General features: G+C 39.0%; 1 protein-coding gene across 1 annotated transcript; it reads left to right on the top strand.

Annotated features, from left to right (window-relative positions):
* Positions 1 to 37,634: 37,634 nt before the first annotated feature.
* On the top strand, positions 37,635 to 110,797 carry LOC149145044 (uncharacterized). Its single transcript, XM_089448437.1, has 3 exons — positions 37,635 to 37,905; positions 38,017 to 38,211; positions 110,104 to 110,797. Exons 1-3 carry the CDS (start codon positions 37,730 to 37,732, stop codon positions 110,342 to 110,344), a joined length of 612 nt encoding a protein of 203 aa, XP_089304563.1. The 5' UTR covers positions 37,635 to 37,729; the 3' UTR covers positions 110,345 to 110,797.
* The last annotated feature ends 33,382 nt before the right edge of the window (positions 110,798 to 144,179 follow it).

Below are 144,179 nucleotides of genomic sequence, written 5' to 3'. Positions count from 1 at the left end.
TTTACTCCATGTTATAAAACCAATGATGCTACTCACATTGCTAATCTGTTTTTTAAGGAGATTGTAAGATTACATGGGTTACCTAAGAGCATTGTTTCAGACAGAGACACCAGATTTGTTGGACATTTATGGAGGACATTATGGAAGAAGCTTGGAACTAAATTGAGTTTCAGTTCTGCTTATCATCCTCAGACTGATGGACAGACTGAAGTTGTAAATAGAAGCTTAGGTAATATTTTGAGAAGTCTTGCAGGTGAACATCCAAAACAGTGGGATCAAGTATTAGCACAGGCAGAATATGCATATAATGATTCTCCTAACAGGAGTACAGGGCAGAGTCCATTCCATATAATTTATGGAATGCACCCAAGAGAAGTGTCTGAATTGAGAAACTTGGGAAAAGCCAAAAGAAGAAGTGCTAAAGGAGAAGATTTTGCTACAGAAGTTCAAGCAATACATGAATAGGTAAAACAACAACCACGGGCCAACAACATAAAATACATGGGAATAACATATTTGAAGAAAGGAGAAGTTAATTTCGAGGTTGGAGATTTGGTTTTAGCACACTTGAGGAAGGAAAATTTCCAAAAAGGGAGTATAATAAACTAAAGTTTAAGAAAATTGGACCATGCAGAGTCTTGAGAAAATTTTCTACAAATGCATATGAAATTGAATTACCCCCTGCTATTGGAATATCTCCAATTTTTAATGTTTCTAACTTATACAGGTATGAAAAGGAATAGGCAAATGACACAATAGAGGGTTAAGAAGAACAAGAGATTGATTGGGTAAGACAATTACCTATAGCAAAGGAATTGAAGCCAAAGAGGATTTTGGACAAGAAATTGTTGAATAAGACAAGAGGACAGGAATATTTTCAGTATTTGGTCAAATGGAAAGATCAACCAATTGTTGAAGCTACTTGGATGACAGATTCCATGCTACAGAAGTTGAGTAGTTCTGTAGAAGAGTCATGGACAGGATCCCATGAAGAATTTTGTCCTCAGGAGTCTAATGCAGGAGCATGAGGCTTGAAGGCAAAAGGCTTCGAACTTATTCCAAAAATACAATAAAAGTTACAAGAAAAGGAGTGGGATCCTTTAACTGTTAATTTACAAGCTTTCTAGATAGGATTTGAGCTAGGATTTAGGGACTGAGTGGTTTTGTAATTAATTCATGTAGTTTTGATTAAGTTGAGATTCTTAAGGAGAATATCGACCAGATTAGATATTGTTCAAGATTAAGAAAATTCGATCCAGTGTTTAAGGATCTAACTGTTATATGAAATGGTATTTATGTAAGTTCTAAATGATTGTAAAAGGATTTTGACTGATTCGTCTTGTTTTGGCCATGTAAGATTTAGTTGCAGAAATTATATCTTTGTGTATTTTTGTGTATAATTGGTCAATCCCGGAGGTGTTGCATCCCTCTGTAGTATCTCTATGTGCTATTGAACTTCCAGTTTGGCCTGAGAATTTAGAGTTCTGTGTAATCGCATCTAATTTCTTTTCGCCGTGTATTAGCGACTGCAGGGGTAGAAGTGTACAAATTCTTGATCCAAGACTGAAGTCTCGCACTCATTCTTAACAGTTGATTTCATTTTCAACGTCTTAGGTCTCCGTCAACAGCGGGGGTTAGGCCTGTTTTAATCTGTGTGTTAATTGAAGTTCTGCGAGCCGTAGATCTGATGGCATCTATCATCCAATGGATATCGGGTCATCAAGTGTTCGGACTTTAATTCCAAAACCGGACCCAAACTTCTATAGATCGAGGACTTATATTCCCTATCGGCTCTGTAAGGGCGGTAAGCGTTGCATAAGATTTATGGGCGATATCGCCACTGACTATTGGATCAAGTGTGCCTTGATCAAACGGTGGAGACTAGTTGCTATGTCGCAAACAAAAGGGTTATCGCAATCACGGCTTCCTTTGCAATATGCGATAGAGACTCAGAACTGAATTGCGATCCGCGTTTTGCGATGTGCGATGATCGCCAATTAATATCACATCGCATGGTTCAAGAGTGAATAACCCTGCCTGGAGAAATTGCAATTACGATGTGTGATGTTTAAGGGACTTGTAAAGCACTTGTCATTGCAGCTAAATTAAGAAGTTCTGCTAATTTAGCAAAATAGATAACTTTGGAGGTAGATGACTAATACTCCGTAGGAAATCTAAGAAGAAGTCCCGCCTGAACTTGCAGAAATTGTTTCCGGATTTGAATGATTGTCCATTACACTTGCATCCAGGCCACCAAGTCCTCACACAAGGTTGGAGCCTTATGGAAAACTAGGTTGGAGCCTGAATTATTGAGAGGATTGGATTCCTCAAGTAGTCCAGGTTAGAGCTTGGTGAAGTACATGTTAGAGCCTGGTTTGTATTTGATTGGGGTCTCCATCTAGGTTTGGAGCCCTGAAGAAATTATAAGTCTTATTATACAAATTAATTGATGTAAAAAGAGGATTGGAGTCCTTTCCATTCTGGTTAATATAGTTATTATTTGTTGTTCATTTTTTGTTCTATTTTTAAGTGATCTTAACTAGCATAAAATAATAATTGTAAAAGAAATAGTGATTCACCCCCTAGTATTTCCAACAATGTGTGTAGCACACCTAGTTGGAATGGCCTAGTTAGAACTTGTCTTCTTTGGTTGATGAAGCATATTTTCTCCACATTCTCTTCATACCCTTGATAAGCAACGTTCAGAAGTGGCAATATTGACACTTGTTAGTTGTATGCAAGTTTTTACAAGTTGCACAAAAATCTACATTAGTGGGAATTTATTTCTAAGGTACTTCTTTGCACATTTCAAACAATAAATGTCCAATGCCCTTTTTGCATTTTCTTACTTCTTCCTATTTTGTAGTGTATCCATCTAAATGGATAGAGATTGCAAAATATTAATTTACATATATTTTAACAGTGCTCCTATTTCATTGTTAGTAAGAGTTAGGGATAGATGATTATTTTACCATACTCTTACCATTTATACCCTTATTCCTTGTTCATCTATACTAATTATTGAAAAATCGCTTGATGTCCTCATACTCTAGCAGGAGATATCTCCATTTTAGGGAGATTCAAGGTTTCCATGGATTTTTATCTTATCCCTTTGAGTAGGACACGTTTGAGTGAGTTTTCATTCAATGCATAATATTAGGCTCTCTTGTAGTTGACTTGAAATATTTCCTCATAGTTTTCCAAGGACTCATTCTCCACTTGGATCATTCAAAAGATCTCTCATCTTATGTCCCTTGCTTTACATAAGCTCCTATACTTGTCAATGAAAGTTTGCTTCATTTATCCCAACTATTAATATTCTTCCATTCTAGGTTCGTAAACAACCCCAAGGTTGATTCCTTTAGTGCAGAGGGAAATAACTTCATCTTTTGATCATCTAATGTGTATCCATAAGTCTTACATACAATTACAAACTCAAATAGAAAAGTGTCAATGTCTTTTGTAGTAAGCCATGGAAATGAGGAAGATAAAAATGATTGATGGTTTTCATCTTGGTTTCCTCATTGGTTTTATGAGCGGGAAACTTAAAGGCTTCATATTGGTCACCATCGTTAATCATAGCATGGTGAGATGGGGATTTCCAAAATTTCTTGTTTCCTCCTTCAAGAAGTCCACAGTTTTTTTATTTCCTCTTGGATGGCTTCCTTATAATCAACTTATTGTTATTTTTTATTTCTTAGCCCTTTTTAGTAGTGAGGGATTTTGGTAAGCATTTTCCAAATTGATCTCTAGGTTGAGGCATGCAGTCTAAAATTATTCAGAAGCAAGTGAAAATGAAATATAAATTAAGTATTTTTTTATTTTCCTTGATATATGGATCAATGCATACAATCAAAAGCTATTGCTTTTGTTTCCATAATAAAAATGATAAAGACATGCAATTTTTAGCACCTCCTCAACAATGGTTCTAATAGTGATGGGCCAAAAAATAACAACAACAATCTTGGATTGCTTAGCTTACAACTTTAAATGTCAACCTAGAGTTTGTACAAACTTGAGAGGTTTTGTGCACTATATTTGTAAACTCAATATACATGCGTTTATCTACAAAGGAAAACCATGTCTCTCCAAGGACTACAAAGGTTACTTTAACAAAGGAAAAGAATTGATAATCAATTTAAGACTATAGAAACAAAATTTGAAATCCAATTGAAGAGAAAGCTACAAACTACTTGGAAGGCAGGTTGAAAACTATTGTTTCAATGAAGGAAAAATATCATGAAACTACCTAAAACAAAATATTGGAAATTATGTTATATTAAATGGAGCATTGCTACAAGAAATGGAAAATTTCATGTTTAACACATAATGCATGTAAAATATTTAATCAAGATGCAAAATAAAGGAAATGAACCAAAGAAATCTAATGTTGTTACAAGAAATAAATCACTTCTATAGTAAATACATAAATCATGAATAACAAACCCTGTGAGTAAAATGAATAGATAATGTTGAAAGAAAAGGAAATGAAAGTACAAATGTTCTTTGTGTGCCCTTGAGTGGACCCTACTCAATGATTCTACATGGAATCTTAAAACTACTAATAGAAACATATGAAAAAACAAATTCTTTATTAGTGTATTACTTTATAACAAAAAATACATCTCAATGAAGCTTGAATTCTTCAAAAGTAACTATTGTTTAAGAAGAATTACTAACTCTCTAGGGCTAGCCCCTAGCTTCTACTTCTACTTCTACTAACATGTTGCATCAATTAGGCCTTCAATCAATCCTTGATGGAAGGGCTTGTGTCTCTAATATCCCTTTAAATAAGGTCCTAAGTTTTAGGGATCAAATCCCTTAATTGATTTCCTTCCTCGAGTCAAAAGTTAGAGTGTATCGGGTTGGATCTAGTGTCATGAAGGCTTGAAAATATTTGGAGGATGATGAGGGGACATAATACCATTTTTCCTCATGTAGAGCCCCAGAACTACCTCTCTTCTACATACTTTTCAAAACCTTTTCTCTTCCATTTTTCCACATCAGTGCCCCATAAGCTATCAAATATTGTTACATATTGATTCTAGGAGTGCATTTAAGTGGTTTTCAAACTATATCCTTGTGTGTGCTATTTGATTTAGATTTTGTTCATTAGCTACGGAATGTAGCCACTTTCCGCAGTTGACTTGCAATTCCGCAACTGTTTTCATTGTTCTGTAGGTTACAGGTGTCGGCAAGGGAAACGAGGCACGTGGGCAGCTCAGAAATGATCTACACATGGACAAGGTCCTATTTGTTCAGCCGAATTCATGAAGAAAAGCATCGGCCAAAGGACGGTCAACAAAGAGTCCTACGTCCATTAGGTCTCTGTTCCAACACGTGAAATAAGTCTGAGACCGTTCCTGAGTTCATTGATCCACTTTTGCTAGCTGCAAGTCGTCTCCATGACGCAATCTAACACCCATCTTTCGTAGATTTAATGTTTATGGCAACCAAGAAGCTAAACTCACATATTCTGTCCTGTTTCCATGTCCTCTACTGAAGATATTTCTCTAAACAACAATTATCTATTTTCCTCTATAAATAAAGCGTTTGCAAACGCAAGTAGATAGTCTTGATGTTAGCTTTGATGTTGTTGGTTTAGCATTAATCTTATTGTTGTAACGAGAAGACATATTCTCTGTTTTGCAATACAAAAACTCTGTTTTCTTATGATTGTTTAAAGCGTGATTTTGAGGTGACAGCGTATTAACCAAAGGTTGCACAGAGGACCCCTGCTGGCTGAGGTTTTGTTTTTCGTTTTTTGTATAGTTTCCATGCATGTTTTCTCTTATTTCCACTATACATTTCTCATAATTCATTTATGGTATTAATCGTTTTTATTCCTGCACATGATTTTGAAGCATTGTTATATTTTTCACTAATATTGATCAGTGATTTCAGTATAGGTTGAGCTCGATCCCTTTTAATATAATCTTTGCATCAAGTAGTGATCTGGGATTTTCTTCTCTGTTGAAATTTTTAGATTTTAAATTTCAGTTGTTATGATTTGATTCTAGTGATATTTGTTTGCTGCTACTAGCTAGTTTAGACATCAAGTTCTTCATGTTATTTGACGTTATCTTTGGTGCCATGGCTCAACCTGAAAAGTTAATTGGCGGGCTATCAGATTATAAGTGAAGTAATTTGATTTTTCTTTCATTAATCTGCAAATAGGTAATTTGGATATCAATTCTTCATGTTATTTGACGTTATCTCCTGTGCCATGGCTTAACCCGAGAAGTTAATTGGCGAGCTATCGGATTATAAGTGAAGTAATTTGATTTTGATTTTATTCGTCTACAATTTTTGGTTTCGAGTGCAGTAGTTTAGATTTTATTTCTGCAATTAGATGGACAACAGAGACAATAACTTCATGATCAATACTTCATCTTTTGCTTGATTTAAGTAGCTGCATATTTACACTTTTATTCAAGTACTGATTCTATCAATAGCATGTTTTGAGATCTTTTGAAGTGCTAAGTTTTGGAAGTTACCATAAGGGACATAAACCTTGTCTTGAAATCTACCTCCATACTTGACCTTCAAAAGTATTCTTAAAACCTTAGAATAGAATTTCCATTTGCATTAGACACTTTAGGAGATCAACAAGGACAAAACCCCAAAACAAGATAAAAACTGAAAACAATAAAAGTAAGAAAGAGATCGTCTTGTACATATAGTGCGCCACACTTCATCAATTTACAACTCTCGGATTGATAATTAATGTAGCAATTTAGGACATACTAAATTGACTAAACATTTTGGCGCCGTTGACGGGTAAGTGTAACTAGGTAGCCTATCTCTTACATAAAAAAATTAAAGAAAAATTGATAATTTCTTGAAGTATGCTCTCCTCTTGCACCTAGTGTGATCTGGAGGATCAAAAAAGAGAGTTATTAGTTCAATAATTTCTTGAGTATGCTCTCTTCTTGAACCTAGTGTGATCTGGAAGATCAGAAAAAGGATTATTAGCCCAATTAAAAAAAAAATCATTAAAAAATATTAAAAAGTGACATGCATAGAGCCAGAGATTCTAGGGGAAGGTTTTTAGCTAGGGGCAAAAGTTCGATTTTTACAACTCCAACTACTTCAAGGCATAGACAAGATACACCTCCATCCCAGATTCATACTCCCAGCCTTAGGATTCCTGGAATTCAAGAGGCAACAACTGGATTAGAAGATTCTCCCACACTATCTACTAAATCTAACCTAGGAAGAGAACCCTTCTTCACCTCTATAGGGGAACATATTGCAGTAAAAGAAGTAGAATCACCCCGAGAAGAAGAAGAGGTAGAGACTCTCTCTCATTAGTCACTAATAGAAGAACCAGAAGACCCTGAGGAAACTATCATGGCAAAGGAAGTACTAGATGGAGAATTTTCACTATTTGGAGGAGGGGGTAGAGGTAGAGGTAGAGGAAATAATGGAGGTGGTGGTAGAGGAAATAACGGAGGTAACAATGGAGGAGGTAGAGGTAATAATGGGGGAAATAGGGAAGGAGATAGCTCATTTGGATTCCCTATAGTCGATGAGGAAACCCATAAAACATTGAAAAACATTTCACCATCTGTCCTCCCAAACTTTTATGGATTGCGAAGTGAGGATCCTAAAACATTTCTATTTGAGTTTGAAGTTTTGTGCCGAACCTATGATTATCTAGAAGACTCTCAAAAACTCAAATTGTTTCCTTCAACATTGAAAGGGGCTGCTTTGAAATGGTTCATGGGATTAGTCACTCAATCTATTAGGACTTGGAATGATATGAAGCAAACATTTTTGGATAGATATCTGGATTATTGTATGCCCACTAACCATAAGGATGAGGTATTCAAAATGATGCAAAAAGAAGATGAGAACTTGGAGGATCTACTTGAAAGATTTCAATACAACTTAAAGAGAGCAAAAATGAACAATTTAGATGAGGAAACCTTGAAAGCCATTTTATTGAAAGCCATTAGAGATGAATGGATAGATATTTTAAACATGATGGGGAAGGGAGACATTTCTCAATTTCCACTACATGACATAGCAAAACTATGTGTCCATCTCTCAAGGGGAAAATCTAAAACTGGAAAAGGGCCTAGAGATCCTTCTCTTATTAGAGCAAACAAATCTGCAACTGGATCAGTAAGTAGAGCAGAGATTGGCAATATGCTTGATGAATTCAAAACTGACATTTTAGGGAGCCTTAGTGAACAACTAGACACCCTCAAAATCCAAAACAAGTAGAAAACAAAAGTTGATGCTTTAGCCATCTTTTGCCCAAAATGTAGGAAGAAACATGCTCTAAGGGAATGTCCCTTGGATGAAAAAGTTGTAGAAACATGTATGATTTGCTCAGAAAGTCATGAGACCAAGGATTGTCCTTCAATCCCAAGACTCAAAGCTGTATTTCAAGAGGACCCAAATTCAGTAGAATCTCTTTGTTTTGTTTCAAGAAGACACTGGCAAGGGCAACAAAATCAAGGCTTTAACAATCCTATGAATTTTCAGCCCCCACCAAATTGGAATTCTTGGCAACAACCTTGGTCCTAACCTCAAAATCAGTATCAATCTCAATCATGGGCACAAGGGGTACAAAATCCTTATGGGAGATTTTCTCAATTTTATCAATATCCTCCATCTTTTCAGGGCTATCCTCTCCCACAAAATCAACAACAAAATCCACAACTCCCAAATCAAAGCCCACATCTTTCATTTCCATTTCCACAACAACAACCTCCCCAGCAAAATCAAAATCCTCAACTCTTGCTTCCATTCCAATAGAAGCCAAATCAAATGCCAGCCCAGCCATTACCAAATCCCAACAACATAAACCCTCAAAATGCTTACATGGTAGGACAAAAATTTCCTACCTACATGATTGTTCCTCTAGATCTTAATGATGTTCAACTTAGATCTGGCAGGATTTTAGAAAAGGAAGAACCTTCTATAGATGTTCAAGAGCAAGATGCTTCTGAGGAAGATTCTCTGAAAGTCAATAAAAGTTTTGAAGAAGCATCCCTTCAAAACCCAACCATTCAAAAAGAAAAACAAAAAGAGTCAACCCCCACAACTCCTATAGTTGAGCAACCTGCATCTTCATCCACACATCCTTTCCGTGAAAGATTACAAATTGACAAAGGGGTGGAAAAACAAATCTTGTTGCCTGACTATGATTTCCTAGATGAATTAAAGAATGTTTGTATCAAGATTCCCTTGCTACAAACCATTAGAGAGATTCCTATTCTAGAAAAAACAATAAAGGAGTTGAGTTTCAAATGACCAGGTAGGAGACCAAGAGATACAAAAAGAATCCACCTGGTAGGAAAAATTGCAGATATCATGATGGGAAAGATTACCATGCAGAAATATGTGGATCCAAGTAGTCCAATTGTCAAGACACACATAAATGGGATAGAAATTCCAAATACATTGATTGACTTAGGGGCTGCTATAAACATTATGAGTAGACGAACTATGGAAAAACTTAAACTTCCTAATCTTCTTTTTACACCTACATTACTGCAACTTGCAGATAGATCGGTAATCAAACTAGACGGTGTACTAGAAGATATTTCAATCTCCTTAGATTCTTGGGAACATCTAGTAGATTTCATGATTTTGACTCCCAAAAGTAATCTAGGAGGGCACCCACTCATCTTAGGAAGACCTTGGCTAGCCACAAATGATGTTTTTATTAGTTGTAGATTTGGGGTCATGTACATTTCTGATGGTAGTTCAACGAAGAAATTCATTTTGTATCCTCCAGCAAAAGCAATTATAGAAGTAGGAGACAATGAATGGGTCGATGATGAAGAAACTATACAACTTGTCTTTACTCTCTCTGAAGTTAGTGAAGATAGTCAAATCTTGAATACATTAGAAAATTTTGAAATATCTTCAGAATATGACCACGCACAATTTTAGTTAGATTCTGAAATTGAATATTTGTCATCGAGGCAAATGTCTCTCTACTCTATGGAAGAGTTTGGCAGTTCTGCCGTTGAAATTTTTCGAGGCAAAACATTGAATATTAACAAAAAATTGGAAAAGTTACAACAAGAAGAGCTAACCAAAATCTTGCAAAAACATTCTGCTGCATTTGCATGGGAGTATACTGATATGAAAGGTATTGACCCTAAGACTTGCATCCATCATATCTATATCGAGGAAAACAGTAGACCAATCAGACAACCTTAGAGAAGGATGAATCCAAATCTTAGGGAGATTGTAAAAGAAGAGCTCCAAAAACTACTCAATGTGAACTTCATTTACCCAATTTCAGATAGCCGATGGGTTTCTCCCTTGGTTATAGTACCTAAAAACAATGGTAAATGGAGGGTGTGCATTGATTACAGGGAATTGAGTAAAGCAACTTTGAAGGATCACTTTCCTTTGCCCTTTATCGAACAAGTATTAGATACATTAGCAGGCAAAAAGTACTTTTCATTTCTAGATGGTTTTAGTGATTATAATGAAATTTAGGTAGCACCTAAAGATCAGGATAAAACCACATTCACTTGTCTATGGGGAACTTTTGCCTACCGAGTGCTTCCTTTTGGATTATGCAATGCACCTACAACATTCTAAAGAGCAGTACTAGGAATTTTTTCTGATCTAATCCATGATTGTGTAGAGGTATATATGGATGATTTTACAGTTTATGATAATACATTTGAAGAGGCATTAGAAAATTTGGAAAAAGTCCTTATACGATGTAAAGAAACAAACCTTTGATTAAGCCATGAAAAATGCTTTATGATGTTTACTGAAGGTATTGTTTTGGGACATCATATTTCAAGGGATGGGATTAAAGTTGATAGATCAAAAGTTGAAGTCATCTCCAAGTTACCTATTCCAAATTGTCAAAAAGATGTTAGAATTTTTCTAGGATTTACTGGGTATTATAGGAGATTTATAGAAAACTTTACCAAAATAGCATCTCCACTCTTCAAACTGCTTACAAAAGACTGTGAATTCAAATGGAGTCCTGATTGCCAATCAGCATTTGAAGCTTTGAAAACAAGAATATCTGAAGCACCTATCTTGAGAGGACCAAATTGGAAACTTCCTTTCCATATTTCTACAGATGCTTCAGATACAGCTCTAGGAGTTGTGTTGGGACAAAAAGACTTGGTTCCTTATGCCATTTACTATACCAGTAAAAATTTGACTCCCACTGAGTTGAATTATACTGTGACTGAAAAAGAGTTCTTAGTTGTTGTTCATGCAATTAATAAGTTCAGACATTATATAACAGGCTATGAAACTTTTATTCATACTAATCATTCTGCAATTAGATATCTAATGAACAAACCTGTTACTAATGGCAGAGTTACAAGGTGGCTCCTACTTTTGTAGGAACTCAACATTACTGTGTTAGATAGACCAGGGAAACAAAACATAGTAGTTGATTTCTTGTCTAGGATTCATAATATCAAAGAAGATTCACTTGTAGAAGATAAGTTCCCTGATGAATACTTATTTGCAGTTACTACTGAGACTCCTTGGTTTGCAGATATGGCTAACTATTTGGTTACAGGGAAACTACCTCCACATTTATTTCCTAGTGAAAGAAGAAAGATTATTCAGGAGAGTTCAAGATATTCATGGATTTCTAATGAATTGTTTAAAACAGGGCCAGACTTAGTGATCAGAAGATGTGTCAGGGAAGATGAAATGCCTGATATCCTCAAAGCATGTCATGATGAACCATGTTGTATACACTTTGCTGACAAAAGGACAGCCTATAAAATCCTTTCTTTAGGATATTATTGGCCGACCCTCTTCAAAGATGCAAAACAATATGTCAAAAGGTGTGACAGCTGCCAAAGGGTAAGGAAACCTACCCCCTCAAATGAGATGCCATTACAACCTTAGGTACTCATCGAACCCTTTGAAAAATGGGCTTTAGACTTTATTGGACCTATTAATCCTCCATCTAAACAGAAAAAGTATATATTGGTATGTACTGATTATGTCACTAAATGGGTAGAAGCCAAAGAATTATTTTCTGCTACTGAAAATTCAGTTGTTAGTTTTCTTTATGAGGATATTTTTACTCGCTTTGGTGTTCCAAGAGAAATTGTGACAGATCAGGGAGGTCAATTCACATCCAAACTGATGGAGAAGCTGATGGAAGAGTACAAGGTCAAGCACAAAAAATCCACTCCTTACCATCCACAAGCAAATGGTCAGGTGGAGTCCACAAACAAAGTAATTGAAGGCATCATTACCAAGACTATTCATCTACACAGAAGAGATTGGGTAGAAAGGCTTCCTGAAGCCTTATGGGCCTATAGAACCACATGGAGGAACACAACAGGACATTCTCCCTATGAACTTGTTTATGGGAAGGAAGTTCTGCTCCCCATTGAGTTCCAAATTAAGACCTTCAAGATGGCAGTTCAATTGGGAATGAATCTATCAGAAGCCCAAAAGCACAGAATGGAGCAGTTGAATGAGCTAGATGAGATCAGACAAGAAGCAATTCAAAGAACTGATCTAGTTCAACATCAAAGAGCTAAATGGCATGACAAGTACATCAAGGAAAAAAAGTTTCAAGAAGGAGATTGGGCATTGCTATTTGATTCCAAGTTCAAAGATTTTCAAGGTAAATTTCAGACTCATTGGCTTGGGCCATATGAGATTGAAAAAGTTTTTAGCAATGGAGCAGTAAGAATCAAAACAATTGATGAGTATCAAACTCCTCTCATTGTGAATGGTCACAGATTGAAGATCTATCATAAGCCACTCTCAAAGGAGGAGTTTATCAAAATCTTTCAGGATAATTCTGCAATGAGGCTAGTGAAGAAGAATCCTTCTTCTCCACTAGCCTAGTCTTTGTTCTTTTCATCATCATCATTAATATATATATATATATATATATATATATAATAATAATAATAATAATAATGTATAAGCCTGAAAACCAATCATTGATTGGCAGCCTTATACAGAAAATATGGGGCGAAAATCAGAAGCTTCTGACGCCCTATATTTTCCAAAAAAAAATCTCTCTCATTTCACTCATAGTTGTTTCATTTCATGTCATTTCATTTCATTACATTTTCATTCCATCTCGCCACCACATTCCACCAATAAAAATTTCTTTCATGTTCAGCTTTCCATATATCATTCATTCAGTCATCTGTCATTTCCATCCATCTCCATTCATTTCACCAAGTCATGTGTTATTCACTATGTCAGTTTCCGCAGCCGAATTCTGATTCTACAGCTGAATACTGATTCTGCAGTTGATTGTTGATTCCGCAGCTAATCCTCTGTTACTCTGTAGTGACAGCCAGGTAATTAGCCAAATAATGATGAAAGTCAGATGCAGGTATGGAAGAGGAAAATCTTTTGAAGATGTCAGCACCTAAAAGCACCTACAAGAGGCAGCCAATCAAAAGTTAGTGAATGGAAGTGGTAAGATTCTAAGGTATGAGCAAAATCAATTTCAAATAGCATTTTAAACACATAATCTATATAGTTCGTAAAATCACAAACTCCATAATGTGTAATGATTGATTTGATAACCGCCTTAATTCCTCCATGACCTCTGTAAAACTCCACCACGACCCCTGCATCAAATTCCAATGGCCTCATAATCCTCTTCCGAATTTAACTCATACTCCGTTGTACGTCCGCATAACACCTATTGAACCGATTAATCATGAAGACGTAAGCCAATTGACCACGACTCTCCTCCTCTGACGCACCACTCCGCAGTCATTTTATGAATTTGCCAACGTCCATTCCACAGCCTTTTATTTCAAAATTCTGCCAGTCTCACGCTGTCTCCATACTCTCACACCGAGTTTACGATTGCCAGTTCAGGGTTTGTTTACACAGGCCTCTGTTCCGTGAACCTGTTCTCATTGCATGCTCCGTATTCTTCCTGCATTATAACCACTAGTTTTCTCTGCAGCCCTTCTTCCATTCTCCGCTCATATCACTGTCCTGCCTCCGTGAAACCATCACTTACAGAGGTATTTTTGAAGCAAAGAGGAGGAATGGGTCTTCTGGTAAGAACAGAGCCGGATGGAGCCAAATTTATGGAGGGTTATCCACAGCTAAAGAGCACGTTAAGAAAAGAAAGGTGGCTGCAATTTATTCAGAAGTTCAGGGGTCATAATAAAGAAGTCACAAAGACATTTGCAAGGTCCTTCAATGGTGTGGAAGTCAAGATTGGGGATATCAAATTCTCAGTGACAGAGGCATCCATTGCAGCAGCAACAGAGCTCCCACAGGAAGGAGAACGATGGTTCAAAAATAAATATTTCGATGAAAAGGCCTGGAGGATCATTTTGCGTAACCCAGGTATGGATATATCCATTTTTAAATGTGGAATTCTTGTTTCAGCCCTAAAGGAAAAATGGACCAGTCTGCTATTGATAATCCAAAAATTCATTACGTGTGAAGGAAGGTATGGGTCTATGTACATGTACCATATAAGGTTATTAATGAATTTTCTGGAGAGTCAAACCATCAATCTGCCTTATTTCTTGTTAAGTAGCTTGAAAAAGATGTCCACCACTGTACAGAAAAATCTAGATGACGTGGAGCCTCATCTTTATCATCACGACCTTGTTAAAATTCTGGTTGAAAATCAATTGAAGGAAAGAAAGGACACATGGGAACAATTCTTAATTAGAAATTTCTTCCAGGACCCACCTGAAACACCTGAGGGAAGCTCAACAAGAAAAAGTAGGAGAAGAAGAACAAATGTAGAAATCCAAAATACTCCTACTAGTATCACTAGAGAAACCAGTAAGGAAGAAATGTTGTCTAAAACCTTGACTGAGATCAGAAAACAAGTGAAACAGAAAGGGAAAAGAAATGTTGAAGATGTTTATCAAACCCCAAAACCTTCTTCAGAAGAGGAACAGGTACTTTCTGAGAGACTAGTTCATCTTAAGGAGCAGTCAGCTAAGGAAAAAGGAAAAGGAAAAGAAAAACAGAGTTTAGAAAAGGGAGATACCAGCTCACAGAATTTAAGAAGGAGCTCAAGACTTAAAGGAAAATTGAAGAAAGTGCAAACCAAAGGAGCCCACTTCATAGATCTAGGAGGGGAAACACCAGAACAGTCACCAGAAATCACTCCTCCTGACCATAGTCCACAACATTCTCCTTTTTCTCAACCAGATTTTGAAATCAGTCCAAGAAAGACCACACCAGAAATTGATCAAACTCAGCAACAGATGTATGATTTTATTGAATCATTGGAAAAGACTGCAACAGAACAGGGAACTTCATCTACTCAGCCTGGTACAGCTCAGGACACTGTGATCCAATCATTAAAACAAGAAGTCTTTGAACTAGAAGTCCTGAATAGACATATCAAAAGGGAAAATGAGACATTGAAAGAGCAGAGCAAGTTGGATAAAATTATCCATGACAACACCATGTTGCATCTTGGATTGTGGCACAAGAAAAATAGGAAATTGAAGAAGAAGAATAGGAGGTTGAGTAGAGCCCTTATCAACCTCAAATACAGGTTCCTGATGATGAAGCCCAGGATGACAGTGACACCAAGGAAGAAGAAGAAAAGGTTATATGTATTAGAAGAAGTCTCAGAGCAGATGAATTGAAGGAAGGATAGCCACAGTTTTCATGAGGACATGCAACATCTTCACAATGGGGGTATGTTGAGCCCCATAACTACCTCTCTTCTACATACTTTTCTAAACATTTTCTCTTCCATTTTTCCACATCAGTGCCCCATAAGCTATCGAATATTGTTACATATTGATTCTAGGAATGCATTTAAGTGGTTTTCAAACTATATCCTTGTGTGTGCTATTTGATTTAGATTTTGTTCATTAGCTACGGAATGTAGCCACTTTCCGTAGCTGACTTGCAATTCCGCAGTTGTTTTCATTGTTTTGTAGGTTACAAGTGTCGGCAAGGGAAACGAGGCACGTGGGTAGCTCAGAAATGATCTACACATGGACAAGGTCCTATTTGTTTAGGCGAATTCATGAAGAAAGGCATTGGTCAAAGGACGGTCAACAAAGAGTCCTACGTCCATTAGGTCTCTGTTCCAGCATGTGAAATAAGCCCGAGACCATTCCTGAGTTCATGGATCTACTTTTGCCAGCTACAGGTCGTCTCCATGACGCAATATAACACCCACCTTTCGTAGATTTAATGTTTATGGCAACCAAGAAGCTAAACTCACAGATTCTGTCCTGTTTATGTGTCCTCTGCTGAAGATTTTTCTCCAAACAACAGTTATTTATTTTCCTCTATAAAAAAAGCGTTTGCAAACATAAGTAGTTCTAAGTATTGATGTTAGCTTTGATGCTATCAGTTTAGCGTTAATATTACTGTTGTAACGAGAAGACATATTCTCTGTTTTGCAATACAAAAACTCGGTTTTCTTATGACTGTTTAAGCATGATTTTGAGGTGACAGTGTATTAACCAAAGGTTGCGCAGAGGGCCCCTGCTGGCTGAGGTTTTGTTTTTTTGTTTTTTGTATAGTTTCCATGCGTGTTTTCTCTTATTTCCACTATACATTTCTCATAATTCCTTTATGGTATTAATCGTTTTTATTCTTGCACATGATTTTGTAACATTGTTATATTTTTCACTAATACTGATCAGTGATTTCAGGATAGGTTGAGCTCGAGCCTTTTAATATAATCTTTGCATCAAGTAGTGATCTGAGATTTGCTTCTCTGCTGAACTTTTTAGCTTTTAAATTTCAATTGTTATGCTTTGATTCTAGTGAGTTTTGTTTGCTGCTATTAGCTAGTTTAGACATCAAGTTCTTCATGTTATTTGACGTTATCTCTGGTGCCATGGCTTAACCCAAGAAGTTAATTGGCGAGCTATCGGATTATAAGTGAAGTAATTTGATTTTGCTTTCATTAATCTGCAAGTAGGTAATTTAGATATCAATTCTTCATGTTATTTGACGTTATCTCCGGTGCCATGGCTTAACCCGAGAAGTTAATTGGCGAGCTATCGGATTATAAGTGAAGTAATTTGATTTTGCTTTCATTAGTCTGCAATTTTTGGTTTTGAGTGCAGTAGTTTAGATTTTATTTTTGTAATTAGATGGATAGCAGAGACAATAACTTCATGATCAACACTTCATCTTTTGCTTGATTTAAGTAGCTGCATATTTACACTTTTGTTCAAGTACTGATTTTATCAATAGCATGTTTTGAGATCTTTTGAAGTGCTAAGTTTTGGAAGTTACCATAAGGGACATAAACCTTGTCTTGAAATCTACATCCATACTTGACCTTTAAAAGTATTCTTAAGACCTTAGAATAGGATTTCCATTTGCATTAGACACTTTAGGAGATCAACAAGAACAAAACCCCAAAACAAGTTAAAAACTGAAAACAACAAAAGTAAGAAAGTGGTTGTCTTGCACATACAGTGCACCGCACTTCATCAGTTTACGACTCCCGGATTGATAATTATTGTAGCAGTTTAGGACATACTAAATTGACTAAACACCTCATTCCATGTTGAGGTAATAATCCTCCCTTTATTCAACATACTTATAACAGGTGTTAGTGTAGCATGTAGCTATCCATAAAGCCATGAACTTGAGAGCTCAAATAAAGTATAACAAACACTTTATCATTTAATAAATTCCATTCATCAATAGATTGCACAAAACATATACTTGATATTAATCATGGTCAAAGATAGGTTTACGAGGTAAGTTTTTATCAAAGATGTGCCTCACAATATACAATGAAGAGTTTCATCACAACTATGTTAAAACAATTAAGGCGAGTATGCAATTTTCCATGGTGAGGAAAACATGCACAATTAAAAAAAATGGCCTCCTAGCTTTGAGTTTGAGTGAACTGAAAATCTACACTATGCTAATGACCATAAAAAAGTGACAAAAAACAAAGATAATGACCTAAATTAAACATAATATAAGATGCATGTTCTCATTCCTAGTGTGGTTGCCACTTTATTATTGGTGATATGATGCCCAAGATGTCCAAATAACAATTAATAGTGGTTTGGATCCATCGAGTTGGGTAGTAATAAAGTAGGTAAGTTAGTTAATCAAGTCTAAATGATCCCTAAGCATCTAATGAAAGGAAGCCCAAAGAAGAAATATGAGGCAAAGCATACCAGGAGCCCACTAGAGAATTGGTCTTGAAGTGGAATAGGAAGAGGAGAATCTAAGCCCAAAATCAACCTACATAGAAGACAATATAAAAGGCAGTTCTACTATTTTCAAGCAATATTTTCAGTATTCCAAACAATTAGTCCATAATCCAATGAAAAACATGTAAATAATTTGAAAAACTTTGTATTATGGGGGGATGGAGAGAAAGATTTATGCAATCACAATTGGAAATTAGAAAACAAAAAGATGCTTTCAATGTGAGGAGTGATGAAATTGAACTTCAATGTTGTCTCTTTTGGGTGTTCTATCCTCTTTAAGAATCTCTATGATTTTGAGGTGACTTTGCAAACATTTCATCTTATGAAGAGATCAATTACAAGAGAAATTGGGCAACACAATGATAACAAATCTCAAGTAAACTATTGAAGCAAGTAGGCATCACAATTTGTGGGAAAAAAACTTGTGACATAACATTACAAAATTTGACTTGTTGAAAGGGTGGGAGGAGCCCTTAATTTATAGAATTTTTTTAGAGGCAAATGGAACTTGAATGTCAAATATTGATCCATGTATATGCATGTACATAAAAAATGGCTATGTACCCTCAATTAATGAAGTGGATTGACTAGTATGGCTACCCATTGACCAAGAAAGCTCCTAAGATGAGCATCACATTTAATGGGCTACAATAATCGAGGAGATTATATTGTAATAGTTAGTTCATGCTTCATAAAGGATTACCCTTGTGGTTATGTTCCTCATTTAAGAGAGGGTTGCATAGTTCTTCATATGCTCAAATTAGAAGTTAGAGTTTACTTGTAATGTTCAATCGATCTATTCTCCATGGTTTTAAACTTATAAACTATATTATGAAATGAGCAAGTGGACTCTTTCGCAATGCCTTCCATTGCAACACATAATGCCTTTCACAACTCACAATTTGTTCTAGAGTCTTCATGGTATGCTAATGATGTTGGAATGACTCCTAATGGCCTAAAAGATTCAAGAAGCCACGTGAAACAACCTTTGTTCATGGATTTCTTAACATACAACCTCTAACATCTTCAACAATGGAGAATTGCTTCAAGCAACTTCACATGGCCTTCATAGCTTAAAGGAAACAAATTGAGTAAACTTTGTAGATATGCATATGCATATACATACATACATACATACATACATACATACATACATACATACATACATACATACATACATATATATATATATATATATATATATATATATATCAAATGACACAAATGACAATATGAACATTAACACTCTAACATACACAAGTGCATTAATGTCTATCACAAATTAGTTACATGCAAATATTAGTTTCACAAGATATTGTGCTTTATCCAACAACTATTGCAACTATTGCAGTCATGTCCAATAGATAGAATCAATCATACCCACCACTTTGGTCCTTAAACAAATGATCAATCATAAATACTCAAGCCATCATAATGCCTCACAAATCCAAAAATTCATAAACTAAGACTTTGTTAAACAAAAATTTCTTGATTCATGACTTCAAAATCTCTGGTTTGTAACAATTTTTTATAATGACACAACACAACAATTATAAGCCATGCCCAATACAAACTCCTTAATAATAATACTTATTTACATCCTCATAATAATAAACTACCCTTGACATTATATTCACTCATAAAATAATGCATCATATCACACTATAAATACTATTCCCTTTTAGATACAAACAACTTTAAAAAAACACCACAAACAAATTTAACACAACAGTGAAATAAACCATCTAACATAACTCTCAAATAAACATTTAATCCACTAATAATCCTCACAATCTACACCTATTAAGAGTTAACCTTCCTATAATTCCATCAGCATATACTTACTTTTATACCATGCTAGAATTTATGCGAAAGAAAATTTATATTAAAATTTACGTTAAAGAAAATAAGCATAAACTAATTCATTCAGATTAGGAGTAACTAGTTGACTATTTAATAAAATCAAAAGTGGTGCAATGTTGATATTACTCTTATATTTTTATTTTTTCTCAAACATCACATGCATGTGTATACAACATGATAAGAGTAAATAGATTAACCAGTCAATTAATTAATGGGCATATGCACAAGAGTTTAATCAGAAACATAGAAAAGATATCTTCTCCTTTGATTTGGGTATATGGCAACTTAGATACTCATGCACATGAAGACAACTTATGACAACGGGTTAATCTTATCCAACCTAACCTTATCCAACCTAGTGACACTTTAGCATACAACTACTTCATTGATTTGCCATGACTTTAACCCATCACACAATTATCACATGACCTCTTAGTAACTACCTAGCATGCATATTAGTTTATACATCCACATCTAATCATGTCCCCTTCACTCATTAAGAATTAAAATAATGACTATGTGTGGCTCTATCGCAAATAATATCAAGGATAACTATGTGAGTATCAAACATATATGACCATGATCATTAGTGACATCACACCAGTGTATAGGAAAAACTACATTCAATATGGGAGGAAGATTGAGAAATGGTAAAGTTTGGTGAGAACCTCTCAATAAATCAAATATATGTTTGTTAGCGAATTGTTTCTCTAACAATTATTTATCATTTCAATATATATATGTTAGTTACTTGTTGCTACAGTTTATACTTTGTTTTATTTTATTGGGCTGAAATGTTGTTTTTTTATTATTTAAAATTTAAAATTAGGTTTAAAGTAAAATTTAAATATTTAATAATATATGTATTTTTAAATTAAAATAATAAATGATAGGATATTTTTTTGGTATTTTTTATGTAAAGATTATTGATTTAGAACTTCGTGGGTATAAAAATCTAGTTATGTTAAGAGTTTGTGTAGTCAAGGTCAGATGCAATTCCCAAGTGATTTTGATGCCTTATCTATCCCTGGGTCATTGTTTTTTATCCAAAGGTTAATTTTGCAAGTAATGAAAATATTAGTAAAAAAATCTATTTGTTTGTTTTACTAAAGTATTGGTTTTTGTAACATGAAAAATTTCAATATTATACTTCTCATACTAAGCACCTCAAATATTGTCAAAGTTTGATATTGCATTAATCGTGTGAAGAATGTAAAAAATATAAAATTTTGATGGTTAAAATTTTGTTATTTTGCATCTTATTTCCTTGTTTTCTAAAAAAACGATTTTTACAATTTTGAAAAATCTATGAAATTTGATATATTAAAAGTATTAGTTTAGAAAAATTGATTCTCTATTAAAATTGTAGTGGTTTTATTTAACAATTTGTAGGCTTTTGTTTGGTCAATTTTGAGATCATTCCCTCGTGTGGCATGGCGGTAGGGGTGGTAGTCTACATGATCCTAGAGGAAATAAATTGGCTCATTTTGCAAGGGACCCTAGTAATATTCCTAATCACTTAGTAGAAGGCTATGCATTATGGCAGGGTCTTTACTCAGCGTTAGAAGAAGTTTTAAAGTCTGTAGTTGTGATAGGGGATTCAATGCTTATCATTGGAGCTATAACAGGGAGGGTCCCTTTAGGGGATATAAATATTAATTGTATTCTTATAACAATCAAATATCTTGCAATTAAATTTGATAAATATCATTTCTCCACATTAAGTGAGAGAAAAATGCTAAAGTTTACCATTGGATGAAGGTGGCTTCAACATTGGAACAAGGGGTTTTAATGGTTAGAGGGGTTGTAATATTTTTTCTAATGCGCTAATGAAGCCTTCTAACCACTCCTCTCTCCTCGCACACATTAGGGGTACACAATTCAAGGTGTATGTTAAGTTTTTTAAGGTTTGGACATAGATATATAGATATTCATCATCCCTTGCTTGCTTTAACTTGGCTTGCACGTGGGTGACCCAAGTAATGCATTTGGTTTTAGTGACATAATTCAAATAATGGATGTATTTAGAATAATTTGGTTTTGCTTGGAAAATGGGTATGTCAGGGTTTCACTGAGTGTTTCTTCTACATTTTCTTTAAGAGAAGCATTCCACAGAAGGGCAAAAGATCCTACTACCAACAAGTTTAAGGATTTATGCCTTTATTCATATTTTCTATATGAAACCACATTTAGTCAGGTCCCTCATGTAAATTCTAGGCGTTGTATAGCCAAATAACCTCTCGTTTCAGGATTTAGGCCTTTATTCATATTTTCTATACGAAACCATATTTAGTCAGGTCCCTCATGTAAATTCTAGGCATTGTATAGCCTTGCAACCTCTCGGTTCTTAGCTTCTGCTAATTATTTGAGTAAATGGTGCTCTAGTGTTTGTTTGCGTACTCATCTCTCCTTGGATGCTACATCCATGGGACTAGCATGGTATATATTTGCAATAATTTTCTCTTCATATGTATTTATCTTTGATTGTCATTATTTGGTAGGTTAGATATGGATAAACTTGACGTCAAGGAGGTGCAAAAGGTCCTCCACCAGTAAGAAAAATCCATCTAAACCAACAACATAGCTTTGTCAATAATATCTTCTAAGTTGATGGAGATGGAACAAAATAATGCAACACATCATGATACCATCATGAAATTCATTTAGGGCCAAATCCAATGCACAAATAACATTGAATATGAGTGCAATCGTCTCAAAACCCTTCTTTTGGCACAACAAATGGATGTTGTATCTCCCAGATCCAATAATATAGAGTTTGGTTATTTAAATTATGCAGACCACATGGAAGAGGAATGAGTGCAACAATTAAAAGACCCAATGGAAATAGACGACCAAGACTCTCCTTAGTGGGATGCAAATTGTGCAATAATGCTCAACTTGAAATATGAATATATGTTTTTCTACAGGAATATGACATCTTAAGAAACTCCATCATCGTCTTGCTTTTGAGGCTGCATAGGGGTGCTTCGAGATCTAGGAACCTAAAAGGATCAACATCTTACAATGATGTGACTTGAGGTAAGGGGCCCAAAACAACATACCAACCACAGTATAATCCAGTACCATTTACTCTCGAATTATTGGAACAAATGCTTGCTTTGGAGGTAATCTTAAAATAGGTAAATCACATTTTTTTTTTTTCTCTTTAATCTAAGGTTGTGATCTCCAGATTTAATGGGTTTTGGCCTAGATCCAAAGCTTTGTATTAGTGGGTATGCTCGACATGGACCAAAAATATGATATATACTTGCAATCAAAGGGTCTTTTCATTGTATAGTTTGATAGCCATGAATATTAGGAGAAAGTATGAAAAGAAGGGCCATGGTTATGGGGAAGAGAAGGACTCTTCATCTGTTGGGTCCCTATAATACTAATGATTACCCCATTACTATTGTAGTTGCATCCCTTATTAATATTGTTGTGCCCCTATTATCCCCATATTGTTATTACTGTGCCCCATAGAATCCCTCTATTGTTATTTTTGTGGCTTTATATTATTATTGTTAGGTCGGCTAGGTTATATTATGACTCCTTAGACTCCTATATATAGAAAGGAGGTTTTGTCATTTGAATCATCCAAAAATTGTTCATTTATGCAATGTAAAGGAGGTTGCCCCCTCGAAGAGGCTGAATTCTAAGGCGTTGATCTATCTTTTCATCTTTTCTTGAGCTGGTTTCATAACATTTGGTATCAAAGCCTTGGATTCTGGGGTTTCGTTGCTCCAAATAGGTCATCGTGGCATTTTCGCTATCTTTTTTTTTGCGACATTTCAGAAGCTAAAAAAAAACCCATTTGAGAAGACATCGCACTGAACCTCGGATCCGAATTTCAGATCTTTTCATGCTATATTTGCGGAGATATGATCTGAGGAAGTTGGTCTTTTTGCAGACTCCTGAATTACATTCCAAACAGGTGACCTGGGGAAAATCGTCATAACTTTCTCTCTGAGCATCGGATTGAAATTTCGTCAAAAGTTACAGAAAGAGGATGGACTGTAGTTTCTTGTAGATATTTTTCAAAGCCAAAGGTCGAAACAGTGACTCGTGGCACGTCGTACAATTTCGCTCTACTGAACTAGTCTATAATCAAGTCACTGTGGGAGATTTCACATAAATCTTCCTTGGAGAATCCAATTTGGGTCAGACTGGTGGCATTGGAAAGAGGACACAGAGGGCTACTGCAGGTCGCAATTTCAGAATTGGATGATCAGAAAGTACAGAGATACATCAGAGGCAATATCGAGCTCCTACAAAGTGAAAAAAGGTGTGTAGATTTTTTAAATTTTTGCTTAAGCTTGGTTTGAAAATTTATTTTGAAGGAATTCAAAGGGCATAGTAGAGCATTATTATCGGTAACTGATTCCCCGAGGAAAGAAAATGCAAACACCTAGTAAGCAACCTGAAAGCTCTAGCATGACTCATGAAGAAGAGGAAGAAATGCTACATGATATATCAAAATTACAAGAACAAGTGCGACAAATGTCACTCTCACAAAAGCTAACATAAGCTAAGATAAATGGCATGGAAGCTAAGATGAATGGCATGGAAGCTAAGATGGACAACATGAAGATAGATTTGAACACAAATTTGAAGACAGGCATGGCAGATTTGAAGACAAATTTGACAAATTTTCTACAAGAAATACTTACTAATGGTGAAAAGGTAGTAAGGAAACTCATGAAGCGAACAAAAGAAATGTTAATCACGATTTCTTGGACTCTAATGTGGGATCGAAGACCCACCATACTCCAAAAATCGATATGAGGAAGTTTGATGGCAAGGATCCCGCAACATGGATATTACAAATGGAGCAATTTTTCGATCTCAATAATGTGCAAAACACACAAAAGGTACGTATTGCAACTTTATATTTGGAACCAAATCAGTTTGTATGGTATCAATGGCTTTGATCTCGTAAACAAATTGTCACTTGGGCAATTTTTACAGAAGAATTGATAGCACATTATGAGGATACAAAAAGCAACACTTTTTTTAGCCAATTGATAAGTCTCAAACAAAAGGGTTCAATAATGGAGCACATTGAGGAGTTCCAAAAATTGAACATAAGGGTAAAAAATATTCCAGAGGAGCATAGGATTGATGTGTTCATAAGGACTTTAAAGGATAATATCCAACATGATGTTCGCCTTTGGGAACCTGATTCATTAGAGAAGGCATTTAGGTTAGCAAGAAAAATGGAAAGCAACCAGGAAGAATACCACTCACAACTATAAAGATGGAAGTGTGGTTGCCCCTAGTCTTCCACAACCTATAAGGTTGACACCACAACAATTGGAAGAAAAAAGAGCAAAAGGGCTTTGTTACAGTTGTGATAGCAAATACACTAAAGGTCATAAGTGTGCTGAGAAGAAATTATTCTACATAGATTGTGAAGAGGAAGAAAAAAGGAGCAAGAAAGGTCAAAAGAAGAGGATATACTCCAGGAACAAAGCCTAGATAAAGAAGAAATGAATCCGACCATATCTTGTAATGCATTGGCGGGAATTACCACTCCTCAAACCATCAAGATAGAAGGACAAATCAAGAAGAAAAAGGTAATAGTGTTGATTGATTCAGGAAGTACCCACAATTTTATTCATTGTAAGGTAGCAAAAGAATTGAATTGCTTCTTATATCCAACGCTAGAGTGTCAAGTGATGGTTGCAAATGGAAGAACAATAAATTGCTCTGGAAAGTGCCATAATATCAAGCTATCGATGGGAGAATATGTATTGACTAGCCCAATGCTTTCCATTCCAATGGGAGGTGCTGATGTTGTACTAGGAGTCCAATGGCTACAATCCTTGGGTACAATAACTTTTAATTTTCAAGAACTTTTCATGAAATTTTTCGTGGAAGGAAAGGAAGTTGAATTAAGGGGTATTGCAGGGAAACCGGGAAAGATAATTAGCTCTAATGGTATGAAAAAGCTTCTAAAAAAGGAACAAAGGGGTGTAATTGCACAATTATGTTCGCTAGATGTTTCCACATTGCAATCATCTATTTCTCCAGATCTCCAAAAAGTCTTGGACAATCATTCCAAGGTATTTGAGACTCCCAAAGGTCTCCCACCTATTCGTGATCATGATCATGCTATTCATTTGATTCCAGGAAGTGTTCCTCCAAACATCAGGCCGTACAAATATCCCTATGCCCAAAAGAGTGAAATTGAACGTATGGTTGCAAAAATGCTAGAGGCTGGTATAATTCAACCAAGTCAAAGTTCTTTCTCTGCTCCAGTAGTATTGGTGCACAAGAAGGATGGATCATGGCGCATGTGTCTAGATTATAGGGAGCTCAACAAGCTCACTATTAAAGATAAGTTTCCCATTCCTGTCATTGATGAATTATTAGATGAATTGCATGGATCAATTTACTTCACCAAGTTGGATCTTCGTTCAAGATATCATCAAATCAGAATGAAGATTGAAGACATTCCGAAAATAGCATTTAGAACTCATGAGGGTCATTATGAATTTTTGGTCATGCCTTTTGGCCTTACCAATGCACCTTCAACATTTCAAGGTTTGATGAATTCCATTTTCAAACCATTCCTTAGAAAATTTGTGTTAGTATTTTTTGATGATATACTAATCTACAACAAGTCTTGGAAGGATCATGTTGAACATGTTGACAGGGTGCTACAACTATTGGAGGAGAAACAATTATATGCAAAAAGATCCAAATGTTTCTTTGGAGTATAAGAGGTGGAATATCTGGGTCATATTGTATCTCATGAAGGAGTTAAGGTAGACCCTAGCAAAATTAAAGCCATTAAGGAATGGAAAATCCCCACATCCATAAAGCATCTGCGAGGATTTCTCGGGTTGATAGGGTATTATCGCAAGTTTGTTAAGAATTATGGGAGAATAGCAGCACCTCTAACAACATTATTGAAGAAAGAAGCATTTTCATGGACTCCTGAAGCAACAAAGGCCTTCGAACATCTTAAAGAGGAAATGTGCCAAGCACTGGTCTTAGCTACACCGGACTTCACAAAAACCTTTATTGTGGAATGTGATGCTTCGGGAAATGGAATTGGTGCTGTTTTAATGCAAGATGAAAAACCCATTGCTTTTGAAAGTCGTCCAATCAAGGGAAATTTTTTACACAAAGCTATTTATGAGAAGGAAATGTTGGCAATACTCCATGCACTTAAGAAATGGCGACCTTACCTAATGGGAAGACACTTCAAGGTAAAAACGGATCATGATAGCCTTAAATACTTTTTAGAACAAAGATTATCCTCTGAAGAGCAACAAAAGTGGGTCACAAAGATGTTGGGTTATGACTTTGAAATCATCTACAAAAAAGGGAAGCAAAATGTGGTGGCAGATGCACTCTCAAGAAAGGATGAGGATGTGGAAGCATTGTTGTGTGCCATTTCTATTATCCAACCAGATTGGATAAACGAAGCAAGTGTGGGCACTTATTCGAAAGTTACAACAAGATTCCAGTACGTCTGATACATTTAGTTGGCAAAATGATTCTATATGGTACAAATATCGCTTATACCTCTGTAAGAATTCCCAACTAAAACAAAATATTCTTATGGAATTGCGCACTTCTCCCTTAAGAGGGCACTCAGGTTTTTTAAAAACTTACCACAGGGTTAAGAAGGAATTTTTTTGGGATGGCCTTAAATTGGATATTCAGAGATTTGTGGCGGAATGTTTGGTTTGCCAACAAAATAAAGTTGAAACAATTAAGACACCAGGTCTATTACAACCTTTATCCATTCCAAGCCAACGTTGGGAGGAGGTTTCAATGGATTTTATCATAGGTTTACCCAAGTCTGAGGGAAAGAGTGTTATCATGGTGGTAGTTGATAGACTTACCAAGTATGCACACTTTTGTGCATTATCACATCCATTTAAAGCCAATACAGTTTCTACTGCATTTATGGAAACAATTCAAAAGCTACATGGAAACCCAAAGATTATTGTAAGTGACAGAGATCCCATTTTCACTGGAAATTTTTGGACAGAATTATTTTCTTGTCTTGGTACTCAGTTAGCTCATAGCTCATCTTATCATCCTTAATCTAATGGGCAAACTGAGATAGTAAACAAATGTTTGGAAGGATATCTTCGTTGCTTTGTATCTGATAAACAGACACAATGGGTCAAATGGTTGCCTCTGGCTGAATGGTGGTATAACACTTCCTTCCATACAGCAACAAAAATGACCCCATTTATGGCACTTTATGGATATCAGCCACCATCCATCACATCATGTTTAAGAGAAAATTCTAAGGTTCAAGCAGTGGAACATCACATTGAACATCAACAACAAGTCCTCCAACTCTTAAAGGATAACCTCGTGTTGGCACAGAATAGAATGAAACAACAGGCAGATCAACATCGCAGCGAAAGAAGTTTTGATGTAGGTGATTGGGTATTCCTATGGCTACAACCATATAAGCAAATGTCCCTCAAGCAAGCTAAGAAGGATAATAAATTATCACTAAAGTATTATGGTCCGTACAAGGTGTTGCAAAAGATTGGTACTATGGCATACAAATTGGAGCTTCCTGCAGCTTCTCGATTGCACCCAGTTTTCCATGTTTCATGTTTAAAGAAGGTTATAGGCGACAAGCTCCCAGTTCAAACAATATTGCCAGAACTTGAGGAGGAAGGAAAAATTATATTGGAACCGAAAGCAGTCACATAAACAAGAACTCGACAGCTACGAAATCGATCAATTTCGGAGTATCTTATCAAGTGGAAGAACTTATCCGCTGAATGTTCCACATGGGAGGATGAGAATTTTATACAGAAGCATCTAGAACTACTCAAGCGTTGAGGACAACACTTTTTTGAAGGAGAGGGGCATGTTGGGTCCCTATAATACTAGTGATTACCTCATTACAATTGTAGTTGCATCCCTTATTAATATTGTTGTGCCCCTATTATCCCCATATTGTTATTACTGTGCCCCATAGAATCTCTCGATTGTTATCTTTGTGGCTTTATATTATTATTGTTAGGTCGGCTGGGTTATATTGTGACTCCTTAGACTCCTATATATTGAAAGGAGGTTTTGTCATTTGAATCATCCAAGAAATGTTCATTTATGTAATGTAAAGGAGGTTGCCCCCTCAAAGAGGCTGAATTCTAAGGCATTGATCTATCTTTTCTATCTTTTCTTGAGCTAGTTTGATAACATCATCACCCCTTGTTTCCTAGTTTTTTATTATTCAAAAATGGTGGTATCAAAGATGCCCGTATCGGTGAGGCTGCCAAAAATTCCTCTTCCCTTCTCGCATCACATGGTACTCGAGGATATTGGGAATGCTTTGAGGTCATTTCAAAAAATGGATGTTGAAAGAATGGAGAAATGTTTAATCACATTTGCCCAAATATGTGTAGAAATAGATCCAAGCAAAGGTCTACCTGACCGTATTTTGTTGAAACATGAATACTTTCAATGGTTCCAAATTTTAGACTATGAAAATATGACATTCAAATGCCACACATGTTACCAAACATGACATTTGTAAGATACATGTACATAGGAAAAATGCCCCCCAAAAAAGAAAAAAGGGGCAGGCTCGTAAAGCAAAAGGTTGGCATCCTTTTGATCCCTTTTTTTGAAGGAAGAAGATGGGGAATTCAAAGAGAACCCATGAAAACAAGATTTTTTTGAGTACCTAGGTTCAAGATAGACATGCATCCCATGTGCATAATGGTACAGAAGCAAAAGCAGTCCATGAATTAGAACAACTTGGATGTTTTGCATGCAAAGAGGATGCAATGGTGGGCACAAAGAGAGTCCATGCATTAGAAAGTTTAGATTTAGACAAAAAATCCCCACCAATGGTGACTATGAATGAAATGGAAATGGTACCCGTTGACCCCCCTTCAGGGGGATGGAAGAAAGTCCAGAGAAAGAAAGGAAAGAAAGAGAAAAGTGATTTTTATAACACTGAAGTTCTCTTATGTACATTATTATTTTTATGTTTTTCCGCTCTTGAGTCGAGGGGCTGCTCATACTAAATGCTCTTAGCATTTGCAGAATGCAACTTCGTTCATTTGTTAAAAGTTGCAATAAAATATTGATCTTTTTCCAAGGAAAAAATGAATATATGTTTTCCTTTTAGTTTGTATTCTTGGTAGTTTTATAAAGTTGTCAACATACATAAAAACATGGAATTCTAGCTCGGTTAGAATGCTAGAAAATGTACTAGTTAGCCTAGACATTTGTTTTTATTTTCAAGCTCTTGAATTTGTTTCTTTTGCAAAGTTTTATGTACCTTTGGTAGGTTCGACACATTCATTTTGATTAATAAATTTACTATTTTGGTTAAAAATAAATGAGAGCATTTCCATTTTAAAGAAACATCATTATTAGTTCCACAATACTATACACAATTCTTACACTAGATAACATAATGTTTTTACACGGACCATTAATACACCTACTTCTCCAGGATGCTTCCTTCATCAAGAATTGATATCAAAGAAGCTCATATTATCCTCATTAACATTCTCAACCACATTGGCTAGGACTCGTTCATATGAATTCAAGATTATTTAACTTTTCAACACAAAAGGACATAACTAATCCTTAAGGTATAGACCTTTAGGATTTTTTGAGACTCCTTGGAGTAGGATATGAGGCTTGGAGTTCTGACAGAAAAGTAGAGAGCATGCCCTCATATCTCCTCGAGAAAAGGAAGTTGGGAGGGGCACACCACAACCTTCCCAATAGGTGAGGATGTGGGCCTATTTAGTGCCAACATGCTAGTCATAATAGGCTTACAAAAATGCAACTTTGGGGCCACAAATGTATTGTTATAGCCATTATTGTGGAAAACGTAAACCCATCCATTGTTAGATTTATTATTAGGTTGAGGAAATGAATGAACAAGTATTTGTGTACCTTGGGTACTATGAGTGGTCGAGGATTTTGAGTGGGCCACAAGCGGATAATCTTATATTTTTTATTGGGCCATGAGCGAATAATCTTATATTTTTGATTGGGTCATGAGCTAATAGCCTTATATTTTATGGTGTTGACCTTGACACCAAAAACAAGCATTAGTTAGATTAATGTATCTCACAAGTTAGTTGAGCATTTGTCCCCCACTTGGATGAGGACAAATTCTTCTTAAGGGGGCGGGGTAAATGATAAAGAAAACATAAACATAAGTTTTTACATTTTCTCTATTATTTACCCTATCCCCCACCCTCATTTCTTTTGACAAACCGACTCTTAAAAAAACTATCATTTGGGCGCTCACAAAAAATAAAACCTCCTATCAACATAAAAATGCACTAAAAAAGGGGTCAATAATATTACATAAGCAAGAGAGGAACACAACCTACATAGGATGCTAGTTGAATTATTTGATAAATGGAATAAAATAAAATAGAACATATCAATTTTTTTGTCAAAATTACGTGGTCCATGAGTTAGAAAGTTACATCATCATGAGGCCAAGCCTTCATAAAAGTATGAAAAGTCAAACACAAATGTCATTTTTGAGAAGTAGATAAGCCCCAAGAGACTCTTCTTTAAGGATTTTATTGGAAAAATAATTTGTTACTTATATGTAGGTCAACTACTCTAGTTGAGTGATCCTATAACAATTTATCTCCTGTAGGCATCATCCTTAAGGCCTTTCCTATTATGTATTTCATATGTTTTTCATGAAATGCCTTTTCCCATCCATTTCTTTCCAATACGAAGACTTTTATGATTTGATCTTTATACATCTCATCATGGAGAATGAATCATTATTTGGTCTTTACTTCCCCTAAGCTATAAAAATAACAAATCTAGTTGTCCCATACTTTTTTGGGTTTTCTTTGTCTACTCATCTCACACTTTGACTCGAGTGAGTTTATCCTTAATGAGGCAAATATATGTTTCATCTGACATGACAGGACACTTATTTTTCTTAAAAATTTACCTCTCATATTACAACTTTGTATGTAAAGTTCCACCTCCTTTTATTTGTTAAGAATTCTTCTTCTTTTATATCCCAAAGTTTGATCCATTTTTTGCATTATATTCTTCAATGTTTTTTCTTCTTTGAAAAATTCCCTTGCTAATATTACATGGGAAACCACTTACTGCCCATTACAACTACCCTTTAAATGAGGGCAACAACACTATACCAAAGGTCTTATAGATCAAAGTTGTGTGGGTTTCCTCTAAAAAGAAATATAAAAGAAAATATTTAAGTAAGAATTTAAACATTAAGACTGTGCTAACTAAATGGTTATCACATTTCTTTTAACTTGAAACCTTTATCCTCACCTTTAATAATAATGAATCAAAAAATGTGTAATTCTTATACAAATTACAAACATCTTTATATGATAATAACAATAACAATATTTTACTTTAAAATAACTATTTACCAATAATAATTTGAACATAAAATAAACTAATTTTGAACATAAAATACAAATCAATTAATTTAAAATTAATGTAAAAAATATTAAAATCTAATCAACTAACATATTAATAAATGTGGTTGATATAAGTCGTAGCGCTGCTATATTATAAACTTAATATTATAAACCCACATATTAAACCCAATATTATAAATCTTAATTATAAACTTTAATATTAAGGATATCTTCATCATGTCCAATTTCTCACCCGGATTAGGAGATACCACAAGATTTGAACCCAAGGCTTCCGGTTGGTGAGACTTCATTTCCACTACCATTGCCAATTGAGCTACCCACAATATTAAATATTAATAAATTAATTTTATATTAATTAATTTAAATATTAATATTAATATTAATATAAATATATTAATTAATTTAATATAAATGTAAATGTAAATATAAATATAAATATAAATATAAATATAAATATAGTAATTTAATTTAAATATTAAAATATGTATAAAGTGATACTAAATGTAGTTAATATGAGTCTAAAATTATATATCAATCAACTAAATCTTAATAACTAATTAAAAATTAAATCTTATTAAACTAATTATTATTTTAATTAATATAAATCTAAAATCTAATATAAACCTTAATATCAAAACTCTATTATATAAAACCAAATATAAAATTTAATATTAAAACCTAATAATAAATATGGTTGATATACATAAATAAACATATATAAAACAAATTAATAATAATTAAATGTATAATAAAATTTAAAATTAATATTAATAAAAATTATTGAAACAACTAAAATACCAATAGTAACTTTAGTGATAGGTGATCGGAGAGCGGAGGATTGAGATGGCTAGGGTTTCTGGACGCCTGAGCGCCGTCGCTACGCTGCAGAAAAAGGATGGGGGTGTGTTAGCAGCTAGCCCCCTCAGGAAATCGGTTGCAGGGCTGCCGAAATCGAATACACGGACAAGGATTTGGCTCCGCGGCGGGCGAATAACAAAACCCCTGTGGCTGATCGGTCCCCTGCGGCAGGTCGACCTTCATACAGGTCACGGACGCATTCACTGTCAGGGTTTATCTTACCGTGTGCCGTCAGAACCCATTAAATTTCGACATGGCGTGGATGATGCAGCCCGTCACCGACCAGATCTGCAAACCCACCCTGATTCAGTTACGCTTAAAGACAAGGGAGAAATGTTCAGGTCGGGAACGACCATACAAATAAGGGCTGAACAGAATGATGCGCCATTACCTCCCAGTCGGCCAGATCCAGCAAAGCAAGGGTTCCACAAGATCGATCCACTTCGCATGGACGCAGATCTGGTTCAGCGAGGGCTCCACAAGACCGATCTACTCCGCACGGATGCAGATCTGGTTCAGATTTTCATCAAATTGATTGAGGGCAAACACTTTTGCATGCGGCTCAGTAAGGCAATGAGCATCCATGCGTTAAAAAAGGAAATCCAGGGTCGCCTTGGAACCCCAGCACGACTTCAAAACCTCATATACTCAGGGTACAATATGCAGGACAACAAAACCCTCCAGCACTATGGCATTGCCAAAGATTCAACCATTATCCTAACTCTCCGACTGCGTGGCGGAAGCACTGGAACCAGCTCTAAAAATACAGGTTCCTTTCGGGATGCAGTAAAAGGGAAGGAAAAAATGAAAAATAAAGCAGCACCACCATCAGAGTTACCAGGACCCTACATTGTTGAACAAAAGCCAGAATCACCAACTCTACAAGTATCTATGCCAGAGGTAACTAGTTTACACACCGATTTATCTAATAATGCAGTTATTTGTAGATTTAACGGTTTCTGGCCAAAATCAGATGCCCTGCACCAATGGATCTTCTCAACATGGACATCTAACTGTGAAATTTACCTATGCCCCAAAGGGTTTTTCATAGTTAGATTTAACACAGAACAAGAAAGAGACAACATTATCAATCAGGGGCCTTGGTTCTGGGGCAGTGCTGGCCTCTTCACCACCCCCTGGTTTTCTGATTTCGACGCCAATACAATGATAGTCTCAACAATGCCTGTATGGGTAAGGCTACATGGGCTCCCACTACACTTTTGGCATCACAAAGTATTAATAGCCATTGGGAATTCCCTTGGGAAATTCCTAAAAATGGATGAAGACAGAGCTATCAGGGGAATATTTACATTTGCCAGAATATGTGTAGAAGTGGACTTGAGTCAGGGGCTACCTGACCACATCACGCTGAACTTCAATAATACTCAATGGATACAGCAGCTTGACTATGAGAACACAACGTTCCGGTGCAGGAGCTGCATGCAAACAGGGCACCTTCAATATGACTGCCCATTTGCTCGAAAGGACCCCAGGAGAACCAAGAAACAACAAAAAAAGCCCAAAGGCTGGCAGCACACCGACCCATTGGAAGAAGAAGACATAAATGTGGAGCCTACAAAGAACCAGACAGAACCAGACTCTCAAATGAGACAGAAACAAACTCAGGAAGTGAATGCCCCAACTACTCATTTGGGGCCGCACATTTCAGATCTGCATCAAGAGTTACAAATGGAAGTAAGTGGCATCAAACGAACCCATGGCTCAGAGGGCTCGGAATCTGACAAAGAACTTCAATTGATCCCAATGGAAAACCAGCTAGCTATTATTACACCCACACCTGACTCTGGAGGATGGCGACGGGTGGAGAAGAAGAAGGGAAGAAAAGTTTAGGCTTGCTGGAACTTATTATTTTTCTGTTATTCTATCTCTGTTGCTTCCTGTCATTACAGGAACAATCATCTTCTATTTTGTGTTATTTCTCTGTTTGCTGCCTGTCATTATAGGAACAGCCATCTGCATATGCCTCTGGCATCTACAAAATGTAATTTTATCAATATGAATAAAATTACGACTTTTTTCTACGGGAAAAAAACTAAAATACCAATAATTCAATCAATTAATTTATTTATTTTTAATATCAAAATAACATAACATTAAGTAAAAAATAAATTAATTAATAGACTCTTATATATATTATAATTAATTAATTGTAGAGTTGAGGCTTCTATGATCCATAACAAGTTTATGATAGATTTTTCGACGAAAATCACATGAGAAACCATTTGTCGACGCGTTTCGAACCAACCAGTGTGGTTCATCGTCAGGACAAGTTGAAAAAACAGATCTAGCTTCGCATGTTAAATAGTTAGAGCAGAGCCACCAACGGTTAGCTGGGCCAAAAAATTGACATAGGACAGCGGTCAAATTTGTTATATTAGGTGTAAAATTATATATATATATGTTAGATTTAAGGCTTCTGTGGGAGTTTTTTGATTCATGATCCGGATTGACCACAGTCTTCAGTTCATTTTTGCCAACGTTTCAAACCCCAAAGGCGGTCCATCATCAGGACAAGATATAAAGAATAAGAATGAGAGATTATTGTTATTTTTATTTAATAATTAAAACTAAAAGGAAAGTAGTTAACTAACGACCAACCCTTATATTATATATTAAGGGTTATAAAAATATATTAAAGAGATATTTAATTAGAAAAAATAAAAAAATAAAAATAAAAACGAATAAAATAATTATAATTGGTATCATTATTCATTACTTAAAACCAAAAGAAGTTATATATCTTACCATCCCTTATATTGTAAATATATTAATGAGTTATGTAAAATATTCACGGGTTATTTAGTTAGTATTAATAAATAAATAATTTAGAACAAGAGAAAACAAATCCAGAGTTAGTAAATAAATAAAACAAATAATCAAATAAATAAATAATAAAGAACAAAAAATAAATAAAAATAAAATTAATTAATTAAATAAATAGAAAAATATGTAAAATATGAGAAAATCTATCATAAATTAATTAATTAATTTTTAATATCATTTTATAATATAAACCCATTAATAATGATGTCAAAATTATAGTGAGCTTGGCCCTTCTCTCCAAGCTTTTTGAGTATAGAAATAAAATCTTAAATCAAACTAAATAATTTGTCTCTTTAGCTCTGATAGACCAAAATTTGGTCTCAATAAACGTTAACCATCATCATCATCATCAACAAAAATGTTCTTTATAATAAAAATTATTTAAACATTACTTAAATATCAACCTTAAAAATAACTTCCTATAAAACAAACTTACCAATAAAACACCTAATATTATTATCAAACCTACTCTCATAAAACCTAATATTATGAAATGGACCGCAAGGTGAGGCAACCTGTTTAATTCTAAGAACTAACACTATTGAACGAACTGTTCCATTAGACTTTGATCCACGTGCCAGTAAGCGAGTAACGTTTATCTAATCCTAAGTTGGCTCAGGGAGGAATGTGAACGACAACATGCCTCAACAAGGAAGGAACGTAAACCGCAAGGAATGTAAACCGCAGAAGTTATATAGTAATCCAATACATCTGAATCGAGAATTCATTAATTTTGGTGAATGTAGCAACGTTCAACACCACCTTCTCCTTTTTCTTTTTTAATGAAATTGAAAAATAATTCACTTATTTTTATATGGAATAAAATAATGTATTAGACAAAGAATATTTTATTAATTTTAAAAACTCATTTGAATATGTGTAAAAATAAAATTAACGCACACTATTAAAATTTTTGGATAAAGTTGAAAAAAAAGAAGAAAGAAATTATTTTAAGTATATTAAGCTAAAAATAGCTTATGAGACAGATTGCTTCTTCATCTTGATGTATTCTGTCATTTTTCTATAAAATTTCAAAATACTTGACAAACCCCAACTAAATAAATTATCCCAAAATCTAACTACCGACATATCTACATAACTTTCCCAAAAACATCACATTTAATTTCTATTTATTTCATAAAAATTCCCCAACTCACAAACTTCTGCAACCCCATTAAACAAAAATTCCCCAGCTCACAAACTTCTGCAACCACATTAAACAACAACTCATGCAACCCACGAGAAAGAAACATATTCTCAGTAAATTGGAACCACAGCAAGTATGACATCTTATTGCCAACCAGGCGAGCTTCATATACAAAACGTCCATTAATAAAACATCTCTACAAATGTTGCATGTGGCCTTGTTTCCCGCCTCACGATATATTTACATATAATAATAAACAAATCCAAAGTTTAAAAATATCTGCTTTCATGAAACTTCATTCACCATTAAGCCCCCACCACGTGGCATCCTCTAGCTCATGGAAGTAAGCACAGGACTGAAGGATCACACGACCAATCAGAAATCTTATTAATACATTCAGATAAGATACCAACAAACGATCCAGTACCAGTATTTCATAATTCAGTCATTACAACCAAAAATAGTCTGTCGTTACAATGGCTCACATTCTGATAATTGCATCTCCTGGGATGGCAAATGGTTTTGTAATGAGCTCCAGGTGGAAATTGGACTGGTTCGGTAGAAGCCACAAGCCGAGACTGTTGTCTGGCTCCGCATTGCAAAGTAGAATACGTGCTTCTGTCTCTGATCCTGAAGAGCAAACCTCCATAAGGTATTTTTGAATCCAATCCCTCTGAGATTTCTAGTTCGTTCGTGGAGCTTTTGCTGGTATGCTGATTTGGGTTTTTAGAGACGCTAAAGTATTAGTTGGTTTGGTGGGCAGCAAGAATGATAAGGAGATTAAGGGATGGAATAGCCAGAGTTTGGCCAAGATGGCAGTAGTGGCGTTTGCAGCAGGCGTGTTAGTAATCGGCTCAGCTGGGGATGCCATGGCCACCAGGAGTGGAGGACGTGTTGGAGGTCAGGCTTTTCGTTCTTCACCTCCGCCGAAGTCGGCACCCAGAATAAATAAATCAAGGTAGGTTTATAGAATTATCCACAAGAATTTAATGCTATCTGTGAATTTTGTAGTTCAGTATATCCTACTATTGAGTCTATGACTAGCATAGATCCATACCTGCCTATATATGCATTGACAGAGATCCAAAAAATACCATGTTAGTTTTTTAACATCTTTGTTTTTCTTTATACCTTTCTCTACATTATTTCCATTTTATTTTATTAGCATGTGGAGGTTAAATGACATGTCTCTTTCGTTATATCTGCTACCTTAGTCGTTTCATTTTAATTTATCAGCAATTTTACCTGGTACATCTCTTCCACTCTCAGCTGGCCTCTCTTGTAAGATGGGGTTTTTGTCAAGCTACCCTGAATTTGGACCATAAGAAGTTTCTTAACAACCTCTCCAAGTGGCCAAAATGAGCAGCTGAAAGGAACAGACAAGAAAATGGGAAATAGGAAAAGCCTATAAGATTTTGCCTTGGACAATGAGTTTTCCAGCAAGAAGATCTCTAAACATCCCAGTATGTTGCACTGAAGCTTTTGCAAACATCATTCCCACATAGATGAGAGAGAAGCATTGACACCAAAGGCACCCCAGGTAGAGATCAGGGCTTTTTTGTCAGCTAAATGGATAGTGCAATGTCTTTTAAACTTTTGGTGATGAATCATGTAAACTATTGGTTATATACAAGATCTCTAATTGGAAACATAAAAACAGGGGCTGCTTTTTACTGAGTGGTGTCATAGTCGCTTTAGAAGATTTCAGGATTGGTGGTTCACTTGTGCTATAAAGACTCTTGGAAGCGTGGGAAGTAGCCGCTATTCTCTCTTAGATTGGAATGGCTTTAGGAGAGAGGGGAGAAGTGATTTTGAAATTGTGAAACTATTCCAAGATCTTGCTTGTTGGTCAATCTAGTCTTAGAAAGGCCAAAAGTCCACAATATCTGGCATGGACAAATATCTTCCTATGAGATTAGCTAAGAAGGCAATTTTTAGTGGGAGAGACTTATGAGATGAGGGCACCAAATTGTAGAAAACTCAATCTAGTCACTCATGTGAATTTTGCATGATTCACTTGGACTGATGAGCTATTTTTTGGCGACCTGGTATTACCTAAGTCTTGAGAGTCTGTACTCACATCAATTGTACTATCTGTGTTGTTTGTTGCCTTCTTAGCATGGGCTACTTCCTTCACGATAGCGTCCTCCCATTCTTCTTCACTTCCAACATCTAAGTCCAAAATAGGAATGACGAGAGCATCATATTTATTGTCCATTAGATCCAGCATCTGGAAAACAATGCCATCCCTGGTTTGCTACCTTCAATGATGTAGAAGATGAACTTCTTGACGTGGTAGTAAAGATCCAAGGTTTTGGTAGAGTCCCTTCTCCTTGAGTGACCAGGATTTGGAATGATTCTCTTAATTTCCTCATCCACCTTGTGATCCACATTGAGAAGTAGTGAAGGAATGGACTCCTTAATTTGTGCCTTAATTCAAGGAATTGAATTTGTGTTCTCCTTAGTCAAGTATGAGTTCCAGTGATGAGAACGAGTTCAAGAAGCAGTTTGACTAGTGCGAGTTTGTGGAAGACCGAGTTAATTATCTTCTAGTGTCAGTTAGTTTGGGAACTGAAAGAATTAGTGGGGTTAGCCTCCTAAATTTTAGGAGGTACTAGTTAACAAGTTGAAGTTGTGTAAACAATTGTTAACTAGAAAACCACTAGTTCAAATTTCCTAACATAGAACTTACTAACAATAGGCAAATCGAAGTGGTTATAAGGAGATCAAAGGCACACCTTGTATTCATAATTAAGCACAAGTTTGTGAGCTTGTGAAGGGAATGATCCAAGAAGGTTTTCTTGTGTGATTTATTGGTGCAGTTTTTCACTTGAAAGTGCGCATGAAAATAGGAAGAAATTCCTACTTTTCAGGGTCAGGAATGCACTAGGAAATAGGGGCGTATTTCCTAAGGAATGCACAAGGATTTCGGGCTGAATGTACGTTGGTTGAGGGAAGCAGATCAATATTCTTGTAGGGTTGTTTCAAGCCTAGTTCAAGGTTGAGAGATCAGTTTGTATTCTCTATTGAAGCAGGGTTATTTGTAAGAGATTTGTAGCTTATTCTTCTTCAATAATATTCTCAAGCAAGTGAGGGTTTTCTTGGTGTTGAAATTTGGTACCGGAGGACAGGTGGTTCCCTTAGGCTTTGATCTTTGGCCTAGGGAAAAGTGTCCAAAAGAATTTAATTTTTCTCCTAAAGTGACTTTATAATTTTATAAAGTTAAATCTAATTTAAAAGTGACTTTAAGTGATAAAGTTATTAAGTCTAATTTTAAAGTGGCTTTTATAAAGTCAATGAAAAATTAGAAAGGAAAAGTGATTTTGGAAATAAATGACTAAGTGGGTCTTTATTAAAGTGGGGTGAATTAAAAAATAAAAAGTGAGATTTAAATGAGCATTTAATCTCAGCCATTGATCTAAATCTATTTCAGCCATTGGATTTAGAGATCACCCAAAAGTCACTTGGAGTTATATTAAAGGAGGAAAAGGAGGAAAAGGTCATTCATTCTTTCATGAGCAGATTGGGAGAAGGAGAGCAAGAGAGCAAGAGAGATTTCTGAGCAGGGAGGAGAAGGAGATAGCAGCTTGGCACACATTCCAAGGCAGCAGTTGAGCAGATTTGTACAGCTGATTCAGCACATAGTAAAAGGCAGATTTTTGCACAAAAATCGAGGAGCAGTTTGCTGATTTTTCTGCACACAAAACGGAGGCCGTACAGCATTTATTGCTGCCCTGTTTGCTGTAATTTCCAGATTGCTGTGAGGCACGGGAAAGGAGATAAGTTGTAAATTTGCTTGCTGATTTTTTGCTGAATAATTCTCACTGTAAAAAGGCAATTTTCAGAAATAAAGAAGAGCTCTCAAACTGATTTTCCCCAAGAGTTGTAGGGGGTTTTTCCAGGGTCAAGTTGACCAAAAATATCAGTGTTTTAATGGCTGTTTTTGATTGCTGATTTTTAATTCTGCAATTTCCAGCATTCTGAAAAATTTCCAGAATTTGTGTTTTCAGCAATATTTATTTTTTTCAGTCTGTTAAATGTATGGTTATGGGAATGGGTATTTAACTACATGGGAGAAATAAGGAGAAACTGAAAACTGGGGTGGGAAAACAGAGATTTTTACATGGTATCAGAGCTTGAGTGCTGAAGGGCAGTTTGGGACAGCAAAAGGAAAAATTACAGTTGCTGATTTTTCACTCAGAAAATTCCAGCAAGCTGATTTTTTCATAAACAACAGTTTTATCTTTACTACAGCAGTGCTATTTTTCAGTTTTAGGACAACAGGATGTCATTGGGATTGAGGGTGGAGGATAGGTTGGATGGGCATATAAATTACAACGTTTGGAAGGAGAGAATGCAGAGTATCTTTGAGGAGGCAGAAGTCTGGGATATCATGGTGCATACCGCACAGAACCCTGTTGTTGTGCCCACTGATGTTACTCAGTTGGCTGAGTATAAAAAGAAGAACAATAAGGGTAAGAGACTGATTCTAGACGGAATCAAAGACCATTGCATTCCTCATGTGAGAGGAAAGAGCAATGCCCATGAGATGTGGACAGCATTGTCCAATCTCTACCAGAGTACCAATGAGAACCGGAAGATGGTTCTGAAGGAGACGCTGAAGAACATTAAAATGGGGAATGATAGTGCAGCTGGATATCTCACAAAGATTACCAATGTGAGAGATGAGTTGGCAGCGATTGGAGAGGCCATTCCATCCACTGAGTTGGTGCATATTGCAGTGAATGGCCTCCCCCGTTCATGGTTGAACTTTGTTGATGGGGTTTGTGCACGTGAGACCCTTCCCACATGGTAGAGGTTTTGGGATGATTGTATTCAGACAGAGATCAGGAAAGGACAGCTTGGGGCAGCCAAGCCAGTTGAGCAGGATGAGGACGTAGCACTGGTGGCAGGAGGCAAGAAAGGCAAAGGGAAGAAGCAGGCTTCCACAAGCAGTGGTGGGGGCAAAGGCAAAGGTAAAGGTAAACAGGGGAACACACAGAAGGACTATTCCAAGGTGAAGTGTTGGAATTGTCAAAAGATGGGACACTATGCAGTTGTGTGTCCGGAGAAGAAGAAGAAGAAGGGGAAGAACCAGGACGTGGTAGCTTCAGCAGAGATTGAGGACTTTGCAGGTCGTTTTGACCGGGAGTTTGCGTTCACTACGTGTGAGTCCTCTAGTGCAGGATCACCTGCCACACAGGTTCAGAGGGAGCATGCTTTTCCCTCGATTAGCGGAGCATCTTCAGGTATCTGGTATGTGGACAGTGGGGCTTCACGTCATATGACAGGAGTCCGTGAGTACTTCTCAGAGCTTTCAGAGAGTGGCACTGATATTGAGGTAGTACTCGGTGATGACAGAGTTGTTAGAGCAGTCGGGGTGGGGACAGTGACATTTCAGAGGGAGTCCAAACCTCCCTTGAAGGTGTCAGAGGTTCTTTATGTGCCAGGGATGAGGAAGAACCTCATATCCGTCTCAGCTTTGGAGGACAGAGGATATGAGGTACTGTTCAGGGAAGGACAGGTGTTGATGTATCCCAGGGGCGCTCCAGCTGATTCAACTAGAGTGATAGGTGTACACCATGCAAAGGTGTACAAGTTTGCATTCCAACCCCTTTTGGCATTGAGCAGTAGTACCGACAACAGAGCTAGCAGTTCTGAGCTGTGTGAGATTTGGCACCGCAGGATGGGACATATGTATCATGGAGCCTTGAGGACATTGCGGGAGATCACTACAGGTGTGCCAGATTTCAGTACTGATCACTTTGATACTTGCAGAGGTTGTGCGATGGGCAAGTTTGCCAAATCCCCTTTTCCCAGCAGTGACAGCAGAGCGACGGGGATACTTGATTTGATTCATTCCGATGTGAGCGGTCGGATGTCTCATGTTTCCTTGAGTGGATATGAGTACTATGTCTTATTCATTGATGATCACTCCAGGAGGACCTGGATTTATTTCTTGAAGACCAAGAGTGAGGTCTTCAAGCGGTTTCAGGAGTTCAGAGCTCTTGTGGAGACTCAGACAGGTCGAAAGATCAAGTCCCTGAGGTCGGACAATGGAGGAGAGTACACCCTTGGAGAGTTTGTTGATTATTGTGCGGAGGCAGGCATTAGGAGGGAGTTCACTGTTCCTTACAACCCCAGCAGAACAGGGTTGCAGAGAGGAAGAACAGATCCATCATAGGGGCTGCCAAAGCCATGTTACATGATCAGGGGTTGCCATTGTTCTTGTGGGCAGAGGCCTGCAACACAGCTGTTTACTTGCAGAACAGGAGTCCGCATCGTGCCTTGGGGCACATGACTCCGGAGGAGGCTTTCTCTGGGAAGAAGCCTGATATTGGTCATCTTCATATCTTTGGATGCATTACTTTTTGGGTTTGGAGGTGTGGCAGGAGGAGGGGCATTTCTTCCTGGGGCAGGGGAAGTATATTGTGGACATCCTTAGCAGATTCCACATGGAGGATTGTAGACCCATGTCGACACCGATGATCACCAACTGGAAGAAGCTTCATGCTTCGGATTCCGAGTTGGTGGATCCCACATTGTACAGGCAGCTGATTGGTTCCTTGATGTATTTGGTCAACACTAGACCAGATATCTGTTTTGCAGTCAACACGATGAGTCAGTTTATGTGTGAGCCTAGGAAGGTTCACTGGGTGGCTGCAAAACACATTTTGCGGTACTTGCAGGGGACAGTGGATTATGGTCTGGACTACAGGCAGGGAGATGGAGTGAGATTGGCAGGGTACACTGATTCTGATTGGGCAGGTTGTGCTTCTGATAGGAAGAGCACTTCAGGGTGTTGTTTGGGTTGGGTTCAGCAGTAGTGTCATGGTTCAGCCGGAAGCAGCAGTCAATAGCACTGAGTTCAGCGGAAGCAGAGTATATGGCAGCCAGTCTAGCTAGTTGTGAGGCTATCTGGCTTCGCAAGATGTTGTTTGGCTTATTTGGTCAGCCGTTGAGACCTTCAGTGATTTACTGTGATAATCAGAGTTGCATTAAACTCACGGAGAATCCAGTATTTCATGACAGGTCAAAGCATATCGGGATCAGATATCATTTCATCAGAGACTATGTTCAGAAGGGAGCTGTGAAGCTTGAGTATATTTCCACTGATGAGCAGGTTGCAGATATCCTTACCAAAGCCTTACCACGGGGCAAACATGTCTACTTCAGAGACAAGATGGGTGTGGTGAGGAACACCTTCCTCGATAAGAGGGAGTGTTGAAATTTGGTACCGGAGGACAGGTGGTTCCCTTAGGCTTTGATCTTTGGCCTAGGGAAAAGTGTCCAAAAGAATTTAATTTTTCTCCTAAAGTGACTTTATAATTTTATAAAGTTAAATCTAATTTAAAAGTGACTTTAAGTGATAAAGTTATTAAGTCTAATTTTAAAGTGGCTTTTATAAAGTCAATGAAAAATTAGAAAGGAAAAGTGACTTTGGAAATAAATGACTAAGTGGGTCTTTATTAAAGTGGGGTGAATTAAAAAATAGAAAGTGAGATTTAAATGAGCATTTAATCTCAGCCATTGATCTAAATCTATTTCAGCCATTGGATTTAGAGATCACCCAAAAGTCACTTGGATTACCCAAAAGTCACTTGGAGTTATATTAAAGGAGGAAAAGGAGGAAAAGGTCATTCATTATTTCATGAGCAGATTGGGAGAAGGAGAGCAAGAGAGCAAGAGAGATTTCTAAGCAGGGAGGAGAAGGAGACAGCAGCTTGGCACACATTCCAAGGCAGCAGTTGAGCAGATTTGTACAGCTGATTCAGCACATAGTAAAAGGCAGATTTTTGCACAAAAATCGAGGAGCAGTTTGCTGATTTTTCTGCACACAAAACGGAGGCCGTACAGCATTTATTGCTGTCCTGTTTGCTGTAATTTCCAGATTGCTGTGAGGCACGGGAAAGGAGATAAGTTGTAAATTTGCTTGCTGAATTTTTGCTGAATAATTCTCACTGTAAAAAGGCAATTTTCAGAAATAAAGAAGAGCTCTCAAACTGGGTTTCCCCAAGAGTTGTAGGGGGTTTTTCCAGGGTCAAGTTGACCAAAAATATCAGTGTTTTAATGGCTGTTTTTGATTGCTGATTTTTAATTCTGAAATTTCCAGCATTCTGAAAAATTTCCAGAATTTGTGTTTTCAGCAATACTTATTTTTTTTAGTCTGTTAAATGTATGGTTATGGGAATGGACATTTAACTACATGGGAGAAATAAGGAGAAACTGAAAATCGGGGTGGGAAAACAGAGATTTTTACACTTGGTTGGGTTCCCTAGAATTTTTTTTTATGTTCTATTGTGTGAATTGTGCTTTTATTTTTGTTCCTATTCCACTGCTTATAGTAGAGAAATTTTGTGATTATATGAAAATAAAATTGTTTCAGATTGTTCATATTAGCAGATCAAAATTTCGTGGATTTTCTACATGGTATCAGAGGTGTGAACAAGAATCAATCAACACATAGTCTTCAAGGTTGAAAGATGACAAATCACACAGGATTAGGATTGTGAGCGCAGGGTAGACTGGATGGCTCTTCAAATTTTGGAGTTTGGAAGGTTCGGATATTGTTCTTGTTGGACGAGTTTGGGATGAAGGAATCCACTGAGAAAGGTGTTGCAAAACCTTCAGATCCAGACGAGTTAAGGCTCTTCCAAAGGCAAATGGCCAAGGCCAAGAGGATGATCTTGGATGGACTTTGGGATCATGTAGTCCCTCATGTTGCAGTTAAAGATATGGCTAAGGAGATGTGGGATGCCTTAGTCAAACTCTACTAGAATTCTTCCGAGAATTGGAAGATGGTCCTTAAAGATAAGCTGAGGACAATGAAGATGTAGAAGGGTGAGAATGTAACTGCCTATCTCACCAGAATTCAGGAAGTCCATGATGAGCTAGAAATTGTTGGAGAAAAGCCCATGGAAACAGAGCTAGTGCGTTCGTTCAAAGTATTACTAGATGAGAGAAGATGCCGGATTGGGAACATCTATGGAGTGACTTCATTCAGGAAGAGCTAAGGCTCAGATTAGTTGAGACTTCTAGCAATAGTGGAAAGGGTTCCAAGGTTGAGGAGGAGGAGAATCTTGCTCTTGCATGTAAAGTCAAACGCAAGAAAGGAAAAGGGAAGAGCGAGAATAGTCAAAAGGGTGACGAAAAGAAGACAGACCTAAGTAATATCAAATGCTTCCATTGCCATGTTTTTGGACACTATGCTTCTAAGTGTCCTAACTGAAAGAAGGGGTTGAATAAGGAGCATGTAGTTGCATCATTGGAGGTAGATGAGTTTGCCTCTCAGTTTGAGAAGGATTTCTCATTGATAGCTTGCATGGAAAGCTCAGTAGGGATTAATATGTGGCATATTGATACAAGTGTCTTTCCATATGACTGGGAACAGGGAGTATTTCAGCTAGCTGGATGAGAAGGATATGCCGTTGAATATTGAGCTTGACGATAATGGCAAGTGTGCTACCAAGGGAATTGGTACTGTCAGCTTTGAGAGGGAGTGAGGTAATACTCTTCATCTCAAAAATGTTCTCTATGTTCCAGGGTTGAAGAAGATCTTGGTTTCAGTAGCTATCCTTGAGGATAAGGGATATGATGTCATCTTCAACAAAGGTAAGGCTTACCTCCAGCACATAGCTTCTGTATGTAAGAAGCAGATAGGTGTGAGGGTGAAGAATCTCTATAAGTTGCAGGTAGAGACAGATGTGGTCTTGAGCAGTAAGGTAGGATGTGCATATGTTGGTGAACTTTGGCACAGGCGCATGGGTCACTTACATCATGGGGGGTTGAAGATTCTTCAACAAATTGCCACAGGATTACCAGCAAGAGGCCTTGAGAAGAGTGGAGTGTGTAGGGGGTGCACGCTTGGCAAGTATGCCAAGCCTTCCTTCCATGGTCAGGACATCAAAGCCAAAGGTATTTTAGAGCTGGTGCACTCAGATGTGTGGGGGCCCTTCTCTTCTCCATCATTGATGAGGCAAAGGTATTATGTTACTTTCATTGATGATTTTTCTTGGAAAACTTGGATTTATTTTATGAAAAAGAAAAATAAGGTCTTAGACAGGTTCATGGAGTTTAAGGCTTTGGTAGAGAAGAAAATCGGGAAGAAAATCAAGGCAGTGAGAAGTGACAATGTTGGACAATACATCTCCAATGCCTTCAAGGAATTTTGTGCAAAGGAAGGTATTAGGAGAGAGTTGATAACACCTCATAACCCTCAACAGAATGGGGTGGTTGAGAGGAAGAACAGGAGTATTGTTGGAGCAGCTAGGGCTATGTTGCATGATTAGGATCTGCCTAGGTTCTTGTGGGCAGAAGCATGTAACATTGCAGTATTTCTGCAAAACAGGAGTCCACACAGGGTGCTTGGACAAGTCACACTAGAGGAGGCTTTCACAGGCAAGAATCCTGATGTTTCACACTTCCGGATCTTTGGCACAAAGATATACAGTCATGTGTCCAAGGATAGCAGGAAGAAGTTGAATACCACAGCAGAAAAGGGAATTTTCGTGGGATATAGTGAGACATCTCTGGCTTACATGGTGTATCTTTTAGGACTTAGGAAGAGAGTTCTTAGGTGATATGTGAGATTCCAGTAGGATCAGGCTCTGAGAGTTTCCTTAGAGCGTGAGCAGATTGCAGTACCTGAGGAGGAGCTACTTGCTTCCAAACAGGATACACAACCGACACCTCGGAGTCAGCCACAACCACAGTCAAGTGGCAAGAAGGTAGCACAACAGGATTTGCAGTAGGATGAGGAGGAAAAACTAGGCAGAGAGCAAATAGATCAGCCATAGCCACCCACCAGAGGGAGGAAGAAGGCCAAGTGGGCCGAGAGGTTGATTCAGGAGGCTTAGGAGCAGGTCAAGACTCCTAGCACCATGTTTAGGCAAAGTAAACAGCCACAGAGGTACATAGGTTATATGGCACTGATGACAGAGTTGGTGGACACTGAGCCTTCTTCTTATGAGGAGGTAGCTTCTCAACAAGTTTGGCAGGATGCCATGGTGGAGGAATATTCCTCTATCATGAAGAATGATGTCTGGGAGATTGTTCCACGACCTGAGGGGAAATCAGTAGTTGGATCCAGATGGGTGTACAAGTTGAAGCATGGAGCAGATGGGAGTGTGGAGAAGTTCAAGGCCAGGTTTGTGGCCAAGGGCTTCTCACAGATTAAGGGCATAGACTATGAGGAGAATTTTGCCCTAGTAGCACAGTATTCATCCATCAGGACTATTTTGACACTTGTAGCACAAATGGGGTGGAAGATCCACTAGATGGACGTGAAGACAACCTTCCTCAATGGGGTTGTTGAGGAGGAGATCTATATGGAGTAGCTAGAGGGGTTCGAGCAGTTCAGTAGAGACACACATGTGTGCAGGCTGAAGAGAGCTCTTTATGGGCTCAAGTAAGCTCCGAGAGCATGGTACACTCAGATTGACAACTACCTTTGAGGATTGGGCTTCACTAAGATTGAGGTGGATGCCAAGCTGTACTACATCATGGTAGGGGGGCTTCCGCTCATTCTAGTTCTCTATGTCGACGACCTTATACTGATTGGAGATGAGAGCTTGATCAGTTTTACAAGGAGGACCTTGCAAGGGAGTTTGAGATGAAGGATATGGGGCTTATGCACTATTTCCTTGGCTTGGAGGTTTGGCAGGGTGATGGTGAGATCTTCATGGGACAGGGGAAGTACACTACAGAGATTCTCCGGAGATTTCATATGCAGGATTGCAGGCCCATGGCCATGCCTCTAGTCACAAACTAGAGGACGATGGATGTTAGCAGAGGAGAGCGAGTGTATCCTATAGTATATAGGCAACTCATTGGGTCGTTGATGTACTTGGTCAACACATGACCTGATATTTGTTTTGCAGTCAACCAACTAAGTCAGTTCATGATGGAATTGACCAGAGTGCATTGGGTTGTCGCAAAGCATGTGTTGAGATATCTCAGAGGCACAATAGAGTATGGATTGTGGTACAAATATGTTGATGGAGTGAGGCTTGAGGGCTTTGCAGATGCAAATTGGGTGGGAGCTCCACAGACAAGAAGAGTACTTCAGGTGGCATCTTCAACATTGGGTCAGCCGTTGTTTCTTGGTACAATAGGAAGCAGAGATCGATTGCACCAAGTTCAGTAGAGGCCGAGTACATGGCTGCTAGTCAAGCAGCTTGCGAGGCTATTTGGATGAGGAAGTTACTTGTGGGACTTTTCAGACAGGGGATGGAGCCTACCATGATACATTGTGATAATCAAATTTGCATTAAGTTCTCTGAGAACCCAATGTTTCATGGTCACTCAAAGCATATCGAGATCCGGTATCAACATCTTAGAGATTGTGTGCAGAAGGGGATAGTGAAGCTACCGTACATTCCAATAGGGGAGCAGACATCAGACTTCTTGACCAAGGCATTGGAAAGAAGCAATTTTGTTCATCACAGAGATAAGTTGGGAGTTGTACAGAATCCCTTCCTCGCTAAGAGGAAGTGTTGAAAGGTAGCAAAGGAATGGATTCCTTGATTTGTGCCTAATTCAAGGAATCGAATTTGTGTTCTCCTTAGTCAAATATGAGTTCAGTGATGAGGACGAGTTCAAGAAGCAATTTGACTAGTGCGAGTCTGTGGAACACTGAGTTAATTGTATTTTAGTGTGAGTTAGTTTGGGAACTGAAAGAATTAGTGGAGTTAGCCTCCTAAATTTTAGGAGGAACTAGTTAACAAGTTGTGTCAACATTTGTTAACTAGAAAAGCACCAGTTCGACTTTCCTAACTTAGAACATACTAATAATAGCCAAATTGAAGTGCTTATAAGGAGATCAAAGGCACACCTTGTATTCATAATTGAGCATGAGTTTGTGAGCTTGTGAAGGGAACGGGCCAAGAAGGTTTTCTTGTGTGATTTATTGGAGCAATTTTTCCCTTGGAAGTGCGCACAAAAATAGGAAGAAACTCCTACTTTTTAGGGTCAGGAATACGCTAGGAAATAGGGGCCTATTTCCTAAGGAATGCGCGAGGATTTCAGGCTGAGTGTAGGCTGGTTGAGGGAAGTAGATCAACATTTTTGTAGGGTTGTTTCAAGCCTAGTTCAAGGTTATATTCTCTATCTAAGCAAGTTTATTTGTAAGAGATCTGTAGCTTATTCTTCTTCAATAATATTCTCAAGCAAGCGAGGGTTTTCCTAGTTGGGTTCCCCAAAAAAATTGTTGTGCTATATTGTGTGAATTGTGCTTTTATTTTTGTTCCTATTCCACTGCATCTAGTAGAGAAATTTTGTGATTATATGAAAAGAAAATTGTTTCAAATTGTTTATATTAGTAGATCAAAATTTCGTGGATTTTCTACATCTTTTAGCTTGATCCTATTCTTCATGGTCTCCATCTCTCTCCTATTAACTTCGGAGTAGCAAGACTAGTAAGTTGCATTGATAGCTTTCGTCTCAAATGCTTTCACCTTTCGCTTTAAGGAACCCCCTTGCCTTCTACTTCTTTCCCTTGCTTTTTGGAGGTCTACTCCTTCAATTGGCCTTTACTTTGCTCTTGCTATTGTCTGAAGCCTCATAGACCAATTGAGGTCTACAATACTCCACGATTATTTTGCTTACCACTAAAGCTTCTATTCTCATTACAATTTTCCATAGATCGGCAACTTGGGATCACTTATTGTGTTCTCTTTAGAGCATAATCATGTTGATGAGAATTGGTTTTGTTGTGCTTCCTTCCATGAGTATATTTGATTATGAGATTGGTACAGGCCTATCCTATCATCGATGTAGAGGTTAGTCCACCAATGCCATGGTTTCATTGTCCTCCCCATTTTCACCGTAATGATGCCAATCTGTCCCATCCTCATTCTCCCTGCACCATCTTGGCAATTAGCTATCATCATCATTTTTTCCCTTGACATCCCTTACAAGTATCATTGGCATGTATTGTTGTTAGATTTTTTCGTTGTTTCCATGGAAAATTTGGGCCACAATTTGCTTGTTCGATACTTTTTTTAGAGTGTTAGTGAAAGCTTCCATCTAGGACAACTACTATCATTTGTGTATTTGTCATTTAGACTCTTAGTTTAGTATTGGGTAAATTTTATGGTGTTTATGTGTTTTAAAATAACATGTTGTCAATCAAGTTGCCTAGTTAATTATTTGTATCAAAGACAAATTTAAATCATAATAGTAAAATTCCAAGGGCTCTATACTTATAGGCAAATATAATATGAAACCAAAGCTTGGAAGAGGTTTTGTCAACTTGCAAATCATCATACCTTTTTAGTATTGAAGAAATGGATCCTAACATAACCAAAATTGGGGCCACCAAATTGTCAAAATGCATGGTTAGTAGCCGAAAAGGACGTGTGTTTTCCAAAGGTACTTGTTACCCACCATTTTGTGGGTGATATCCCTAGGATAAATTTTTTCCCCAAGATGGTCCTCAGCCGGCGACCAACAACCCCTTGCAGCCACCAACTAGCTCGTTGTGCGATTTTTCCGCCACCTGAGCTAGCCATGTGGTCCCTCACCCATATGCCATGATCATATTTTTGAAAGTGGGCCTCCCGAACCTAAAGGTATACCTTGTCATTTGGTAATTGAGTATTGTAGTTTGCTTATCATGGACACTTTTGGGCATGGATTAATGGGATGATTCGGCGGAAAGAATGGGCTAGGTCTGTGTTCTTGTCCCCTAGATATCTTTTGGGTGTTAACGTTGGACCCTAGTGCTGTGGGATCTCTTTTACTGACCCTTGGGCTTAGGAATGGTATTACATGGGAAACCCCAATTTTGGTTGTGTGGTCCCACTCCCTCATCCATATATATTACTCCCCTTCCACTCATTATAACCCCATTCATCATTTCTCCCACCTGGGTCCACATTCCTCCACTGGGTCCACATAGGGTTAGCCTTCCCCCTCCCCTTGCCCACACCTTGGGTCAGGCCTAGAATGATGCCTCGGAGGTTGATGCAGCTGAAAAGAAAAGTAAAAGCATAATTGACCACATTCAACAGGAAAATGTACCACAAAATGCAAAAGATGGTCAGGACAAACACATTTAGCACGTGGGCAAAATCCAATACATGAGCTCTACCCCATCATCATGGCCATCACTCTGGTTCCTACAGACCTTAGATGAGCCTCCTTTATCATTTAGGAACCCCATGATTATCCCAACCCCTAGTGGGAAATAAACCGCCCTACCTTAAAGGGGGTATCCACTGCTATATCTCACCCATCAAATTGCTCCACATTTGCTCCCTCCTATACATTATATACCCAGGTGTGGGCCTCCCTTGTATTAGCTACCCTTGTACCCCAACATGTGACCTGGGGCTGCCCCTTTCATTCCCTACTCCATTCATCTTTCCATCACACGCCACCACCCTTTTAAGGGATGTACCTTGGATAGACTATCCCCTTTAAAAGTAGAAACCACTTAATAGGATACTTGGTTAACCCCATTTGGAGTTTGGAGACATTAGCACACGCCAAAGACCATTATGGAAGGGCATGCCATTATGAAGTCCCCACCTGTTGTCCATGGTTTGTAAGCTCTTTAACTCGATTTCCTTTAATGACTTGTTGTACTAGAAGGCTAGGGGGCGCATTGGATCTTATGCAGGATTGCAGATGGTATCCATTTTGGGTTTGGTCTCCCTATACGGTGTCCTACCCATTCAAAGGGATACATTGGCACATGTAGGGTCTATGTTGAGAGCCATGGGCCTCCACAGCAGTAGACAACACTCCATGGATCCCCAAAGATGTTTAGAGATTGCCCCAGATTCACCTATTGGACAAGGAAGATGCACCTGGTTCACCTTTCCCCAGCCAACCCCATAGTTGTACCATGCACTTGGCAGATGACTCGTGACGTGTATGCTGATGTGGCATCACTTAAACCATCATCTGAGCCCTTACAGATGGTCTACAAGTATCTTCAACTTACTTAGAGACCCATGAGGTCACTTTTGTGCCCTCACACCCATTGGGAATGCCACAGGTTTATTATGTGGAGAACAAGGGGCCAACGCCTTGTCCATCACTTTTAGAAGTACTATTCATCATTATGGCACTTATGGACTTCATCAGGCTTCCTAGAGAGCCCAACGACATGTATTATTGATCATTTGATCTCTTGAGAGGCTTGTTATTTTATTTATGAGCTAGTTTGGTGGGCTTGTCACCAAAAGTTAGTTATTTGCACATTATTTTTATTTTAGGGGCTAATGTAGGCTCAAATAGCTAAATCAAACTCATTAGGAGTGTATAAATACAAATGATGAGAGTTCATTTCTCATCATCACTTGGTTTGGACTTGTATCTCTCTTGAGATTTTCATTATTCCTTCTTGGTGGACGAAATTTTGGAGCATGGATGAATTTTGATGTATGGATTGTCTTTTCTTATCTTGGAGCTTCTTGATTGACAAGTTTATTGGTGGTTGGATATATTCTCTTACATGTAAGTACAAATTTAATGTTATTTATTCTTTTACTTTGTCACATACATTGATGATGAGATTTTCGCTATACTAGGGCTAGTTGTTGCATGCATTTACTGCGAAATTGTGGAATTATGTTTCTATATAGCATATCTCTATGTATGGGCCATGTATGTTGAACGAATTCTCCTAGGGATAATTCTATGGTTGAATTTATCTTGACAAGCCATCTTACCTTGCAAAACGAAGTGTAAAAGCTTTAAGGTCACTCTCCTTTGCCCTAATGACAAGTGAAGTTGTCCTTGAAGCCTCCTTGACCTAGAAACGAAGTCCATCTTCATATTCTTCTTGACTCCAATCTCCCCAAAGGATTAGGCACTGGTCTACCATAAGGTGATCACTTAAAGAACCATTTTTCTTCACCTCTCCTTCTTTATTCTAGGTCTAGCCACATTAGGGCTCCTAGGGCATCATTTTCCCGACAAACCACCCATAGAAAAACTTCGATCTCTTGGCCTCTACTGTGCTAGTGTCTCTCCTAGATCTTCTCCAAATTTGAGGGAATTCCAATGGTGGGGTTGTGAGATATCCCAAGCCCTAGCCTCGAGATTGGTTTTTGCCCTAAGTTTCCCTAGGCTAGTTCCTCATAGGGATCATTTTGCACCTTTGAGTGAAAATCACTTCTTTGATCCCCTTCTCCTCCTTGTTTAGGTCAAATCTATCATTGGTTGCTAAACTCCTTCCTCTTGACCTAACCTGGGTCCACTTGGTCTCGTGTGGTCCCATACCTTGTCAAAGTCAACTCTTCAAAAACCACTTGGGAAACCAAGTTCAACAAGGATTTTAGGGTTTTGGAAGCTCCTTTACAATTCACACTCCTTAAACCTAGCCCTTAAATCCTCATCCCCTTCTCCTAGAAAGCCTTGTACCTTGCTTAAGAAGCAAGCAAGCCCCATTCTTGAGCCTTCCCTAGGAAAAGGTCCCCGAGATCACTTCACATTCATCTTAGTTGATCCATCTTTCATAAGTGATTCTCTATATATCAAGTCTCCTCCCATTGGTGAAGGTCCGTAAAGCGTAGGAAGCTTTAGCTGTGGTGACAGTGGGCTTTAGCTTCATTGCTGCTCTTGACCTAGGAAGTGCCCCTCTAAGACCCCTTGCTAGTTTGAGCGGTAACAGTACCAAGGGATGACTTAGTTTTAGTTGTTGTTGGGCCCCATTGTATATTCTTTACGATGATTGCTTTATTTATCCCCTATGATTAGCATGAAGCTATATAGGAGTTGAAAATTGTAACATTATAAGTCGTCTTCCATGTACTTCAATCTTCATTGAAGCACCCAATTTATCATTTTAGCGCCTTAGTTTGCCCCTTTCGATCCTTGTCCTTCCAGGTGAGCAAGTCCATTTCTTCTTTGATGGAGGCCCCTTCTTTCATGTTTACTTCTCCTAGGTTCGGAAGTTGTCGACATGTGTAGCGAAGGTCCTCCAATTAAGTTCAAATATTTTTAGTATTCTTTGCATACCATTGACACCGTATATGCTTCCTCTTATAGGCATATTATTTAGTGATTCAACTACAAATATGGACAACGATCGTAGGGATTTCCTAAGTACCCCTAGATGCATGTGCAAGCTTTGCATCCTAACACCTATGGGCCACATGTTCTTGGAATATCAACAAACAATTTCAAGGGGTAGTGTCCTTGGGAGACTCTTATTACCACTGGTTTTTGCACAGAATGTCTAGGCACTGCGACAATGGCTCAGATCAGGGGTTGTCACCCTGATCCCCAATCTCTTTGTTTAAGTTGTCTCCCAATAGCAGACTAAGGGGGGTAGACCCTACGGAAATGGAATGAAGGAGAACTAGTTGGGAACCAACCAGTTTGGAGACATAGTTAAGCAACCAAGTACTTGTTTTAGATTTAGCAAGACTTATAGGATTTGATTAGATTTAAACAATTGATACCAGTGCCTTATGGAGTCAACTATCTTGCTAGGAAATTTAGGACCAAGTAATTGATGAGCAACTGCTGCTTGGATGAATAACTATCTTATATGAAATGCAGATCCTAAAACTAATGTGAGATGCAAGAATCTTGGTTAATTTTAGTTAAATGCCTATCTAAGTTTTAACCCTTCAATCCTTTCTATATTGAGCCTGATTCTGTAGTAAGTGGTAGAGAGAAGATAAGGTGAAGCACACTAAGGTGTGATTAACGATACCTCTCCTGAAAATCTAACATATCTAGTGCCTCCGACGTTGTAGAGAGTTGTGGCTCTGACGACTGCAAGGTCACTGTTTTAAGTACCATTAAAACCAGGGTTGTTAAGCAAAGATGGATGGGTACCTATCTTTCTATCAACCAAGCTGATGCTTGGAAGTAAATTTTAATTATGCAAGGCTAACTTAATATGCAAGGGCACAAGATGATTAGAAGATGGAGCGAGATGAAACTAGATCAAGGATCGAAAGCGTTATATCATGATTTATTTATGAGTTATATGCCAAAGCCTTTATTGCCAAAACAAATATTCACTTCACAAGACAGTGATTGAATTATAAACTTCTTAAAACATTCAACTCAGTAATGTGTCCAATATGAAATTAAATCACAAGCTTATCACTTCAGTTTATTTAGATTCTTTCTAATGCAATTATAGCTGAAAGAGATCCAAAACTTCCTCATAATTCTTCAAGATCACCCTCTAGATAATGCCAATTATATATATGCTCAAAATACTCAAGAATTGAAAGACATACAATTTTCCACAAGTCCACGATAGAGTATTCAACAATTACTTGAAAAATTCTCAAAATTAAATATGCAAGAAATATCCAATAATTCAAGTAAATAGACCCACACTTAGAGTGATTAAAAATATTTAAAATGCAATGCCAATGATCATGAAACTAAGCATGCAAAAGGCTTAAGCACTTAAATTTTGAAAATTAATTGCCATAAAAAAACCATGAAATTTAAATGCTAATCAAATAAACCCTTGGACTGAAAATCTCTTTGAATAATTTGTCCCTGCGAAATGGTATTGAGGCCAGATCTTGCCCTCCAGGGTCTAGATCTGGCTTTAAACTGATGAAATCCTTTAGATCTGTACCTGCACAATCAGAAAATGAAATACCCAAATCCCGATATATACAAAAAATAAATAAAACTCCAAGACCCAAATTAAAAAAAAATCTTAGATCTATACAAGATAATAACAGATCTATACAAATGAGTTATAGATATATCAGATCTGAGGAGTATGAGTCCAACTTCATTCCAGGATTTGTAGATCTAAGGCTCTTCCTAGCCAGATCTATCAATTTTGCACAAGTTATAAAAGATATTTAAAATTTTTAATGAAGTACTAGCCCATAAACACCCTGTAGAAAAATAGATCATTAGATAAACCCTGAGGCTTCAATCAAGTAGACTTTTTAGAAATTATGCTTTGAGAGTCGGCTGGTCCAACTGAGGACTATCAGTAGCAAATCAGCGTCGAGTGGAAGAGAAAAGCACACACTGAAGGATTTTTTCTCAGAGGATTTCCAGATTCAGTTTTCTGGAGGAAATATGTGATTTGCAGTTGCAGGTGGCAATAGTAGCTAGCAGAACCTACGCATTCTAGGAGGGAGTGCGAACAATAGAGTGTGAAACCAAGCAGGAAAGGGAGGAGTTTCCTGTTTATTTCCCAATTGTGAGTTTTGTAGAAAATGGCCTCAGTAGGACTCCGAGATCAGGATAGGCTAGATGGAGCTTCAAATTATTATATCTAGAAAGCGAAAATGTCTTTCTTGCTAGATGAGCATGGTTTGAAGACGTACGCAGAGAGAGTTGTTGCCGTACCTACAGACCCGCAACAACTGGAGAATTATAATAAGGAGATGGCCAAGGCAAAGCGGTTGATCCTTGATGGCGTTCGGGATCATATAGTCTCACACTTAGCATTCAAGAATACGACCAAAGAAATGTGGGATGTAGTTGCCACGCTTTTCCAAAATCCTTCAGAGAACTGGAAGATGTTTTTGAAGGAGAAGTTGAGGACCACCAGGATGTACAAGGGTGAAGGGGTTACTCCTTATCTCACTAGGATTCAGAGTGTCCGAGATGAGCTTGCCTAGTTGGAGAAGCACCTCAAGAGAGTGAGCTGGTGCGTATAGCTCTCAATGTTTTCAGACCATAATGGGCTATTTTCGTCCAAGGTATCACTGGACGAGATCAACTACCTAGTTGGGATCGATTGTGGGCAGATTTCACACAGGAGGAGATGAGGCTTGCTCTAGTTGAGAGCAATATCAGTGGCAACAGTAGTAAAGGACCGAAGGGTATGAAGGAAGATGAGAACGTAGCCCTTGCATCAAAGGGGAAGGCAAAGAAAGGTCTCAATCAGGGACAAGGCTCGCGGGGAGGAGAAAAAAGGAAGAAGGATCTCTCGAAGGTCAAATGCTTCAGGTGTGGTGAGTTCAGTCACTACAGTACCAAGTGTCCCAAGAGAAAGAAGGATAAGAAGGAGAAGCAAGAGCAGGAAGTAGCTTCGACAAAGATTGACAATTTGTCTTTTAGGTTGGAGGATGAATTTAGACTATATGCAACTATACCTCCAAGAGAGAAGTGGGGTGGCATTGTACTCTAGTCACTAGAGTTGTAGCGTTTTGGGTAGGGTCTAAGGGGGATAACATTGGACAAATGTTTCCTCATGGATCATTACCCTTGTTATAGGGGCCCACAATATTCAGTAGCAAATGGATCAGTGTTAGCATGGCGCAGTCATTTCTTGAGGAGACAATTGCGATACTAGTTGCAATCAGATGTCGAGGAGCGCAGAGCAGTTGCAGCGCAGACATACTCAGTGGACAAAGCAGAGGCTAGTAGTAGTCGAAGACCCTGGAGATGGCTGCAGAGCCATTGGAGAGACATAATTGATTCAGGGTTCTTAGTTGCAGTAGTTGCAGCAGTAGCAACAACATGAGATCAGTTGCAACAAAGAGCAGAGTTGGCAACAATACAGGGTGTACAGTGCAGTGTCAATAGTAGCGCAGATGCAAGATGGTTCAGCTAAAGGAGTGGCAGATGAATCAAGAGTTGTGTAGTAACTTGGTGGAGAATGGCAGGTTGTCACAGTTGTCAGACATCAATAACGTGTATGGGAGGATGTTATGAGACAGAGAGTGAGAGAGAACACCTTCCTCGCTAAGAGGGAGTGTTAGTTTTGTAGCATCAGACAGGTGTTCTAGTCTCGACTTTGGTTAGAGAGGCTAAGAAACACTAGATATCCAAAACCCAAAAAAGGTTTTAGGAGAAAACACCTAGAGATAGCTCAATTAAGTTAATTGATCAATAATTAAATATTTCCCAAGTCTAACTTAGGAAAAGTGATTAATTAACAACAATTAATTGAGAAAGGTGAGAATTCTCTAGAAACTCACATGGATCGAGTTTGAGATGATCTTAGCCATTGATGGGGATCTAATCATGGTCGTTGGTTCACCAACGAGAAATTATAAGAGCAACTTGATGGGAAGATAGAGATCACACCAGTAGTGCAAGTTCCTTGGCAGAATGAGCTATCTAGCTGCAGAGATCTAATAGAGGAAGAAGAGTTCGAGCCAGTAAGGATGCAGGGGTGAGAGGGAGTAGTAGCAGAGAGTCCAGTGGATATTTCCAGTGTCGAAAGAGTCAGTAGGGAGAGGCCAAGATATTCCATAGGAGGTTGCGCAAAGGCCTGTGTAGGCAACTTCAGAGGTAGTTCGATTTGGCTGAAGAGGAGGTGGATTCAGGTGTTGGAGGTTAGGATAATTTTCTATAGGCCCAGAGAATCACTTCCAGAGGCAACAACAGGGATGACGACTCGATCAAAGGCATATCCAGGTTGTGCGTGTGAGGGTTTGTGCAAGCATAGCGAAGACTTGCACAAGGGTTCTTGGAGGGCCAGTTTTCTGAAGCAGGTTGTGCCGGGATTGCTTGTGGAGAGAGAGAATTCTCTCTAATATTTCGCCAGTATTTTCTCAAGAGAGGATTGCCAGTTTGGCATCTAGATTGTACTCAGAAATTTTTGTGCTACATAATAATAATAAAACCCTCGTCTGCTGCACCGGTTTTCCCACATTGGGTTTTTCTGGGGACATTTGTCCAAAAATTATAGTGTCATTTTTATTGTGTGCGCATTATTTTCTCAGTTCCTAATTTTGCTTCCACGGTATTTCTATTTGTGAAGAATTGCAGTGTGATTTATTCATTGTTTGTCGTAGCAAATAAATGGCATAATTAATCAGTTAGGAGAATAAATTTCCATTTGTTGCATTTCAAGGAAATTTCGCAAAGAAGAAGACCCAGACACTTCGAGGCACCATATTGTAGCGGATAGGTGAACTTGAGGACCTTGGAGTGGTATGTGTCGAGTCAGCGACCAAGCTGTCTAGCATTGGGGAACAACTAAAGTTCCTAACGAGGCAGTAAGAGGAGCATATGTTGGAGTTTCAACACATCCCTCTTCAAGAGTGCATCGACAGGGCTTACAACCCACCTCTGTGCATTGGAAAGAGAGAGGTAGAGTTTCCTAGATGGATCTTATGGGCCAACTCGGTCAGCGAGACGAAGTGACATGAGTTGAGCATGGTGCAATATTAACATGGAGGGTTTGTTTCGTGTATAGTTATTCGTGCATTTGATCCCCCCCTTGGGGTTGGATGGTGAGATATCTTGAGTTGTTACGCAATTGAGTGGGCTAGACTTGTGGAGATAGTCGCAATCCAGGGTACAACTCAGTAGGAGCTTTAGGATGTTGGGGGTACTGGAGGTCCAAGTTGGCATTGGGATCTAGGTGGGGCTTAACATTATATACTGGAGGTGCAGGATGACTATGGCATTGACATGGTGGTTAACCCAATGACCGAGCGCACACATCCCTTCATGTTTCCATCGAAGTTCCAGTCAGTGCTAGTGGTAGGTTGGGTTGACAGGGGAATGTGCAAACTCTGAGAGATGTCTTGGCACATCGTTTGTTTATGGGGTTACAAGGTGGTCAACATGCCCTGCCAAGAGTTATTTAGATGGGATGGCATTGGTATACCACTAGGAAATGCATTATATGGAGACGATGTTTTTCCATTTATGTACTGGGCAGAAGGGGTCATTAAGGAACACCGCAACAGTGACACCCCCACTGGCATATGAGGAGTTATGCCGCTCATTGTTAGGGCATATTAGGAGGGGCAATTCACATCACAAGGGATTCACTAGTGGAGTGACAAATACATTAGCACATGCAGTAGCAGGCGGGTGTATCCAATGGTGTACAAAGATATGTTGTAGTGTACAATGGTATGCAGAGGAGTGCAGGGACACATGGTTGTATATAGTGGTGTATGGTACTACACAACATGATCGTGGCGCATTGCCTCCGAGGAGACTTGACAGGGACGTCAGGCATACCATTGGGTTTGGCTTACCCAGGATTGGTGAGGGGATGGATGAGCATCTCGAAGCATCGTGTTCATCAAAGAGTGTTTTTCGATTGAGATATCATCATATTAGAAGCAGAGAGAGGGACATTCATAGGACTACCCTTGGGTATCCATATGGACTCTTGATCATACCCTTGGGGACCCACACACCTATCACTCTCTAGTATTGCTTACAGTCGCAGAGGGTTTGGTTGTTGCCCCTTGATGCTCTCATCACAAGTAGCAGGACACAGGAGGCTCACCCAAGACAGTTGGATGAGACATAGTGCATTGTGGATAGGAGAGAGACTTCCCAATTGAGGCCTATGGTCGGTGCGTGAGTTGATGGATACAAGCTTGTAGATGGTGTGATCTACTGCAGAGGTGGCATATGTCCCACCCCTGAGTTCACTCTTAGGGAGATGATAAGGAGAGAGTTGCATAATAACCCTTCGGTAGGAAATTCTGGGGTATTATATGAGCATGAGGTACAGTGGATGGTAGACCTCTTTTACAAGAGGGTGTTTAGGCTCCAAGTAGTATCTGGATACATCATCAGGAGACAGGATAATAGGTTTGTTGTGTGATATGGCAGGAGCAGGGCAGTTTAGCATGCATCAGGCTGATTCTTGGTGTCGGTGTCCATTTATTGATTGCATACAAGGATCAAAGACGAGGCACAAATGGGTTCCAATTGCTATCAATACTACACAACAACAATCAATAAGGGTTGGGAGTTATGAACTTCTGATTTGGCAGATCCAATTAATTGATAGATCACTCCACTTCTTGATGAATAGGGTTATGACAACAAGTGATCTAGTTCATTCTTAGGTTGACATTGTGGTTAGCTCGTGCAGATGAGGATCTTTTTCTGCAGGGGTTGGATTGTACCTTTAGGAGTCTACTCTTGAGGTACACGAGATTGGTTCCCCATTAGGGCAACTTCTTGAGGAATTTATCAGGGTTTTGCATTATTAAGATGCTTTACTTATTGGCTGTATGAAGAGGGACTCTAGTGCCTATACCTTGTTGGATAGTGAGTGGAGTGAGGAATGCTTCACGTTGATTAGGATGGTTTGGGACCCCAATATCGAGGGATTCATTCATGTTGGGTTAGTACAGTGGCATGGAGTGGCTTAGTGGTACATTTGGGACCTTGGTATTAGTTTCAATTTGGGTTAGCTTGTGAAGTGGCAGCTTGTGATGGAATTGGTTGAGGACAAGCAATTGGGGAGGGAGAACTATAATGTCCCTGATTTTGGATTACCTTGTGATGTGGTTAGGGGGATTTCTAGAGCTTGTGTCAGCCAGGTCATAGGAGTGGGATTGCACCATTCGTGGGCCCAAAGGGTTTTGGAGGAGTTTTATGGGGTTTGACTGGGATTGTTTACTATATTTTATCATAGGGATCAATTCTACACAATTCTATCTTGGTTCCATTGCATTTCAACAATTCCCATAAAATGGGGTTATTATCAAGCATATTTTAATAATTTACGCTTAAGGTGTTATTTTGGGCTGATTATTTGGAGGAACACCTTAGTGTAATAGCTCGTTGGAATCAGGACGAAAATATCTACAAGGCAGGATGATGAAAGGGGCTTTAGGGTGGCCGGTGTGATCATTGTGGCGAATTAAGCATTTTCTGGGGTTAAAAGTGATTTTAATTAGTTAATAAGAAGTCATTTTATCAATTAAAAGAGGGGAAAGTGTTTTTTATTATTTAATTGGAGAAGAGACCACAAAGGGGCAAAAGTGACTTGAAGAAAATAAGAAAAAATCACATAGTGACTTTATTAATTAAAAATAAAAATAATAACGAGCTTCTAGAAGGTTGGAGAAAGATCCAACAAATATTTAAAAAGGGAGAGGGGGTCACTTCTCAATCATTCTATTTTGTCCATCATTTATGGAAAATCTATTTGGATTAAGCGAGTTTGGCGCAAGGGTTTCAAGCATAACTCTTCAGCTGATTTTGATGGACTTAGAGTGCCACCCTAGTTGGCTCTTCAACTAATTTCGGTGGACCTAGAGTGCCACCTTAGTTGGCTCATGGGGAGATCACTTAGATCTTCCATTCGTGTTTAAAGTTTGCAGGTGATTTGGAACATTTCCCAAAGGGTTGGATTTATTTTCAATTTATGGAGGACAAATTATTGTTGCAAGGCCAAATTGATTTGCCAGAGGCCATGGTCATTTGCTGAAGAGGTCGAGTTATTTTACTGGGTTCAAGTTTATTCATTGAAAGCGAAAATATTCACTGAAGGCCGTGTTGCCACACAATCTAGCAGGGGTTCTAGGAGGGGTACCTAAGGGACAACTACTAGACCAAACAACAACAATGGTACAAAGACCCACTGTCACCTTAGTCAGTGTCCCTTTCTCTTTACAAAGTTTCACCAATGGGAGGAGTCCTGGTGTGAGGGAAATCACTTGAATGATAGGATCAATGTCAAGGTATGACGTGATTTCCAAGTCCCATTCAAAGGAGAGGCTTGAATAATGGCTCAATGCTTCAAGAAGAAGCTAATGGCTCTCCAAGAAAGACCTATGAGGAGACCTAGGCCTAGGGCTAATGATAAGAATTCCTAAGGTCAAGGCTCCTAAGATGATTAGGACCTCTCAAGAAGCTTTGAATGATGCTTATATGCCTTTAAATAGACTTTCACTATCCTTGAGAAGCCTAAAGTGGGGCCACACGAGACCTAGGGTTTATGTATAATCCTAGGAGAAGACTCTTGACAGAGCTCTCTAGGTCAAGGTGGGATAGGAGAAAGGGTTTGAATGATTTATTTCACCGAATACTATGTGCACAAACACTCAAGAAAGCCAACACACCTAAACGTTCAAGATGGGCTTCAGAGTTTGAGCTAGGGCTTGATATTTTCAAGAATGAACCAGGGGAATTGCATGAAACTTGGAGGATCACCAAAGGAGACACCAACGCAATAACCTATACAAGCGGATTTGAAAATTCCTCCCCTAATGAATTTCATAAGAAGCCCTAGCTAGGCCATATAGGTTTGGAGGCCGAAAAATTTTGATGAGAAAAAGAGGAGGGAAGCAGGGGTGATCACCAAGATTTCTCAGATCAGTTCCTTGTCCTTGGGCTAAGGAGTCTATGTGATTTGAAATTCGGCCAAAATCGTCTTCAAGGAGGCTAGAAAATGATGCCCTAGCAAGAACTCTTTAGCATTTACCCACCCAAGATTTATGCACTTTCATGGGAAGAAAACAAGTTTTACTCCACTGGAACATTAATCTATTTGTTATCAATGAGTAACATACACAAATTTGCAATCTAACAATCCTTTACAATGATATTCAATAATTAGGGCACAAAAAGAAAAAGCTAGCTACAAAATTTCTCATGTAAAGAAAATATATAACAAAATTTACTTACAAGATAACAATAGATATATCCAATCCAAGATCAGGAAGATGGCTCCATGATAGAACAAAATTTCAGCTCCAAATATATCGAAATGCATCAAGAGATCTCCAATAGACAACCAAGAGAAAAAGTGTGAAATTCTCTTCAAGAGAGCTAATCCAAGACAAGTGATGATGATATAATACAAATGAGGACCTATTTTATATATATGAGCCTTTAGATGTTCAATTTAGCCTAATTGGACTAACTGAGCCCCTAATAATATTCTAATGTGCAAAATTACAACCCTTTTGGTGACAAGCCCACCAAATAGCTCCATAAGTGATGAATAAGCCATCCAATGCTAGCCGAAATGATAGAATTATAGTCAAGAGGGTCGTTGAAAGGCCAAAATGAGTCGTCTAAGTTCCATGATGAAAAGGAGGGCTCCAAAAGTGATAACTAAGGGGTCATCCCCTTGATTTCCAAGCAAAACATTTGTGGTGCTCCCAAGTGGATGTGGGGCACATTCAATGGTCTCATGGGTCTCCAACTAGATCAAACATGTCAATGCTCAATCAATAGGGCTAGAATGATGACACATTCCCTCCCATGTCTTCCCGAACAAGACATATCCTCTTCTAGGCTTGGGATCAGCTGCCAAGTGTCAGGTATAAGTGCGTGCCTGACTGGTAAGTTTGATCCAAGTGCATCATCATCTTTGTATGGATGGGGCATGAACAAGCCATATGTGGTGCTGAAGAAGCCCATGGCATGGCAATCAATGCTTTGTTGTGGTGGAGGCCCATGGCTCTCAACACTCACCCTACAAGTGCCATTATGACCCTCTGGAGGGCTTAGACCCCGTATAGGGAGACCAAGTCCAAATGGAAACCCAACTACAATCTTGTATAAGATCCTATGCATCTCCTCACCTTCCAGTACAACAATCCATTAGCATAATTGAGTAAATAAGCTTGCTAGTCAGGGGCAAATGTGGACACTTCACAGTGGCATGCCCTTCCAAAAGGGCTTCAGAGTGTATAGGTGTCACCAAGCTCAACAAGAGAGGTTCATAAAGGACCATATTAGGTGGTTTCAATCTCTAAGGGAGTAACAGGTCCATGGTACATCTGTCAAATGGCAGGTGTCATGTGAAAAAATGGTGGAATGAAGTGGGGCAATAGGGAAGTCTCCAAGCCACAGGCCATGGCACAAGGGTAGCTATAATGAGGGAAGCCAACACATTAGGTGTATGGATGTAGGAGGGAGCAATCATGGTGCATGAGTTACCCTGACCTTTGTTTTTCCACCCTTTGCCTTTTGCCTCTTATTTATTTTTCTTTCTTTTAATTGCTCGAGGCTCCAGGGGATGAGAGAATGATGTGTATGATAAAGCAATGATTACCCCTTTATGGTTGGGTAGTTCATCGCCCACCAGGGGTTGGGACAATCATGGGTTCCTTGATGATGTAGGGGGAACTCATAGTGATGAACCAGGGTGATGGCCATAGTGATAGGGGGTAGACCTCATGTTTGGCTTTTGCCCACGTCCTGACCATCTTTTGCATTTTGTGGTACATTTCCTGTTGTGAGTGGCCAAATTAAGCTTTTTTCTTTTTAGATGCATCAACCTCTGGGGCATTGTTCCAGGCCCGACCCAAAGTGTGGACAAGAGGAGGGGAGGGTAACACCCTGTGGACCTAGTGGACAAATGTTGAACCGAATGTGAAAGTGTGAATGGGGGTTATAATGAGTAGACGGAAGTGAGATATATGGTATCAAGAAGCGGGACCATGCAACCAAAATCAAGGTTGTCCCATGTAGTGCCACTCCTTAAGCTAGTAGCCAATAGAGGAGATCCCACAGCACTAGGATACAAGATTAACCACTAAGTTGAGACAAGGGAACAAGAGTACAATCCAAGCCCATTCTTTCTGCTGAATTCCCCCCACTAGTCCATATCCAATTGTGCCCAAGAAAAGCAAGCATAAACATCCAATTACATAATGCAAAGGCATACCTTCAGGGTTGGAAGGCCCGCCTTCAAACATATGATCATAACAAATGGGTGAGGGCACATAATGGCTGGTTCAGGTGGCGGAGAATGTTTGCACATCGAGATATCTAGTGGTTGCAAGGAGTTGTTGGTTGTCGGCTGAAGACAAATCTAGGAGAAAAAAATTCTTCTATAGGGGTCACCCACTAGTGGTGGGTAACGGGTCGAGTTATTCACTAAAGGTTGAGTTCTTCTATTGGAAGAGGTCGAGTTCATGTATTGGGCTAGAGGAGGCCGAGTTCATTTAGTGGGCTAAATACATTTGTTGGAGGCCGAATTAAATTTACTGGGGCCAAGATCACTTGTTGGAGGAGGCCAAGTCCACTTCCTGGTGTCAAGTTTGTTACCCACCATTTTGTGGATGATATCCCTAGGAGAAAATTTTCTCAAAGATGGTTCTCAGTCGGCAGCCCCTTGCAGCCACCAACTAGCTTCTTGTGCGATTTCTCCGCTACTGAAGGCAGCCATGTGGTCCCTCACCCATTTGTCATAATCGTATGTTTGAAGGTGGGCCTCCCAAACCTAAAGGTATGCCTTGTCATTTTGTAATTGAGTATTGTAGTTTGCTTATAATGGACACTTTTGGGCATGGATTAATGGGGGGATTTGGCGGAAAGAGTGGGCTAGGTCTGTGCTTCTATCCCCTAGACCCCTTTTGGATTTTACCCTTGGATCTTAGTCCCGTTGGATCTCTTTTACTGACCTTTGGGCTTTAGGGATGGTACTACATGGGAAACCTTGATTTTGGTTGTGTGGTCCCACACCCTTATCCACATATATCACTCCCCTTCCACTCATTATAACCCCATTCATCACTTTTCCCACCTGCATCCACATTCCTCCATTGGGTCCACATAGGGTTAGCCTTCCCCCTCCCCTTGCCCACACCTTGGGTCGGGTCTAGAATGATGCCCCGAAGGTTGATGCAACTGAAAAGAAAAGTAAAAGAATAATTGGCCACATTCAACAAGAAAATGTACCACAAAATGCAAAAGATGGCTGGGACAAACACATTTAGCATGTGGGAAAAAGCCAATACATGAGCTCTACCCCATTATCATGGCCATCACCCTGGTTCCTATAGGCCTTAGATGAGCCTCCTTTATCATTCAAGAATCCATGATTGTCCCAACCCCTGGTGGGCAATGAACCGCCTACCTTAAAGGGGATATCCACTGCTATACCTTGCACATCATGCTCTTATCCCTTGAGCCCCGAGCAGTTAATCAAAGAAAAATATCATAAAAGGCAAAAGGCATATAAAGAAGGGTGTAAAAATCAAGACCGGGGCACCTCATGCACCACGATTTCTCCTCCTATACATTATATACCCAAGTGTGGGCTTCCCTATTATTAGCTACCCTTGTAACCCAGCATGTGGCCCAGGGTTGCCCCTTTCATTCCCTACTCCATTCATCTCTTTATCACATGCCACCACCCTTTGAAGGATGTACTTAGGACATATTATCCCATTTAAAGGTAGAAACCACCTAATAGGATACTTGGTTCACCTCATTTGGAGCTTGGAGACATTAGCGCATGCCAAAGCCCACTATAGAAGGGCATGCCATTATGAAGTTCTCGCCTCTTGTCCATGGTTTGTAAGCTCTTTAACTGTATTTTCTTTGATGACTTGTACTGGAAGGCTAGGGGATGCATTGGATCTTATGCAGGATTGCAGATGGTCTCCATTTTGGGTTTGGTCTCCCTATACAGTATCCTAACCCTCCAGAGGGCTACATTGGCACATGTAGGGTATGTAGAGATCCATGGGCCTCCAAAGCAGTATAAAACACTCCATGGATCCCAAGAGATGTTAAGAAATTTCTCGAGATTCACCTATTGGATGAGGAAGATGCACCTGGTTCACCATGCCCAACCGGCCCCATAGTTGTATCATGCACTTGGTAGATGACCTAGGACTTGTATGGTGATGTGGCATCACTTATAACATCATTTGAGCCCTTATAGATGGTCTACAGGCATCTTTGATCTACTTGGAGACCCATAAGGTTATTTGTGTGCCCTCAAACCCATTGCCAGCACCACTTGTTTATTATTTGGAGAAGAAGGGGCCAACCCCTTGTCCACTACTTTTGGGAGTCCTATTCATCATTATGGCACTTATGGACTTCATCAAGCTTCTCAGAAGGCCCAATGACATGTATTATTGATCATTCGACCTATTAAGAGGCTTATTCTTTTGTTTATGAGCTAGTTTGGTGGGCTTGTCACCAAAAGTTAGTTGTTTTGTATATTATTTTATTTTAGGGGCTAGTGTAGGCCGAAGTAGCTAAATCGAACTCATTAGAAGTGTATAAATAGAGGTGATGAGGATTCATTTTAGCATCATCACTTGGATTGGACTTGTATCTCTCTTGAGAATTTTGCTATCCTTCTTGGAGGTTGAATTTTGGAGCATGGAATGAATTTTGATGTTTGGATTTTTTTTTCTCGTCTTGGAGCTTCTTGATTGGAAAATTTTTGATGGTTGGATGTACTCTTAATACATGTATGTGCAATTTAATGCTATTCTCTTTTCTATTTTTGTCACATACATTGTTGCTGGATTTCACTATACTAGGGCTAATTTACTGCATCCATTTATGCAAAGTTGTGGAAATTCAGTTTCTAAATAGTGATGCTTCATGTATGGGCCATGTATTAAGAATGAATGTTCCTAGAGATGCTTCTTCATTGAAATTCATCTTGATAAACCATCAATTTTGCAAAACGAAGTATAAATTTCTTGAAGTTGCTTTTGTTGTTGCCCTAATGCTATGTGAAATTGTCTTTGAGGCCTCCTTGACATAGAAAATTCAATGTCCATAGTCATAATTACTCTTCACTCCAAATCTCCCCAAAGGATTAGGCACTGGTCCACCATAAGGTGATCACCTTAAACCTATTTTCCTTTTCCCTTCTCCTCTTCTCTAGGTTTAGTCCTCTAGGTCACCTAGGGCATCAATTATCTCACAATCTAGCCATCCAAATACTTCGATTTTTGGTCCAAAATCATGCTGGTGTGATCTCAAGAAACCCTCCAAATTTCATGAGATTCCAACAGTGGATCTTGAGATATCGCAAGCCCTAGCTCAAAGACCAATTCTTGCCCTTGGTTTCCCTTAGGCTAGAAACCTCACTGGGATCCTTGCATTTCCTTTCATTGAAAATTCATTCCTTGATCCCTTTCCCCTCCCTAATTAGGTCAAGCATATCATTGGTTGCTAAATCCTATCCCCTTGACCTAACCTTGGGTCCACTTGGTCCCGTGTGGTCCCATGCACTATCAAGATTAATTCTTCAAAGATCACCTGGAGCCCAAGTTTCCACAAGAATTCTAGGGTACAGATCTCCTTCAGAAGACACATACTCAAAACCTAACCCTTGAAATTCTCCCCAAACCCTTCCTTGAGAGCCTTCCATCTTGTCTTCCAAGACAAGCAAGCCACATATTTGAGCCTCTCTTATGAATAGGCTTCCAGGATCACCCCTCGCCCTATCATTGGTCCATCCATTTCATGATCCTTATCATAATGGGTTCCCCCCATCATGAAAGTCCGTAAAAAGCAGGGAGCCTTAGCCGAGGTGACATTGGGCTATCACTCCATTGTTGCCCTTAGCCTAGTAGTAGCCCTTCAAGGATCCCCTTTTAGGACCCTTTCTAGTTTGAGCGGTAACAGAGTCCATTAGCTGGGAGTTGAGATCATTTTTTGGAGGCCGAGTTAGTTTGTAAAGGGCCGAATTCATCATTCCTGAGGGTAGAATTAATTTGAAGGAAATTGAGCTATTTGTTGGCGTTGTTTCACAGGTTCCATAGATTGATATTTTGCATGTAATCCCTTGAACAATTTTAATAAAATTCTGGTTGTGCCTTTGAAATATCTTGGCTGTGAGTGTTTTATTTCTTAAGCATATCAAGTGTTTGAAGAAAAGCTTGCACTCAAAGTGTTTGTCAAAATGCACAAAAGAGAAATTTAAAATTTTTGTAAGTTGTGCTAGCATATTTTAGCTAAGGGATATTACACTAATTGACCACAATTTAGATGGCTCTAAATTTATTGATCATAACATTAATGATGATTGTCGAATCATTGATACATGGAAGTCGCTTTATAGCCAATATCCTTAGTCAACAATAGTCCTTTAAGAAGAGTTCATGCCTTGACATAGTTATAGAAAAAAAGTCTGGTAGAAATACAAAGATCATTCATAATACTAACAATGGAATAGAGTTTTACTTTGATCAATTCACTATTTTATGTCAAAAAGAAGGGACTCAAAGGCAATATAGCACACTATATGCCCCTCAATGGAGTAGAATAGCTAAGAGGAGTCACACCATAGGAGAGATGGCAAAGCGCACGATGAAGCATAAGGTGGTGCTGAAGAAGTATTGGGCAAAAGCAGTACACATGTTGTGTACTTGGCTTGATCAATCTCCTAGGAAGGTTGTACGAAATGTTACCCTCGGGGAGGCTTGGCTAGGAAAGAAGCTTCAAGTAAGCCACATTAAAGTATTCAGTTTTGTTGTTTATGCTTGGATTCTAGAAGAAAATGAATCCGGTTAGATCCCAAATGCTGAAAATTGATGCTTACAGACTATAGTTACCAACACAAAGCTTGTAGATTAATTGATGTTGTAACTAACAAAGGATGAGAATGCAACACTATTTCAGCCAAATTCAGATCATATAGCAGATCTGAAAATCAGTAAAGATGGCTGTGAAAAGGTTGGAACATCATCTGGCATGAGTGGGAAAGCTATACATGAGGAGGGACAATCCTTTGGTGCTGGGATGCATAGATATTTCAGAAATGAAGCTGCTAAAAATTGTTCAACCAAGTGAGAAAACATCGCTGGCTTGAAGGGCCAAGAAGAGAAGAAAAAGTCAGAGTGGTTTTATCAAACATTGGAAGATATTTGATTGGAGGAGCTACCTCAACCAAGAGAAGAGAGTTCATATGGCATACTCATCATAAAAGGTGAGAAAACTGAATGAGTCAATTTTGTCTTGTGCTGAATGTTTAGAACTCTTTTGAACCTCAAACATATGAAGAGGTCAAAGGGTGGATTGAATAGGTAAAAAACAATTTAAGTGGAGTATCATTTGTCCAAGAAAACTAAAATGTGCATGTTGAAGGAAATACCTCCTAATAAGGTGCCCATGGGCAGCAAATGGGTCTATGAAATAAAGTATTAGGCAGATGGGTCATTGGACAAGTATAAAGCAAGGATGGTTTCAAAGGTCTTTGCGCAACAATAAGGGGTAGATTATGAGGAGATACATGTCCCAACAACCAAAATGGTCACTATCAAGTTGGGTCTTTCCATGGCAGCACATTTTGATCAAATCATCTTCAAATGGACATAAAGAGAGCCTTCGTCAATGGAGATTTGGTGGGAGAAGTATATATGTATCAACATTAGAGGTTTTGGGTGACAAGAAAAGAGTACCTAGTATGTAGATTTGTTAAGGCTCTTTACCTAACACATTATCTTCTTTCTTACCATCCAATGTTCATCCTTGGGCACTGTCTTGAATTTGGAAACATAGTTGAAGTCAAAATCAGGTTGAACATGATGGATGTAAGATAGATTGGGCTCCCCACTACTAGGCTATATACTAACTCATCTAGTTTGACTCAGATTTAGTTGAAAGTTTCAGTGTTGTCTCCGTTAATGTAGATGAAAATTTACAGTCATTCATCTTGATTCTTGAACATCTCAAGAAGAATTTTGGTACTCCATTTGAGAAGCAAAAACACAATTATTAGTTTTCCAAACTTCTACACACACAATAATGGTAGGAATCATAATCAATCATGTCAAAAGAAAAACCCAACCCAACCTAGTGTTTACCTTGTAAATTGTGTTGGCCTTGCTACTTGTGATGATGATATCATTCATATATACTACTAGAATTACCTGTTCATTATTCTTGCTTTTGACATAGAGGTTAGAATTAGATGGAATCCTCTTGAATCCATTCTTTATAGATCTTTGTCAATTTTGATGTACCAGGTTGTAAAACTCAAATTATAAAGAGCCTTGACCAATATACATACTAGGTGCTCAGACGTGAGTTTTGCGATCAACTACATTTCTAGATTCATGAGAAATCCCAATGTTAAACAATGGGTGACAAACATGAGGATACTAAAGTGTGTAAAGAGGACATGAGATTTTGGTATCCTTTATGGTAGTGGAGATAATTTTTGGTTGACAGGACATGCAAATTCGGATTATGCAAGATTAGTGGATGATAGAGATTCTACAACAATATATATTTTCAACATTGGTATAGGTCCAATATCTTGGTTATGCAAGAAGCAATAGGAAGTTTCACTTTCCTCCATTGAAGCAGAGTACAAGATGATAGTGAAGGGAGCATGTAAGACAATTTAGCTAAGAAGAACTCTTTATGATATGACAAGTTAAGCAAGTTGTTCCAACCATCGATCTTTGTGATAATAAGAAAGTTCTAAACTTGGCAAAGAATCTAGTCTTGTCTGAGCGCATCAATCATGCAAAAGTCCATTGCCATTATATATGCCAACTTGTGGAAAATGGAGAGACAAAGAAGTATTGTCCAATGCAAGAGAAGATACATTCTCACCAAGCGTCTTGGTCTAGATAAGTTTGTAAAATTTGAAGACAATCTTGGTGTATTTTCTAGTATAATCATAAAGGCCATAAAAGCAGGGTCTCATAATATAGCTTTATAATGGTCATCATTTAATTGTATGTAATTGGTGTAGTTTTTTATATCAATTCATGTTAAGTTATGTATTATGACATTAATAATAAAGTTAATATCGGTGAATGTTGTGCAATTTATAACTTTTTCAAAATATCCTCCTCTCCTTTGTAAAAGAACATTACATCTTGAAGTAATATGAAGCAATTTCATCTTTTCTCTTCCATTTTTGCTTTTCTACCTACAAGTTGCTCTTAGGGTTTGGTTTTGAGACAAATATAATAGATTAAAGTATAAATGTGGAATTAAATCCCACCACAGGGATATGCCACTATAATTATAACCTATAGCTACATCATGTTGATAACAACCACAGACCAAAGACAACTCACAAGGCATGACACTAAAACCACTAATGATATTGTTGTTGCATTGAGAGAAGATGCCATCTCATTTAGTTGGGGACTTACACTTGGAAGCTAGCTCTTGAATAGGAAAATATTATGGTGTAGGTAATGCTCAATAACTTCACCTTTGTCTCATGAAAAAAACAGACTTGTTATGAAGTGGATCTTTTGTTGCACCTATATGGGTATACCCTTGTGTGGATGAACATAAGAAACCATTGTTATGGTCAACATAAACTTCATCAGTGTGATTGATATGAAGAATAGGCATTGAAGGACCTTATGAAGGGAGCAATTATGTTTGAAGAAGGTGCTATGCCTCATATCTGATGAGGCTTGCACTTGTGATTTTTATCACAGGGATCAAGATTGTAGAGTGAAATTGTTGGATCATTTGATGGAATAGTGTTGCATGTGTGTTTTGGCTTAGAGATGTTGCTATCTTTTGGTTTTGTTAATGCATGGGTGGTTGCTAGTAGATGTTGGATAATGGTGATGTGAGGTAGTGACATGGATTCTTTTGAGTATCCTAGTGGTTGAGGATGTTGATGTTATATTATTGATATTACTAGGAGGGGGAGTTCCACATGGTTCCACTTATTATGTTGTGCTAGACTAGGTGGTTGGATATGGTTTATATGTTGTAATTATCCTAGCGCTTTGGAGGTCTATTATACATGAGGGTTGCACACTTACTTGGAGAATGATCCTCTTTTCACATTGTTCCAACATGATTTACTGCTCTCATTGATATGGTATTGATGTTGTTGGAATTTTCATATGTGAACACCCTAGCTTACTTAGGTGGTTTTAACTTTTGACACATTGCACTTTATTTGACTTGGATACACACCTTGATGGAGTTCTTCGCTTTGGCACACATGTAGGTTGATTTAACTATTTATGGGGTATTTTGACCTTGCTTTGATCTCTTGGAGGCTTTGATCATAAGCACCCTAGTTTTTGGCTTGGTTTCACACTTGGATGAGTTTATTTAGAGGTAGATTAGGTTTCGACGTGGAGTGCTCACCTTGTTGGCACACATATGGAGCATTATCATATTGTATATTATTGTTTTATTGTTTGTGGAGATTGGCACCTTTCTGTAGAGTGCACCTCTATGATTTGGTTGAACATCATTATGAGTTGGCTTTTGAAGGAATATTATATTATTAGTTGAAATTTTCTTCCTTACACCTTTTGAGGGATGTTACATATTGTAAACCATGTCGTGGAGTTGGTTAAGGAGGTGTTCTAGCATTGGAGGCCACACATGTTGTTTTTGTTAGTTACTTGGCACATTTATTGAGATATTCTTGAGGATTGCTCTCCCTTGGTATTGTTTGGGGGATTTTTGGAGCCACATATGCAATATTTGAGGCACTTTACTTTCAACCTTGATGGAAGGAATTCAATCTTGAATTCTGTTGAAAATTGATGACTAAAAAGTTTCCTGCAATCCCAACGCGGTTTTAATTTCACCTTATCACTCCCATTCAGTTAAATGTCCTTTTCCATAAACATACATTCAATATATAGAATTCTGGAAATGAAATTTTCAGATTAAAACACATGGGACTGTCAACACATGCTGAAAATAAATATAGACATAAATAGACCTGCAACACACGTTAAAATACACACAGATTTTTGGTCAACTTAGGCCCAGGAAAAACCCCTTCAATCTTCTCCGGGGAAAACCTATTAGAGAGGTTTTCAAATTTATTTATCTTTCAAGTTTAGGAAAAATACATTTGCAGACAAAACAAAATAGCAAAATACAACTTATCTCTTCAGCAAAAAACTCCTTGAAAACCATGCCCACTTTGCCTCGCTTTCCATGCCCACTTGAAGCTGAAAATATGTATTGTACAGATACGGATTGTACTGTACGGATTTTCGTACCGCTGTACAAACTATATGGATTTTTCAATTTTTTTTCTCAAAAACTTCTCTTGAATGGCGTGCAGCTCACAGAATTAAATGTTGGTCGTATTGTACCTTTTGTGTTGATCTAGATTGTCATTGATGTCAATATGGCAATATTCTAGGATACTAAATGATGATGTGAAGCCAAGGAGAAGTAGATCTGTGAAGTAATAGGAGCAAGAAGCCAAGGAGGAAAGCCATCCGGGACGCCATTGGAAGTCAAGAACATGAGTCATCAAAGAAGAGCTATCAAAAGAAGAGCTATCGGAAATCATCAAAGAGTAGCCATTGGAAATCACAGGAACGAGAAACCACATGAAAGCCAAGCCAAGAGTAAGAGTCGAAAGGAAGAAAACAATGATATCGGAGGAGCACTGCAGACCTGATGGTCCCATTACAACATGCCCTAATTAATATCGCATCCACCTATCGGAACTTTCATATTGCAAATCTTAAAGGAATGTCACGATAAAACCTCCGATTGCGATATGTATTGCGGACCCGACTGCCCATTATAACATGTCTTAATACAATATCACATCCGCTGTATGAACTTTCATATCGCAAGTTATAAAGGGATGTCACATTAAAAACTGCGATTGCAATATTATTGCGGACCCGACTGCACCACTATAACATAACTTAATGTAATATCGCATCTGTTCAATCGCAAGTTTCAAAGGGATGACGTGTAAAACCTTCGATTGCGATAGAGTTGTGGACCCGACTGATCTATCAGAAACAGGTTATTGAATATCGCATCCGCTCCATCGGAAGTAGGGGCATCGATAATGTAATATCGGAAGACAGAGCATGTGCACACTTGTAAAACCTCTGATTTTCATGAAAGTTGCGATTGCGGGATTAAAGGAATGACGTGGCATGTGGGACCTCCATGTGGGTATAGCCTCTCCTATGTGATTTCTGTAAATAAACAAGTCAATGATATAATTGGATGAATATTAACAAAAAGGCCCCTTTGATATATTTTCTTAATATGTCACCTCATAAGTTGGCCTCTCCTCCCAATGAACGTGTCTTTTGGTTATTGGTGAGACTCGTATAAATACAAGTTAAAACGCTTCACTTCAAGGAGGTGAATTAGGCATCTATCACAGATAAGAAGAGACAGTTCACAACTCGTGAACTTGAAGGGACAGAGGAAAGGAAGCCGAAGGTCAAGCAAAAAAAAAGAAAGTTGAAGGTCGAGTGGGAAAAGAAGGAAACTGAAGATCGAGCGAGAAAATAAATTCTTCGAATGGGTTAATCTTTGAAAGGCTCGAACCTGTAATGAATCTATAGTTGCAAAGACTACATAGACAGGGCTTAGTGAAGAAGACTTTGGAGCAGTGAAATATAACCAAACATACCTGGACAAAGCAAAGCTATAGGGTTGGAGCCCTTGGGCTTGGTGCCTTGGAAAGTACAAGTTGGTGCTTGGCAAACATAGGATTAGTGTCCTTGGAGTTGGTGCTCCTAAACTCAAGGTTGGTGCCTTGATAAGATAGGGTCGAAGCCCTAGAGGTCGGAGCCTCATCAAAGTCCAAGTTGGTGCTTCACAAGATTCATCAGTTATTGTATTCAATCCTTTTCTATAATTAATAAAATCATTTCTTTGATTAAATTATGAAGAATCTAAACTGGTAATAATAACAATTGAAAAGAAATATTGATTCACCCCCCTCTCAGTATTTCCAACATTCTGATGTCTTCTATGCCTTCATTTCCATGCTCACCTTTGCCTAGAAATCACTCCTTCCGCTTGCTGCAACAAATTTCTCTTCCAAAACTTTTCTCCAACTCTCAGCTTCTTTTCCCTAATTTGCTCTCATGAAGAATGAATGCAGTCTCTCTTTTCTTTCCCCCTTTTGTCTCCCTAAATGACTTTTGGGCAACCCTAAGATCTAATGACTCAGATTCATTTAGATCAAGGGATGAGAATAAATGTGCATTTAATTCTCACTTTCTATTTGTTAACTCACCCATTAAATAAAGTACCCACATTGTACTTTATGTCTAAAGTCACTTTTCACTTTATAATTTAACATTGACTTTACCACTTATAAAGTCACTTTCACTTTACAAAGTCACACTTAGGAAAATAATTATTTTGGACACTTTTTTCTAGGTAGAGAGTCAGAGACTAACCCATGGGAAACCACTTATCCAAGGTACATTAAAAATCAACACTCCCTCTTGTTAATCAATGTTGTCATTGATGTCAATATGGCATTGGCCGGGATGGAAAATATTCTTGAGATGCCAGATGATGATGTCCATCGAGGAAGATGTCAAGTCACTCATGAAGAAGTGCCAAGTACCAAGTACCAATCATGTACCTTGATGATCTAGAAGCTCTTGATGACTTATGTGGACTACCTTGATGAATGACCACACTTGATGAAGGACTAGATGATGCCCTTACCTTTGATGGTCTTGACGATGGTGTGAAGCCATAATCTTAAATGTCCTTCGATCTTGATGATACTATTACCAAATCAGGCCTTTGATACATGATGACATGATGCTGCATATGATTGATGAAATATCACTGCACTATCTTAATGACATGGTGAATTGATGACATTGACGATGACATTATGACCCTATGATGAAGAAGGCAAACAATGAAGAAATCAAACTATGAAGAACCCCAACACTCAAAGGCATTCTGCCCTACCCCCATTTCTGCACTAATAAATGACCAGTCACATTAAAGAATGTTTTTTACTACCTTAGAGGCAGAATTTCATTATGACACCTACACCATCTTTTAGAGCATATTTTTAGGTTTCCAATGAGCTCTTACTTGGCCCCAAACTCCAAATAGTTTGGGAGATATTAAATTTTTTTAAGTTAGGAATATTAATCTGGTCCTTGAGTTGACCTGTACTAGGCCTCTCAAGTCGGCCTGCTCCCAGAAGACGTGTCCCTTCATTTGGAAGACGAAATTACTATAAATAGAAGTTTGTCTCCTCATTCTAGCTATCAAATTTCGGTGAAGATTTCAGAGAGGAAGAAGAAAGGAGACAGAAGCCGAGAAGGACATTAGAGATTACAGTTTGGGCAAATTTCTATTGGGTTATCCATTACAGCTTGGACCTCCTTTATTTCTCAGAACTCGGATCTCCTGTTGCAGTCTTATATAGGAGCAGGGTCACCAAATCTCGGATCTGCACCTAGTCTCCTGTCTAAGCTCGGACTATGGGCAATGATAAGTACAGTCATATTCTCGGACTAGTGTGAACAGTCATTTGCAAAAAGGCTCAGATTGCAGATCTAGCCTCAGTGGCCCCTCGGAACAGAGAATTGTCACTGTTTGTAAAACTCGGATTGCAGATTACAGTTCACCTGTGGGCAGCAGACCAGTGATCTTTAGAGCTCGAACATAACTGAAGTGTCTCTGTGGGAGGCTCAGATTTTTTGAAAGCTGGACCTGTGGTATGAAGGCACAGTCTTGTGTGAAGGACTTCTGCTTGTGAATAATGAGAAAACTTAGCTCGGATTATATATATAAACTCCTGCAGCAGCCAACCTCAATCTCAGACCTCCTTCAAGCTCAGATTTGCTTGGTGTATAGTGATAGACTGTGATCCTGAGGGGAAAACTTGCTAAAGGTTTGGGCAGATCTCATATTGGCATTTAAAAGGTTCAATATTGAAGAAACTCTTTTGAACCCTGGATAGTGAATAGAGCTTGGAACAAAGAACAACGAAGAATTTGGTCAAGGACATACAAGTAAGTGCATCACTAATCAAAGCTAGTGAAGGGTTTTGGAGACTTTGATTGAAGTATTTATGCAGTGACCTTGAAGAAGATTGAAGATATTTTGAGAAGCCTTAAGAGATCTTGGAGATAACATTGAAGACCATGATGCATCACTGATGTCATCATGAGGTAACTTGGAGAATTTGATTGGGTACCATGAAGGACAATGGAGACAGATTCATGTAAAGAAACCAAGTTTGTCATTGACGACACGACGTGAAGGCTAAAGCGAAGATTGACAAGGCTCCTTGAAGAAGACATAGGGAGCCTTGAAGTATAACCAAATACATCTTGACGAAGTGAAGCTAAGGGTTGGAGCCTCAAAAAGACAAGGTTGGTGCCTTGGAGGATAGGGTTGGAGCCCTAGAGGATCGGAGTCCTCAAGAAACTGGATCGGAGCCTGAACCAGATATAGGGTTGGAGCCCTTGAGGTTGGTGCCTTGGAAAGTCCAAGTCGGTGCTTGGCTCATTACAGGTTGGAGCCCGGGGAATTGAAGATTGGTGTCTTCATCTAGGGTTGGAACCCTACATATATTGTACTTGATTTATTGTGAAAAAGAAATTAATAAAAGCATTTATTCTTATTGTTCATTTTGCGTTCTAAATATAAATGATTTAACTGGTAAAAGTAACAATTGAAAAGAAATATTGATTCACCCCCCTCTCAGTATTTCCAACAATTGGTATCAGAGCCAGTACCTTCACTCAAATCCTAACAAATTGAAGGTTGATCATTAGAACATAAATGGCGAAGCCAAGAAAGAAAGTCTCCAATCCTCCTAAAGATGTGTCTCCCTCAACCACTGAAATTGAAGTCAAGCAATTTGTGAAGGCTCCATTGTTCAATGGAAACTTTGATATATGGGAGGCAAGAATGAGGAATTTCTTAAAGACTCAAGGCATTGAAGTCTGGAAATCGGTGATTGCTGATAGTATGATGGATGGAGAATCCAGGGAACATAATACAAAGAGCAATGGAAGCAATCTTGAATGGGCTACCTGATTTTATGAAGGCCAATTTTGAAAAATGTTCGTCAGCAAAAGGCATATGGGATAAACTTCAAGATCTTCACTCAAATGGAGTGTTGACAATGATCTCTAGTCATGAAAATGATGGAAAACAAGAAGGAAATCCAGAGCCCATCAAGGAAGCTGAAGATAAGAGTGATAACACCAAGGCTAAAGAAGACCTAGAAGATGAAGTGAATGAAGAAGATTTTGAAGAAGATCTCCTCACTAAACTTATGGTTGCCATAGAAGAGATTAACAATTTGAAAAACAAAAAGGAGGAACTTAAGAAGAAAGCGCAAGTTGGTGACCAGGACAAGACAAGGAAGGACGTTGACCTTGTCAAGCTGTGAAAATTTATGAATCTATACAAACAGAAATCCTACTGCAGTCATTGGTTTATCATATCCTACTTGTTATTTCATTCAACAAGTTATTTAATTATAAATAATGATGAAAAAAACTATTGTAGACTACACTGACAGACAGATCATAAACTGAAACAATAGATGAGACAAACACACAAGGAACACATTATTTTTGGACAACATGTCGCCGGAAAAACCCAATGCAGGAAAACCGGTGCAGTAGATAGAGGGTTTGTATTATTAAGCAAGCATAATTTGAGTACTATAGGTTGCCTCTCACATCGGCTAACCTTTCAGAGAGATCTCGGTAGCAAGAAATACAGACGAAGGTTTACCTCGTTCTCCAAGTCACAATTGATCCATTGAGTGGCCTGACTCCAACAAACACTGCGAAATCCCAGTGCAATCACTGCTTGGGCTAGCGTCTTGCCTCTAGGAGATTGTGTCACCCCTTTTGCTGGATTGATTTGTTGGAGGAAGACCGTTGTTTAGCTCTCCTGGCTCAGAACCTTGCTTCTCTAGCAAAATCTTGAACTTTTGACGAATATCCTGCACTGCCACTACAAGGGACCCTCTTGGCCTGCGTCAGCACTGCATGAGCCCTTTCCTGGGCTGCGTAGGCCTCTGTGCTGCCTCTCTGATGTTACTGTTGCTTCTATGTTTGGTACTCTTTGGCTTGGAACTCCTTTCCAATCCAAATCTCTGCTTCTGCCCCTCTCACTGCAACTCAGATCACTAGTTTGATTTTCTCAACAAACCACGCTCCAGAAAAATCGAAGTGATTTGATCACATGGTCTATCTCCAACTGATCCTCAAGCCTCCTCTTATACTTTTCTTGTTGATGAATCAACGGCCGAGATTAAGTCCCTAATCAACGACTATGATTAAAAGAGACTTGATCCTCATCTCTTAGAAGCTTCTCACCCATATTTTTATTAATACCCATTATTATTTTTATTTTCCTAAGTTTACACTTAGGAACCCCATTAAAAATATTAATTATTTTAATAACTCACAATCTGGGTGGAATTTCTCCAAACAATTTATGGGTTTTGGAGATCTGATGTATTCTAGCCCCTCCACAGAATTTCGGAGTTAGAGCACATTCGATGATAACCAAAATAAACACTCCCTCTTAGCGAGGAATGTGCTCTAATAATACTTGCCAATAGAAGCATCACACTGATCCATGGCATTGGTCCTCTATGCTGCTGATGCTTGGCCTGATGCCCTTCATCGACTGCACTGCTGCCCATGACACTGCCACTGCCACTGCTACATCTGTAGTGCAACTCCCTCTCAATATGCTGCATCATGTTGCCCATAGCACTGCCACTGCTAACTGTTGCATTGCAACTCAGTTGCTGAGAAGTAAGCAACTGAAAAAGTCACCCAAAAGCTAACATGATGGTCAGTTTGGATACCCTGTGATGGTGAAGCTACCTCTGCTGCTAATCTGTGCTGACCCTCTGCTGCTACTGCGCTGCTACAATCTACTTTATGCCTCTCGCACTGCTACAACCTCCACTGTGTTGCTTCAGACTCTGGCACTCTAGCTCTGCCACTATTGCTCCATCATCCCTTGCACCAACTAAATCCCGTCATTCTGCTATTGTCATTAAGGGCTCCCGTAGCCGTATGTGATCCAAGAGTTTGGGCACCTCAATGATCCTGCCCCAGTGTAGTCCTCCTGAATACAACTCATGTCACCCCACCTCTTCTCCAGAGGTGCATGAGCACTCATGGCGCAATCCTCATCACTGTCCTCCTTGTTATCTTTCGCTGGAGCAGCCTTCGAGTCAGACTTCTCTTCCTTGCCCTTCCTCCGAGGGCACTGAGTGGCAAAATGTCCCAGTTCCCCACACCTGAAGCATTTGACTTTGGTTATATCTTTCTTTTTTCTCTTTTGCTGCCCTTGTTGTCCCTCTGACGCGAGAGTTGCATCCTCCTCTTCCTCCTTCTTTACTCTGACTCCTTGCTGCTACTTTCGGTCTTTGTTAACCACTTGATCTCTTCTTGTCAAAGAGCTGCCCACATCTCCTCCCAACTGGGGACAAAAGCCCTGCCCAAGATGCTCTGGACAAAGGTCTCCCAGTGTTCAATGACTCCATTCAGGGCAGTCTTAACCATGAACTCAGGATCTGGTGTAGACCCCATGGAAGACAGCTGGTCTCGAATCCCTTGCAGCCTAAGAAGGAAGGGATCGATTTATTCTCCCTTCTACATATGATATTGTCTTAGCTAGTTCTTAAGTAACATCTTCCATTGAACGGAAGTTCCCTCATACAAAGTGGTTAAGGCCTCCCACATCTCCCTTGTTTCCTTTTCAACAATATGTGGGATCACATGATCCTTGACCCCGTCCAAGATCATGCACTTCGCCTTTGCCTGGGCCTCGTATTTCTTGAGAGGATTAGCATCGACCGGAACAAAAACTACTTTCATGGCATAATCCTTGATGTGATTCTTGTCCAAGACTGCCAGGATCTTGGCCTTCCAGATGACAAACTTGGATGCTCCATCCAATTTGTCTTGATCCCTCAATCCATTCACTGCCATCTCTGCTCAAACAAGTGTAGAACAGGTTCTCTTCTCCCTCTCTTGCATCTGCCCCCGCAAGACTCGGATCTGGATTTCTTTGGCACTAGAAATCCTTTAAGGAACAAGTTCTTTTTAGACTCCCCCTGAGCCCTGATTTCCTTCACGGAAATCGTCCTGCCAAATAATGTCGAATCACCCCTTCTCCAATCCTCCTTTGTTGTTGCTCAACAACCCAGACCTAGATTTTTTTTGGCAAGAAATCCGTCAAGGCAGTGACTCCCTCTACCTTAGTTTCGTCTCCACAGACATTGTTCTACAACAACAACAATAGCGTCCCTCCAGCACCACAGATCGAATCTGCATTGCTCCTACTGCCCCAGAAACTGATTGATCTTAGCCACTCAGGCTCTGCGCTGGCCCAGAGAGCTGACGCAGTCATTGCGTGAGCTCCTCTCGACTACTACGTCTCCTCCTCCTGGCTCAGAAAGATGACACAGGCACTGCGTGAGCTTCTGCGTCACTCCTTCAGTTGCTCCTCTGGCTCTGAAACAACATTGTTGCTTGGGACAATTGCCTCTCTGCAGTGGATTTGCTGGGTCTCTCGGCTGATGGCTTTAGTGTCCTATGATCTGCAATCCTCTGATACCATGTGAAAATTTCTGAATCTATACAAATAGAAATCCTACTGCAGTCACTGGTTTATCATCTCCTACTTGTTATTTCATTCAACAAGTTATTTAATTATAAACAATGATGAAAAACACTACTGCAGACTACATTGACATACATATCATAAACTGAAACAATAGATGAGACAAACACACAAGGGACACCATTATTTTTGGACAACACGTCCCCGGAAAAACCCAATGCGGGAAAACCAGTGCAACAGATAGAGGGTTTGTATTATTAAGCAAGTAGAATCTGAGTACAACAGGTTACCTCTCACACTGGCTAACCTTTAAGAGAAATCTCGGCAACAAGAAATACATACGAGGGTTTACCTCGTCCTCGAAATCACAACTGATCCACTGAGTGGCTTGACTCCAACAAACACTACAAAATCCTAGCGCAATCACTGCTTGGGCCAACGTCTTGCCTCTAGGAGACTGTGTCACCCCTTCTGCTGGATTGATTTGCTGGAGGAAGACTGTTGTTCAGCTCTCCCGACTCAGAACCTTGCTTCTCCAGCAAAATCTCGAACTTCTGACAAATATCCTGCACTACCATTGCAAGAGACCTTCTTGGCTTGCGTCAACACTGCGTGAGCCCCTTCTTGGGTTGCGTAGGCCTTTGCGCTGCCTCTCTGATGGTATTGCTACCTCTCTGTCCGGTACTCTTTGGCTCAAAACTCCTTTCCGATACAAATCTCTGCTTTTGCCCCTCTCACTGCAACTCAGATCACTAGTTTGATTTTCTCAGCAAACCACGCCCAAAAAAAATCGAACGAATTTGATCACTTGGTGTATCTCCAACTGACCCTTAAGCCTCCTCTTATACTTTTCTCGTTGATGAATGAACGATCGAGATTAAGTCCCTAATTAACGACTAAGATTAAAATAGACTTGATCCTCGTCTCTTAGAAGCTTCTCACCCATATTTTTATTAATACCTATTAATATTTTTATTTTCCTAAGTTTAGACTTAGGAACCCCATTAAAAATATTAATTATTTTAATAACTCACAATCCGGGTGGAATTTCTCCAAACGATTTATGGGTTTTGGAGATCTTATGTATTCTAGCCCCTCCACAGAATTTCGGAGCTAGAGCACATCCGATGCTACCCAAAATAAACACAAGCTTCAAGTACAAGAAAGAGATGAGGAGCTTGCCAAGATTAAGGAAGAGTTTCATCAAAACAAGAGAAAGCAACATGAAGAAGTCATATCCATAACAAATCAATTGGATAAAGCAAAGAAATGGAAAGATACCTTGTCAAGCCACCTTGAACAAAGGCACAAGAGCTTGAACAAACTTGAAGCAGAGATTGGTCAATACAAGGAAGAGGTCTCCTCCCTTAGATCACAACTAGAAGAAGCAAGGAAACAAGCACAGGGAGCTGAGAAGGCAATGGAAGCATTGGCATTCATAGAAGGACAAGTTGATAAAATAGAAAAGGAAAGAAACACCATGACATGCCAACTAGAAAAGAAGGATGATGACATCATCAAGTTAAGAGCAGAAATCATCTCACTTAAGGCCCAATCATGTGAAGCAACCAAGATGATGGAAGAAATGAAGAAGCAACTAGTTATGAAAGATGAAGATTGTGAAAAGTTAAAAGGAGAAATTGTCTTTCTTAAAAAGGAAGTTGACTTGCTGAATAAGAACTTGAAAAGCTCTCAAACCCTAGATGACATCCTAAGTCATCAAAGGTCTCCCCTTGATAAATGAGGCCTTGGCTATGCAGGTGAATCCTCAAGCAAGAAGGAAAATGCTTCAAACAACAAGGATGTGAGGAAGCAAGGAAGAAATGTTGATGCTCCCAGTTCCAGGAAAGGCAAGGAGAAGAATCAAGACAACATTAGAAGAAATCCTACTCCAAGAAGACTTGCAGATAGTGTCAAGAATACAAAAGGCAATGAATATCATCAAATAATCCCAAGGCAAAAAGACTTTAGAAGTACATCAAGGAAATCTTCATCTCCCAGGTACCAAAGTATATTTCTTGGTTATTGCTATTCTTGTACAAACTTTGGGCACATGGCAAAAGATTGTAGGGCATATCACAAAGACATATATAATGGTCCCTATCAATCTCCTAGAAGCAATTTTGCAAAAAGAAGTCATGATTACTCATTCATAAACAAGATGGAGTGCTTCAATTGCCATAACATTGGTCATATGGCACGTGATTGTAACTTGACTTGGGCCCTTACACAAGCTAGAACCATGCCAGAGAAGAAAGTTACACAAGTATGGAGAAGGAAGCAAATTGAATCTGGAAGTCTCTTGAACACTCCAGCCAACAACACATGTTGTTGATTTGATGAAGTCATCCTTGATATTTCAACTATTTGATGGGGAGACTCTGCCAAAGGGAAGACCATGCATACAGTTAGGGGGAGCTTATGATGATTAAGCATTCTTGCAGAATCCATACGTGAATGGGCCTTATGAAATCCTTGATGAGCTATATTGACAATCATTCTTTGATAGATCATTTCTCAGGAACACTCCTTTTGAAGAACATGATCTCTCATCTATCCAATGGACTGTTGTTGAAGATGTCTTCCACTTGATCACTAAGCAGGTAATATTTCCTGAGCTAGAGGAGGTTGTGCAGACAGGGGGAGTTGGTTCATCACATAAAGGAATGTAAGCACATCTATCATGAACCACATTGCCAGAAAGAAGAGCACCGTGACAGGGGGAGTAAGATAACTATGAAGAACTGCTAGTCATGAAGAAAAGAAGCAGCTTGATAAGGGGAGTACTCGGGCACCCCGTTTGCCATTGATGTCAAAGGGGGAGATTGTTAATCAAGGTTGTCATTGATGTCAATATGGCATTGGTCGGGATAGGAAGATGTCAAGTCACTCATGAAGAAGTGCCAAGTACTAAGTACCAATCATGTACCTTGATGATCTAGAAGCCCTTGATGACTTATGTGGACTACCTTGATGGATGACCACACTTGATGAAGGACTAGATGATGCCCTTACCTTTGATGGTCTTGATGATGGTGTGAAGCCATAACCTTAAATGTCCTTACCTCCGGTGATGTTGATGATATTGTTACCAAATCAGGGCTTTGATACACGATGACATGCTGCGTATGATTGATGACATATAAGTGAATTGATGACATTGACGATGACATTATGACCCTATTATGAAGAAGGCAAACAATGAAGAAATCAAACTATGAAGAAGCCCAACACTCGAAGGCGTTCTACCCTACCTCCATTTCTACACTAATAAATGACCAGTCACATTAAAGTATATTTTTTACTACCTTAGAAGCAAAATTTCATTATGACACCTACACCATATTTTAGAGCATATTTTTAGGTTTCCAATGAGCTCTTACATGGCCCGAAACTCCAAATAGTTTGGGAGATATTAATTTTTTAAATTAGGAATATTAATTTGGTCCTTGAGCCGACCTGTGCTAGGCCTCTCAAGTCGGCTTGCTCCCATAAGACATGTCCCTTCATTTGGAAGACGAAATCACTACAAATAGAAGCCCGTCTCCTCATTCTAGCTATCAAATTTTGGTGAAGATTTCAGAGAGGAAGAAAAAAGGAGACAGAAGCCGAGAAGGACATTAGAGATTACAGTTTGGGAAAATTTCTATTAGGTTATCCATTACAGCTTGGACTTCCTTTCTTTTTCAGAACTCGGATCTTCTGTTGCAGTCTTATATTGGAGTAGGGTCACCAAATCTCAGATCTGCACCTAGTCTCATGTCTAAGCTCGGACTATGGGCAGTGATAAGTACATTCATATTCTCGGACTAGTGTGCATAGTCATCTGCAAAAAGGCTCAGATTGCAGACCTAGCCTCAGTGGCACCTCGAAACAAAGAATTGTCACTGTTTGTAAAACTCAGACCAGACCACTTGTGGGCAGCAGACCAGAGATCTTTAGAGCTCGAACAGAACTGAAGTGTCTATGTGGGAGGCTCAGATTTTTTGAAAGTTGGACCTGTGGTATGAAGGCACAGTCTTGTGTGAAGGACTTCTGTTTGTGAATAATAAACAAACACAGCTCGGATTATATATAAACTCCTGCAGTAGCCAACCTTAGTCTCGGACCTCCTGTGTGAAAATTTCTGAATCTACACATCAAAAATCCTACTGCAATCACTGGTTTATCATCTCCTACTTGTTTTTACATTCAACAAGTTATTTAATTATTTAAATAGCGATGAAAACACTATTGCAGACTACACATACATACAGATCATGAACTGAAATACAACGAGACAAATACACAAGGGACACCGTTATTTTTGGACAATCGTCCCTGGAAAAACCCAATGTGGGAAAACTGGTGCAGCATATAGACGGTTTGTATTATTAAGCAGATTTATGAATACAACTAGGGTGCCAAATCTGGATCACCCAATAGAGAATAAACCCGGCGGACACCTGGATGAACAAACCCCACAGGGGACTGCGATGTTCCCAGTGCTGGGCAGCAATGACTACTCCAAGCTCTGCGCTGGAACTGCGTCACCTCCTCTAGGAGCTGTGTCACTGTGTTACTGTGACACTGTGTCATTGCATCAGAGCTCTCGCTCTATGACGTCTGTGACACTGCGACATTGCTTCACCACATCAGAGCTCTCCCTCTGCAACATTGCGTCACTGCATCGGAGCTCTCCCTCTGCGTCACTGCGTCAGATCTCTCCCTCTGCGACACTGTGTCACTGCGTCAGAGCTCTCCCTTTGCGTCATTGTGTCAGATCTCTCCTGGTGCTTCTCTGCCTCTCTTCCATGTATTCCCGGCCTTGGACTGAAGTCCCTCTACCGAACTGCCCCTCTCATTGCAACAGATCACTTATTCGATTTTCTCAGCAAACCTCGCCCCAGAAAAATCGAATTGATTGATCTCTCAAGTGTATCTCCAACTGACCCTCAAGCCTCCTCTTATACTTTTCCTGTTGATGAATCAACGGCCAAGATTAAGTCCCTAATCAACGGCTAAGATTAAAGCAGACTCGATCCTTGTCACTTAGAAATTTCTCACCCATATTCTTATTAATACCCATTAACTCCACATTTGGGTGGAATTTCTCCAAACGATTTCTGGGTTCTGGAGATCTCATGTATTCTAGCCCCTCCACAAAATTTCGGAGCTAGAGCACATCCGATGCTACCCAAAATCAACACTTCAAGCTCGGATTTGCTTGGTGTATAGTGATAGACTGTGCTCCTGAGGGGCAAACTTGCTAAAGGTTTGGGCAGATTTCAAATTGGCATTTAAAAGGTTCAATATTGAAGAAACTCTTTTGAACCTTGGATAATGAATAGAGCTTGGAACAAAGAACAATGAAGAATTTGGTCAAGGACATACAAAATTAGTGAAGGGTTTTGGAGACTTTGATTGAAGTATTTATGCAGTGACCTTGAAGAAGATTGAAGATATTTTGAGAAGCCTTAAGAGATCTTGGATATAACATTGACGACCATGATGCATCATTGATGTCATCATGAGGTAACTTGGAGAATTTGATTGGGTACCATGAAGGACAGCGAAGACACCTTCATGTAAAGAAATCAAGTTTGTCATTGATGACGTGACGTGAAGACTAAAGCGAAGACTAAGCGAAGATTGACAGGGCTCGTTGAAGAAGACATAGGGAGCCTTGAAGTATAACCAAATACATCTTGACGAAGTGCAGCTAAGGGTTGGAGCCTCAAAAAGACAAGGTTGGTGCCTTGGAGGATAGGGTTGGAGCCTTAGAGGATCAGAGTCCTCAAGAAACCAAGTCGGAACCTGAACTAGAAATAGGGTTGGAGCCCTTGAGGTTGGTGCCGCAAAATTGACAAGGTTGGTGCCTTGGAAAGTCCAAGTCAGTGCTTGGTACATTATAGGTTGGAGCCTGGGGAATTGAAGATCAGTACTTCATTTAGGGTTGGAGCCCTACATATATTGTAGTTGATTTATTGTGAAAAAGATAATAATAAAAGCATTTATTCTTATTGTTCATTTTGTGTTCTAAATATAAATGATCTAACTGGTAAAAGTAACAATTGAAAAGAAATATTGATTGACCCCCCTAGTATTTCCAACACCTCTTACCGAGGAAAGTGTTCTCACCACATCCATCTTGTCCCTGAAATGGACATGCTTGCCTCTTGGAAAGGACTTCGTGAGAACATTCGTCACCTGCTCATCTGTCGATATATACTCCAGCTTCACTGCCTCGTTCTGAACATTGTCCCTGATGAAATGATATCTGATGTCAATGTGTTTTGACTTGTCATGAAACATTGTATTCTCCGTGAGTTTAATGCAACTCTGATTATCACAGTGAATAATCGTCGATCCCAACTCTTGATCAAATAGGCCATACAACAACTTGTGAAGCCAAATGGCCTCACAACTAGCTTGGCTAGCAGCCATATACTCGGCCTCAGAAGAGCTCAAAGCAACTGACTTTTGCTTTCGACTGAACCACGACACAACTGCTGAAGCAACACCCGGAAGTGCTTTTCTTGTCAGAAGCACACCCTTCCCAATCTGAATTTGTGTAACATGCCAACCCAATCCATCTCCCTGCCTATAGTCCAGACCATAATCAACAGTCCCTTGCAGGTAGCGAAGAATGTGCTTTGCCTCTTGGGCTCAACCATGAACTGGCTAAGTGTGTTCACTGCAAAGCATATATCTGGCCTAGTGTTGACCAAATACATCAAGGACCCAATAAGCTGCCTATACAATGTGAGATCCACCAACCTAGAATCTGAATCATAAAGCTTCTTCCAGTTGTTGATCATAGGTATAGACATGGGTCTACAGTTTGCCATGTGAAATCTGCTCAACACATCCACAACATATTGCCCCTGCCCCAAAAAGATATGCTCCTCCTCTTGCCACACCTCAAGCTCAGTAATGCATCAGCACAATGTCCTTTATCTTGAACTCCATAGCAAGATCCTCCTTGCAACGACTAATCAGTCTCTCTGCCCCAATAATGAACAAGTCATCAACATACAACACAAGAATGAGCGGATCATTTCCTACAACAATGTAGTATAGGTTTGGATCTGCATCACTCTTCGTGAAACCCATCTACTACAAGTAAGTATCAATCCTCGAATACCAAGCTCTCGGAGCTTGCCTAAGTCCGTAGAATGTTGCCTTAACCGGCATACATGGGGTCTCCCGCCCAAGTACCTCAAAGCCCTGTGGCTGCTCAACATACACCTCCTCCTCTATAACTCTGAAATGCGGTCTTCACATCCATCTGATGGATCTGCCAACCCATTTCTGCAACAATAGAAATAAGGGATCGGATAGAAGTGTACCGAGATACGGGAGCGAAGATCTCATCGTAGTCAACTCCCTCTATCTATGAGAACCCTCTAGCAACAAACCTCGCCTTGAACTTCTCAATGCTGCCATCCGCAGCATGCTTGAATTTATAGAGCCACCTGGAAGTCACAACTGGCTTGCCTTGAGGCCTAGGCACCACTTCCCAGACATTGTTCTTAATGATAGAGGCATACTCCTCCACCATAGCCTCTCTCCATACCTCCTGGTTGGCAGCCTCCTCATAGCTAGTAGGCTCAGAGTCAACAATGTTGGTAGACTTGGCTACATAATTGCAAAACTGCTTAGGTGGCACACTCTCCATGTTCACCCTCTTCGGAGGACCAACGAACTCCGCTTCCTTCAAGTTGTCTTGAAGCCACTTGGGCCTTCTCTTCCCTAAAGAAGCTTCCCCGCATGGAACCTCATCCTCTGCCCCTTAGTCTGGTGAACCTGAAGATCTACCAACTGACCTTGGTGTGCCTGTACCAACACCTGTCCTCAAAGAACCTGTACTGGCATCTGTGCCTATGTCAGTTGAAGTGCCATGTGAACTTTGTACCAGTGGACTCCCTAAAGAAGTGCTTGGTGAACTTGCCATTGGTGCCCCAGATGTCACTGACACTGAAGTACCTCCTGTACCAGTCGATCCAAAACCCTGAGGTCCTGCTACCTGTACCTAACCTCCCTACTGAGGAGAAGTTTGTGACTCTCTCTCATCATACTCTCGTGATCTCCAATAGGCCCTCTCCTCCTCAAACTTCACATCCCTCCTAATCACCACTCTCCATTTAGAAGGAATGAAGATCCGATAAGCTTTCGAAGTCTCGCTATAACCCATAAAGATACCCTTCTCTGCCATGGGTTCCAGCTTCGTCCTCTGCTCCTTGGGGATGTAAGAGTATGTGAGACATCCAAAGATACGAACATGTCCCACATGAGGCTTCTCTCCAATGAAAGCCTCCTCCGGAGTCATATTCCCCAATGCTCTGTGAGGACTCCTGTTCTGAAGATAAACAACAGTATTGCAGGCCTCAACCCACAAAAAAAAGGCAACCCCTAATCATGAATCATCGCTCTAGCAACCCCAACAATAGCTCTGTCCTTCCTTTTGACACCCCATTCTACTGGGGGTTGTAAGGAACCATGAATTGTCTCCTAATACCCTCCTGTGCAGAGAAGTCTGAAAACCCACCATCAGTGTACTCACCACCATTGTCTGACCTCAAGACCCGAATCTTCCTACCTGTCTACTTTTCCACAAGAGCTTTGAACTCTTTAAAGCGACTGAAGACCTCACCCTTGGTCTTCAGGAAATATATCCAAGTCCTCCTAGAGTAGTCATCAATGAATATAACATAATACTCATAACCACCCAAAGACACATGAGACATACGACCACTAACATCAGTATGAATCAAGTCTAGTATACCTGTAGATTTGTTGTCGCTCGCTGGGAATGGTAACTTGGTGTACTTTCCCAAAGCACACCCTCTGCAGACCTCATAATGCTCGACACTAAAATCAGGAACTCCAATAGTGATCTCCCTTAGTACTCTCAAAGCTCCATGATGCATATGTGCCATCCTTCGGTGCCATAACTCGCACAAGTCTCTACTGCTGGTGGTACTAGTGTGAGTGCTACCAGATGTGCTACTCACCAATGCTCCTGCCGACTGAAAACTGAACCTGTATAGTTTCCCATAGTGGACTCCAATCACTTTGGCCAAAGTGATGGAAGCTCCCCTGGGATGCATCAATACCTGCCCTCCTGAGAAAGTGATGTCAAACCCCTTCTCCTCCATAGCAGACACTGAAATCAAGTTCTTCTTCATCCCCGGAACATACAAAACATCCATGACCTTCAAAGGAGGCAAAGACTCCCTCTCAAAGGTCACAGTCCCCACACCAACAACTCTCACAATGCGGTCATCTCCTAGTACAATCTCAATATCAAGTGCCCTCTCTGCAAGCTCTGAAAAGAACTCCCATGCACCTGTCATATGGAAGGAAGCCCTGTTGTCTATGTACCACACATCGGATGATGTACTCCTACTAGATGTAGAAGTAATAAATGCAAAGTCCTTGTCAAACTGTGAAGCAAACTGCTCCACCTTGTTGAAGCTGCAGTACCCTTCTTCCCCTTGTTCTTCCTCTCAGGACACATAGCAGCATAGTGTCCCATCTTCTGACATGCCCAACATTTGACTTTGGACATATCCATATATTTCTTCTTCTTCTTCTCCTTTCCCTTAGCCCCATTTGATGAGGCCCCTTTCTTGGCCTTCCCTTTGTTCTTCCCCCTAGCTGTCAAGGCTACATCCTCCTCATTTGCTATCTTCACCCCACCACTGCCAGTCTTTCGTATCTCATGCTGCACACAATCATCCCAGAATTTGTCCCAATTGGGAAGATTCTCCCTAGAGGTAACAACATCTCCAAAGACCTCCCAAGACTTAGGAAGTCCCGCTACAGCTATCCTGACTAACTTTGTGGGTGCAACTGCCTCACCAATAGCAATGAAATCATCACATACCTATTTGACCCTGCCAAGATAATGAACTACACTTTCAGCCTTTGTCATCCTGATGTTCTTCAATTGTTCTTTGAGTACCATCTTCCTGCTCTCATTGGTACTCTGATAGAGAGTGGTTAGAGTTGTCCACATCTAATATGCATATGTGTTTCCTCTCACCTGAGGAACCACATGATCCTTCAGACTGTCCATCAAAATCCTTTTTTCCTTTGCATTATTTTTTGTGAATTCAGCAAGTTCATCTGTAGCAGTAGGAGGTACAACCACTTGCCGCACTATGTCCCAAACTGCTGCCTTCTCAAACATTGTCTGAATTATGTCCTTCCAAATGGCATAGTTGGATATCCCATCCAGTATGTCCTCTATCCTTAAGAACATGACCATGACTGCTGTCCAAAATTTACAAAACCAAGAAAATGGAGAAATGAATTTTCCAACACACCTTGATGTCCCAAAAGTTCAGTGTGTGTGAAATTTCACCTTGTTGTCCCAAAATATCAGTTTGTTGTCCAAACCACTGTTTGCTGTCCCAAACTACCGTTTGTTGTTCAAACTGCAATTTTCAGCCTGTAGCTCCGATACCATGTTGAAATTTGATGACTAAAACGTTTCCTGCAATCCCAACCGGTTTTAATTTCACCTTATCACTCCCATTCAGTTAAATGCCCTTTCCCATAAACTACATTCAACATATAAAATTCTGTAAATGAAATTTTCAGATTAAAACAAATGGGATTGTCAACACATGCTGAAAAATACATAGATTCTTGGTCAACTTAGACACAGGCAAAACCCCTTCAATCTTCTCCGGGGAAAACCTGTTAGAGAGCTCTTCAAATTTGTTTATCTTTCAAGTTCAGGAAAAATACATTTGCAGAAAAAACAAAACAACAAAATACAACTTATCTCTTCAACCCAAAACTCTTTGAAAATTGTGCCCACTTTGCCTCAATTTCCATGCCCACTTGAAGTTGAAAATATGTACCGTACGGATTTTCGTACTGTTGTATGGACTATACGAATTTTTCAATTTTTTTCCAAAAACTTCTCTCAAACGGCGTGCAGCGCACAACATTAAATTATGTTCGTACTATATCTTATGCTGTTTTTATGCTTTTATTTCTGTGCCCAACTTTGCCCATAAATCACTCATTCAGCTTGCTGCAACAAATTTCTCCTTCAGAACTTTTCTCTAGCTCTCAGCCTCCTTTCTCCAATCTTTTCTCATGGAGACGAGGCCCTGGGTTAGGGCCTATCGCGGAAGATAGAGACATAATTTGCCTCATAGAAACACATGAGCATGAAGGGTGCAAGACACCTCTGTTTGAAGGATATTGGAAGATGGCAGTGTGGAACAAGGCAGCAGGGAATGGCAAAGGGCACAGGGGTATCATGGTTTTAGTAAGGGAGAAAGAAGGTCGTCTCATTTAGTTAGAAAAAGAAGACTCAAATAAGCAATTCATTTGGTTTAAAATATCAGAAAATGAAATCCACATCAGAATTGCAACGTGCTATTTTGCGCCGCAGGTTTCAAAAAATACAAAGGTAGAGGGCTTGACCACAAAGATCCATTTGCAATCTTAAAAGCGGATATTGCAACATATTCGCAGCTAGGTGAAGTCCTTATAGTGGGTGATTTCAATGCTAGGACTGCAAGTGAGCAAGCTAGCATTCTTTGTTGTAAAGATGATTGTGACCCTATTTGGCTTACAAAAGAAAGTAATCATCAGTGGGAAAGAATTTCAGAGGACAAGGGCTGCAATCTCTTTGGTGAACAATTGCTTACGCTATGTGGGGCCTTTGATTTAGTCATTTGTAATGGCTTGACTAGATGGGCAAAGTTCGGTAATTTCACTTGCAATACTTACAATGGAGCAAGCGTGGTAGATTATGTAATTTGCTTGCATGGTTTGTGTGAGAAAATGGAGGAAGTTTTGATTGGAGATCAGTTGTGGGACTTGAAATCAGATCACAAACCAATTTATTTATGTTTCTCTTGGATTGGAAAGAAACAATTAGAGTCAAAAATTTAGCGTGTCCAACAAAATCTCCCACAGGGCAGAATTCTTTTGACACCAGAAAATTGTAATACCTTCAAAATGAATTAACAACGTTCATAGTCATGAATTAACACATTTAATTCAATGCACACTTGCAAAGTGCAAAAGAGCAAAAATTAAGAAGTCTGAAACAAATTGCTTTCCGGTTAATGCTTGGTTTGACGAGGAATGCAAAAAGGCAAAGAGAATGTGGAAAGAGTCAAACAAGGATAACATAAAGCTCAAAGCTTACAAGTAGTTATTAAGCAAAAAAAAGGTTGATTTCATGGTTTCAAGGAGGGAAGAACTAATCTTCTTTGGGAAAAATAATCCCAAATTATTTTGGAAGGAGCTCCAACCGAAAAAGATACAAATTGGAAATAATATTACAGCTTCTAAATGGTTTGACTATGCAAGACAACTCTATGAGCAGGTTCTCAAGGTTGACCCTCCCCCTTGGTCAACACTAATATTGAACTCTTCATGGTACAAGAGGTAGAGATGGGTATCAAGAAGTTGGGTGTTGGAAAAGCAAAAGACTTAGCTGAACTCCAAGCAGAATATCTAAAGTGGGGCCCAAAGATACTTCAACCTCACATTACAAAAATCTTCAACAACATCATACAACAAGGGCTCCCCACAGATTGGACAACTAGTCTGGCAATACCTCTTTTCAAGAGCGATGATGTCAATAATCCCTCCAATTATAGGACCATCATGATAAACCCTTTGTTTGCAAAGCTATTTGGAAGCATGCTAGAAAACAAAATTAGCAAGTGGGCAGAAGAAAGAGATAAGCATGCTAAAGGGCAAGCAGGTTTTAGACCTAAACATTCCACAGTTGATCATTGTATAACTTTAAGGCACATCATTGAAAAAGTTTGGGAGAAAAAGGAAGAAGTCTTTTGTTGCTTTGTTGATTTCAGAAAAGCGTTTGACTCGGTTCCTAGGGATAAGATTTGGCACAAAATGGAGGAACTTGGGGTTCTTAAACATTTGAGAGTAGCTGTGCATAGGCTGTATGAAGAGGTGAAAGTCAAAATTAGAACTTCAGATGCATTTTTGAAAGCTTTAGAAGCGATATTGGGGTCAAGCAAGGTTGCCCACTGTCTCCTACCCTTTTTGGTTTATATGTCGACAGCTTGAGGAGTGGTTAAATTTGCAAGTAGGTGATGGTATCTATTTGGGCAAGTTTGTTATAAGGCTTCTTTTGTATGCAGATGACCTTATTCTGATTACTAAATCGGCTCTTGGTTTGCAAGAGCATTTACTATCCCTTGAGCATTTTTGTAGAAGTGTGGGAATGCAAGTCAATATCAACAAAACAAAAGTAGTGGTCTTCTCTAAGAAAAAAAAACATAACCAGCATAAGTTCTACTTTGAAGGCAACATTCTGGAAGAAGTTGAGGACTAAAAATACCTTGGAATTGACTTCAACAAAAATCTAAGCTGGAATGGTTGTAGAAAGAAAAGAACTTTGGGGGGTTGGAAAGCATTTTATGCTTTTCAAAATAGGTGTAGAGAGGCAGAGTTGTGGGACTGGAAAACCACTCAAACTCTTTTTGGGCTTGTGATTTTGGTGATTCTCTATGGTTGTGAACTATGGGCCAGCAGTACATCCGACATGCAGTGGAGACAAATTGAGAAAATTCAGAAGCGTTTGATTACAAACAAATTTAAGATTAAAAGTGCAGTTCCTTATGATATCTTGTTAAGTGAAACAGGGACTGCTCCTATTGAAGCAATTGCTATGGTGTGAGTCATAAGGTATTAAAAAAATTGAGCAAATGGAAGAGGGTAGGTGGCCTAAGGTTGTCTTTAATAATAGATTGTGCAAGAGAAAAAAAACTTGGATGCAGCAAAATAACAAATGGTTTAGTAAATGGGGTATTTGATTGAACGCGTGTCCCATAAACAACAAAGAGATAAAAGTTTTTGTTATGGAAAAGTTCCACAAGCGTACTTGGGATAAGGAGCTAGGAAGGAAGAAAAATTACTATATTGAAGTGTTTAATCCCACTCATAGTCATCGACCAAAAGCATACACAGAGGCCAATATCTTTTGGAGAGCCAAAATTCTTATTGCTCAGTTAAGGACTAATTCTCATCAACTTCGTTGTGAAACAGAGCGCTGGAAAAGGCAAAAGGAAGTGTGGGAGGAAAGAGTATGCATTTTTGTTCTTCTGGAAAAGTGGACACAGAAAAACATTTCATTTTAGAATGTGAGGCCTTCAAAGACAACAGGGAAAGTTATGCTGGCAGCTAGCTCTTGGGATAATCTATTTAGCGAGGGGTTTGTCGAGAAGCCAGGAGCATTTATTTTGAAGCTTCACGGAAAAAGGGACGAATACATCAAGTAGATGCAGAAGTAATTTGTCCCATAGGCTATCTTTAGCCTCGTGGACGTTAAAATAATTTCTTTCATTCTTGTTTCTCATGAAGAGTGAATGCATTCTATCTTTTCTATCCCCCCTTTTGTCTCCCTAAATGACTTTTGGGCAACCCTAAGATCTAATGGCTCACAATAGCCTCAGATTCATTTAGATCAAGGGATGAGAATAAATGTGCATTTAATTCTCACTTTCTATTTTTTAACTCACCCATTAAATAAAGTATCCACATTGTACTTTATGTCTAAAGTCACTTTTCACTTTATAATTTAACATTGACTTTACCACTTATAAAGTCACTTTCACTTTATAAAGTTACACTTAGGAAAATAATTATTTTGGACACTTTTCCCTAGGTAGAGACTAACCCATATGAAACTGCTTGTTCAAGGTACATTAAAAATCAACAAATTCAAATAATAGAAATATATTAAGGGACAAGTCATTACTAACTAGTTAGTTGACTCTATCTCTTTCCCTTGCTACAATTTCTCCAATGATGATAGCAACCCTAAGTTTCCAAATGATTTAAGTGCTACTCATAGTTCTCCCCTTGACATAGATCTTCCCCCTGAGTCACTTTATATTTTATTATTTTACAAAGTAAGAAAAATTCTATGATTGTGGTAGCTTTGCAAATATCTCCTCCCTTCAAGAATACTATGGATATGTACTTCACTTTTCGGCTCAACTTTGAAGTCTTCAAGAATATCATAGAGTATGAAGCCCTACTCCTCAAACTTTAAGCTGCCTTAGATATTTGTGCTGATTACATTTTTATATATTTTGATTCCTAAGTAATTATTAGCCCACTTAATAATACTTATTATATGAGTAAACATCTCTTGATTAGCTACCATCAATGAGTCTCTCATCTCTTGAGCTACTAGCGAATGGATCCATCAAGCAGAGATAACGAAATCTTGGATAAATGCTCATAGGGAAATTCTTGAGATTGTATCTTGTTATATGGCAAGAGTGATTAAACCAGAGGAGGATTGAATGGATTTGTAAGCTATAAAGAGATTGGTAAAGTTAGTTGTTGTAGGCATTACATTGACCCACCTTCTTGTTGGATCTTTCTCCATGCCTTAGTGGAACAAAATGATGCATTTTTCCTTTGGAATATTCATACATGTTAGTTTGTCCACTAACTACGTTCCTCGTTGGAGTTCATCCATGTTTTTGAGGAAATCAATGCCACAAATATTAAGGATTTAGTCGGTGGTTTGATATACTTTGAGGAGATCTAGGAGGTTGTTGGAGATGATGACTTGTTCTTATGCCCACCTAGAGCATGTGTTACACCTTCTTGTGCTATTTTTTGGAGGTTGTTGCATAACCAACTCCATTATTTTATTATTGCTGACTTGTATCATGAATTTGGTTACTTGAGAGCATTATTATGTTGTTTTCCTTGGATATTTTATTGTTTCTTCTTGGAGAATGTTACCCACCAAAATGGGTAACCCCATAGGAGGAGATTTTTCTCTTATATTTGATATCCAACCGGTCAACTAGTCAAACAGACAGCCCTTGCCAACCACCATTAGATGATGATATGCCATGTGCTTCTACCATTTGCATCAACCATGTGCCTCTCACCATCCGACATTAGCACTTGGATGAAGGTAGGCTACTATTCAAAGGGTACTTTGATCATTTTGCAATCAAGTGTTCATGCTTCTTTATAATATATATATATATTGTCAATTGGGGTTATCCTGGGTGGTTGGGAGGAAAGAATAGAATCCTCCCCACTCAGGTTCAATTCCCGCAAGTGACATGACAAATGTTAATAGTATTGACAATATACATATATTCCTCATATGGAATATACAACATTGTACTTGTGAATATATATATAAGTAGATAAATTATAAATTTATTAATATGATATATAATAATAGTATAAATATATATAAACTATATATAATTATAACTTTTTTATAGATTTTGAAAATTTCAAATATGTATATGAATGAACCTAATGGCGAATCATATTTGAACCTTCTCATTAAATTCAAATTTGAATCAAACTTTGTCATTGCCTAACTCGAACTCGAATTGGCATGTTGTGACATACCTTGTAGCCTGAGTGGTTGCTATAGAATCTTCTTCCTCCTCTGTTATGTTGTCAAATCTCACTACTAGATACTATGCTCAATTATAGAACACGTGCATTGCTAAAAGAATGGAATCCCCTCTCCTCCTAACAACCTAATATTTAATATTGTCCAATAGTTGTCTAGGGTTAGGGTTTTTGCATGCCTAAGATCTCAATTAATGTTTGGGTTTTGGACCTTCTAGAATCTTCTTTAAAGTCCACATCTGGCTAGCCTAACACATGAACAATGGGGATTAACATGGCAATATCATGGTTGTAAAAAAAGTAGGTCAACTTGTGGGAGGCATAACTTCTACATACAAACTCTAATTGAGGTGTTTTGCACCATTGGAAAGGTCTCACTGTGTAGTAAAACGTCAAGGGGATGGGCATTGTGATCACAAAATTTTGACTCCAAAAAATGTTGTTTAATGCCTCAAAATGACTTTGGAAAGTTCTAGACCTCAAGTCCACAAACTAGGAATTACCACTAAAATGGGCCTTGTAAGCCAATTCCTCCAGTATATCCACCCAAAAAGTACCAAGACAGATGACAAATTATGTAATGATTCATTTTAAATCAATTATAAACATTTATTTTAACACCCTACCTTAATGGTTATATTGGAATACACCAAGTTTATGTCTAAATTTTTATAGACTTACCTAGACCAAGTGGCTTTCTAGGAAATATTTGCAGTCCACTCATGCATTGTACAGTATTGCAGTTCAATTTCTCCATCTTCGACAAGTTGTCGAATATAAAGATAATGTACTTCGACAAGCTTTGTGCACTCATGAAAGACACGATTTTCTGCCAGCGTCAATGTGCTTTGGTTGTCACAATGAAGTATAGTTGAATCAGCGTGTTCAATTTTATTCAGAAAGTATTTTTCTTATCCAAACTGCCTCACAAGCTCCTTCATTGCTTCTCTGTACCATGCTTCAGTGGAGGAAAATGAAATTGGATGTTGTTTCTTGATTTGGGGTAGCATCGGTTGTGCTCTAGCCTTGAAACTTGGTGGAGAGGCTAAGACACGTGAGATCTCCAATACCCAGAAATGGTTTGGGCAGATTCTAAACAGTTTGAGAGATATTAAAATAATTAATATTTTTAATGGAGTCCCTAAGTTTAAACTTAGGGAAAATAAAATATTAATGTGTATTAATATAAAACTGTGTGAGAATGGTCCAAAAGTCATGGATAAAGCCAGAATTAATCTTAGCCGTTGATTAGGGACTTAATCTCAGCCGTTGAATTGTCAACAAGAAAAGTATAAAAAGAGGTTTGAGGGTCACTTGGAGAACACACTGAGTTGATTAAGAATTCGATTTTCTGGGGTAGGGTTTGCTGAGGAGATCGAAGGAGTGATCAGAGTTGTAGCTGAGGGGCAGTGAATACAGAAGCAGAGAGGCAGAGATAGTACCGGGAGGATCAGCGTAGAAGCCGGGAGAGAGGGATGCAGAGCCAGCTAGAGGTTCACGTAGAGCTAGCCAGGGCTCACGCAGAGGCAGCCAGGAGTTGCGCAGTGCCTCAGAGAGCCAACGTGGGTGATGCAGAGGCTCTAAGGGCTGATGCAGTGCCTCTAGAGGCTGACGTAGGGCGACGTTGGGCAGATGCTGGGCTAGAAAGGGTTGACGCAGTCCTTAGAGGCTGATGCTGGGGTTTTCGTGGGGTAGATTGGAGCTGGGAGCTGTTAGAGTGTTTATCCGGGGTTTCAGCCGGAATATCTGTCTCCGAAGGAGAGGTACTATTGCTGAGATTATTCTCTGTTGGGTGAGCCGGTTTTGGCACCCAGATTGTATTCTAAAACTGCTTAATAATACAAACCCTCAGATAGCTGCACCGGTTTTCCCGCATTGGGTTTTTCTAGGGACATTGGTCCAAAAACAACGATGTCACTTGTGTGCTTGTTTTGTTTCCTTCAGTTGATGATCTGTAATGTGTTGAGCATGTACTTGTATTTATTTTCAGTATTTACATGGTAAATAACTTGTTAATTAATCAGAACAAGTAGGTAGAAATAAATTAGAAAAGTACATGAAGGGTTTCTAACAGTTAGCCTTAGAAATTCCAACATTTCTCAACGAAGCTACTGCACCTGTACCAAGGTTGAAAACATATCATATTGTGAGCTTCCTGTCATCCATTGATCTTTTCCAATCTGAATCTACTACTACCAACTAGAGTTCTTGTCCTCTGTAATACAAAATGACAAGATCCAATGTGCCATTTACATGCTTTATGATCTCTTGGTTGTGGTCCAGTGTTTAGCCTTGGGGGCTGTCATGAATCAGGAATATGACTTACAGCCACCCTTGTGGCTGTAAGGTATATTAAGCTCCCCACCATTTGTCTATACATTGACTCATTAGCCAGTTTTGAGTCAGATGTGATTGAAATTTGAAAGGTTTAGCCTCCTTCCATAGGGGTAGATGCTATGTTACAATTATTCATCATAAACTTCTTCAGTGGGATTTTGTCATGCTTAGTTTGCGAAGCAAAATACTCAACTATTAATTAGCTGTTTTGAGTCAGATGTGATTGAAAGTTTTAGCCCTGCTTCCACACGTGTAGATGCTATGTTACAATTATTCATCCTAAACTTCTCCAATGGGCTTTTATCATAGTTTTTGAAGCAAATACACGACTGTTAATCTACCAAACCTCTAAACCTAAGTAATAATGTAGGAGGCTAAGTTAGTCATGTCAAGAGTAGAGAAACACTCCAATTTTAACTTGTGAATTGCATTGACCTTGCTTCCTATGATGATGCTGTCATCCACATCTAACAATAAAAAGGGTTTCTCTTGAAACCAGTGTCTGAGATATTTGTCAATAATAATGTACCAATCTCTGGGAGCCTATTTCAAATAGTTAAGATTTTTAATCAACCTACATACCAAATGTTCTTTTCCTGCTACATAGAATCCCTGTGGCTTATACATCGAGACTTTTTCCTCAATATCTTCATTCAGAAAGGCAAACTTTTATGCCCATTTTGATATATTTTTTAGCCAAAATGCGTTGCCTTGACTAGAACTAATTTGATGGTCACCTTTTTCATCGTTGTGATAAATGTGTCTTCATAATCTACCCCCTCCTGCTATGCAAATCATTTTTCCACCAGCCATGCTTTGTGTTTAGCAAGTGGCTGATCCACCTTTGTTTTGAAATCCCATTTGCAGCCAATGAGTATCTTTCCCAGAGGCAAGTCCTCCAACGCCCATGTATTACTCTTCATAAGCCCACAGTATTCAGGCTTCATGGCTCTTTCCCATTCAAGTTGCCCTATGGCCTCTTCATAATTTTGAGGTTCAATTGGATCATGAACAATAGTGGTCAAAGCAAAACTAACATGCTCATGTCGTTTACCTCTCGTGATTAATTTTCTGGTTGGACTTTCTACTTCTGGTTGAGGTATGTCCTCTAACGAAACCTCTTCTAGCATATGATAGAATCACTTTGTCCTTTTCTCCACCTCCAAACCAACACTGTCCTCTTGTTGATTTGAGATATTTTCAACCACTTCACTGCTGGATTCTTTTTGCATACCAACTCCAGAGGGTTGTCTTTCCTTGTGCACATTTTTTCCATGCACCTTGGTTGATTTTTCAACCATTACACAATCCCCATCACTGATTTTCAGTTCTTTATCTGAATTTAACTGAAAAGTCCTGCATTCTTATTGATGATAATATCACACTTGAATATCCCCTTGTTAACAATATCAGTCGACCTATAGGCTGTGTTGCTCACTATAACGGGTAAACATCAACTTCATGCATTTGGCATCTACTTTACGTAGTTTTCCTTTTGGAATTAAAGCAAATCTAGCAAAACCAAGCAGTTTAAGGTGACTCACTTGAGGTTTTGTCTGGACAAGCCACTTCCGGGGTGACATTTTGCAGTATGTTTGTAGGAGATCTATTAAAAAAGTACATTGCAGTGTGCACTGTTTTTGCCCAATATTTGTTAGGCACTACCTCGTGTTCCAACATTCATCTCACCATCTATTGAACTCTACAATTTCTCCTTTCAACCACTCTATTATGTTGTGGAGAATAAGTAGCATCTTGATGTTGAATTCCTTTTCTTTACAAAATTTAACAAATTCATTGGAGCAAAGCTCTCCTACATTATCAGTTTAGAGGATTTTCAGACATCTGCCAAACTCCTTTGAGGAAATAAACCCACATTTTCCTCTAAAAAATCATGTGCAATCAACAAAATGCCTAGCACCAAAGACCAAAATAGTCCTTATTGGGCCACATTATTAGCATGCACCAACTCGAGAACAGTTTTTTCTCTCCAGGCTCTCTTCATGGAATGCTAACCAATGTTGTTTTCTCGCAAGACAAGCTTCACACTAATCCTCATTTGTCTGTGCTTGAGTTTCTGGAATACCAAACACCATTTTTCCTTTGGTTACTAGAAAAAGATAAGAAAAATTCAAATGGCCATACCCAGAGACTAGAGTGTACCTTCGTCTTGTCCACCATTGGCCAGCAAAGCCTGTTACTTTCCTCCTCATCATCCACCGTCCTGTGAAGGTCGTACTCTCTGACTTTTGCAGCATTTCTTCTTTTTTTGTCTGTCAATTATAAGGGATCTCACATCCTGAAAACTGATGTCTGGGTGTGGGCTATGGTTCGTAGTTTTACTCACTGAAGGCAATATCTTTCTCCGAAAAAAGGATATAGAAAGCATTCATGAACAACAGTGTCTTTGGTTTTAATTTGAATTGGACGTTGCCTTGTCCTTCCACAAATTACTCCTCCCATCACCAAACATCACCATATCACACTTTTGGTGTTATCCTGTATGAAGTCTACAAACCAATCCTTGTAGCGAGTCATATGTTAGAAGCTCCTAAGTCAATATACCAATCAACATACCTACCATCCAAGCATCGTTGTTTCCTACTAGAAATGCATAGAAGTGTTCTTTATGCTCGGCTATATTGGCTTGTTTCTTTCTATATTGATGTCCCTTTACAGATTGAGGTCCTAGGTTGGGTTGTTCATCCCACAACCATTTTCTGCATATTTTACCCACATAGCCAAATTTCCTGCAATAAAACCACTCAATTTTTTTTACTTGATTTGTTGATCCCTAAGTATTTGTTGCTATCTTTCTACCTGCCAAATTTTCCCTTACCCTTGAATTTTGCTGCAAGGGCAGTCTCCGAAGTTCCACCACCACTGCCAGATTGCTGTTTCCAACAATGTTTTGAAGCAATTTGTTGCAGAACTATGCAAAAGTAAATTCAGTAGACTCTGATGTAACATTTAATGCCTTAATTTGTTTTTGAAAGGAGGTGGGAGACCCTTCAATGTAATGACAACCGAGTCTTCTTTATCAACTCTTTAACCAATGGCCAACCATTGATCTTTTATACCTTCAATCTTAGTAGTTGCTCTTGAAGTGAATCACCTTCTTCCATATTCATTGAAAACATGATTTTGAGAAAGGAAGTTATACCTTTATCTGACACCTCAGGAAACTCCCACAATTGCTCTAGACTATGAATGTGTCCTAACCTGTTGGAATTTCTAAGTTTAACCCGTTAGAAATTCTTCATGTGCTATCTCATTTATTTCTTCCTACTTGTTCAATTACTTAACAAGTTATCTACCATGTAAATACTGAAAATAAATACAAGCACAATATCAACACATACAGATCAACAACTGAAAGTAAACAAGCACACAAGTGACACTGTTGTTTTTGGACTAATGTCCTTGGAAAAACTCAATGTAGGAAAACCGGCGCAACTATTCAGAGGGTTTTATTATTATGCAGTTTCAGAATACAACTTGGGTGCCAGAAATGGCTCACCCAACAAAGAATGCCCTCGGCAGTAGTACCTCTTAGTCAGAGACAGATATTCCGGCTACATCACCAAATGAACAATCCCACAGCAACAATGTAGCTTCTGCTGCTCTGTGTCACTCTGATAGGGATTGTGTCACCCTATCCGACAGTCCAGCTCCCAATCTATCCCACGAAAAATCTCCCAGCGCTGCCTCTAGGCTCTACATCAGCCTCTCTGGCCCAAAGTCAACCTCTCTGGTTCAGCGTCAACCTCTCTGGGCTCTGCGTCAGCCTTTGCGTCTCACATGCTGGGCCTTCTCTGGCTCTACGCAGCTCCTGGCTGCCTCTGCGTGGCCTCTGGTTGCCTCTGCGTGGCCTCTGGTTGCCTCTGTGTGGCCTCTAGCTGCCTTTGTGTCAACCTCTCCAGGCGTTTGCGCTGATCCTCCTGGTACTAACTTTGCCTCTCTGCTATGTATTCACTACCCCTCAGCTACAACTCTGATCACTCACTCAATTTCCTCAGCAAACCCTGCCCCAGAAAATTGAGTTCTTGATTTCTCTTGGTATATTCTCCAACTGACCTTCAAGCCTCCTCTTATACTTTTCTCGATGGTCCATCAACAGCCGAGATTAAATCTCTAATCAATGGCTAAGATTAGATTTGGCTTGATCCATGACTTTTGAACCATTCTAACCCAGTTTTATATTAATTCACATTAATATTTTATTTTTCCCAAGTTTAGACTTAGGAACTCCATTAAAAATATTAATTATTTTAATATCTCCCAAACTGGTTAGATTCTGCCCAAACCATTTCTAGGTCTTGGAGATTTCATGTTCTTTAGCCTCTCCACTAATTTTTATGGCTAGAGCACATCCGATGCTACTCCAAATCAACACTCCCTCTTAGCGAGGATTGTGCTCTAGTAATACTCCTCACTGTGTATCACCCTAATCATCCAGCATCGGTCCCTATGTTGATGTTAGGCCTCCCCGCCCAACATCTTCTGCACTGCTGCGTCATGTACTGTTGCCCATGGCCCTGCCACTGTCATTATTGCATCTGCACTGCATCCCCTCTCATCATGCTGCCCATAGCACTGCCACTGCTAATTGCTGCACTACAACTCGGTGACTGAGAAGTAAGTAACTGATTCTCCCAATTTTGACATCTTTGTTAGGCTAGAAACATTCCTGATGTTGAAGCTCCCTCTATCGCTGCCAAGTGCTCCCTCTATTGACCTTTGCACTGCTGCAACAACTCCATGCATCTCGCACTGCTGCCTCACGCTGTCACGGGACTCTTGCACTGTAGCACTTTCTGTTGCTCCATTCGCATCCGTCTCTACTGACATTTGCTAGTTGTGCTACTCCTCTTCGGGGCTCCCGTAGCCAGGTATAATCCAAGAGGTTGGGTACCTCGAGGATTCTGCCCTTCATTGTCTGTAGTCTGTCTGACTACATCTCGATGTCTCCCCACTTCCTCTCAAGTGGCGCATGAGCAGTCATGGCATAGTCGTCATTTGTCTCCACTTCTTTCTCCGCTCTCGTTGCCGCTGCCTTGGTCTGAGAAGCCTCTCCCTTGCTCTTCTTCCTTGGACACTGGTTCGCATAGTGACCCAGCTCCCCACAGTGGAAGCACTTGACCTTGGAGAGGTCCTTCTTCTGTTTCTCCTGATTTCCCGCAAATGCTAGAGCAACATCCTCCTCTTCCTCTTTCTTGATTCTGACCCCCTTACCGCTACTTCCTGCCTTGGTTCGTCGTCTGATCTCTTTTGACAAAGAGCCACCCACAGTTCGTCCCAATCTGGAAGGTTCGACCTGCCCAGTAAGCTCTGGACAAATACTTCTCAGTCCTCTGAGACTGCGTTCAGTGCGGTCCTCATCAACATCTCCTCATCCGGCATGGCCCCTATGGAAGTCAGTTGGTCTCAGATCTCTGTCAATCGCCTCTGTGTGGCCTCTAGCTACCTTTGCGTCAACCTCTCCCGACTTCTGCGCTAATCCTCCCGGTACTAACTCTGCCTCTCTGCTATGTATTCATTGCCCCTTAGCTGCAACTCTGATCACTCACTCAATTTCCTCAGCAAACCTTGCCCCAGAAAATTGAGTTCTTGATCTCTCTTGGTGTGTTCTCCAACTGACCCTCAAGCCTCCTCTTATACTTTTTCTGTTGGTCCATCACAACGGAGATTAAATCTCTAATCAACGGCTAAAACTATATTTCGCTTGATCCATGATTTTTGGACCATTCTAACCCAGTTTTATATTAATTCACATTAATATTTTATTTTTCCTAAGTTTAGACTTAGGAACTCCATTAAAAATATTAATTATTTTAATATCTCTCAAACTGGTTAGATTATGCCCAAACCATTTCTGGGTCTTGGAGATCTTATGTGCTTTAGCCTCTCCACCAATTTTCATGGCTAGAGCACGTCCGATGTTACCCCAAATCAACATAACCACCCTGGACTTTTGGTAACAGTTAGAGCCAATTTAATGAACATGAAAGCAGCATGATTCTTTGCATCAAATTTCTCTTATTCTTCTTCATCATCAAAGTCTCTCAACTCCTTGCATGTGACAACCCCTAACTCCTTGCTTTAAAATCAAGAGAAAATCATAATATCTTTTAAATGAAGCTGGTACAATGAAATCTGTTGTCTGTCTACTGGGGAAATGGAATCAAAATCAGCAAGGTACACAATCAGAGATTTGAATCTTGCTGATTCAAAAGTACATTTTCCAAGTTGGCATTGAAACAGAGGAGAAATTAGAGATCAGAATCATCAGTGCATAAACACATCATTCCACCATCAAAATCATTTATCTTCACTGGAAAATGAAAGTTGAAACAGCTTTGACCTCTGGACTTGCTGGTCACACAGACCTGGTCAACCATGAGATCCATCCTATGGTTCCAAGAGATTTGGAATTGAGTTGGCACAGTTGAATGCATGCTAACCGGTTGAAGATGCCACATAAATACTTGTGACATGCTGAAGCTCAGGTAGAGTTTGCACTTCAGGAGAGCACAAAGAGGAACATATGTTAGTTGCTGAATCTTTTGTTAGAGCTTGACAGGTCATGATAACGGATGTTGCATGTCTGTTGCGATCTAGGTCCTGATGGCTGCATGGATCAGAGAAAGATTAAACGTGTTCCATTATTGGGTTTTCACTTATTCAAATAATACAATCACTCATGCACAAAGCTTAGTTCAAATTTTATAACTTTGCATGTCTACAGGTCTCGTCATTCATACCCCTATGAGAAATGGGAAAAAAGACTAATGTGTATTAATTAATTCAATGTGTTGTCTTGGTATAACTTTCGAAATTAGGATTTGAGTTTATGAAAGTCTCCCTTAGATCTGGTATTTTTGCGATTAAACTTTTTGGCATGAGATATTTTCTGGGATGTGCACATCTTACAATTTAGTAGTCCATATCTTTTGACTACTGTCAGATTCTATGAAAAGGGGGATGCCTATATTGAGTATCTGGTGATATTTTTTTGATAAGTTGCGACTAAATTTGCAAGATCAAGAGCAAATGCTTCATTTTAGGGTGTGTAACTTGAATACAAGGCTACACTATAAATTCAAAGACACACTAGTAGAAGTCAGAATTAAGGGAAAATAAGTAGGAGTCGCTGGTCAGAACCTTCTAAGCAGCTTTCTTTGAAAGTAATGTCTTTGAAATCTTTTTGGTGTGCATTTTCTTCTATGCATGTTGTAAAAGCATTTGATTAGAAGAATTTTGTGACTGTTAGCATGTCCTCTACACCCTGTTGAAACTGTGGGTTTCTTATTCTTCCATTGGTGAAATGAGACATGTAACTTTTTATATGCAAGGGACCAAATATATTTTTATTTCAAATGATTTTTTGGCAATTTCTAACCGGCTGAAAATGCAGGACAAATGTGTTCATTAATCCTCCAGTAGCTCCACCTATTTTTGGTGGTTATGGCTTTGGAACACCTTTCTTTGGCGGTTGGGGATGGTCTCCATTCTCCTTTGTTCCTGGACCAAGTGTTGCCATAGTTGGTGGAGGCTTTGATTTCTTTGGACTTCTATTGGTGCTTGCATTGGTTGGAAGCATAGTCAGAAACTTTAGCCGGAGGAATGACGATGAAGATGATTTCTATGATCAATGAAATTGAAAGAGCTTTTCAATTATTATTGTCACCGATATCTAACTCCTTTTATTGTCCTATTACAACAATGTGGCAAGAACAAGTATTCATGTTTGTATGTTTAGATTATCTTTAGTATTTACAGCAGAATGCCTGCAGGTATTTCTTCAATCCCTGTATTTCTGTAGATGGACAATGGGATGCAGTTGTGCCACGATATTGACATAGGCATAAGAGTCGATGGAGAGGAATACAAGCTCAAGTGTAATTTAATTCTTGAAAATATTACGGTTGTAAAAAAATTCCGGGTACATGCATATGTGAGAAGCTATTCTCAGTGGTTTATATCTCTGACATTGTAAAATAGTGGATTGATAATAGTCCAGGAATTAAGTCTGTAAATTGCTTATATCCACTTGGATGGAAAACATATAATTTGTCCCTACTTTAAGGAGCATTCTTAAGTTTTTAATATATTGTATTCCAGATGTCAAAAATGATTAAGGCTCATCAAGATGTCTTTATTTCCTAGGGTTTTTCTTCCATGGTATATGTTTCTTTACCAGTTATATGATTTCCCTGTTAATAATAAAGTAATAATTGTAACGATTATGGAGATAACTTTATAAATAGGACCTTCCACTTATATGTAGCATGAATCTATGTTTTTCTTGATCAGAAAAAGAACTTTTTAGATTATAATGGGTCATTTGCCCAACTGGTTACATTGTGCACACTGACATAATCTAGGGACTAATCCAGCCATTCTCTTACTTGAAGTCTTCTTTTTGTTTCCGAATTGTATGTAGACTCTGCTAGTCTTTGATACACAAATTATTTCCATCCATTGTACAAAATCTTGAGTTCTGTGTCCAAACCCTAGACTTGATATGAAGAAAATTTTTATAGGCTAACTAAATTATAATAAAAAGAAAAATTGTTCATTTGTTTCTCGGTGCCTTTGGAACCTCAAAGAATACCCATACCCGTAGGTGCTTTCTATGGGTTTAATCCTTGCATTGTTCGTGGTTCCTGAATCCTGATTCTCTTCAGATATGGCATCTTCCTCCTGCATATTGTCTGCCTTGGAAATTCCATCTTCAGCGAGGAGATGTCGGTTGCTAGCACTTTAGTCGGAAACTGCAATTGCTGATTCATTTTTACGACCTAATCAGAGGTCCACCCCTCTTTTTACATTGGCTTCCAGGTAGAAGTTCTTATAAGTCAAATCTTCGAGGGCTTGCAACAAATTGTAGGTGAAATACAGTGTTTTCATTACTATGCCAGACCCTGCCCGCATCTGTATCTGAGGTTCACTACCACTGCCAATACCAAAATATTTTTGTGCTCTCACGATATCCTGGCACCATTTTCAGTCTTCCTCTAACAAGATCCACCCTCTATTCTCTTTCTCATTTTCATCTCTTACGTACTTCATCCTGTAATGCCCTACTGCTATTTTTATCGTCCTAACCTCTTCAGCCATAGGTGTTTTCCTCTCCCCTTACAGAAATAATCACCGTTGATCTCCTTAAATATGTTTGAATTTTAAAATAGAGAATACCAACTAGGAGGAGTTATTCTGAACATCCATGAGCATAGTCGAGAAACAATCCTAGGTTAAGTTCATTAAGGTCATTAATCTGCTTCCCTCTCTGGATCTGGCATCCCGAGCTCTATTTACTTATTCAATTAGTCCCTTCCCCCTTATCTCTCACTGTACTTGAGTGAAAACATTAAAAAGAAATCGTGACTATTTCGTCGTGTTATTTTTTCCTCTTTTAATATGATAAACAACAATTGATTGAAGAGATTCACAGTGTTAAACTTCTACGGACTCTATGCTGAGATAATAAAGGGCAAACGGATTGAAGAGATTCACAGTGTTAAACTTCTACGGACTCTATGCTGAGATAATAAAGGGCAAACGCAAAGAGGGAAGTGCATGGAATGGATTGAAAACGAATCCAAAAAATCTAATAAAAAAGAAAAATTAGCATTTAAAAAGGTATGTATTTTTTTTGGGTTGGTTTTTTGGTTTGAATATGATGTTAAATAAGAAATGTGTTAGAGAGATGCTTAATCATGATTGCTATAATTATATACTATAGAGAAATATCTTAAAGAGAAATATCTTAACCATAAGAGAATAACAAAGCTTTAGCGTCCATAGACTTTGAATTTGAATTTTTGTGTTAGAAAATGTTTTCAAAATGATTTTAAAAAAATGATTTACAAATGAGATTTAAGTTGAGTTTTGTATATATACATAATTTTAGGGTTGCGTTTTTTAATAGAGATTATGGATCGCGTATTATTCTAAGATGGTTATTGAAACCATATGATTTATAAATGAAATTTAAGTTATATATATATATAAGGTGATGTTTTTTCAATAGACATTGTAGATCTACATAAGTGGGCTCATTCCCAAGATGGTTATTAATTATATATTTTACAAATGAGGTTTAAGTTAGCCTTGATGGGTAGCCCAATTGGTTGAAGCCCCTCGCCAAGTCATTGGCCCTTTGTCATGAGGCGTAGGTTCAATTCTCCTCGAGTCCATTAGGGTCAGGCTCCCTATGGTAGAGTCGACTGGGCGAGAATTTAACCTATCTAGGGGTGTTACAAGGAAAAAAATGAGGTTTAAGTTATGTATATATACATAACTTAATAGGGTGGTGTTCTCCCAGTGGAAATCATGGCCCACACAAGTAGGTCTCGCTCCCATGATGGTTATCGGAACCACATATCAAAGTTGACAAGGTTCATTTTAACCACATCTAGTAATATAATAAAAGGATAAAGTGTAGCAGTACATTGATGATATATATGAGTGGATCATGCCACATGTACATATTATATCAATAATTTGTATCACAAAGAGATTTCATTATACTAAATAACTTTCTTCTCCCCTTAACATTAAGCAAGGCTCCACATTACTCTTGAACTTCATATCATCCACATCAATACGATTCCACAACTTAGTGAAGGGTGACTTTGGTAGAAGTATCGTGAAGTTGATGTTGATGAGTTGGACTACTACAAGCAATAAAATGTAAAACATTTAAAGTAAGTCAATATCATAATAGAAAGATCCATTATAACAAGTTGATCACGTGAAGGTATAAAGAGTGAATCACACTATCCCTAATGTTAAAGCGATAAAAAATAGTACATCCCATAAAGACCAACTTTATAATGTAGCAAGAAGAGATCCACTGAAATATGTTGAGAATCATTTATAAAATCATCTTTAAAAATTCATGGGACAGAGCCTGTGGACTTGTGAATACAAATTACATTTAAGTAGGTGAGAAAGTGTCACTATGAACCAACTCCAATCATTGAGAGGAGAGCATCATATCACAACAAAATAAAGCATCTATGGAAAATCACCAATCATTGGGATATAAATCAGGTCTCCAAATGGCAATTGGGTTTAGCTCGAGTGGTTGGGAGAAATGTTCTTATCCTATCCATTAGGGTTCAATTCTCGCATGTGACATGTTGAGCTGATAATAAATATTTCTTGTAATGGCTTTGAGCCTTCTTGTTTGAGCAATCCCTCAAGGACTAATACATGTATATTCATCATATGGAATATAAAAATATTTATCAGGGAAAAACAAAAAGGTCTCCAAATGTAGTAGGGTCAGTAATGAGATTATCACACATAGAATGCGGAAGGGTCAATAGGCAAAATGCTTGCCATAGGGGTATTGTGAGGAGAATCCATCAAACTCAACAATAGTGTGGAAGAAATCTTGCAGAAGTTACATCAATAAGAGGAGGTATATCAAATTGTAATAGAAAAAGATACATTATAATGCACTAAGAATACTCTACAGAAGAATACAAAAAAAAGAAGTAGTGAAAATGGTCCCAACAAATTGTGAATAGAAACTCCATGAAATATAACATCTATAATAGAAAGATCATATAAACAATATATTGGAATATAGGCCCATGTACTTGATCCAAACATCCTAAAATGCAACATTGATAAGTTATCACTTGTTCCAAAATTCCTAAAATGCAAAATTGATGAAATCATCATTTGATCAAGGGTTTCACACAATGGATTGAATGGGCAATGTCAACTATGTCAGCAATATCATCTAAAAGGTCCTTGTTGCAAACTATTGCTCATGCAGGTTCTTCAATCCACTAAAAACAAGTCAAGCAAGGCTTGAATAAAAAACTCTTACTATGGCAAGGATTGCATATAGAGTTCTCTTGGACCATATCTACCCAAATATAAGTAGCCCTATTGAATATCGAAAATAGAAGTTATGAGGTCATTGGGTTCAATAAAGATGAAGTATTTGCAAAATATTCAAAGAATTCTTATATATACTGAAGAAAAGTGTTTTTATTTTGTACTTAGGGTGGCACTAGCCTCAACCAATAATGTGATCATTGAGAAATATTATTGCTAAGAATAAGTAAGAAGATGGCACTACATTTTGAAAAGGGGAATAAAAAACCCAAGGAATGAAACATTGTTATTGTAAATATGGTAAAACTCCTTACAAATACCAAATGAATCCTATAAGAGAAGCATAACACCTATAAAAGGTTAAAGCCCTATAGGGTTTAGAGCACCAAACCCCAGCAACCCTTCTAAGTGATGATGTGAAAACTTTATAGACCAAATGCTAGAATGAGCCTCCAACTGAGATAATCTAGTCAACTTCTTGATTAACTACTGTAGCCAACCCTTGAATTTGGGTTAAAAACTTAAGATAAAGCTCTAGGAAATTCTAAACAAGAGATAATCCTAGAAATCATAGATCCCTTTCCCTTAGGGAAATGCCTCTAGCAAAAATTCTATTGATCACCTAAAAAAAATCTAAAAATCTTCGTTCAATAGCCCCTAGGGCAATGCCACAAGCCACATATTCAAAAAAATGTGGCTGAAAAATTAGAAATGAAAATCCTAGTTCCGCAATCACAAAAAATTGATGCCATCAACCAAAAATGTTTCCAAACTATTAATGAAAAATCAAGTATAATCTCTAGTTATGTAGTCATTAAAAATATTATATTTTTAGCATAGAGCCTCATAATAACTATTGAAAAACATCAAAACAAATCAACAAGTAAACCTTAGTGTTGCACACTCCAATCTCAACGGACAAGAACATGTAATTAGTGTTGGAAGAAAAGCTCTAGCTACCCAAATAAAGCACTTGTTGCTAGATATACCTCTATCCAGTCAATTATATCCTTAGCAACTTAGATGGGATGGCAGATTCACCAGATGGACGTCAAGACAACCTTCTTGAACGAGGTGATAGAGGAGGAGGTGTATGTAAAACAACCAGAGGCTTTTGAGACACATGAGAGACATATACATGTGTGCAGATTGAAGAAATCTTTATATGGGCTCAAGCAGGCTCCCAGGGCATGGTATGATTGGATTGGTAGCTACTTGCAGCAGATGGGGTTTGTCAAGAGTGATGCAGATCCAAACTTTACTATTTGATGGTAGATGATAAGCCACTCATCCTATTATTGTATGTGGATGACCTATTTTTGACAGGGTCATCGGGGCTTATAGAGGACTGCAGGAGGAACTTGGTAGCAGAGTTTGACATGAAGGACTTGGCATTCATGCATTATTTCATGGGCTTGGAAGTGTGGCAGAAAGACGGGGGGATCTTCCTTGGTCAAGGAAGGTATGCTACCGATATTCTGAAGAGATTTAGGATGCAGGATTGTAGACCCATGTCTATGACCATGATCACCAATTGGAAGAAGATAGATGCATCAGAGGACAAGGATGTGGACCCCACTTTGTGTAAGAAACTTATCGGTTCTCTCATGTATTTGGTCAACACTAGGCCATATATTTTTTTCGTGGTCAACACTCTCAGTCAGTTTATGGTGGAACCGAAGAGAGTGCATTGGACAACAACGAGGTATATTATGAGGTATTTGTATGACAACTTAGATTATGGGTTGAAATATACCCGAGGGGATGATGTCAGACTATGTGGCTTCACAGACGCAGATTGGGCAAGTAGTTCGGTGGATGGGAAAAGTAGCTATGGGTACTACTGAAGTGTTGGATCAGGGATGGTTTCTTGGTGTAGCAGGAAGCAAAATTCAGTAGCATGGAGCTCTGAAAAAGCAAAGTATATGGCAACAAGCACAACCACGAGTGAGGCTATATGGCTTCAAAAGTTGTTATTAAGATTGTTCAGGCAGAGGATGGAGGCAACTAGTGTCTACCATGATAATCAAAGTTGCATCAATCTCTTTGAAAATACAATGTTTAATGATAGGTCGAAACACATATCTATCCAATGTCATTTCATCATAGATTGTGTGCAGCTTGGAGCGGGTCAACTACAATATGTTCCCACTGAAGAGAAGGTTGAAGATATACTCGCAAAAGATTTGGGAAGGGCTAAGTTTGTATATTTTAGAGAATATATGAGTATAGTGGAGAATCCATTTCAGTAGCAGGGATAGAGTATTTTCGGTGCTTCTCAATTGTAGCAGTAGCAGCAACAGTGAGGATTGTTAGTTGTGTTGTAGTGCAGATGCAGAGTTGGAAGCAGTATAGGTTGTACACTGCAGTGTCATCAATAGCACCAATGCAACATGGTTCAGCTTCAACCAGTAGCATATGAATCAAAGTTAGTGCAGTACTTGATGGATAGTGGCAGGCAACTACAATTGTCAGACATCAACTATGTGTATGGAGTATGTTATGGAGACAGTTGGAGAACACCTTCCTCTCTAAGATGGAGTGTTAGTTTTTGTAGCATTAGATGGTGTTCTAGTCTCGAAACTTTGTGGAGAGGCTAAAACACAGGAGTTCTCCAAAACCCATAAATCGTTTCTGGAAATTCCACCCAGAGACAACTCAATTAAATTAATTGATCGATAATTAAAAAATGCCTAAGTCTAACTTAGGGAAATCGATTAATTAATAGTAATTAATTGAGAAAGGTGTGAATTCTCTAGAAACTCACACAGATCGACTTGGAGATGATCTCAGTCATCGATTAAGTTTTAATCTTGGTCGTTAGAGTCCCAACTGGAGATTATAATAAGAGGTCGATGGGTACATGGATAAATAGACAAGAGACAGCCAACAGTGAGAGTTTCTTGGGGATTTCGGGCTAGCCAGTAGCATAGTTTGAGACAAAGAGGGGATGTAGAGCTAGAGAGGGGCAGAGACAGTGACCTGGAGGAAGTTTTCCAATTTCGAAGAGGCAAAGAGAGAAGGCCAATTTATTTCTCTAGGAAGTTACGTAGGGCTTGCGCAGAGCCTCAAAGAGGCAATTCGATTTAGCTAAGCTGGAGGTGGATTCAGTTACCGGAGACTGGGAAGATTTCCATAAAGTTAGGAGGATCGTTTCTAGAGCAGCAGAGTGCAAGACAACTTGAGTAGTAGTAGGGTTGAGTGTGTAATATGATGTGTAGAAGTGACGCAGAGGCCTATGCATATGGTTTAGACGACTTGTTTGGAGTTGTCAGTTTGCGTCGGGATTGCTTGGAGAAGAGGGTAATTTCCCTAAGTTGATTTTTCTAGTATTTCTCTCAGATTGGATAGCCAGATGGGCATCCAAATTTATTATACTTAGAATTTCACTGTTGCATAATGATAAAAATCCTCTGCTGCTGCACTGGTTTTCCCACATTGGGTTTTTCTGGAGACAATTGTCTAAAAATAATTGTGGCATTTTGATGTGTGTGTGCTAACATTTCTCAGTTCCTCTTTTTTCTTCCACGATATGTTTTATGGTGAAGATATTGCAGTGTGAATCATTCGTTGTTTGTCGTAGAAAATAAACTACATAATAATTAACAAGTTAGAAGAATAATCTTGAGTTGTTGCATTTCAAGGAATTTTCACATTCACTTGGTGTGTTCATCTTTCCTAGAGGGACCCCTATGATGAGTGGTTCTCCATGCTAGCCTCTTTTCTTCTATATGCTTAGGGGAATTTTGCTAGCTCAGAACAAATTAATACCCTTTATACCACTTGTTCCTACAGAATGAGCTTCCTTTGTGTCCTTCTCACACTCATTAAACACTAAAGGGTATTGAGCATGTTTTTACCTCTTTTTTGGGCTCATTAAAACCTCATGAAAAAATACAGTTTGTATTGAGCACACTACTACTCTTCTTTGAGCTTATTAAACCATGAAGAAGACACCTTATCAAATATCATTTCATATCTTTTTCAGGCTCATTAACATTTAATGAAAAAGACACTATTGAGCTTACTTGTCTTTTCTTCCATGCTCACTAAAATATAAAGGAGATACAACCAAATACAAAGAGAAAAAGGGGTAGGGGAGAATCATTTTACTTATTATAACATTCAAAATGACAACATTAGTCATGTTTCCCTTGAACACGACACATGTTTACATCATTTCCTTACATCTAGGCTTTAGCTTGACTTAGATTTGTACCAAACATATGAGTCATTGTACTCCTCAAATTGGTTACTCTTCCAGTCACTATGGAGCATAATTTAATGCCTTTTGCATTGTTTTACGATATCACATGGTGCTCATTAGTCAATGTTTTCAAGTCACTTTTGTGTAGTGCCATCATATGTTCAACTAAATTCTAAATGCCAGTCAACCATTTGTAATCCTTTTTGACCTTTTGTGCCAGTTGCGCTTCATGAGTTCATCCATTCACATCATCTCTCAGTGTTATTTCTTGTCGATTGATGGGGGATAAATCAAGTCCCTCCTTTGATGAATGTTCTCTTGTTGATTTCAACTCATTATCTGTGTGTTTGATTTAGGAGCCAATAGTACCTTGGAGCTTGTCGACCTCAAAGGAAAGCTTCCTCGTAGTTGAAAATGAGTTTACCTCATTGGCTCCTGATCTGTTGAATCCACGAGTGTTTGACGTCAGCACATTTATTCACACTTTGTGGGTTGTGTTGTGTACCTTGAGGTTCATTTTCATCATTGGTGGGTCCCCTCACATGTTTCTTTTGTATACCTCATCGACCAATAATAAAAAAATATCCACCATGCTTGACATCAGTTCTTTCATTCTCATGTTGTAGATTCGTACCATCGGGGTTGAGTGAAAGTCCTTGGAACAAAAACATCTCACTCTTATATGGCACCCTTCCCAAGATGGGTTGGAATTATGTATCATTTTATGTACTTTGAGAGATACTCTATGACACATGTTCTCTATGTGTCCATAACCATGCTAATGTATACTGTCACATAGATCCACTGTTAATTTTAGGTATGTTCTATGCTTTAAGCAATTTATTTTAATTTTCATAGTTAGCTCCATACCTTTTCCAGATTAGCAATCACATCAGCGTTAAAGTAAAAAGCAGATAGAACATAAACATAAATTGCAGAAGACAAGCCAAGACAAGAGGACACAAGATGTGGCGCTAGCCAGGGAAAAACCCCAATGTGGGGAAACCATTGATCAATTCTTCTTATATGTTCTTCAATAATTCAATAGAGAGAGAGAGAGAGAGATAGTACATTTACAACATAAGTAAACACTTTGGCTTATCTAGATAAGAGCACAGATCATCTCTAAGAAGATGATACATGAGATCAGTTGAAGACATGCTGCTTCAACTAATTCTCCAAGGTGACTCCTTCACCTATCGTTGTGCTGCATTTCGTCATCATGCTACACCTCACCGCACTGCACCATGTTGCACCCATCACCACTATGCTGGATCTCATCACGCTTCATTAATCATGACTGTACCCATCATTGTACTGCATTATGTGCCATTGTTGCACCATGTTTCCATCCTGACCTATGTGTTGGATGCACCTTGCTTTCTTGTTTTCCCTTGCTTGCTTGTCCCTAACATGCTTGTTGTCCTTAGCATGCTTGTTTTTTCATGCTAGTTGTCCCTTGCATGCTAGCTGTAACATTGCATGTTTGGTGTATTTGCTGCTAGGTACCATACAACTGTCCCAATGTTAGTTAGTTGTCCCTTGCATGCTACTCTCCTTCGGAGACAGATGCTCCGGCTATTTCGGCGATTCCCAATAGTTCTGGCAGTTCCAGCTATTCCCGATAGTTCTGGCAGTTATGGCTATTCCCGAAAGTTCCGACAGTTCCGGTTGTTCCTGGCAGTTCCGACAGTCCCGGTAGTTTCGGCTTTTCTGGCAGTTTCAGCAGTTCCGACATTTCCGACATTTCCAACTTTTCTGGCAGTTCCGACTTTTCCGATAGTTCCATATTTTCCAGCTTTTCCGTCTTTTCCGGTAGTTCCGGCTTTTTCAGAAGTTCCCGATTTTCCGATAGTTCCATCTTTTCCGGAAATTTTGGCTTTTTCAGCAGTTCCGGCTTTTTTGGCAATTCTGGCTTTTTCGGCAATTCCGGATTTTCCGGCTTTTCCTGCAGTTCCGGCTTTTCCAGCAGTTCCGGGTTTTCCAGCTTTTCCGGTTTTTCTGCCCTCTGGATCAGGGCAACGTTATTCCTTAAGATCTCTCCTCTTACTAAAACCCAAAGACAAGTAGAGAGAGGAAGAGATCCCAAGTGTGTTGAAATGACTTGAAGGCCACCTCTATTTATACTAAAACGTTGAGCAAAGGGGTTTATTTGGTTGCTGGCCGACCTTGACGAGTTGTCTTATAACACAAATAAATTCATAACTCCATGAATACTTATTGGAATCGGATGATCTTTAGATTAATCCTACACCTCTCGATGAGAGGGATCCAAGAAAAATATCAGCTGCCATAAATAAGATGACCCACATGGATTTTGGCCCTAGTTGCCAATTTTAACACTCCCTTTCAACTAGGGAGAACTCCATCTGTTGATCCATATGTCCGACTGTACTATCTCTGCCATCAGTGCCCTGCATTGCTCTGCTTTGATCTGCTGAGCTCTGCTCTACTGAACCATGAAGAAGAAGAATTTATTGAGAATGTCTCATACCATTCTCTACTAACCCGAAGTCAGTTTCATCTGAAGAGAGTGTGTCACATCACTCTTACTGACCCGAAGTTAATTTTATTGATCCCATATCAATATCACAAGAGAGTGTCTCAAACCACTCATACTGATCCCAGATCAGTTTCATTTATCCTAGATCAATGTCACAAGAGAGTGTCTCAAACCACTCATACTGATATCAGATCAGTTTCATTGATCCCAGATCAATGTCATAAGAGAGTGTCTCAAACCACTCATAATAATCACATATCAGTTTCATTGATCCCAGATCGATGGAGGTCATCCTAGCATAGGGAGTATGGTAGATACAACGATGCGTCCATCGATAGTACTACTATGGTCTCTATCCTCATTTCCCTGCTCATTGATCAGATGAGAGGTACTTCCCATGAGTCCCAAACTGCATGGGTAGGATGCCTTGACATGAGAACTAATAATCTTGTCCACAGGAGAACGAATCATCCTGTCAATGGATGCCACGAAGAACTAATCATCTTGGCCCACAGGAGAACTAATCATCCTGTTCCATAGTGGCCACAGAGAAAAAATCATCCTGGCCCATAGGATAACCAATCATCTTGTTCCATAGTCACCACAGAGAACAAATCATCCTGGCCCACAGGAGAACTAATCATCCTGTTCCACAGTTGCCACGAGAGAACTAATCATCCTGGCCCATAGGAGAACTAATCATCCTGTTCCACAGTTGCCACGGGAGAACTAATCATCCTGGCCCACAGAAGAACTAATCATCCTGTTCATAGCGCACCACCAGGGGAGGGTGAGTTGCCCTGTGGTCGTATGTTGCTCCAGTAAGTACCCCAAGCCCCCTAGAGCTCCCAGAGCTCAATGCATGCAACATGCAGGACCCTTATAAGAAGGTCTCTCAATGACTCCAAGTCGTTTGGGAAAGTCACAGATTTGACCTTTCCCCGGGGCTTTGACAAAATGTCTACGACCTGTACATCAGTCTCAATGCAATGGAGCCTCCTCGCTCATCAACTTACCATATCGTAGATAAGGCAGTATCTGATGTCTAGCTTCTGGACCAATCATTGAATATGGGATTCCTCAATAATCAAATCCCCCCTCTGGTTGTCACAGAGAATCACAATGGTATTCATCATGTGTACAAACAGCTCACTTAAGAGCTTCTGCAACCATGCAGCTTCACACGAGATCATACTCGTAGCTATGTATTCGGTCTCGGCAGTGCTTATAGCAACCGACTTTTGCTTCCTGCTTATCCATGATATCGAAGCAGAATCCAAAGAGAACCAACACTGAGTAGTGCTCTAGTGATCCTCCACACTGCCTGCCCAGTCAGCATTCGAATAATCATGCAGTTTCATATTTCTGGCAGTGTATCTCAATCCATGAGAGATTGTGCCCCGAAGATATCTTAGAAGATTCTTGGCACCAATCTAGTGAGGCTCAACCAAATATGAGCTCACCATGCTAACTGCAAAACATATGTTCGGACGAAAGTTCACCAAGAACATCAACGTGAATGGGTTTATGAAATGCAGAGGCATTTACAAAATCTGGTTCAACATCACTACCATATAACTTCTGAAAGTTAAGATCCTCGAGGTAGTCACAGGCTTGCAGTTTATCATTCCACATTCAGAATCCAACTCCCTCTTACTTCTGCAAATGAGGGGGTCTGCACCTGTCAGAAATAGGTCGTCCTCATAAGGTGCCAGTATGAGAGGTCTATCATCCACAACCTTCGGGTAATGGTTTGGATCTGTTTCACTCCTAGTGAATCTTAGCTTCATCAAACAACTATCAATCCTCTCATACTACGCCTGGGGTGTTTTGCTTCAAGCCATAGAGGGCTTTCTTCCACCTGTATACATGAGATTCCCGATCATGAATCTCAAACTCCTCGGGTTGTTCCAAACCTATGGACCTACTGCATGAGGGGAATGGTCCCATTATAATATTTTCCTTTGGTACATCTTAGACATGTACCTTCATGCTCTACTTGAATTTAGACATCCTTATCACCATTTGACTCACATCAGGTAGGGCCCCATAGGTAGACCTCCGGTGTTATAGATGCGATATGTCAATTGACATGATCCCCAATGAACCATCCTGCAACTTGATACAAATTGCCAACCCTGAACCCATGAGAAAAAGCATCTTTGAAAATTATATTTTTTAACACATACCTTTCCATCGATGAATTCCACCTTGAAACCTTTCACTTCCATTTTCGAGATGGACACCAGGTTCTTCTTGCAATCAGGTACATAAAAGAGATTTTGTAAATGAATCGAGTTACCCTTATTCAATTGAGAGTTAACATTCCCTACACCCTTTCCAGGATAGGTGGCATCGGCTCCAAGTATAATCCCACGATTGTTTCCATCTCTACCAAATCAGAGAGTGCACCCATCTATCTGATGAAGTGCCTTGAAGCACTACAATCTATAAGCCGGATTCGCAAAGAAGGAGAGGGCCAATACAATATAACGCTTCTTTATCTTATCAGAAACAACATTTGATTCTTCATACCTGGGGTTCCTTACTTTCCATGAAGAGTCGGCCATTTCCTTGATGACCTACATTACCTGTCATTCCTTTGATCATTAAAGATGTCCCTAGAATGATTGTTATCATCATCAATTGATGTGTTCCTTCCATTCGGACACTCCTTCACATAATGGCCAAACTAGTTATCTGCCTTTCCTTCCACCTTGAGATCCGGTCTTCCAATGAAGTGATCTTTAGGTAGGCCATATTCTGCTGCGCCATTCTGATAATATTCTCTGCTTTGACTTCACCCTTGGTGAATTTGAAGAGGGATGAGGAATCCACTGATCCTTTTGTCCTTTCCCAACTGTCTTTGGTGATTGCTCTTTCACTCTTGCTTGGGCATTGTCTTCACCTTAACTCTGATACCATGTTAATTTTAGGTATGTTCTATGCTTAGAACAATTTATTTCAATTTTCACAGTTAGCTCCATATCTTTTCCAGATTAGCAATCACATTAGCATTAAAGTAAACTGCAGATAGAACATAAACATAAATCGAAGAAGACAAGCCAATATAAGAGGACACAAGATGTGGTGCTAGCCAGGGACAAACCCCAATGTGGGGAAACCCTTGATCAATTCTTCTTATATGTTCTTTAGTAGTTCATCAGAGAGAGAGGGAGAGAGAGTATGTTTACAATAAAATTCAACACTTTGACTTATCTAGATAAGAGCATAGATCATCTCTAAGAAGATGATACATGAGATCAGTTGAAGACATGCTGCTTAAACTAATTCCCCAAGGTGACTCCTTCACCTATCGTTGTGCTGCATTTCGTCATCATGTTGCACCTCACCGCGCTGCACCATGCTGCACCCATCATCACTATGCTGTATCTCATCACGCTTCATTAATCATGACTATACCCATCATTGTACTGCATTATGTGCCATTGTTGCACCATGTTGCTATCCTAACCTATGTGTTGGTTGTACCTTGCTTGCTTGTTGTCCCTTGCTTTCTTGTTGTCCCTAGCATGCTTGTTGTCCTTAGCATGCTTGTTGTTGCATACTAGTTGTCCCTTGCATGCTAGCTATTACATTGCATGCTTGGGGTATTTGTTGCTAAGCACCATACAACTGTCCCAATGTTATTTAGCTATCCCTTGCATGCTACTCTCCTTTGGAGACAGATGCTTCGGCTGTTTCGGCAGTTCCCTGCAGTTCTGGCAGTGCCGGCTGTTCTCGGCAGTTCTGGCAGTTCCGGTTATTCCCGGCAATTCCGGTTGTTCCTGGCAGTTCCGGCAGTCCTGGAAGTTCCGGATTTTCTGGCAGTTCTGGCAGTCCCAGAAGTTCCAGATTTTCTAGCAGTTCCGATAGTTCTGGCATTTCCGACTTTTCCAGCTTTTCCGGCTTTCCGGAAGTTCCGACTTTTCTGGAATTTCCGGCTTTTCCGGCAGTTCCGGCTTTTCTGGATTTTTCGGCAGTTCCATCTTTTCCAACAGTTCTGGCTTTTTCAGATTTTCTGCCAGTTTCGGCTTTTCCAGCTTTTCTGGAAATTCCAGCTTTTCCGGCTTTTCCAACAGTTTTGGATTTTCCGGTAGTTTTGACTTTTCCGATAGTTCTGGATTTTCCGGCTTTTCAGCAGTTCCGGCTTTTCCAACTTTTCCGGCTTTTTTTCCCTTTGGATCAGGGCAACGTTATTCCTTAGGATCTCTCTTCCTACTAAAACCCAAAGACAAGTAGAGAGAGGAAGAGATCCCAAGTGTGTTGAAATGACTTGAAGGCCACCTCTATTTATACTAAAACGTTGAGCACATGTGGGGTTTATTTGGTTGTTGGTCGACCTTAGCGACTTGTCTTATAGCGCAAATAAATTCATAACTCCATGAATACTTATCGGAATCAGATGATCTTTAGATCAATCCTACACCTCTCGATGAGAGGGATCCAAGAAAAATATCAGTTGCCATAAATAAGATGACCCACATGGAGTTTGGCCCTAGTTACCAATTTTAACATCCACGCTGTATTCGTTGGTGTTTATGTTCTTTTATTTTATCGCATGGATCCATTGTGTATATCTCATGGCATGTACTAGAATTTCATGTCATGGATCCATAGTGTATGGTTGCAATCAATATTTAGTTTCTCTTTATGTTGAGCATGTGTGTGCTCGCCTCAGAGATGATCATCTTATGATTCAGAATTGGTTATCAATGTGGCTTTGATCCGATTCCTTGGTATAAAACCCACATTTTGATAAATGTTTTCATAATGCATTTCAACAAATAGTTTATCTTCTGATCTCATGCATTAGGGAGCATCTGTTAGAACTCTATTCGCAACTCCACTATGTGAGACAAACCCTAGTTTAACTTATCTTAATTGTTGGCTAGAATGGATCCCCTTTCACCCTTTTTTTTTACTTATATGGGTTTTATAAGGAAGTTATTAGATGTTATAAGGTTGAAATTACATAATTGAGTAATTTATTTTGTCACAATTTCATAATTATGATTTAATAATTATTTCATAATTAAGAAAAAGGCTCATAATTGAGAATAAGGTTCTTGTTGAATTCAAAAAAGCCCATAATTGAGCATGAAACTTGTGCATGACTTGTACTTGCTTGGTTCACATGCCATCAAGTCTATTTATGACTTGTATCCACCCAATTCACCTGGAATCAAGCCTAAATTCTCTTGCCCCTAAGTGTCTAGATACATCCTCCCAAGTTCAAAAAAAAGAGAGAGCTTAGTTATGTTGGTGGATTTCTACCAAAACTTCCTTTGCATGTGAGGTGAGTCCAGTATTACAATGAATCAAGGGATGTATTCATTTATACCCCAAGGTATAATGTATTTATGCTATTTTGATTAATGAAAGCATTTGTGAGTTATCTTCCACATATTTCATGTCTTTTTATATGTATGTAGTTTTCATTATTGCTAGTGCATGTTGACTTGCCTTATACACAGGAAAAACATAATATTGTTGGATGCGTTGCATGTGAGGTGAGTCCAATATTACAATGAATCAGGGGATGTATTCATTTATACACCAAGGTATAATGTATTTATGCCATTTTGGTTAATGAAAGCATTTGTGAGTTATCTTCCACATATTTCATGTCTTTTTATATGTATGTAGTTTTTATTATTGCTAGTGCATCTTGACTTGCCTTATACGCAGGAAAAACATCATATTGTTGGATGTGTTTGTGTGTCATACCAAGGATCAAGGATGTGTTCACTTATACACCAAGGTATAATGTATTTATTCTATTTTGATTAATGAAAGCATTTGTGAGTTATCTTCCACATATTTCATGTCTTTTTATATGTATGTAGTTTTCATTATTTCTAGTGCATGTTGACTTGCCTTATACGCAGGAAAAACATCATATTATTGGATGCGTTCGTGTGTAGGGGATTGCATGAAGAAATTAGGAGTGATATCTTTAGGTTGAAGTAAACTCTCCAAAGTTGTTCGCAGGGTCTGCAAACTTCATATATTTGTGAGGGTTTCAGGTATGCATCTTCTATCTTACTTGATGAGATGATTAGTAGGCATATGCTTTAAGTCTTGAGAATTCATGTACACTTTTCCACACATTTTCTGATAGATCTAAGGGAAAGATCCATGGAGAAAAATTCCCTTACAATCTGAGAATATTTAGAGGTAACAATAAGAGAACACCAAAGATATTGTGTTTGTGAGTTTAAAACACTTGCATTTGAGAGGTTTAGCTTGGTGATATAAGATTATGATTTATAAATGAGGTTTGGGTTATACATTAATACATAAATCAATTAGGGTATGGAATATGAAGAGGGGTTATGGACTTACATAAATAATATGCATTCCTATGAGAATTATTTATCCTACATATCAAATTAGACTAGGTTAGCCTTAACCACACCTAGTAATACAATAAAAGAATAAATTGTAGCCTTATCCATGATTACAAATAGGTTAATGATACAAATGAATGGGTCTAATGCCCACATGTATATATGACACTAGTAAACCTAACACTCCAATTCCAAACTATTTAAGTTAAAAAATTACCATTCATAAGGCTTCAATCATTAGTTTGGAGTCCCCTTCAACCTTTATGTTCTAAATACCCCTTGATTATGGTTGTCTTAGGAAACTAGATTTTGTTGTCCTTGAAAGATATTCATGGCTTCACAAGATAGGTGTATCCAAATATCATATTACTAAGGGCTTCTTAAAACCCTTGATAAATTCCATTATATATATTTCCCTTTTGCATTTCTAACTAAACCACCATTTTACTTACCCTCAATCATCCTCCACAACTTCATCAAAAATTGATTTTAAAATGATAAACTTTGTGCCTTCTAGAAATCTTATAAGGTCTCCTTTTCCATTATCTTTTACAAATATAGGTAAAGATCAATGCTGTTGTAACACATTCCCTTACTACCCTAATCCAAAGGAGGCGGTTACTGTGTTGGCCCGACTCCTAATGTCTTGTTATGGAAATGGGGTCTAATTTTTTTTCTCTTTTTCAACATTTTCAAAACACAAAACTAACAGCACCATTGCATTCATCTTATCAATACCTTTCCAACGATATAAAATTTACCTTAATTTGACTTACAAATCAAAATTTATGTTCCTTCAAAGTTGAATCATTTAATTTATGGCTGTAGCAACAAGAAGATGCCATGTGGCACACACGTGATGCTCACGTGGTGACCAGGGGTCCACCTTAGCAAAAACTTCCACCGCCATTCCATAGTAGCCTAACCACGTCGCCAAGATGATATAAGGTCGAGGTCGACCCTTCAAAAAAAAAAATAATGGCACACACTCATGTGGCTCTGACCCCTAACCCGTTGACCTCTCAACTACCAGCCTCCCGACCTAGGGTGATGTCATGTTGTCATCACTGCAGCCATATGGCCTCCTATGGAGTGCCATGTGTCATCAATTTTTGGCTTATTTGGGCCTACCAAAAGACCAAGTATAGGTGCCACATGTCATGCCTATGTGGCACCACATCACCCCCTGGTCCACATCTTTCACCCATGTAACTTGGATCCCACTATGGGTATGACCCTTACACCCCAATTAAGCGCTTGTTTCGTTGATGGTAGATATTGGCAGATCAGGCGATTATGATGTCATCGAGTCTTGGACTTATGCAGGGGTTAACACAAAGATGCACCCCGATAGATTTAACAATCCAGATCCACTTCATCCAATAGCTGTCGAGCACCATCAGGTCATAACTTATTGGCCCATTAACAACCTCCTCATGACCCAATGAGCTTTGGGCCTCCATTTTCCCCTTTTTCAACAAACAATGGTGATGGGATTACAATTCAATGGTCAAGATTGAATGTGAACCCCCTCTCCCCTGTCACGTCATAGGAGGGGAGGGGGATCTGTGTTCCTGGTTCCAGAGATTAGTTCCACCCCTTTCATCTGACGTACCTCGTTCCCTGTGGAAATCCAACGACATATGTCCATTGCGGACCCCCCTCCTCCTCGCTGATGTCATGGGGGGGATCCACAATTCACCATAGTCATCTGATCAACAACCCATCACAATTGTTGATCACTATCAAGTGCAAGGTTCCAACCCCTGGTCCGACTCTTGGCCATATGCCCCCCTTCCCACAAGAATTTTGAATTTTCAATGCCTACACAGTTCCAACCCTAGTCCAACTCTTGGTCATATGGCCCCCTTCCCACGAGACTTTTGAATTTTTGACCCCCGCATGATGATGTGTGTGTGTGTGTGTGACTGAGACACCCCCTTAGCGCTTGGTTATAACACTCCGTCATATGGGCTATGTGTTTAAGCCCAACCCTCTGGACTTACCATTTATAGTCTGCATAAGCATGTTCGTTGATATATATATATATATATAGATCTATTACAAAGAAAGATTATATACCAAGTCTATAATGAAAAGGATGAGAATAAAAACTAAAATTATATTTACAGGAAAACCGTGTGAATAAAAACAAAGAGTCTATAGTTCATCAAGGTCTATGATCTTGGCATAAATCCTAAGCCTTGCAAGGTTAGAAATATAACAAGTAACCTTTAGTTGGGTTAAGTGAACGAATACATTCAAAGTTGCCATACATAGTAACTTTAGGAAGAAACTAAGCATCAAAGATTTCTGACCTACTGTAAGAAGAAAAACTTAGCTTATTCATACCAACAAACAAAAACAAAAATTTGAGTTATAAACCAGAAAAGAGATGACTATAAGTTATAGCCGATGGTTTTTTTATATATATATATATATAACAACCATGGGCTATACCAAGTTTCCAATAGTCCTCCTATGCTCAACGAAGGGTGAAACCCTTCAACACTATACACACACGCGCGCGCATATATATATCAACTCAGCCCCACCACAGAGGTCATGCATACACATATTTGAACCTCCCAACGTCGTCCATTACTTTCTAGGGCCCATGTAATTGCATTATCATTATTATTATTCCTTGTCTGATATGAATAGTCCTAGTGTGCAAACTCACACAGTTGTGTTTGGATTTCAACACATAAGATTATGGACACTCCTTCCATTGTACAATATTAATAATATATTTGTGATGGTGTGCATATGCAATACATGTGTTCTCATACTGAGAATAATCAAATCAATAACAATTTGTTCATATGAATTACAATATTTTACATGCTCCAAGCATATCATTAACTCAGTAATTTCAATTACAATTTCCATTATGATATCCATTACACCTTTGCACATCCAATGTCATCCTATCAATTCAATTAACTTAAACATGAAATCTATTACACTTATTTCTATAATATCGATTGTTGAGCATTAGAAAAGTTATGTGATTGCCACTTATTTCATTATATTTTTTCTTTAATTCATAACTTCTTTACATTATGAAACAAGCATATGATGAAGGATTATGATAAAGTTTAAGAGATTTGTGAGTAACGTGGAATAACTAATTATTACCTTTTTCTATGTAGAAAATGAAGAAAATAGAAGATCGCCATTTCAAAGGAAAAGACAAGGCGAAACCAACTGCTGTCCCTTTGACAGGGAACCGCATCCAGACGAGGCAATTCAGATCGGAGCGCATAAGCCAGGAAAAGGAAGAAGAAATACCAAATCAGCACAAGAGGACAAAGAGATAACTGAAAGATAACAATATGGTGAATCTCTCAAGATCCTTTGATCCTGAGGAATCTTTACCTTAAGAATATCTTTATCTTTGATATTTCTGCCTGGCCACTATAAAAAGGGACAACGTTGCTAGCCCAATGGGGATTATTGTTGTTTTCATAGAATTTGCTATCGCAAACAAAACTTTGATCATCGACTTTCTTTAAAGAGCGATTACTGCAACTCTGTTTTCATGATTAATATATAAAATTTGTTGTTGTTCCGTCCTTGATTCTGGAGTAACTGCAGCAGTGCGTCCTTGGAGGCTAAGGGCCCAACCCTAGTGGATCACTTGCTTCCTGTACCATTATTTTCCAATTCCAAGTCGTGTGTGGTTTGATTTCTTTTACTTGCTTCATTCAGTAATATGTTGTTCCTTATCATTTCATGTACTGGCTCTGTCATATTTCATTCATATTTGAATAGTAAGATTATCTTCTGCAACTAAAATGTTATGTTGTCCATTCTGAAATCGTATCACGTTGTTGTTCCCTTACAAATTGGCATTACTGTGTAACATTGCCATTCCTTTACAGATTAACATTACTGTTCGGTGATGTGCATTTACAGACCGGTATTATTATTTATTTAGCTACGGTTTACCTTTAAGTGTGATTGATGTTCATTTGGATTGCCGTTCCATGGTAACCGCAATTGTTGTTTCTTTATCACAATGGTCAATACTTATTATGCTGAAGGCTCATATTACTGATTCCATTATTATAACTTCGATGTGTGTTAATATTTGATTTAGTTTGCTGTGCGTTTACCTTCGATTCAGTTGCTATTCAACATTTCGTAGACTTACTTTAGTTTGTTGTTCCATTCTTGGTTTTTTGTTCCAACCACTTCTGAGTTAAAAGATTGCTGCTTAATTCCTTTAGATTACGATTGTTGTTTAATTCCTTTCCATAAATTAAATCTTGTTGTTCAATCTTTTCAATAGATCAGTTGTTGTTCCCTTTTCTGTGAATTGCATTATCATTTCAAGTAATTGCTTTGGTGTGAACAAAACAGTCTGCAACTGTAGTGAAAATTGACTATTGCCGTCTGGTTCCCAGATTGGAGATCTTCTCTCTGATTGCTTTTCATTTGCATCAGTTTACAAAGGGAAGAGTTATCGTTACTGCACCCTTGATTGATGAAGTGCTGTAGTTTCTTAAATGAATGATTTAGTTACAAAGCATTTCCATTTCTTGCCATTACATTTAGAGTTTGTTTCCAACATTTATTTACTCTTGTAAAAGCACTATACTACTAGCATTGCTCTTAACAAGTGACTGCCTCAGACTGAGTACACTCTTTGAGATAACAAATCGTACCTGGATTGACAATTAATGTAGGGTAAATAGAGGTGAAAAAGACCCTGTTTACTGCTCGACAATTTGGTGTCGTTGTCGGGGAAGAGTGTAGCCATTTGTTTCTTTTGAGAGTAGTGTAAATACCTGCTAGGAGAGAGTTGGGTTTTAAAAACGGAAGGTAAGAACCTGCGTACGGAGCATGTAACAGCCTTGCTCCCCTGCTCGCTTTCCTGCAGATTTGCTGTTGCTTTGGGTGGAAATCAGTGTTTGATTTGTGTGCATGACTAAGCAGAAAAAACCTGAAAAGAATCCTAAACTACTACCCAAGCCTGATAAAGCTAAGGGGCCGGTGACCCTTGGTCGATCGACCTTCATAGATGAAATCCTTAAAAAAGCAGAATCTCAGCCTTCAATAGGACCTAGAAAAACTGCTTCTAGACAACCTACTAGTTCCCTTCAGGCCACAGGATCACCATCTGTAGCCTTTGCTGAGGTGCACAGCCAAACTAAGGAGCAAGAATTTCAAGAAATTGAGAATTCTAGTCCAAAATCATTGCAAGAAGGGAACCTTAGTAATCTCTGCGAGGGAAGAGGAGAAATAGGGGAAACTGAAGAGCCAAAATCTCCTATTGGAATAGTTCAGCCATTAAGCAGCCTAGATAAGGGAAGTGTTGTAAAAATCATCCATAACGAAGCTGAAAAACCTGGAGAGCTAGAATCCCCCCAAACATTAATTTAGCAAGGAACTCTCATCATCCCAGATCAAGGAAGTGTTGTTAAGGCCACTCTTGTTAAGGTCATTCTTGCTCCTTCTAATCAGCATAGGAATACCCTCCTAGACATCCCGGAAGGTTATTGGCACATATTTGACCAAATGGCCCAGAACTAGAAAAATCCCCAAACCTCTACACTGCAATATCCCATTGTAGATACTGTAGTTAATGCACCTATGAAGGCCATTCCTCTCCAGCACATCCCTACATTCCATGGCCTAACATTGGAAGATCCATATACAATTTTATTTGAATTCGATGTGTTGTGCAGAGGATATGACTATACCACCGATCCCCAAAAGCTGAAATTATTTCCCTCTACATTGAAAGGGGCTGCTTTACGATGGTTTATGGGGTTGGGTGGAGGTGTTCTAAATGACTGGGATAAGATGAAAGGTGCTTTCCTGAAGAAATATTAGGATTATTGTACGTCTAGAGAGTTAAAAGATGAAATATTTTAGATGGTAGCTAGACCCAATGAGACATTAGAAGAATATGTTGAACGATTTCAGTATAATCTTCAAAGATCTCCTTATGCGTCATTACCCTTACTTGACAATGTATTAAAAACAACACTAATTAAAGGCATGAAGTAACAATGGGTTGAAACACTAAATATTATGGGAAAAGGAGATATTTATCAAGAAAATTTTGCTGACATTATTAATTTATGTATCAGGAGCTTGCGAGGCAGCACAAGGCTAAAACCAACAGAACATGACAGGTTTACAAGGGACAATAAGATCTCTGGAGAAGGAGTAACTCGCGCAGAAATTGGAAATTTATTGGAGAATTTCAAAACTGATATATTGGGGACTCTAACAATGCAGCTCGATATTATGCAAGCAAAACAGAAACAAGCAGAAGTAGAGCAAAATCTGGCAATATTCTGTCCCAGATGCAGAAAGAAACACAACCACAAAGAGTGCCCATTAGATGTAGTTCAAGTTTGCGCTATTTGTACAAAAGACCACTCTACGGAGAACTGCCCCTCACTTCCTGGTTTGAAAGCGGTATACAAAGAAGCAGAAGAAGAACCAGAACTGATATACCTACTTAATCAGCGCCGTCAATGGCAGCTGCGACAATCAGGTATGTTCCCCGATCCAGCTTCTTCTTTCTAGCCTCTGCAATATCATGCTCAACAATATAATACAATGTGGCAAAATCAACCTCCCTTCTCAAATTGGTCATGTTAGCGCTTGAAATTTCACCTCAGGCTGAAAAAGGTAAACTCCAAGGCAACATCAAACCACTTAGCCTCGTAGCTAGCCCTACGGGGCTGGAGAGGGCTCTCTCCGGTCTATCTCGGTAAAGATCTTCAACGGGCGAGATAGCCAATGAGGAAACACTGATTTTAGGCTAGTAAACTGATCAAAAGGTTTAATTTGGGTTTTTTAGGGTTTTGGTGGAAAGTTGGGGAAGAGAAAATTTTGGTGTGGGGATTTGACACAGTTTCTGCAGGGGGTTCTTTGGGGCGAGGTAGGAAACAATATTGATGCCTTTGATAGAGGTGGATGGATGAGAATGACCGGTGAGGAGTTAAGGAGAGCAAACAATAATCTTGAATTCCCCTTAAACAGCTAAAAACATTGATATTAAGCAAACTTAAAAGCAGAGCATGACAGTCATGAATTCTACTTTAACACTTCATTTGCCTAATTTGCAGAAGAAAAAGTAAGGAAATGATTCACATAACACACTTACAAGTACAAAGAGAAACACACCATCAACACATGTGACCACAAGAATCCCAAAAAGGACTGCAAAACCCTGGTCTTCCTTTGCCAAAAATTGCAGAGATACAGTGAGTAATACAATAAGAGCTTCTCCCTTAAGAGTCCCACCACGAAAATGAGCAAGAAAGTACATAATATAGGCCATATAACATCTTTCCCTGCCTTTAGGGGTCGAGCTCACTATCCTAGGAGCTGTTTCAACCAATTCTAAACTAAGCACTGAAAACTAGGCAATCAAAACAACTTGCCTCTATAAGCTAGGAAACCAATTCATTCATTAAATTTTTGCCTATCTTATGAATGAATCTTCTAGAAGAGATAAATAAGTGTCAAAATATTATAAAATTACATCTTTTACAATAAGGAGGATGAAAATCAACTCCAAAAAGTCAAATCCAGTCAAAACTGCGTTTTGCTGAGCTGTAGGTTGAATTCCTGTGCAAACTGCCTGATGGGTCGCGCGCAATTCCTGAATGGGTCGCGCGCCTTTGGAGGCACTTCCAGGTGTCCAAATGAGGCAAAAGTGGGCTTGTTGGAAAGGTCTGGATGTCTACTTTCCAACCCAAGTGGAATTTTTGAAGTTGGTGGTCATTTGCCCCTCCAAAATTGCAATCTCCCAAGACTGCTTCCTGTGTGTCAAAAATGTGGCAGAAAGTCATTTTTTGCTTGTTTTTTTTTACTTTCTGGAGGCCCAAAACTTGGGTGAAATTTCTTGGCAATGGCTGAGAAAGTGTAACTTTTCATGACAAATCCAGAAATGCTGAGTTTTCCCAAAATGGAGTTGCCCAACGAAAGGGTCGCGCGCGGCACGCGACCCGTTGGTGGAAAAAACCTGTTTTTTGCCAAAAAAAATCATAAATGACCAAAAACGCTCAAAATTTTTAGAACTTTGTGCTGGAAGTGAATTATTAAGTATCATGCTCCTCTAAGGAAGCCTTAGCCAAGATGTGGAGGGGATCGGGCCTTTTCCTTCGTTTTAGTGCTTTGGTCAATCGCCCTTGAATCACCTTCATTTTTGCCTTGCATACATGCATTCGGGCCCATTAGTGATTTTTCATGTTCCGGAGCAGGTCCTTATCTTTATTGGCCTTGGCCAGCAACCTCTCCAAATGAGCGTTGACCCGTAGAAGCATAGCCTCACGCTCAACGAGTACCAAGTCACCGGGTCTCTTGCGTGCCAAGTTGCGGTCCTCATGGATCCTCCGCAACTCATCTAGAGTGTGCTCCTCCTCAAGTTGCTTGTTGCGCTGCTCCAAGTAGGTGATGGTCCAATTTTCCATGTCCAATCTTTGCTACAATGAGTCATTTTCAGCTCTAAGGTGCTGAATGATCTCCTTTGACTCTAGGCTAGGAGAAATGATGTCAAGATCAACAACCTCTATGCCTGGAACACCTGATGGCCCCTCATCAATCTTGGGCTGTTTGCCTCTCTCTGGTACCTGTGCTGCTGTCGGAGGTGAGGCCCCTTCCACCTGGTGTGGAGATAACACTCGCTGAGCTGATGAAGACGGCGAGACCCCTTCCACCTGATGTGGAGAAAATACTCGTCGAGCTGCTGCAAATAAGGCCCTGTGGCCTCTCTGGTATGTGACCAATGGAGGAGAGCTGACATGTCTGGTCTCAGGAATATCATGTTGCTGTGAAGGCCCTCCCTCCTCATGAACAACCTCAGGGGGTGATGATGCTGATGCTGTGAAAAAATCCCGAGAGATAAAATCCTCCCATGGGATACCCTGCTGAGCCAACTGATGTATGACCACAAGTTGGATCAAACCATAATGATAGATGCTGCTGTGCTGCTGTGCTGGACTTCTTCTCTGCACCAAGGGCACCATCCTCTCAATATTCTGGCACAGGAAAACAGGGATGTTCATCATCCGTACCCGTGTGAAATGCATCAACAAACGAATATGGTATGAAAACACACGTGAAAATATGCCTTCACAGGTGAAATAGCGCATGATAAGCCTCATCAAGGGAACATACTCGTCCCTCAAAAATCTGAAAGGAACTACACCAGTCATGTGTCTCATAAAGGCAGGTTTAATGTAGGACTCATGCTGAAATCTATCCAACAGTTTTCGCTTGTTCCACACTTCTCCAACATTAGGTATCCCCGTTGCTTGGGCAATCATCTCAGGTGTCAATGTGAAATCCACCCCTGCAAGGTTCACATGCCCATCATGCAAATGTAAAACAAACAAGCGGGCCAATTCCCTGTGATGCTGGATTTGAGAGATCCTCTCACAAAATTCATAACATGACAGATAGCAGAAACATGTGACTGCAATTGGACAAGCCTGCAAATCGGTCAAAGAGGTGGGCTCCTCTCTCTTATGGTGACCACTCTTACCACCCCTGTGAGGTCTCCTTTGTACCTCAACCTCCGGAGTTGACTCACGGTCATCACTCTGCTCATATTCGGTCTCGGTTTCTGACATGGTTTTGAGAACAAAGTGGCTGGAATGTACTGCTACTTCTGCTCAAAATCTGCTAGTTTAATTGTTGAAATGCTGCAACCTTGAAGCAATCCGGAGTGATTTAGCAGCTTACTAGCAAAATTTGGCAGAGGAATTCCCAACAGGTCGCGCGCACTGCCCAACGGGTCGCGCGCCCTCAACGGGTCGCGCCTATGTAATTTCTGAACTGGAATGGGCAGCCTGACGGGTCGCACTCGCCCAACGGGTCGCGTGCCAGCTTGGATGGGTCACGCGCGGGTACTCTATGTAATTTCGCCCAAATTCTCTTCAAAACGCTTCTCTCTATTTCTTTGAGGCACAATGAAGACTAAAGGGAGGGAGAGAGGAGCTTTATAGATTTTGATTTAAATTAATTTCCTTTCAAACCCTCTTTCAAATGTTTTTGTCATGACAATTTTTAAAATTTGAAAACTGCTGATTTTATGATTTCCTTTTATCCTGAAATTGGTTGAACTGATGTTTTTCTTGAAAATTTTTGCAGGGATAGCTTCTGAGGAATCTTGGCAAAGGGGACCAGGACTGCATGCTGACTTTCAAAGAATTTTGAATTTTTACAAATTTTTACAAAATTTTAAGAAAATGACCTTGGGCTTTAAAAACAGGGTTTTTAAATCCAAGGTAAAAATTAGTTGTACAAGATGAAATCTTTTGAAGAAACACTTTGATAGTCATCCCTCTAGCCTGCTGGGCACTTATTGACCTTTGAAGACCTGACCTTAGAGACAAATTGGACCCAAACCCTAGACCTAGGACTTTTGACCTCAAGACAAGACAAGTAACCTTGAAAGAGTTTATTGACTGAAACAACTTGATCCAGCAGTGCCAAGAGGGGAATAAAGACACCAGCTCCTCCATCAGGGTTATGGCATGCCTACTGGAATGCAATGAGATGACACTGATGAGACACATACTTATGCAAATGTAAAGAGCTTTGATCGCTGATGGAGGGCTACTAGACCGACTCTAACAGGTCACAACAACCATTTCCTTCATCATCTCCATGGACGAACCAAACAAGTCAATCTAATTGGCCTAATTTTCCCTACGCTCCACCATATTGGCAAAACAATGCATATCCAACACAATGGTCCCCTCCCACTTCGCAGAGTCAAGCCTGGCAGAAAAACTAGCAAAGACCGATGAATCAGCCAGTAGGAACCATTCCACTCCCTCAACCTACACTGCCAACACTACAACAAAACCCCCAGTCCAACTTAATACCGCAACTCCCAGCCCAACCCAATCCAAACCCAAATAACAGACAGGTTCAATCTATTCAAATAATCGAAACACCAGAACTAGAAACCAATCTAAGGGAGTGCAACAACCTTCAATTAAGATTTGGGCATATTATAGAAACCGAAGGAGATAAACAGACCCAAGTTGAAAATCAGTTACTTGTAGAACAACCATTACAAGAAGAAGATGTGATCGGACAACAGACTCATAATCAAACAACCACATCTTCTCCCCCATTCCCAGAATGATTAATCATACCACGCCCTATAGAACATCCTGACTTTGATATTCTGGGAGAACTAAAAATATTGTACATAAAAATCCCACTCCTCCAAGCTATCCAAGATATCCCAATATATGCAAAAACCATTAAAGAACTCTGTATAAAAAAACCAAGGAGGAGAATAACAAATAATCCAATAGTCCAAGTAATCGGCACCCTATCTTATCTATTATCAGAGAGAGAAGCACCTGTCAAATATGAAGACCTAGGAAATGCAATAGTGACAGTGCAAATCAATGGACAAAGCTTTTCAAATGCCTTAGTTGATTTAGGGGTTGCAATTCATATTTTAACAACCACCACTTGTCAAAAACTGGGCATTACATCAGTAGAACCAACCTCCACCTTATTAGAATTGGCTGACCGATCAGTGGCTAGGCCAGAAGGTACACTACATGATGTCATGGTCTCTGTTTATTCCTGGGAATATCATGCCAACTTTCTGATAATAAACCCCAAAAACCGACTTGATGGACACCCGTTGATTTTAGGCAGACCTTGGCTTGCGACTGCTGATGCTTACATTAGCTGCCGACAAGGCAGGATGACCATAACTAGAGGGAGTAACATCAAGAACCTAGACTTATACCTTCCATCCCAGCCAAGTGTAACAATAGTAAAAACTAACAAACATCCTGTATCTTACCTTATCGAAAACATTAGATCCCCATTAACTATAGAAGATGCCCTCGATTTCAAAGATCAAATAGAGGATGAAGTTATTAACAACTTTATTAACCAAGATGAATCTAGATCCCACGTACAATGTCATATGATAGAGGCAACATTTGACAATGAACTAGAAGAAGATTCTCTGAAAGACACCCATGATCAAACAATACCCACTACCTTTGTTTCAAACAGCAAAACTATAGAGATTGAGCCAGGAAAAACCTTAAACATCAATAATAACCTAACTCCTGAACAAGAAGAGAAGCTGATCCAACTACTGAGAAAATATAAGGAAGCTTTTGCATGGGATTATCTAGACATGAAAGGAATCGATCCCTAGCTTTGTACACACCACATTTATACAGAAAAAGATGCGAGACTTGTTTGCCAACCCCAATAGAGACTCAATCCTCACCTGAAAGACATAGTGAAAGCTGAATTACAAAAACTTTTGGATGTAAACTTTATCTATCCAATCTCCGATAGCAAATGGGTCTCTCCACTAGTAGTGGTACCAAAGAAGAATGGAAAGTGGAGGATTTGTGTAGATTATAGAGAATTAAACAAAGCCACCCAGAAAGAGCATTTCCCCCTTCCATTCATTGATCAAGTATTAGACACATTAGCAGGAAAGAAATTATTTTCTTTCTTGGATGGCTTTAGTGGATACAACCAGATTCAGATTGCCCCTGAAGACCAGGACAAAACCACTTTTACCTGTCCTTAGGGAATGTTTGCCTACAGAGTCTTACCCTTTGGCCTATGCAATGCCCCTGCCACATTTCAAAAGGCTATCCTCAACATCTTTTCAGATTTAATAAATGAAGGGCTTGAAGTATACATGGATGATTTCACACCATATGGAGATGATTTCAACCCAGCACTAGACACATTGGAAAAGGTGCTGCAACGATGTATCGCCACCAGGCTCTGCTTGAGCCATGAAAAGTGTTATATGATGATGACTGGAGGACTCATCCTAGGTCCTTATATCTCAGTAGCTGGAATACAGGTAGACCCGACCAAAATTTAGATAATTTTGTTAATACCTACTCCTACCACATAGACAGAGGTAAGCCATTTTCTTCGATTTTTTGGTTATTATAGGAGATTTATAGAACATTTTTCTCAAATAGCTGCACCTCTATATGCACTAACAAGGAATGATGATTTTGTCTGGACAGATAAATGTGACCGTGCTTTTGAGGATATGAAAAAAGCTTGTGTCAACAGTCCCAGTGCTCAAAGGTCCAAATTGGGACCTGCCATTTCAAATTTCATCAGATGCTTCAAAACACAGTTATTGGAGATGTTATACTCCTATAGTTATAGGTGTCATATTTCATGATTGATTGGTTGAGCTCTGTAATATGTTCACACCTTTCCTTGTCGCAAAGGTTTCCATATTACCAAAAAATAAAAAAATGTAAAGAGGGTATGCCCTAAAAGAAAAACAAAGGGTAAAAAGAATAAAATGGTCAAAAAGAAAAGAAAAAATGAGAAGAAATAAACCCCAAACAAAAAAGACCAGGAAAGTGTGCAAGTCCAAATGCCACTACTTTTTCATTTCCTGTAAATAAAGCATTATGTGCAACTTGTTGAACTCTATGCCACAATTGATGAATGGCCAAACAGCTTAATCTTGGCTAGTTCATGTTTGAATTTCATGTTTTAGAGATAGAGAATAAAATCTTTCCAAACTGTTTAATCTTGGCAGATAAGTAGATAGGTAGAGAAGCAAAGGAGCTCAACAGTTTAATTTGAGACCTTGGAAGTAATAAATGCAGACTTAGGTAGGCTTACCATGTAAAAAAAGAGAGAGAAAAGTTGAAAAGGGTTTGCCAATCTAAGTGCACCCAAAAAAGAGAAGAAAAAATGCTAGGCAAAGTAGGCTGGGTAAGTAGATTGCTGTTGCAGAATGAGACTTGTGATAGGTTTTGTCTCTAAAAATGTGATAATCTTATCTCTATCACAAGTGCCATGGCAGACATCAGACTTGGAGCAGCTCAAGTAAGATTCATAACTAACTCCCCTTCATACTTTCCCTAAAAACATTCACTAACTTCCCCAAAGGTATTAAGATCTACTTAATATCCAGGAACCACTCATTTCGTTTCAAAATGATTGCCTAAGTAAGAATCTGTTTTACTTAGGGATTAGCCATATTTCTTGTATAAACTCTTTTTTGCCCCTTTAGCCTAAGTTTTTAAACATTATGGCTTAGCACTTTCCATTTCTTAAAACATATTAATTTTTAACGTGTTTATTATATAACTCCCTTATAAATGTTGCCCTACCCATATTATGTATATATAACATAAAAAACCCTGATTGTTAATATATTTCCTGCCCCCGGTCGATTACGACCATATCACTGCTTAAACAGGGATTAATTAACCCCCGGTTAATTAATAACTAACCCCCCCCCCCGAACGAATCAAAACCTGCCCGATACCATTAAAAACACACTATATTATGCCGGGCCCACATAAGTTAAACTTCCCGCCATCTCCGCAGTGCGTCCACCGTTCGATCAACCGCTCCACATCCAATGGTTGACGATCATTTCGCGACCCCCTCATCTGCCGTTGTTTAACTCCCGGGGAACTGGTGGTATTGCCGCCCGTACAAAGACACGTGTCACTCATCCTGTTTGCTCGCTAGCCCTCCGCCTGAAACCGCCCAAGCCCAAAAGCGGTGCGGGCAAAGCCATTTACCGCCCTCCCCCCGCTGACGTCAGCTTTCCTTTGCTGACATCACCCGCCACATCATCTGTTCTGTACCCCCCGCTGACATCATGCTTACATCATCCATCCTTCGAGTCAAAATTTCCCGCCAAAATTTATTTTTGTCAATTAAAAGGGAAAAAGGTCATTTTTGATATATTTCACTGCGAACAACACTCCAGGCACAATATCTACCGATGTTCATATTTTATTCTCGGCTGCCTCTAGACTAAGAAAGGCTCCAACAACGAGCTCATAGTCTCCCCCAACCGGCTATTTTTCAGTTTTCTTCCTCTTTTAACACAATGGAAAGTAAACAGAGGGTCTTTTGAGCTTACAGAAGAAAGAAATGAAGATATACAGGTATATTTTGCTACCCTAGCCAGTGGAAACCTTCAGAAACATGATTTGCAGAGGAAAGGCGATGAGAAGACATGTTGTAGTCTTATTTTTGCCAGAAAAGCGGTGAGCAGGGGTCAAATCAGCGATAACGAGTATTAGTTCAAGCATTAAAGTGTATCAGTGCGGAATTAAAGGAAAATCAAATCACAAGTCAAAGTGTATCATAGAATTAAAGGTGAAACAGATCGGAATTGAAGAGCGCAGTTAATATAGGCAGTCGGCGTAGAGCTACTACATAAGACAACTGTCGGCCGAACCCTAAAGGCCTACCTCCAACACAGCATAAGTTAGTCGCTTCTATGTTACTTGTAAATTACTTTAGGTTAAAATCTAGATATTATCTCACAGCTTTGATGAGATATCTGTTGTACATATTTTGTTGTATAAATACCCCCTTCATTAGAGTTTTGAAGAGGTTGGGTGTGTGTAGATTTCTTAGACTCTGCTGTAATATTGAAACTTTGGAATAAAGAGTTGTTAGAATCAACTGTTGTTGGACCTACTGGATGAATCAATAAGTCCCTTATATATTATGTTTTACAGTTTTCATGTTTACTATATCACCTGTGTCTCATAATCTGAATGGTAAAGAAAAAGGTTAATTCAGAATTTGCTTAACTGCACTCTGTTTTCAGTCTTTATTATTCTCTGTGTTTTCTTCAGAATTAGTATAAACAATGAATTCTTAATTGCTCATGTTTCCTGATTATTTCATGTTGTTTATTTTCTAAGGAATTCTTAACTGCTCCTTATCAGTAATCATCCACTTTCCCTCTTTTCAATATGTTGAAGGATTCTTAACTTCCCTTCACCCATTTGACCCCATTCCAACTGTTTTCAGCTCTTGAATTGTTCCCTGTTTGACTACCTTGCTCTGTGATGCCATCCTCTGTTAAGAAACCAAATCCAGAAAGCCTTTCTCTTTGACTCCATCATGCCCAATGGACTAAACTGTTATGTCTTACCTCGTTGTTCTATTGAATCTCACCATCCAAACTCAAAACAAAACCCTTGAACTTCATAACTAGCCTAACACCTTTAAAAAACAAAGCTAAATCATAAAGAGAGAGCCCTCTCTGGATATATATTGGCTAGATTTTGTATCTAAAAGATTGGTCTGTGGTTACCTCGGTCGTATTCCCTTTCTTACAACTTTTGGGAACAACCTGAGTGATAACATCATTGGCGACTCCGCTGGGGACCTGAATAATCGTTTGTTTCTACTGTTTTCTGTATAAGCTACTGGGGACCTGAATAATTGTCTGTTACTATTGTTTATTTCATAAGCTACAGATGGAGCCTGAAGTTAGCCAGGTAGCCTTTGAAACTGATTTTGCTTTGCAATTGCAGAAGTAAATAAATGTTGCTTTAGTCTATCTCCAGTCTAGTTTATGTATTGAACAGTTGGTTTCAAATACTTGGTCAGTTCCTCTTGTCAAATAAATCTTTAAGAAAGTTTAAATCTCATATCTCAAGCATCTTAAAGAAATCATAAAAGTTGTTTTGAAAAATCACAAAAAATCAAAAAATCATAAAAGCTCAAATTTTTTTTGGTTTCATGGAGAACTAAACCATTTCCTCAGAACTGTTTTACAGGTTTAG

This window comes from Pinus tabuliformis, chromosome X, assembly GCF_031772625.1.
Source record: "Pinus tabuliformis cultivar Carrire ecotype Pingquan chromosome X, CPIR1, whole genome shotgun sequence".
Taxonomy (NCBI): domain Eukaryota; kingdom Viridiplantae; phylum Streptophyta; class Pinopsida; order Pinales; family Pinaceae; genus Pinus; species Pinus tabuliformis.
The sequence above is the reverse complement of the archived record's forward strand: the minus strand, read 5'-3'. Positions and strand labels throughout refer to the sequence as shown.

Excerpts from the sequence above, each read along its gene's own strand:
- LOC149145044 (XM_089448437.1), top strand. The coding sequence starts at position 37,730 with ATGGCTCACATTCTGATAATTGCATCTCCTGGGATGGCAAATGGTTTT. Across the intron at positions 37,906-38,016 it reads GAAGAGCAAACCTCCATAAG|CAAGAATGATAAGGAGATTA; the intron begins GTATTTTTGAAT and ends TTTGGTGGGCAG. Across the intron at positions 38,212-110,103 it reads CCCAGAATAAATAAATCAAG|GACAAATGTGTTCATTAATC; the intron begins GTAGGTTTATAG and ends CTGAAAATGCAG.